At 49.2% G+C, this 135024-nt stretch overlaps 12 protein-coding genes across 27 annotated transcripts; 6 read left to right on the forward strand and 6 right to left on the reverse strand.

Annotated features, from left to right (window-relative positions):
* The first annotated feature begins 7570 nt into the window (after window positions 1-7570).
* On the forward strand, window positions 7571-18344 carry LOC121478140 (phospholipid transfer protein). Of its 3 annotated transcripts, none has more exons than XM_041733014.1 (16): window positions 7571-7781; window positions 8390-8500; window positions 8585-8684; window positions 9339-9467; window positions 9757-9912; window positions 11243-11306; window positions 11375-11438; window positions 12104-12195; window positions 13983-14159; window positions 14250-14309; window positions 15598-15762; window positions 15858-15925; window positions 17155-17197; window positions 17302-17365; window positions 17450-17526; window positions 17941-18344. In XM_041733014.1, exons 2-16 carry the CDS (start codon window positions 8401-8403, stop codon window positions 18067-18069), a joined length of 1488 nt encoding a protein of 495 aa, XP_041588948.1. In that variant the 5' UTR covers window positions 7571-7781; window positions 8390-8400; the 3' UTR covers window positions 18070-18344. The 3 variants fall into 3 exon arrangements, with proteins under 3 accessions (XP_041588948.1, XP_041588947.1, XP_041588946.1); XM_041733013.1 differs by having other exon boundaries at window positions 7687-7847; XM_041733012.1 differs by lacking the exon at window positions 7571-7781 and adding an exon at window positions 7879-8042.
* On the reverse strand, window positions 18187-24352 carry CTSA (cathepsin A). 2 transcript variants are annotated; one of them, XM_041733016.1, is made up of 15 exons: window positions 24222-24352; window positions 23846-24042; window positions 23592-23703; window positions 23262-23312; window positions 23085-23171; window positions 22719-22874; window positions 22342-22433; window positions 21940-22024; window positions 21262-21353; window positions 21103-21181; window positions 20861-21000; window positions 19915-19990; window positions 19181-19270; window positions 18902-19006; window positions 18187-18639 (listed from the first exon to the last, which is right to left on the reverse strand). In XM_041733016.1, exons 2-15 carry the CDS (start codon window positions 24040-24042, stop codon window positions 18556-18558), a joined length of 1446 nt encoding a protein of 481 aa, XP_041588950.1. In that variant the 5' UTR covers window positions 24222-24352; the 3' UTR covers window positions 18187-18555. The 2 variants fall into 2 exon arrangements, with proteins under 2 accessions (XP_041588950.1, XP_041588949.1); XM_041733015.1 differs by having other exon boundaries at window positions 21091-21181.
* Window positions 24353-24381: 29 nt separating this feature from the next.
* Window positions 24382-26624, forward strand: NEURL2 (neuralized E3 ubiquitin protein ligase 2). Its single transcript, XM_041733025.1, has 2 exons — window positions 24382-25376; window positions 26382-26624. Exons 1-2 carry the CDS (start codon window positions 24635-24637, stop codon window positions 26495-26497), a joined length of 858 nt encoding a protein of 285 aa, XP_041588959.1. The 5' UTR covers window positions 24382-24634; the 3' UTR covers window positions 26498-26624.
* Window positions 26625-26767: 143 nt separating this feature from the next.
* Window positions 26768-29448, forward strand: SPATA25 (spermatogenesis associated 25). Its single transcript, XM_041733041.1, has 2 exons — window positions 26768-27634; window positions 28017-29448. The coding sequence occupies exons 1-2, from the start codon at window positions 27514-27516 to the stop codon at window positions 28646-28648; spliced, it is 753 nt and encodes a 250-aa protein (XP_041588975.1). The 5' UTR covers window positions 26768-27513; the 3' UTR covers window positions 28649-29448.
* Window positions 29449-29592: 144 nt separating this feature from the next.
* On the reverse strand, window positions 29593-32755 carry ZSWIM1 (zinc finger SWIM-type containing 1). Of its 2 annotated transcripts, none has more exons than XM_041733017.1 (2): window positions 32294-32755; window positions 29593-31344 (listed from the first exon to the last, which is right to left on the reverse strand). In XM_041733017.1, the coding sequence occupies exon 2, from the start codon at window positions 31196-31198 to the stop codon at window positions 29828-29830; it is 1371 nt and encodes a 456-aa protein (XP_041588951.1). In that variant the 5' UTR covers window positions 31199-31344; window positions 32294-32755; the 3' UTR covers window positions 29593-29827. The 2 variants fall into 2 exon arrangements, with proteins under 2 accessions (XP_041588951.1, XP_041588952.1); XM_041733018.1 differs by having other exon boundaries at window positions 32097-32755.
* Window positions 32756-33425: 670 nt separating this feature from the next.
* Window positions 33426-43601, reverse strand: ZSWIM3 (zinc finger SWIM-type containing 3). The gene is made up of 2 exons (XM_041733001.1): window positions 43231-43601; window positions 33426-35849 (listed from the first exon to the last, which is right to left on the reverse strand). Exons 1-2 carry the CDS (start codon window positions 43383-43385, stop codon window positions 33914-33916), a joined length of 2091 nt encoding a protein of 696 aa, XP_041588935.1. The 5' UTR covers window positions 43386-43601; the 3' UTR covers window positions 33426-33913.
* Window positions 43602-43790: 189 nt separating this feature from the next.
* Window positions 43791-57032, forward strand: ACOT8 (acyl-CoA thioesterase 8). The gene is made up of 6 exons (XM_041733024.1): window positions 43791-44013; window positions 45314-45450; window positions 52352-52577; window positions 54548-54705; window positions 55221-55415; window positions 56798-57032. The coding sequence occupies exons 1-6, from the start codon at window positions 43895-43897 to the stop codon at window positions 56914-56916; spliced, it is 954 nt and encodes a 317-aa protein (XP_041588958.1). The 5' UTR covers window positions 43791-43894; the 3' UTR covers window positions 56917-57032.
* SNX21 (sorting nexin family member 21) lies at window positions 57029-63971 on the reverse strand. 7 transcript variants are annotated; one of them, XM_041733006.1, is made up of 4 exons: window positions 63143-63962; window positions 62566-62833; window positions 61984-62141; window positions 57029-58072 (listed from the first exon to the last, which is right to left on the reverse strand). In XM_041733006.1, exons 1-4 carry the CDS (start codon window positions 63425-63427, stop codon window positions 57398-57400), a joined length of 1386 nt encoding a protein of 461 aa, XP_041588940.1. In that variant the 5' UTR covers window positions 63428-63962; the 3' UTR covers window positions 57029-57397. The 7 variants fall into 7 exon arrangements, with proteins under 7 accessions (XP_041588940.1, XP_041588939.1, XP_041588943.1 ...); XM_041733009.1 differs by adding an exon at window positions 58242-58252 and having other exon boundaries at window positions 57892-58072; window positions 61991-62141; window positions 62566-63969; XM_041733010.1 differs by adding an exon at window positions 58242-58252 and having other exon boundaries at window positions 57912-58072; window positions 62566-63968.
* Window positions 63972-67167: 3196 nt separating this feature from the next.
* Window positions 67168-69791, forward strand: TNNC2 (troponin C2, fast skeletal type). Its single transcript, XM_041733039.1, has 6 exons — window positions 67168-67278; window positions 68701-68752; window positions 68877-69020; window positions 69109-69223; window positions 69346-69482; window positions 69610-69791. The coding sequence occupies exons 1-6, from the start codon at window positions 67276-67278 to the stop codon at window positions 69639-69641; spliced, it is 483 nt and encodes a 160-aa protein (XP_041588973.1). The 5' UTR covers window positions 67168-67275; the 3' UTR covers window positions 69642-69791.
* Window positions 69792-74222: 4431 nt separating this feature from the next.
* On the reverse strand, window positions 74223-78017 carry UBE2C (ubiquitin conjugating enzyme E2 C). The gene is made up of 6 exons (XM_041733038.1): window positions 77722-78017; window positions 76967-76994; window positions 75836-75922; window positions 74943-75147; window positions 74768-74827; window positions 74223-74468 (listed from the first exon to the last, which is right to left on the reverse strand). Exons 1-6 carry the CDS (start codon window positions 77820-77822, stop codon window positions 74410-74412), a joined length of 540 nt encoding a protein of 179 aa, XP_041588972.1. The 5' UTR covers window positions 77823-78017; the 3' UTR covers window positions 74223-74409.
* Window positions 78018-78732: 715 nt separating this feature from the next.
* DNTTIP1 (deoxynucleotidyltransferase terminal interacting protein 1) lies at window positions 78733-103890 on the reverse strand. 2 transcript variants are annotated; one of them, XM_041733022.1, is made up of 14 exons: window positions 103731-103890; window positions 103081-103151; window positions 101934-102030; window positions 95348-95446; window positions 89518-89586; window positions 89193-89249; window positions 88879-88935; window positions 88185-88234; window positions 87955-88000; window positions 85674-85732; window positions 85512-85572; window positions 80938-81009; window positions 79209-79264; window positions 78733-79098 (listed from the first exon to the last, which is right to left on the reverse strand). In XM_041733022.1, the coding sequence occupies exons 1-14, from the start codon at window positions 103833-103835 to the stop codon at window positions 78960-78962; spliced, it is 1038 nt and encodes a 345-aa protein (XP_041588956.1). In that variant the 5' UTR covers window positions 103836-103890; the 3' UTR covers window positions 78733-78959. The 2 variants fall into 2 exon arrangements, with proteins under 2 accessions (XP_041588956.1, XP_041588957.1); XM_041733023.1 differs by lacking the exon at window positions 88185-88234 and having other exon boundaries at window positions 88877-88935.
* Window positions 103891-103967: 77 nt separating this feature from the next.
* Window positions 103968-118691, forward strand: WFDC3 (WAP four-disulfide core domain 3). Of its 5 annotated transcripts, none has more exons than XM_041733036.1 (7): window positions 103968-104163; window positions 106422-106739; window positions 107216-107347; window positions 107971-108117; window positions 116349-116480; window positions 117702-117886; window positions 118465-118691. In XM_041733036.1, the coding sequence occupies exons 2-6, from the start codon at window positions 106661-106663 to the stop codon at window positions 117884-117886; spliced, it is 675 nt and encodes a 224-aa protein (XP_041588970.1). In that variant the 5' UTR covers window positions 103968-104163; window positions 106422-106660; the 3' UTR covers window positions 118465-118691. The 5 variants fall into 5 exon arrangements, with proteins under 5 accessions (XP_041588970.1, XP_041588968.1, XP_041588967.1 ...); XM_041733034.1 differs by having other exon boundaries at window positions 103968-104066; XM_041733033.1 differs by lacking the exon at window positions 106422-106739 and having other exon boundaries at window positions 104052-104163.
* The last annotated feature ends 16333 nt before the right edge of the window (window positions 118692-135024 follow it).

Consider the following 135024-nt stretch of genomic DNA (forward strand, 5'->3'; position numbering starts at 1 on the left):
TTACCGACTGCTGGACATGGGGGCTGTTCCCACTTTTTTGGCTATGAGGAATGGAATTGCCACGAACCTGTGTGCAAGGGTTTGCATGAACATAGGTTTTCCTACTTGTGGACACCTGGAAGTGGAATTGCTGGATAGGTAGTGAACATATGTTTGCCTTTATAAGAAACTGACAAAGCACTGCACTACGCTGCGTCCTAGCAGCAGTGGGGAAAGGGTCTCCTTTCTCCGTGTTCTTGCCAATGCTTGTTTTTTTGTTTTTGTTTTTTTCCAATGCTTGTTACTCTCAGTCTTGTTCATTATATCCTGTTGAGGAACTTTTTTTTTATATATAAAGATTTTGTTTTTTATTCATTCATGAGAGACACAGAGAGAAAGAGGCAGAGACACAGGCAGAGAGACAAGCTGGCTCTTTGCAGGGAGCCCGATATGGGACTCAATCCTAGAACCCCAGAATCAACCCCTAGGCTGAAGGCAGGAGCTCAACCACTGAGCCACCTTGGCATCCTGAGGAACTTTTTTAAAAAACACCCATTGATCCCAAACCAATGAAATCAAGAGTTTTGCAGGGTGCCTGGCTGGCTCAGCCTACAGAGCGTAGGACACTTGATCTCAGGGTCATGACTGGGGCCCCATATTGGGCGTGGAGCCTGCTTTAAAAAGAGAAATCAGAGGGCCACCTGGGTGGTTCGGTCGGTCAAGTGTCCGACTCTTTTTTTTTAAAGTCTTTTATTTATTCATGAGAGACACACACACACAGAGAGGCAGAGACACAGGCAGAGGGAGAAGCAGGCTCACTGTGGGGAGCCCTATGTGGGACTGGATCCCAGGACCCCAGGATCACGACCTGAGCCAAAGGCAGATGCTCAACCACTGAGGCACCCAGGCGCCCCAAGTGTCTGACTCTTGATCTCAGCTCAGGTCTTTTTTTTTTTTTAATCAGCTCAGGTCTTGATTGAGTTCAAACCCAATGTGGAGCCTACTTAAAAAAAAAAAAAAAGAATAAATAAAAATCAGAGTCTTAGGGTTTGGGGCCAAACCATAGGTATTCAAAACATAACAAAACAAAGGAAAACCCTCCCCACTTCAAAAGCTACTAATGTGCAAAAGGGTTGAGAACCAGTGATCTAACTTTAGGCCTGAAATTCTGGCCTATGGGGCACTGAGAGGGATCTCAATCTGGCCAGCAGCTTCTCCCACACCAGGAAGGCACATGAAGTCCCAGGGCAGCCTGGCCTGTTAGAAGGTAAGGTGTAGGGGCCTGGGAGTGGCTTGGGTCAGGGAGTCCTGATTCCTGTGCAGCCAGCTGAGATCCTAAGGGAGTACCCCCACCCCCTCCTGAGGTGACTTTAGGGATTGTTCAGGCCTCTGAAGAGATTAGGAAAGTATGGCATTCCTGGCTGCAGACCAGCTCCAGATAACCCCAGAGAGATGTAAGGAGATGGATGGTGCCAGCAGGAAGCATAGGGAGCTTAGAGGCTCAGGGGGGAATTAGGCCGGTGCTGCTCAGTCCGTGATAAAATCTCCCCTTTTGAAGGGTCTGTAGATAGTAATAACTACCCACTCTCTATACACTGGCTCCTGTGCTGGGCCCTGGGGACACAGCCATGAGTAAGTATCAGGCTCCTGCCGCCATGGAGCTTACAGTCTGCTGGAAGAAACAGCCGATAAAGAACAAAGCAGAGCAACAGGCGCACTGATGGGGTGGGGTCCTTCCTGGGCAGGTGACACTTGGGGAGAAACTCCAGTGAATAGAGGAAGCTAACCAGGCAAGGTCTCTCTGTAAAGGTGCATCGGGTGGAGGGAAGGGTAAATGGAAAGCTCGAGGCTGAGTGACTTGGTGTCCAGACAGTGGTGAAATAGAGTTGAAGAGGAAGGTAGGTGGGAGCTGGGCAGCCTAGTCCTCTGGGCTCATGGCCAGCACCCAGGTCTTTGTGTGTGATGGGGAGTGAATGAGGGTTTTGAATAGGGTAGTGAGGTACTACGATTTCTATTTTTTGAACACCACTGTGGTTGGTGCAGAAAATGGCCCAGACTAGTGTTGGTGCAAATGGGAACCGTGCATAGAGGTGGGGGGCACCTTTTGGAGTTCAGGACACCAGGATTCACTGATATGAGCTTTCAGGAAGTAAGAGAGTCAAGGAAAACTGCTCTGCTTCTGACTTGAGCATCTGGGTGAGCATGATGCCATGATCTGAGATGAGAAGCCTGGGAGGGCGACAGGATTTGGTACCACTGTGGGGACAGTGCTGAAATATGGCGCTACTGGGGTGGCACCCAGGAGGAAGGTGGGGAGGCTGTGATGTCCTCACGACTCCCTCCCGGGAGGGGAAGGCCCTCAGAGGCTGTGGTAACAGAGCATCTCGGAAAAGTCAGGATGCTGCAATGTGTTGGGGGCTTCTCACAACCTTTGGAAAGGTCTGCAAAGAGACAAGCTGAGGCCAATGAAGATCATCAAAAGGAGAAAAGTCAGTACCGCTGGCGCCCCCTCCCTTTGAAATTATAGTTCTGGCTTATGAACTCCAAACGTCTAGACAGCACTGTACAGATCTTCCACCCCTTCCTCAAAGCAGTGAGTGGGTGGGAAGCCCATGCTGAATGCTAATGACAGCAGGGACAGGAGGTTGAGAGGACCTTTGAGAAAGAGGCCCCCATGAGTCAGAGTCAGCTGGAGGCTGCAAGAGGCATAGAAGCTGGGAGAGTGAAGCGTAAAGAAAAGGAGAGAAGTTGGAGGATGAGGAAGCTGCTCGAGGCCAAGTTTGCTGGAGCGGTACCAGGGACAGGGGCACACAGGACCCAGGAGCCAGGGAACGCCGCCCCGTGAGCAGCGTGGGAGTCCTTGAGTTTCAAACCTGGAAGACCCTTTGGGGCCTAGGTGGCCGGCTCCTTCCACAGAAAAAGGAGCTGCTCTTCAAGGAGCAATGGGAAAGAAAAGGAGAAACCCAAATGCCAAGTGTCCAAGTTTTAGAAGCCACAGAATGGCAGTCAACAGCTCTGCCCCTGGCTGAACCCAGAAAGCCCCAGTCCTGTGTTTCTCTTCTCTCCATTTGGTAAACGTCTGCCTCCCTCCAGCCTGTTTGGGGAGATGTCATCAGAGTCTCCTGGTCTGACATCTGGCCCCCACACACACCTCTTCCCTCATTCCAATCCATCCCCTAACACTCGTGCCCAGGCACATGCACGCTCACCAGCGCAGGCCTGTACGCATTACATACGCCGCGGTGCTCGGGCCTCAAGGGCTCCAGCATGGTGAGGGTGGGGGGTGCTTTTCCCAAAGGGTAGCTTGGATGGGCCTGGGGGGTAGGGGCGGTGGAAGAATGGTCAGGAGGGGAGAAGGACTGACGCAGCTTCTCCAAGCCATGCAAGGATCCAAAGAAAACACAGCTGGAGATGGGGAGCAGGAGGGGGAAGCCAGGCTACACATGTGGAGATCTTGGGCAGAAATCCAATTTGGTGTCCAGTGGTCAGCAGAGCCGGTGTTTACTTATTTTGACCAGTGACTTCCTCCTGCTGTACCTCGGTATGCAAGTCTGCAAAACCGGGGCGATGATAACTATTGCAAAGAATTGCTATGAGGATGAAATGGGGTCATTTAAAAAGAGACAACTGAGCGGAGTGGGGAAGAGCCTACGCCCTGGAGCCAGATTGACTTGAGCTAGAGACTTGACCTCTCCAGGTCTCTGTTTCCTCATCTGTAAAATGCGCTGATGATACCTGTCTTACAGGACACGATGAGTTTTAAGTGAGTTAATATCCATAAAGCATTTTTTGTTTGTTAAACACCTAGTTAATACTAACGACCAGAGATACTTACTGAGCACTTCAGTGTGCCAAGTACTAGGTTTGGCACTTTACATACTGTTTTTTGTTTTTTTTGTTTTGTTTTGTTTTTCTTTTTCACAGATTTTTTCTTTAAAAAATTTATTTAAATTCAATTAATTAACATATAATGTTTTGGTTTCAGAAGTAGAGGTCGAGGATTTATCATTCTTATATAACACCCAGCACTCATTCCATTACCTGACCTCCTTCATGTCCATCAACCAGTTACCCTGTACCCCAGGCCTCCCCTTCCAGCAACCCTCAATTTGTTTCCTATGATCTGTGAGTCTCTCACAGATCTTTTTTTTTTTATTTGCGAGATAGAAAGAGAGAGTGCGCACACCCGCAGAGGGAGAAGCAGACTCCCCGCTGAGCAGGGAGCCCAGCAGGAGCGCCATCCTGGAACCCTGAGATCATGACCTGAGCTGAAGGTGCTTAACTGAGGGAGCCACCCAGGAGCCCCATATATATGTATATATATTTTAAGTTTATTTATTTATTTGAGAGAGAGAGAGAGAGAGTGAGGGGAGGGGCAGAGGGAGAGAGAATCTTGAAGCAGACTCTACTGAATGTGGAGCCAGATTCAGCATGGGGCTCGATCCCAGGACCCTGAGATCATGACCTGAACCGAAATCAAGAGCCGGTCACTTAACCGACTGAGCCACCTGGGTGACTCGGCACTTCATGTGCTTAATTATATTAAAATCTCACCACCACCTAGAGATGTAGGCAGGTACTAGATCATCCCCATTTTACAGATGTGGAAATTGATGCTCTCAATATTTACTTTTTAATTTGCTTTATAACAGGGGTTGGCAAACTACAGCCTGTGGACCGAATCCAGCGAGCAGCCTGTTCATTTAAATCTTGTTTATTGCTGCAATGGCAGAGTCTGAACAGCTGTGACAGAGACCACAAGGCCTGCAAAGCCTAAAGTATGTACTATCTGATCTTTTACAGGAACAGGTCTTTGACCTCTGTTCTAGAAAATGACAGAAGGGGGATTTGAACCAGGTCTGTCTGATTCCAAAGTACTTAACTAATGCTTTGCTCTCCTGGTGTTTTACAATCTCCCTGTGCTGGAGACACAGTAGAGGCTAGAAGAGCACTTCTTCCCAGTCCCTTCGAGTGGTAGGAATTAAATTCAATTAATTAACATATAATGTTTTGGTTCCTCCTTCCCTCTTCAAAGCCAGGAGTGAAAGTTGAAAGGGATCCAAGCATTTTGATCTCTTCATCCCACAAGTCAAGTGTTGAGGACTCCAGGAGCTTGACAGAGACCCTCCTGGGCTGCACATCTGCCAATATCACTGAAGTGTGAGAGTTGGGGACACAAGCTTTGGGAGAAAGAGAACCCATGTGATGGAGGGGGTCAGGCTGACAGGACAAGTTCCTAAAATCAAGGCCAGTGAGTACATCTTGTCCCCCAGCTCGGGGCTGTTTATAGAGTCAGTTGGGCTGAGACAAACGAGGTGCAGGAGTTGCTAAAGAATCCTCAAAGCAGGCAGTGTTCTAGGTACTGGGGATAAGTGTTGAACCAGATGCCAGTTCTCATGGAGACAGACCATGCCTCCATTAGCCAATGCTTTGGTAAACCAATATAAAATAGTCACAAGATCTATAAAGCAAATAAACCAAGCTGATGTGAAAGTAACTGCTAGATAGGCAAGGAGGTCCTCTCTGAGGCAGTACCATTGAAGCTGAGACCAACATGACAAGGAGCTAGCTGTGGGAAGGCCGGGTGGAAAAGCATTCCAAGCAGAGGGAACAGCAAGTGTAAAAGCCAGCGTGGCCAGAGCAGAATGAAGAAGGGCAACAGGGTGGGTGATGAGATAGGGTATGAGTGTAGCATGCCTGGAAGTTAGGGTATGGAAGCAGGAGTTCATTCTGAGTGTCATGATTTAGCTTTTTTTTTTTTTTTTTTTTTTTGAGCCCTTATTAAATGCCAGATGCTCATCAAGTCCTTTAAATGCATTAACTTTTTAAATCCTTATGATCAGTCTAGATATGGAAACAGGCCCAGAGAGGTGAAACCACTGGCCCAAGATCACGCAGCTACATTGAAAGGTACTGGGGCTGCTGTGGGGCAGTGAAGCACAGACAAGAACCTCCCACAGGAGATCACAGTGATACAAAGATGGAGCTTGCATTTCTGTGAAGAAAGTGAGAAAGAGAACTAATGTCTGCCAGGTTTTCTGCTTGAGCCAGGCTCCAGGAAGAATGAGGGCTACTAGAGTTCAAAGGCATTAAGGCACTTCCTCCTCTGGATATCCTTAGCTCTTTCTTCCTTCCCCTCCAACACCCTTTCTGTCTCATGTGCTTGTGGTTTGTGCCCCTAATCTTAAAAGCCAGCATTTATTTGGCACTAACGGTGTGCCATATACTGTGCTCAGCACATGCACTAGGCCCATTGAATTTATTCTTGCAATAACTTTATCATTTCTGTTTTAGGGCAAGGAAACTACGTCTCAGAGCTGTTTCAGTAAGGGGTCCAAGAATTGGACCTGAGAACCCGACAGCCTAGGATTTGAATCCTGGTCTGTCAGATGCAAGAGTCTAAGCACTAACTACTATAAACACCACCTCCCACCCTTTCAGAGTTCATGGGTTCTTTACTAGTAGCTGTATGATGGTCTTTACCTCTGGTTTCCTGCTAAAGCGGGTTCATAGCAGTGCCAACCTCATAGGTTAAGAAGATTAAATGACTTAATCTAGATCTAGGATGACTAACCATCCTGGTTTGCCTGGGATGGAGAGGATTCCCTGGAAGGGAGGCATTCAGTTTCAAAGCCAGGAGAGTCCTGGGCAAATCAGAACATGTTGGTATTCCTACCTGGATGAGTGTTTGATGCTACATACATGTTCAATGGACACTCACCGGGCAGCCCGGGTAACTCAGTGGTTTAGCACTGCCTTCAGCCCAGGCCTGATCCTGGAGGCCCGGGATTGAGTCTCATGTCAGGCTCCCTGCATGGAGCCTGCTTCTCCCTCTGCCTGTGTCTCTGCCTCTCTCTCTGTGTGTGTCTCTCATGAATAAATAAATACAATCTTAAAAACAAAAAAAAGGACACTCACCTTTATTGCTTCTCCTTTCCTCTTTCATCCATTTGACAATAAAAAAAGGAAGCAAGCACCTACTCTGTGCCTGTCCCAGGAGCTGGGAACACTGCAGGTGGTAGATGGAGATCCTGTGCAGAGAATCTAACTGCAAAGGTTCACACAAATGCATGCACACGCGCGCACACACACACACACACACACACACACACAATCCACAATCTCTGGAAAACGCCAAACCTCCCTCTGGGGTGATTCCAACAGCCTGTGCCCTATCCTCCTGGGCCGGCAGCACTTGCTTGGACCCCAGTGGGAGAAGTGTCTGGGCCCGTTAGGTCGGTAGGTAGTGACATGGAGACATTTGGAGGGTGGGAGGAATGTCCCCTAGCAAAGCCTGTCAAGGAGAGGTCTTAATGATTATGAGTGGAAAGGAAGGAAGAAAATGTGCCTGGGTGGTTCCAAGTATCCGGCACATTTTACTGGATGAGGAAACTGAGGCCCATGACCCAAGTGAAGTGACTTGCTCAGGATCCTGCAGGAAGACGTGGGCATTTGGAATTTGAACCAAGGTCCCAGAGGAGCAAGGACTGTTGGGACTGGGCGGGCCGCCTCTTGCACTTCCCTCCCTCCTTCCCGGCGTGGGTCCCCCACTTGTCTTGACAGCGGCCGGGCCTGTCACGGGGCTCCGTGCAGCCCTCTCCACCCTCCCGACTGCCAGCGTTCCGCCCCGTCCCCTCCCAACCCCCCGAGGGAGGAGGGGAGAGCGGGAGCGAGGAGGGGGGTCGGAGAGGCCCGGCGTTATAAAGGCGGCGGGAACCGCACTGCCCGCCAGACCCCGCCGCCCGGATCCCCTGCGCAGTCCGCCGCCCCGCGTGACCGCGCCGACCCCCAGCTCCGCCGCAGTGAGTTGGGGCGCGTCCCCATCCACCCCAGGCCCTCGCGGGGCCGCATGGTCTACTGAACCCGAGGTGGGGAAGAGATCCCATGCAGGGCGCTGATGGGGGGGTACCAGGCCGAATCCTGGTGGCAGGGATTTAGGACCCGGCGGAGCCGGGAGACCCGGGAGCCCGAGGTCGGGCTGGCGGGCCGCGGGGACTCCCTCGGCGAGGGGCCTGGGAGACGGCGAGCCACCCCCCAGGAATGCGCGTGCAGCCGTTCCCATGGTAACAGGCAAGCCGCGCCCGCCCTCAGCTAAAGGAAGGGGGAGCTGGGGGGGGCACTGGTCCCCGGGAGGTCCAAACTCGTCACGCGGCGGGCGCACGGGGAACCGAGGATGTCCCCTCCCCTTCCCCCGTGTCCCAAATCCTTGGGACCCAGAGCACGAGTCGCATCGCCTCCCTAAGCCTTAGTTTCTGCATCTGCCAAATGGAGGCAATATAGTCGAATCGGTTCCAAATTCCCTGAAGAGCTGTTTCGCGGGTAACGATCCGGCCAGCCCCTCTTCTGGTTGGACAACCGGGGAGTGGGTTTTAGCGGCCCCGATGACCCCAGCGACCCCACCCCACCCCAGGCCCGCTCGCCATGGCCCTCTTCGGGGCCCTCCTCCTAGCGCTCCTGGCAGGCGCTCACGCCGAGCTCCCCGGCTGCAAGATCCGCGTCACCTCCAAGGCGCTGGACCTGGGTAAGGCGCGGGGCGGGTGAAGGCGGAGGAGGGAGGGTAGCCCCAGGAGGGGCGCAGGACCGAAGGGTCTCGCTGCTACCTCAGTGAAACAGGAGGGCCTGCGCTTTCTGGAACAAGAGCTAGAGACCATCACCATTCCGGACCTGCGAGGCAGGGAGGGCCACTTCTACTACAACATCTCTGAGTAAGTAGGAGACCCGGGGGGCGGGGTCTCGGGTTCGGGGCGGGGCCTAGGGCCGGGGAAACTGAGAAGGTGGGGTGGGGCCAAATCGAGAAGGCGGGACTCAAGAAACAGGATGGGGCGGAGAAGATAAAGACCAAGCCGGCCAACCTAGGCGGGAGCCTTGGGGGCCGAGGTGTGGCCTAGGAGCACCGGAGAGGCGGAGTCACGAAACTTGCCAATTAATGAGATTGGGGTCTAGGACCCCAGGTGGAGCTAATGGGAGAGGTCTCGGAACTGGAGCCCAGAGCCTCATTGGGGACGATGAGGGTAGGAGGAATGGGGTACGGAGTGGAACCAGCTGACAGAGTGAAAATCAAAGGACTCAGTTAAAAGAACAAGTCAAGCAACCACAGGGTGTGGGAGGGAAGAGAATGCACGCCATAATGCATCTAGGAGAAGGGGTGAAGCTCACTCTTAACACCTGGGTCAGGAGCAGCTCATCTCTGAGCTGTCCAAGTCCAGGCTGGGCCCTTGAGAGCTAATGGAAGAATTCATCCATCCCCCCCCCACCTCAGCTTCCCCAGGCCTGGACTGGAAGAGGAGGGAATGAGTTTCCTGTGCTTGGGTGGGACCCCTTCTTCCTGGTCCTGAAACTGACCCCGAGGCTTCCTGCAGGGTGAAGGTCACAGAGCTGCAGCTGACATCCTCTGAGCTCCATTTCCAGCCAGGGCAGGAGCTGGTGCTACAAATCAGCAACGCCTCCTTGGGGCTGCGCTTCCGAAGGCAGCTTCTCTACTGGTTCTTGTAAGGACCTCACACCTTCAGGGAAGTGGAGGGTGGATCAGGAGGGCTGGGATGCTGGGGGGCTGTGGGCAATACTTTAGCCCTCCTGTGCCTCAGTTTTTTCATCTGTACAATAGGGATAAACATACCCACTTCCTAAAGGTTGGTAGAGCTTGGTAGAATGTTTGATAAACTGCCGAAGCGAAGTCTTGTTAAGAAGAAGTATCATGATGTACTGGGTGGGTCGGGGAGTGGAGAAGACACAGTTAAGCTCCAAGATGGACATTAACTGCTCCCCACCCCCTTGCAGCTATGATGGGGGCTATATTAATGCCTCTGCCGAGGGTGTGTCCATCCGCACTGCTCTGCAGCTCTCTGGGGATCCCACTGGCCGTATCAAAGTGTCCAACGTCTCTTGCCAGGCCTCGGTCTCCAGAATGCACGCAGCCTTTGGGGGAACCTTCAAGTAAGTGCATCTCCAGCCCAGTGCACCCCCTTTAAGCTTTACTGCCCATTTGCCTTGTGCAATGCAAAGTGCACAGGCTTGGGAGTCAGGCCAGCTGGGTCCAACTCTCAGCACCCTCATTTCCTGTCTCTGTGACCTTGGGCAAGTCATTGAAGCTCTGTGCCTCAATTTCCTCATTGGTAAGATAGGGATGATAATAGAAACTATTTTATAAGACACTGGGAAAACTATTTGTTAATATGTGTAAAAATATTTAGAATAGTACCTGGCAGGCAGCCCAGGTGGCTCAGCTGTTTAGCGCCTCCTGCAGCCCCAGGGTGTGATCCTGAAGACCTGGGATCGAGTCCCACATCGGGCTCCCTGCATGGAGCCTGCTTCTCCCTCTGCCTATGTCTCTGCCTCTCTCTCTCTGTGTCTCTCATGAATAAATAAATAATCCTTAAACAAAAAAAAAGAAGGGATCCCTGGGTGACGCAGCGGTTTGGCGCCTGCCTTTGGCCCAGGGCGCGATCCTGGAGACCAGGGATCGAATCCCACGTCGGGCTCCCGGTGCATGGAGCCTGCTTCTCCCTCTGGCTGTGTCTCTGCCTCTCTCTCTCTCTCTCTCTATCATAAAAAAAAAAAAAAAAAAAAAGAATAGTACCTGGCATATTAGTGGCTAGCTTCCTAAATAGGAGTAGTTGTGTATGCACAGTTGGGCATGAACTAAGTTCTCAATAATTGGTAGCTCTTACTACTAAAAACAGTAGCATAGTTTCAGGTCTGAGGCTGAGAAAGGAACTTTGTGATACTTCTCAAAGAGAGTGGGAGAGAAAAGATGGTGGATTTATTATCTGGTGTTGGTATACTGTCAAGTTTTTCTTTATTCAACAAATGAAGTATATGCCAGTCCCTGAGAATTCCTAAAGGAACTCAGAGCCTAGATGAAGGGACAAAACATTTGTCATCAGGGCTTTGAGAGAGGGACTCCAGGGGTTCAGAAGAGGATAATCTGGGAAGACTGCCTGGAAGAGGAAGCATCTAAGCCATACAGGGAAATACAGGACAGGAACTTTGAGAGTGGAAGGAAAGGCATGGATAAGCATCTGGAAGTGGGGATGTTTACGGCAGGTTTGAAGAACTGGGGATAAATTCCTTAGGCTGGTAGGGGGCAGGGGTTAGGAGAGGTCTTGAGAATCAGGCTGGAGAGATTTGGAAAACCTCCATTAAAGAGCTGGTAATACAGGTCAAAGTTAAGTCACCTCCTCCCCATCTCTTTGGCTATTGATTTCTCCTGGACCTGGATTGGGATAGGGCGGAGTCTGGGCTCACGTGGTCTCTCTCCTTACAGGAAGGTGTATGAGTTCCTCTCCACATTCATCACCTCGGGGATGCGCTTCCTTCTCAACCAGCAGGTACAGCAGTAGTGGGGCGGGAGAGGGCCTCTCTTGTGAAGGCCCTAACTCTAGACCCCACCTCGCAGATCTGCCCCGTGCTTTACCACGCAGGGATGGTGCTCCTTAATTCCCTCCTGGACACTGTGCCTGGTGAGTTGGTGCTGGCTGGGAGGGGAACTCCGGGCCCTGCCTGGGCCAGGAATGGGGGTGAGGAGGAGGCTAGGTATGCAGAGTGGGCCCCTGCCATGCCCTGGCTTGAAATATGGCCTCTGCTGCTGACTTGCCACATGACCCTAGGTAAGCACTCACTTCTCTCTGGGCTTTAGTACCTTCGCTTGGCTGGCGATGCCTCCCTCTGGGGTTGTTGTGAGGATTAGCTGAGTGATTGTCAGGGTCCTCGATATGTGCCTGCTGATCATTGGGACCCCGTTTGCCTTCATCCCCTGCACTTAATAGGTGCTCAACTAAAATGAATTCCCTTTTCCTCAACTGTGATTTCTGTCTGCTATGGGGTAGAGATCATCACACCCCACACACGGCATGAGGAGGGAGGGAGGGAGCAGCCAGGGAAAACCAGTGGAGGAAGGGGATCCCCTGCCATCCTGTTTAGGGGGATCTAATGAAACCCTCGTGGTAGTAATAGTCATTAATATTGCTGAGCACTAAGTGGTTCCCACATAAAAATAATTCGATCCCCACAACAACCCTATGAGGGAAAATTCATAATCACCACTTTGTGGATGAGAAACAGGCCCAGAAGGGTGAACACCTTGCCCAGCATCACATAGCTTGAGTGACGGAGCTCCTCTCCACAGTACGCAGCTCTGTGGATGACCTTGTTGGCATTGACTACTCCCTCCTGAAGGATCCTGTAGCTTCCACCAGCAATCTGGACATGGACTTCCGGGTGAGCTGCCTGGCTGCTGTGGCATCTCTGACCTAACCAGACCTCCCCCTTGTCCCCAACTCTCTGGTTTTGTCCTCCTAAGGCACTGCTCTGATGAGACTCTCCACTGCTGAGCATGCCATGGCTCTCCACTTCCTGCAGAATTAGGTTCAACTCCTGGGTTTGGCTTCAGAGCTTTGTTAATCTTGTCTGGCCCTTTCTTTTTTATTATTATTCTTCATTTGAGAGACAGAGAGAGAGAGCATGAGCACAAGTAGGGGGAATGGCAGGCAGAGGGAGAGGGAGATGCAGGCTCCTTGCTAAGCAGAGAGCCTGATGCAGGGCTCGATCCCAGGATCACAACCTGAGCTGAAGGCAGATGCTTAACCAACTGAGCCACTCAGGTGCCGCTGGGCCCACCTTTTTAACTTCACCCTGTTTCTCTGCAATCATTCTTTCCCAAATATGCCCCTGCTTCCTACCTCAGGAACTTTGCTCAAGCACTGCCTTTTCTCATCTCCCCTGAAGCAGTTAGGACATACAGCTCTATGCACATAATCTCATTTCGCCCTCACAACTGTGTCAGTCAGGCACTAATGTTTTATTCATTTGGGGGATGTGGAGACTTGCTCAGAGGGGTGACATCACAGCCCAAGGCCACACATCTAGTATGTGGCCATTTCCTTTGCTCCCTGTAGTGGAGGGTAAGTTTAAGAGCAAGGACTGGAGCCTAAAGTTCAGGTCCTGACTCTGCCACTTACTAGCCACGTGATCTTAAGCAAGTGCCTTACTTTCTGAGCCTGTTTCCTACTAATATGTAAATGGAAATAATAGAGTAAGAAAACATCCCTCCTTGGAGTGTTATGTAGATGAAAGGAGTGACCTATGTCAAGGCATGGAAGAAGTACCAAGTAAATTCACATTCCCACCAACCGAACACAGTCACACTGGAACATTCTTACATATTTCTTTGCACAGGTATACAGAAGGTCCTTTATGCATAAATTTATGTTTACGTTGCCCATTTCCTGATGATTTTATGGAAAAAAGTTCCCTCTATTTCTCTTCAGTGTACAAGGGAAGTTATTTTGTTGTCTTTCATAGGAAAATTATAATAGATGCTTAGACTTGCAGATATCATTTCTCCTGGTTATGTATTTGGTATGCTTTCTGATGTTAATTGGCTTTGGAAACCCCTCCTAACTGAACACTGAGGATATGTGAGAATTGTTGACTTTATTTAGTTCAGTAATGGTACTGCAGTTCTGTGGAAAACGGTGCTGGTATTTTTAGGAGTCTTACTGAAATATTTAAGTGTGCAATGTTATGTCTGTAATGTACAATACAAAAATGTGAAGCAAAAAAAAAAAAGGTACTATGTAAATGTAAACAGCAGCTTTTGTCATTACTGTTCTGCATCTTCCAAGGCCCACTGACATGCCACCTCCCCCCCAAACCCTTTCCTGGGTGTCCCTTCTCTGGTCTACCTGGAGTGCTCCCTTGCAGAACTTGAGCTGCCCTCCTTTGAATGTCTTTTTAGGAGTTGTGCTAATGAAGGCAGCTGGCTGGCTCAGTCAGTACAGCATGCAGTTCTGGATCTTGGGGTCATGAGTTTAAGCCCCACATTGGGTGAAAAGATTACTTAAATAACTATAACTTAAAAAGAGAAAAAAGTTGTGCTAATGAATCCCCTAAAGACAGCAGCTGGGTCCGAGCCCCACCATCCCTGAGTGCCTGGCACAGGGAATGGGAACATCTGGGTGCTGGGCCACGCTGCCTTGGCTCTGACCCTGCTCCCCCAACTGCAGGGGGCCTTCTTTCCCCTGGCTGAGAGGAACTGGAGCCTGCCCAATCGGGCAGTAGAGCCCCAACTGCAGGAGGAGGAGCGGATGGTGTATGTGGCCTTCTCAGAATTCTTCTTTGACTCTGCCATGGAGAGCTACTTCCGAGCGGGGGCACTGCAGCTGTCACTGGTGGGGGACAAGGTATACCAAGGCCTGTCTGTGGGATGGGCAAGGGGAGCCCTGTCACAGAACTCCTGATGACCCTGCCTCATCCCTAACTCCCCTCTCCAGGTGCCCCACGATCTGGACATGCTGTTGAGGGCCACCTACTTCGGGAGCATCGTCCTGCTGGTGAGTGTTGATGGGCGGTGGGTTTGTGGCCAGGGTGGGGGATGTATCCGTGGGATACAAGTGAGGGGACACGTGAGGTGTGTAAGCAGAGGCTCCCATGGCCACCATAGAGTAGACCTCTGTCTTGGCCTGGCCTCTCGCCTGTGGCCAAGTCCTTTATTTGTTTATTTATTTTTAAAGATTTTACTTATTTATTCATGAGAGAGAGAGAGAGAGAGAGAGGGGCAGAGGGAGAAGCAGGCTCCCGGCAGGGAACCCGACGCAGGACTGATCCCGGGTCTCCAGGATCAGGCCCTGGGCTGAAGATGGCGCTACACCGCTGAGCCACCCACACTGCCCCCAAGTCCTTTATTTGTCAAGTTCCTTTCCAAGTCTGTGAAGGGCCCTCACTACTTCCTGTTCATGAAGTGAGGAGGAGGACAGGCTGAGACCCAAGCTCTGTAAGTGTAGGGATTGTAACAATGACCAATATACTTTTTCAAGTTAATTTAGTTATTTAATAATCTCTATGCCCATCGTGGGGCCTCGAACTCAAGACCGCAAGATTAAGAGTTGCATGCTCTACTGACTGATCCAGCCAGGCACCACCACTGATGTATTCTTCTTTTTGCTTATTATTTTCCTTTGTTTGATGGTGGGAGGTCAAAATTTAAAAAGGATCTGTGATTATTCACTGAATCAATTCATGGAAAGCGATTAGGGTTAAGTGCTCAGGAAACACTAGCTGCTGTCCCCCCTGCTGTCATCCCTGTCAACGCCATCAGCCTGATGGCCAAGCACTGGTAAGGGCACAGACTCACTTTCCAGACTGTCTGGGTTTGAATCCCCGGTTCTACACTTAGATGACCAAAGAACCTTGGACAAGTTACTTAACCTCTGTGCCTTGGTTTATCCATCTCAAAAATGAGTATGATAATGCCCTTCTCATGTGGTTGTGATGAAGTTTAAATGAGCTAACACAGGTGAAGCATTGGTCAGCGCCTACAGGAGAAAGAGCACAGCGGTTTCCAGAAGGGTGATATGACAGAGGGTGGGGATGTGCAATGCAAACACTGTCCCCGAGGAATCTGGCTGGAGATGGATCTCCACTACAGAGAATTCAGGAAAGCGGGAAAAGGAGGAGACATTCCATCCCTTGTGTGAGCAAAGGCACAGAGGCTGGACACAGCCTTCATATTCATCTGTCTGGGCTCCTAGTGGGCAGAGCCTGAGCCTTGCCATCTCCTCTCCCGGGGCTCATCAGGAAACAGTTCTGGGACTTGACCTGCCCTCCCTACTCTGTCCCCAGAGCCCGGCGGTGATCGACTCCCCGCTGAAGCTGGAGCTGCGCGTCCTGGCCCCGCCTCGCTGCACCATCAAGCCTTCGGGTACCACTGTGTCTGTCACTGCCAGTGTCACCATCGCCCTGGTCCCATCTGACCAGCCTGAGGTCCAGCTGTCCAGCATGACCATGGTGCGGGCACCAGAGTGGGGGCCACTGAGGTTCAGGGACAAGTGTGCTGTGGACCCTGTGGGTTGGTAACACCTCCTCAACCCCCTTGCCTGCAGGACGCCCGTCTCAATGCCAAGATGGCACTCCGGGGAAAGGCGCTGCGCACCCAGCTGGACCTGCGCCGGTGAGTAGATGGCCCAGATCTCGGGCAAGCCCTGAAGCTCCCTGAGCCTTGGTGTCTTCCAGATAATTGCACCTGCCCAACTACTGGGAAGCTAAAATTCTCTCAGATCTCTAGCCACTGGAGGGCTGGGGTCTTTGCTAATTCATAACAAATGCATTTCATTCAAGTGTAACTTCTCTGCATTGTCTTATAACCCAGTGGCAGGCAGAGCAGGTATTTGAGATGACCAAAGTGGCCCAGCAAGGTTAAATGATATGCCCATGGTCACACAGCAGAGAGCCTAATGGCATGGGTTCAGGCAAAAACCTCGGCATGACTTTTGTGATCCTGAGAAGAGTTGCTTTATCTTCATTTTTTTTTCCTTAAAGATTTTATTTCAGAGTGAGGGAGCAAGAGAGTGCACAAGCATGAGCGAGAGACGGGCAGAGGGAGAAGCAGACTCCCCACTGAGCAGGGAGCCCAACATGGGGCTCAATCCCAGGACTCCAGGACTATGACCTAAGCAGAAAGCAAAAGCTTAACTGACTGAGCCACTCAGGCGCCCCCTATCTTTCATTTTCCTCATGGGCTAAATGCAGGGAAAAATAGCATCTACTGTGCTAGCCACAGGTAGCTAGTGGCTCCCATGTGGCAAGTGTAAATGCACAATGTTTGCAAAAAGTTCTACCAGGCAGCACTGTCCTAGGGGTTAGATGAGATACTGTGGGGTACTGGTTGGGAGCCTAGATTCTAGAGGGAGGTTGTGCCCTTTACTAGCTGTGAAACCTCAGGCACATTACTTGCCCTCTCTAGGCTTGAGCTGCCTCATCAAAAAAGTGCAAATTGCTTAATAGTGCCTATTTCTTAGGTTATGGGATTAAGTCAGGTTGGCATTTTAAAATATCTTAATATTTAACTTCTGTGACATGCTTCGTATTGGTCAGGGAGTAAGCTCTATTAAGGTTTATTAAGTAAACACACACCATACATGAATAGCTGCCAGCACTAGTCTGGAATACAGGAAGTGCTCAACAAATGAAAGGTAGCAGACTTGGAGAAGAGGAGCCCCAAGAGGGAGAAATGACTCACCCAAGGATGCACACCTGGCAGGTGGCAGGCCTCCAAATAGGTGTGGAGGTGGGAGCATCTGAGGCTGAGGCTCAGGGACTTTGGGTGGGTAGGCCTGAGTGGCCTGAGGAAGGGGTGCTTCCGGGGCTGGTGCCCATTGGATAGTTCTTTCTCTTCCATAGGTTCCGAATCTACTCGAACCAGTCTGCATTGGAGTCGCTGGCAGTGAGTTGGGAGCGGTGGGGGTGCCGAGGCTGGGTCAGGGTGGAGCAGCTAAGGCAAGTCCACTTCCTGCTGGCTGCCCTGACATCCTGCCTCCTCCCTCCCAGCTGATCCCACTGCAGGCCCCTTTGAAGACCATGCTGCAGATTGGAGTGATGCCCATGCTCAATGGTAGGGCTGGGGGACAGGAGGCAGGAGAGGGAAAGGAGAGGGAACTGGGTGGACCCAGGCTAAGCCAGCTGCTCCTACCCACAGAGCGGATGTGGCGGGGAGTGCAGATCCCACTACCTGAGGGTATCAACTTTGTGCGCGAGGTGGTGACGAACCATGCGGTGAGTAGGGGGGTGATGGAGGAGGGCAGAGCCTCCCCACCCCTGCTTCAGAACTCATCTTCTTCATCAACAGCCCCTCCCATTTGAATCTTCCCTTATCAGACTTCTCCAGCCCTCTGCACAGCTGTGCCCTCACCTTGTAACCCTCTTCCTGGATTCCATCCCCAATATCTACTAATCTTGAATCTCTGAGCTAAGAGGTCACCTCTAGGAAGCCCTCCTCGACGCCCACAGACTGTGCTCCTGCAGCCTTTCTTTCATACCCTTCACAGGGAGTTAGAAGAACTTCTTTGCCGTTCCTCCTCTCCCACTAGATTGAGAACCCCTCAAGACCAAGGACTCTGTTTCTTTACATTGAAATTTTTGTCCTCTGTGATGGACTGAACAGACTCCTTTCTCTGCCCCACCGCACAGGGCTTCCTCACCATTGGGGCCGACCTCCACTTTGCCAAAGGGCTTCGAGAGGTGATTGAGAAGAACAGGCCTGCCTCCAGGGACCCCTTGGCATCCAGTGCCCCACCACCCTCCACAACAGTTGCCTGAGCCCTCAAGCCCGCCCTGGCAGGGGCATTCAGGACTCCAACACCTCTCAGCCCCTCCCTCAGCCCCTCCCAGCCTATACTGTCCAGTCTAACCCCCAGTGCCACAGAGAAGACAGGGTTTTAAGCTGTACCCAATTTAATTCCATAATCAGTCAATGCATCAATTACCGTCCATCCACCCTTCCCGTGGGCTGTCCTGAGCTCTGCTATGTTCCAGTGCGTTAAGGGAGGGGGCCAGGCCCCACCCCAGTCAGGAATAAAGTGCTAACTCCCCCAGTCTGTCTATGTGAGGCACTGGGGCCTGGTCTTGGAGGCAGAGGGGTGTGGAAGGGGCAGGGGCCGTGGGAAGTGGGGGTGGGGTGGGGAGCAGTTCTGGAGGCAGGGACCTGCCCCACAGGGGCATTTTGCATAAAGGAGGACCTCCCTTCTAGCAGGAGGGGTGGGAAAAAGGAGCTGGATTAGACAGAAGGGGACTGACTGGTCTTCATCAGTATGGCTGCTTATTCAGGAAGCGGGAGAACATGGTGAGGGCCGCCTGGGGTTTGTCCGTGGGAACCATGTGTCCAGCACCCTAGGAGCAAAGCTCTGTGAGATCACCTTCCTTGTGACCCCTGCCCCTGGGTACCACCTCCATCCTACTGAATGCCTCCAGCCAGTAGCCTTCCTCTTCTCCCAACTCTGCCCCAAGCTCTGCATTTTTCCCACTCCTCGTCAGAAAACTTGCTTTTAGGGGTCCAGATGGTAACCCGGTGTAAACGGAAAGAGAAAGCAGAGGATGGTGGCTCCTGCCCCATCCCCTCCAGCCATGCCGGCCATCACCAGCCAGGCCCTACCTTGATGGTGAGAAAGGCGATGTGAGAGAACTCCTTCACGAAGCCAGCAATCTGCTCCCCACTGTCCCCGTAGTCCACTAACCAGGGCCGGCGCTGGACCTCCATCTGCCCCACCAGGAAAGACTCAGCAGCCTGCGGCCGCCCCCTCATCCCTGCTCACAGCTGCCAACAAGATCTCAGGGGCCCGGGACTCCCCCAGGTTTGCCCTCTCTGTCTGCCCAGAGCCACACTCCAGGCACAGCCGCCCATCCCTCCCCAGAGCCGGGATCCTTGCCTTACCTTCTGGTTGAGGGAATCCACAAACCACTCATCCCCCATGAAATTGCAGGCCATGTCCACATCTCCGTTGTAGAGCAAGATCCGGTATTTCTGGAGCGGGGCAGGGGGAGCCATGGGGGGTCTGGAGGGAGCCCAGGCCCTTGTTCTTCCCTGGTTCAAGCCCTACCCCTTCAGGGAATTCAAGGAGCCCAGGCAAATAGCACGAAGCAGGAACACTCATGTTTTCTGTTTCCTACCTGTCCAGTGCTCTACTAAATGCTTTAGCTGTGAAGGTAGATACTGTTTACTATGATTACCCCCACTTTCAGGTGTCAAGATATGAGAAACCTGCCCAGGGTCACAAGGCTAGTAAAGGAACGTGCATACAGGCAGTCTGACCCTAGAGCTCATGCTCTAACCACTGTGTTGTACAGAACCTGGCCCTGCCCCAGCTCTCTCAGGGTCTCCCAGATGATCGGGGACAAGGCCCTCTTCTACCCTGGGCCTCCCGTTTGCTTGTCTGTGACATATTCCCATCAGCTCTCCTCAAGTCAAGAACTCCTTGGCTGAGAAAGACCCCTCAGCCTCCTACGACAGAGAAGCACAGGGTGGAGACAAAGCCATGTTCAAATTGTGACCCTGCCAATCACTGGACTTCGTTTCTTGGAGTGTCAGCTTCCTGCATCCGAACTGGCACTCTGAAAGGGGTCCCGAGGCCACTGGTGGTCCCAGCTATGCCGCCCCCACTCACTTACCTGTGTGGTGAGCAGCTTAAGGTACTGGGACTGCATGCTCTGGTAGAGACGGCGGTACTGTATATTCACCAAGAAGCTGTGGGAGCACACAGGCAGGCCCGGGGAAGACAGTCACAGAGCGTCCCTCCCTTCCTGCCACCTCCTCTCTCTGAACTCCAGCATAGGAGGCAGAGTTGGGATTCAGTCCTCTCATGTCCCCTCTCTAAGACTGACTTGGCTATGGGGCTAGAATTAGAGGTCCTCAACTCCACCCCCCCACCCCCGCCGTATAGAAACGTATACAGGAACACCTAGTGATTGATTCACAACTGGCCTATAGTGCACAGGGGCCCCCAGGTGTGCGAGGTGTGTGTGTGTGTGTGTGTGTGTGTGTGTCTGTAGCAACAGTAGGGCAGAAGCACAGCCCAATCAGAATGGATCTGAGTGGCCCCTGCTGTGCCAGGTGGCACCCTTGTACTCACACGGGTCATTGGAGATCCAGGCCACTGGGGACAGGAGGGGAGTCGGGGTGGGGTGGGGGAGTGTGTGTTTACTAAATGCCAGAGCAGTAAGTGCCACTTTACCAACCACTGTGGCCACGTAAGAATGAACTGGCTAAATCTCAACCAATTTAAGGGTTAAATATCCTGCACAACTCAGTCTGACACACCCTGAGTGCCTGGGGTACTACTCCTTTTTTTAAATTTTTCTATTTTTTATTTATTTTTATTTTTTTAAATAAATTAATTTTTTATTGGTGTTCAATTTACCAACATACAGAATAACACCCAGTGCTCATCCTGTCAAGTGTCCCCCTCAGTGCCCGTCACCCATTCACCCCCACCCCCCGCCCTCTGGGGTACTACTCCTGAGAAACCTTAGTCAAGGGATTCTTGGGAACTTTTCTGAGCCCTGAGAGCCCCGAGAGCCTGCCACCCCCAGGCCCCAGCTGGCCACAGAGCCTTACTTGCACATGTCCCAGCGGGGCAGCTGCTCGGGGATGTGAAGGGCCTTCCGCACGTAAGGGTTGTTGAGGTAGGTGGAGGCAGCCGTGGTGTTGGTGCAGGGAGGGTCCATGCGCAGCCTATCCCCGGAACGCAGCAGTGCCTGGGGGCACAGACAGAGGAAGATCAGGTGGTTTCCTGGCCCTAACCCCACTGGGACAAAGCCCATGGTTACACACACCGGATGCCACACCTGATGCCACACCTGATGCCACACCCGCTTAAACGGCAGGCGAGTGAAGATGTTGCCCAAATCGTGGAGCACCACGGTGTCCTTCTCATACCTGCAAGGTAAGTAGGGGCTGGGCACCTCGGCCTCTAGGCGGTGCTGGGCCAGGCCTCCAGGGTGCACCACAGGGCCTACCTTAAATGGCCAGGCACCCCCCCAGCACATGGGGCATAGAGGTTGTAAATGTTGAGGCCAGAGTTGCCCACGATGCGGGATACTTCCTGCAGCTGCAATGACAAGCCGAGCAACCATGTCTCACTGAGCCCTGGCCTCCCCACCATCTCACCGACTCGGCCCAAGATTTATTGCTTTCCTACTTCACCACTGGGCGTTACCCTTCCCCCACTTTTTTATAGGTAGGGAAACTGAAGCACACTGGAAGGAATCTGCTTCCACTCGGGGTCCAAACTCTGGTGCCACTACTTCCTAGCACTGTGACTTCCAGCGAGTGACTTTAACATTCTCAGCCTCAGTTTCCCCTTCTGGAAAATGTGGATAATATAATCTCCCTTAAAGGAGAGTTCTAAAGATTAAATATCTGTATTGATGTATTTCAGCCTGGTGCCTGGCATATAGTAGGTGTTCAATAAGTGAGAGATCCTTTCCCACGGGTTACAGGATTTGCCCAGAAAGTCATAGGAAATGGTGATAGGAACACATCCCTAGATGTGTCCCAGAAAACATAAAATTGCTGGAGCAAGCAGAATAGGAAAGCAATAGGGGATGGGGTCAGGAGTCCCCAAGGAGAGAATGCGGTCCTATTCTCAGGGCTGGGGGTGTCAGGGGTGACACAGGTTGGGGGCAGAACCTCACATTTGTCACACATTCTGGGTCGGTGTTGTCATAGAAATTACACTTGTTCTGAGAACAGCAGTGGGTCTGGAGGGAAGACCAGAGCCTGTAGGAGATGGATAAAAGCGTTCAGGCCTAAGGCCGGGCTCCCACCTTCTCCTCCCACTTCCCACCACCACCTGACCCCAGGGGATGAGGAAACGGATCACAGGGAATGGTATGTAGGTTCCAAACCTAGCTGCTCTGGGGCCATACTGCCAGTGCTCCTTAGTCTCTTTCAGCACCAAACACTTCCAGCAACCCCAGCCCCACCTCCTGCTCATAAACCAGGGTAGGGCCTAGGGTATCATGTGCCTGGAGAGCAGACATGAGCTCTTGTGACCTGCCCCACCCTGGAGATTGCCCAACTATCCCCTCCCATACCTGTTCCCCAGAAGGCCATGGTAGTAGGCGAAATAGACCAGGGAGTTGTCATTCTGCTCATAGGAGGAGAGTCCATTGCCCACAGCCAGCCCCTGTGAAACACCCAGGGCATTCAGGTCATCTGGAGGGAGAGGAGCCTCCCTTGACTACACCCAGACCTTCAGCAATCTGGAAGCTGAAATCCAAAAGTGGTTTATGGGAAGGCCACTCAGAGTAAAGAATAGAGTGGATTGGGTGACAGGTGAGCTTCCTGTTGTGGTAGGCTGGCTGGTGGCAAGCATCTTGCAAAGGAGACCAGGCAGGGAAGATGGCCTGTTTGACTTCACTAAGGCCACAACCATGAGCTGCCTCACCTCCCTTCTGCAGTGGCCCTGTACCTGAAGGTTCATGCTGGGATCCTGCATGACCAGCACTGCCAGGGTGGGGATGTAAATGCCAGCATAGCTCTCTCCTGTCAGGAAAAGCTCATTGTCCTTGTACTCTGGGAAGAGGCGGAAGAAATCCTTAAGGGCCTCATAATTACTCTGGGCGACCTAGGGAAAGCAAGATGGAGGGAATCAAAAGACTCTGGTATTTGAGCTGGAAAAATATCAGAGATGACACCCACCCACTGTGTCTGAGCAAGAGGAAGTGGCTTAGGCAAGACCACACATAACATGTGACAGAACCAAAAACAGACTTTTGTGTCTTGCCATGCTTAGAGAACCAGGAAGGCTGGGGCACGGGGCAGGGACTGGACTCACCTCCGTGTCGTTGGTTGCATAAGTCTTATCATCAGAGTAGGAGAAGCCCACCCCAGCTGGGGACTCAAGATACAACACGTTGGCAATCTACAGAGGAGGAGGAAACCAACTGAAGAAGGCTCCCCAACCCAGCCAACTGCCCAGACACCCCCACAGGACCCAAGGCTCCAGCTATACCAGGTTCCAGGAATAGGGGTTGTACTCCAGAGTGGCACCATCTGGCTGCACCTGAGGAGGAGAGAGATGGCTGACTGCCAAGGGCCAACTGGGTAGAAGGAAGGGCCACGGTGCTGGGCACTTCCCATTTGGGCAAAACCCCTGAAAAGTACAGATAGTCAAGCCAATAGTACCGATCAGGAAACCCAGACTCTCAAAAGGGCACACTTGGAAACACCTCCAAGTCGTGTTCTCCCTCCTCCCGGGCTCTTGCCTTTAGGCACGCTCCGTTACCTCTCCCCCGGCCCGTGGTGGGGGTCCGGGGTGGGGGGACAGTGGCTTTCCACTCACCAGGAAGGGGCCGTGCTCCGTGAGAAAGCCATCTAGGGAGCTGCAGCCCGGCCCTCCGTTGAGCCAAAGCACCAGAGGGCTGCTCTTGGGATCCTTCTGGGACTCCACAAACCTGCGAGAGGAGGCAGAGCACGGTGGGTGCAGGCGGAGGGGCCCCTGCCGGCGCTCCCAGCTCGCAGGCTCCCTCGGGGGTCTTCGGCCCCTCCCCAGCTCGCACCCCGCGCCCGCCCCGCCCGGGAGGGAGGGCCGCAGACCAGTAGTGGAGGTGCTTGGGGCCGGAGCCGCGGAGGTAGCCGGAGTACTGGCGGAAAGCCGGCTGCTTGGCCAGCCCGGGCAGGCACTGGATCTCGTCCAGGTCCGGCGCTGCCTGGCCCGGCGGCGCCCAGAGCAGCAGCAGCAGCAGCAGCAGCAGCCGCAGCAGCCACGGCGGCGACGGCGCGGCTCGGACCATCTGCCACAGGAAGCGAGGCGGGCTGTTTCCGCGCTCCCCCGCTCCTCCGCGCTTCCGCGTGGCCGCCCCGCGGGGGAGCTGGAGGCGGCGGCGACGGGAGTCCCCGGCCCGGCCCCGGCGCCCGCCCGCCGCACCGTCCCGGACCGCGGGTCCCCTCCAGCCTCCCGGGGCGCCCTCACCTCGGCTCCCCGCGTCCTTGCTCTCCAGCAGGGGCCCGGCCGCGGAAGGTCATGTGAAGGCCGGGTCACGTGGGCGCCGGCGTCACGTGACGGCCGCCCTCCGGCGCCTCTCCGGTCCCCCGGGGACCCGGGGCTGCTGGCGGCGGCTGCGGCCGCGCGGGGGCCTCCCAGGTCGCCTCGCGCGCGCCAGCCATCAGATGACCCAGATGCGGGCGGCCACGATCGCCCGGCCTCCCGGGGGCCCAGGTCCAGGCGGGGTGGCTGAGCAAGCGGCGCTAGGACCCCCGGGCAGAGCCTCGGGGAAGGCAGCCGGGGGTGGGAGGGATACCTTACTTGGTGCCCCCGCGGTCACCCTCTGAGCACGCCGCCCAAAATAGCCCCCGGCGCCCGCCGGTCTGTCTCGTGGCCGGGAGATGGCTGCTGTCTCCGACCCCGTGGGCCTGCGTGCGCCCTGGAGACCCGCGCGCCCCGAGCCCCCTCCCACCCGCTTCCACCAGGTGCACGGTGCCAACATCCGCGTGGACCTCTCCGGGACGCGGGCCACACGCGTGGAGAGCTTCGCTCACGGCGTATGCTTCAGTCGCGAGCCGCTGGCCCCGGGCCAGGTATTCCTGGTCGAGATCGAGGAGAAAGAGCTGGGCTGGTGCGGGCACCTGCGCCTCGGCCTGACCGCGCTGGACCCCGCCACTCTGGCCGCCGTGCCCGAGTTTTCGCTGCCCGACCTGGTCAGCCTCGGCCACACCTGGGTCTTCGCCATCACGCGCCATCACAACCGCGTGCCCCGGGAGGACCGCCCGGAGGCAGAGGCGTTGGCTCCCAGCCGCCCCCCTGCCCTCCTGGTGGAACCGTATCTGTGCATCGAGCAGTTTCGAATTCCCCGCGACCGCCTGGTGGGTCGCAGCCGGCCCGGGCTCTACAGCCATCTCTTGGATCAGCTGTATGAGCTGAACGTGCTGCCTCCGACCGCGCGCCGCAGCCGCCTGGGCGTTCTTTTCTGTCCGCGCCCGGACGGCACGGCCGACATGCACATCGTCATCAACGGCGAGGACATGGGCCCCAGCGCCCGGGGGCTGCCAGCCGCCCAGCCCCTCTACGCAGTGGTGGACGTGTTTGCCTCCACCAAGAGCGTGCGCCTGGTCCAGCTCGAGTATGGCTGTAGGTATCCCACCCCTTGGGCAGCGACCCCTCCTGGCCCAGCGTGGGGACCGCAACTTGCTAGGATTCCCAAGCCAGCTGGCAAGGCCCTGCCTGGTCTGTCCAGCGTTAGTTTCGAAGTTGGGGGAATCTGACTTCAGGTTCTCCCTCTGTTTGCGATCTTGGACAAGTAGCTCCCTGGCTCTGGGCCTCAGTTTGGCCATCTTGGCTGTGATCCATTAGGATCTTTGCTTTGCTAGTATTTTCTGCATTAACCTAGGGCAGGGATTCTAAACTGATTTTACACTTGGGCTGCTGTGTAAATGCTTTGCTCTTTTTTGGTTTTTTTTTTTGTTTTTTTTTTTTCCTTTAAATCCTGTGCTCTTTTATTAGACAAATGCTCCTGGATTTGGGATCCCAGTTTATTTTTTTTAAGATTTTATTTATTTATTCATGAGAGAGAGAGAGAGGCAGAGATACAGGCAGAGGGAGAAGCAGGCTCCATGCAGGGAGCCTGATGTGGGATTCAATCCCTGGTCTCCAGGATCACGCCCTGGGCCGAAGGCAGCGCTAAACCGCTGAGCCCCCCCCCGGGCTGCCCTGGGCATCCCAGTTTAAAGGCATCGTAGGTCCCAGATTGAGACGTCTTAATCATGGGGTCTGGCCCTTTATATCTCCATTAAGTCCCTTATTTATAAATTCAGTGAACTAGAACCCCCCCTTGGTGTCAGACCTGTGCTGGAGGCTGGGCCGTGCACAGGGGAATCAGGCACTACCTATAGCCCTCCACCCCCAAAACTGCTAAGGGAGAGTTAAAATAGAAATTGGCAGCATTGTGGATGTTTTCAAAGAGGTACTTATCTCAACCACACGTGCAGCCCTATGACGAAAGCTAGGCCTTCAGAGCAGAAGGGACTAGCCCAAGCTAATGACAGAGGGAGAACCAGGACCTAGATCTTCTGGGTGTCACCCTCAGACCCCTCCGCTCTCCGTTTCAGTTTGTCTTTGACAGCCTTCTCTCCACAGTGCCGTCCCTACAGACTCTGTGCCGCCTAGTCATCCAGAGGAGCGTGGTGCACCGGTTGGCCATTGATGGGCTCCACCTGCCGAAAGGACTTAAGGATTTCTGCAAGTATGAGTAGAGGCCTGCAGCCACCCTGGAACTGGGCCACATGAGCCTGTCCTGGCCCCGGAGCTGTGGCTGGTCTGAAACTGGCCATACTTCTGCCAGCCAGGCCTGGAAATAAACACAGCTGGTGCTGACACCAATCACTGGAGGGTCTCCTTGCCCTGGAAGCCCATGAGGGGCACTTCTTTTAGAATCACTGTGGGTCAGCAGGTCTGAACAAGAGAGAGCATTTCTGATGTCACCAAGACCAGTGGTTCCTAGCCTGGGACCCTACTCATTCAGGTTCTCTGGGATAAACTAAAGAGCTGATGCCCCGAACCCCATTTCCAGAGATTCTCATTCCATTTGTCAGAGGATCAGGCCTAGACCTTGTTCTTTGGTAAAAGCTCCTCAGAGATTCTAATACACAGCCAGGATTTAGGATTCCCCGAGAATAGAGATCTTGATTTTGGCATATATAATAACCATTTGAGGGACTTTGAAAAATACTGCTAACTGGATCCGACTCTGGGATTCTGATTTAATTGGTGTGAGGTGAGGCCGGGCATCAGGATTTCTGAATGCTCCCAGGAGAATTTAATGTGCATCCCAGGGTGAGACCCAGTGCCCTGGACCAACGACATCATTTTGGAGATGGGAAGCCAAAGCCTAGGATGGAAATGTATTCCAAAGTCACACAGCAGATGAATGAGTGCAGAGCACTCCTCTCATGCTGCAGAGCACAAAGCACTTGCCTCTATTTGTATCTCTGATCATTTGCTTCCATACAAATAGCTTCATATCATCCCTACAACTTCTGGTGAGGTAGTGGGTAGTCATTACTTCCACTTTACAGAGGAGAATATTGAGGAACAAAACTGTCTGAGTGACTTGCCCAAGGTAGAGGTAAGAACCTAGAATGTCCAGTTCCTGGCCCAGCACTCTTTTAACCCCATCCCATTGTAATATACAGGTTCTAGAATGAACAGGTCAATGCTGTGAGGTGGGTTCCAGGTGTAAAGGGCAGGGACTATGAGGTGACATTCTAGAATGGTGGGAAGGGTAGGACAGGAGGCAGATGACTGTTCCCTCACAAATGGGGGCTTTGGGGCAGCCATGTCCTACTTCGTGTCTCCACAAACTCATCAAGGTCTTCTGCCTTCCAGCCAAGGTGAGAGAGGGGCTCCTGGAATTGGAAGGGGTACCACAGCTTTCCCTGAAAACTTGTTTCCTGGCTCTGGGGAGGTGGAGGTTCTGCTGGACATTTTTGGGCTGGCCCTAGAGTCAATTCTCTGAAGAAAGCCTTCCAAAAGTCCTTGCCAGGAACTACCTGCTTGCTCACTCGTTCATTCAACAAACACTTCTCCATTCCTTACTTGGTGCTGGGGACTGGGGGTGCGGATATGAGTAAAACACCTAGTTCCCAACCACTAGACAGCCCTCCTGGGCTGGTCTTAATTGCTCCTGTTTAATATTCTGCTCCTATGCCCTGCCCCTCAGGGCCTTCTGAAAGAGACCAAGAATAACATTCCATCTCATTCTTGTCTCTACAGGTGGGGCTGCTTCTCCAGGCTCATCCCTTGGCCTCTACAGTCCTGTAGAGCCAGTGGTGGTGGCCTCTGGTGGACTAGGCCCACTGAGCCAGAAAGCTGAGCAGGTGGCACCTGTTGCCCAGGCCTGGGGCCCAGCCCTGGCAGTGCCGGAAGCCAGAGGCTGCCCTGGGGGGGCTAGCTGGGAGATACTACAGCGGACTGAGTATGGCCGATACAACCACAAATTCCCCTATGCAAGGCAGCCAGAGAGCCTGGGCTGGGAGGATGGCTGCTCCAGAAGCAGAGCTCCCCAGCTGGGTAGCCCCAGCAGGCCTGGGCCCCTGCTGCTGTGTGGGCTGTCACCAGGGGTTCTACCGATGCCCTCCGAGGCAGGGGGGACGGAGGCCGGCTCCCAGCCTGACATCTGCATCCTTACCCTGGCCATGATGATCGCTGGCATCCCCACCGTGCCTGTCCCAGGCCTGAGGGAAGAGGACCTGATCAGGGCCGCTCAAGCTTTCATGATGGCCCATCCAGAGCCAGAAGGGGTTATGGAAGGGGCGCGGTACGAGCAGACACATGCCCACACAGCCTCAGGGCAAATGCCCCTAATGAGATCCAGGAGAGGCCAGCCTCCTGGCTCCTGCTTGTAGCTGGATGAAATAGCACCAGACACATAGGGTGGCTTCTCCGCATGGTTTTTGGGCAGACAGAATTGGGGGTACCTGTGACAAGGATGGGGGGAGAGGGTGGTTGTTTGAGCCACCCTGATGAACACAAGCCTTTCATCTGAGTCATCAGGGCCCAGACCCCAGAAGTTTCTCCAGATATCACTAAGTCAGGAGATAGGTCTTCTCAGGGTAGTTACAATGAAAATTACCTGAGGGAGCCCAGCTTGGAGTGGAGGCCTCTCTTGTACAGTTTTGGGATTTGATCAAGATGTACAAAGTCCTAGGCCATGTGAGCTTTCCTCTTACCTTACATTTCTCAGCCAGCTGAGGGCAAGTGATGGGACGGACCAGAGGCAAGGAAGGAAAATGAACAGTTATTTGACCGCCCACTGGTCATTGGGCCCATTACATGCAGGCTCCCCTTTAATCTTACCAATGCTCTGAGGATCTCCATTTTTACAGATGAACAGATTGAGCCTTTTGAGGGGTGACCTGCCTGATGTCCCAGAGCTAGTAAAAGGCACAACCAGGCCTCAAAAATCAGGCAGAGAAAAAACCCAAGATTTGCATGTAGTGTCAGACTCCAAAATCTATTCTTTCCACAATATTTGCTGTCTTCTAGAAGACAACAAAAACTAGTCAAGTGCTGGAACAGGCAACATTTGACTTTAATGACCTCTGGGTGGGTGCCGGGGGACAAAGGCTGGGACCCATCTCCTCTCCTCTGTGACTCAGAGGAGTCATCTAATGACTGCAGAAGCTATTACCAAACTCCTGCCCTTGATCCCTTATCTACACCTAGTGTCTTACTCTAGAACAGAAGCCACCTGTTTCAGTAAGGCCCTTGAGCTAAGTGGGTTTTAATCTTTTGAAAAGGCTGACAAACAAAAACCAAACCAAGAATATATATACAACAGAGACTGTGGTCAGCAAAGTCTAAAATATTTATTGCCAGGCCCTTTACAAAAAAGGTTTGCTGACTCCTGTCTTAGGGAACTAGACACATTTTAGGTAGCACACTGTAGTAGAATAGAAGACCCTTGTCCTTTCCTGGGAAGAGGGCCCGCAGGAGTATAATAGTGTGTGTGTGTGTGTGTTGTGTGTGGGTGGGTGGGTGTGAGTGTGTACATGTGTATGAACATCTCTGGGCATTTAGGGTAATCAGAGCTGAACCTGCTCATAAGGGCCGATCCAGCTGTCTGCCAGTTCCCGCAGGGTGCTGTACCTCCGTTCAAACTCCTCCTGGCTGCAGTGCTGCAAGAGCTGGCCCACCTCCTCAGTGAGGAGAGCCACGGCCAAGTGCTTATCCAGCGTCTCACTCCACTTGCTGCCCAGGATGTTGTCTAGACTGGCAGCACAGCCTGCTGTCCACTGAGCTGGCAGCATGTCGGGCTGGAGCACCTGGTGGTGGGCACTGAGAATGGCTAGGATGTGGCGGCAGGGCAGGTGGAAGGCCTGGTGAAAGTAGCAGCTGCAGCTGGCAGGGGGCTGGGGCTGCACCCTATGGGTGTCCTCCAGGATCTGGATGTTCACCTTTTCTGAACCGGAGCCAATGAGGTGCACAGATTTTTGGACCACAGCGAGTTCACCCAGACAGAGCTGGGCAGCTGGCCCCGTGCAGATGGCATTGAGGGAGTGCTGGATGCGGGCTTCTACTAGCTGCTCCACTTTGGGGCTTTCGGGGCTGATGTCTAAGGCGGCATGATTGTTCTGGAGACTCAGGCCCAGGCTAAAACTTGCCTTGTCTCCAGAGTTCTGGTGCATGTATCGGAGCAGAGAGACCATGCCTTGTTCCACACATGGGGTAGTGCCGAAGAACTGGCTGAGGACGCGGGTGGTGACCTCCAGGCTTTGGAAGTAGCGGCTGCTCTCAGCTCGGCTTCTCCAGCGGTGGGCCAGCCAGATGCGGTCGTTGAGCAGCCAGTGTGAGTGGAGCTCGGGCAGCTGGGTAGGAGGGATGCAGCTGCTCAGGAGTGTATACAACTTCCTTAGGTTGCCAGCTGTGGCTGAGCACATCGTGCTCTGCAGGGAAGTAAGGAGCACCCTTTCCACAGGCTGTCCAAGTGACAGCTGATAGAATTTGCCCTGGAGGAACTTACAGATATGGAAGGCTGAGAGCAGGACCTCGGCCGCGGGAAACTCCATAGCAAGGGTGGGCAAGGGGAGGAAGTGAGGATCCACCAGGATGGTACAGACTCTCTCCCATGCTGGGTTAAACTTCTTGAACACCTGGAACATCTGGGCCAGGCCCTCAGCATCCTCTTTGGCAGGAATGGCAAAGTAGACTGCCCGGGCGAGATGACCCTCCAGCTGCACCCGAGGTCCATCTACCAGGAAGGTATATAGCACCTTGCCCATTGGGTTATAGGTCCGGTGGATAAATAAGATCTCAGGGAAATGGGCAAAGACACCTTGCATAAAGCAGCTCTGGTAGTTGAGGGTATCTAACTGAGCAGTCTTGCTAACCTGATACAGCAGCATAGGTGGGTTTGGGTCCTCAATCAAGAGCTCATTCAGCATTGTCAGGGCCATGGGGGAGATGGGAGATGTCTAGATGCCACAGTCAAAATATTTTCTCTGCAAGGCTGCTGTCCAGGAGACTTTCAGGATCTCAAGCTCCAACTAAGCTGAAGCTTGAGGCTGGAATGTAGTTCCCCGATCTTGTTCCAAAGATGGGCCTATGGAGAGGAACAGAAGTTTAAGGAGACAGTAGGGGCTTGGTTCCTCAATTATTCATCCAGACAATATTGCTTACTCTGTATCCTCACTGTCCTGGGTGAGATACACAATAAACATGTAAACAAAGATATAACAGGCAATGAAGGTTAGCAAGACCACAAAACTGGGTAACAGGTAGAAGGTAAGTTGGGGGAGGGAGGGATACTTCAGTTAAGGTGGTCAGGGAAGCTCTCTCTTGCTGGGGAGGGAGATGACATTGGAGCTGAGACCTAATTGATAAGCTGGCCATGGAAAGATTCAGTTCCAAGAGATTTAAATGGGTGTGAAGGCTAGAGCTGCATATGGTCTTTTTGTTTTTTTTTCTCCTCAAACAGCATTTAAAATATTTGTTTAGCACATTATATTTACAGATTACTGCTTGGCATCCATTCTTCCATTTGGTCCTAGTATACATAAGAGAACTTTTATGATGCTGGGCAAGTCAGTGACTCCCTCTGAGCTTCAAGCCCTTGAACCACAAACAGGGGCTATCGACTGTGCATGGCTGACTTCTCCTGCCTCCCCAGAAATCCCTCTAAATGCAGTACTCTGTCCCAGAGTTTACTCAATTTGGCCCCAAACCGGGTTACTGTCCCCATTTTACAGATGAGAAACTGAGGCTCAAAGAGGTTAAGTGACTTGCCCACCATTACTCTGCAAGTAGCTGGAAGCTGAGCCTTTGGCTCGACATCCTGGCTGCTTTGCACAGTACCTGAGGTCCAAACACCAGAGAGGGGGCGCAGCCTGTGACCTCTCACCCGGGTGGGAGGATGTAGAGGTCGGACGTTCGCGTCCCGAGTCCGGCCGGAGCCAGAAGAGAAGTCAACCTCCCACCCCTTTGGGAGCTGTGTCATGGCTGACCGCGGTCATCAGTTGCCTCACACCTCCACCCCTTCAGAAATCACTCACCTACGGCCTGGCTCCGTCGCCATTTCTCCCTATTTGACCCTGGCTCTGACTCTGACTGACCTCTAGGCTCACCAACCGCGGCGCCAGCTTCGCCGAGACTCGGGCCAATGGCCTGAAGAGTTCGCGTTCGGCCTTTGGGGCCTAGGCCAATCGTAGCCCGGCGATCTGTGGGCGGGCGCTGTTCCCAGGGTTACGAGGGGCTCGGCTGGCGGTGGCCAATGAGAGCCCGAGGACACCACGATCCTAGAGAGCCGGAGCCGGGAGGCTGGAACTCCGCAGCCCCGCGTGGGGACCGGACGCGGGAAGGGCATGTTGCTATGGAAACTCCGCAGGGGTCGAAAATTTAAAGGGAAATAAACAGCGGTGCTTTATGGATTTTTTTTCTTTCTTTCTTGTCTGGTCAAATTCCAAAGCCGGGGGAAGGTGGAGGGGAGGAAAGGGTGCCTCTGTAATTGTACCGTGTCTCCTGCTTTATGGGGAAACTGAGGCCCAGGCCTCGAAATCTGCCCTCTCCATTACAGCTGAGGAAATCCAGATCTTGCGAGAGCTGAACCTTCTGTTGCCCAGCCCCGCCCCCTCCATTGTTTTGTAGAAGAGATCGGTGGCGCGCGGTGATCTTTATAAGGTCAGGGCAGACTGGCGGACGAGCGCAGGAACCAAGGCAGACTGCCACCTTTGACCTCGGTTCCCCTGAACAGAACATCCTGGAAAGCTGGGTAGCTCCCAGGATTTAGGTGGTTAAGATTATAAACTAGCAACAACAAAAGTCCAGGCTGGTGCTTAGAACTGGAAGGAAAAAGTTCTGTTTAGATGGCAAATTGGGATTAGAACAGGCCAAGACTCATTTTTACAGATGAGGAACGTAGGGTCAAAGAAATTAGAAACCTGCCCACAGTCTCCCAGCAAGTGCAGGTAGTAGACTCTAGGGTTCAGGTTTCCCTCGCCCCACATCTATTTGGTGGCTTCCTGCTAGAATTCTAGGCGGCATGAAATCCTTGTTGAAGGCTTGGTTGGTGGGAAGAGGATGAAGTTGGTGGCAGACTGCTAAGTCTTTGAATTTAAGGCATCAGATTCTGTTTGGCCCCACAACCCCCATTAGATTCCTTCCCTGTCCAAACAGCACACATTTCCCCAGCTTGTTTGATTTTATTAAAAAAAACAAAAAACAAAAAAAACTTTAATGTGAATAAAAATAAGTACAAATAACAGATTCTTTGTAAAGAGCAGCAACAGCCAAGGATCACCCTCTGTCCCTGAAAACAGGTCCTTTTCCCAGGTATAGACTGTCTCGCCCTATACTAGGGCAGGAGTTCATCTCTAATGGGAGTGAGATCTCTGATCTCAGGAGATGAGCAGAAAGAGGGATGACCTTTCAGCATGGAGATAACTTTGGCCTTGACAATGAAGGAGGCTCCCAAAGAATGACAAAGGTAGGGCAGAAGAGGGGTAGGCTTGAAGGACTGTCATGTAGTGGGGTTCTTCTACCCCCTGATGTAACTATCTTCCTAGCCCTATGTAGGGACACTGGTTGAAATGCTGACCCTAGCATGTCATGCCCGCCTTGGGCTCTCCGACTTCCAAGAAGAGGGATCTGTGGTCCAGCGTGCCAGTGCTAGTGCTTCAGTCATGAATTGTGGCTCCAGCAAGAGGGAGTCCCTCCCCTTCCTCTGGCTTTCCCCAGAGGAAAGGGAGGCGGCCCACATCCTTGAAGTCCTCTGGCTGCTGACTGGGCTCAGGAGGCTGGCAGGGGTCCGCCCAGATGTCCACAATCTTGCGCAGGGTGGAATAGCGCTCCTCCAGCTCTGGCCCTTCACTCTGCATGAGCAGGTTTGCCAGCTCCCTGCTTAGGTCCTGAATCATGTCACTCCGTCCTTGCTTCCCTGGCTGGCCTGTGTTTGGGATCATGACAGGGTCCCGGAGCTCCCCGTTGGGCCCGAGGAGGTGCTGGTACCTCTTCTGCCACCGGCGGCACACCATGGCTTCACCCACGGGCTTCTGGCTGGTATGCAGCAGGGCCAGAATGTGCCGGCATGGCAGGTGGTACGACTGTTGAAAGGAACAGCTGCAGCTACAGCCATCTTTGCTAACATGGTGAGAATCCTCCAGTAGCTGAATGTCCACAGAGGAGCCAGCCAGGTCCACCAGGTGGGTGGAGTTCTGTACCACCTCCCACTCGTTCTGGCACAGCTTATAGGCCAGCTGGGAGCCACTCTCATGCAAGGCATCCAGCATGCCGCCCCGGGAGGGCCATACCTGTGGCTGCTGCTGCAGCTGCACCCGCTGGGGGCCGGGCTTGGTCTCTTCCATGGGGAGCCTGCTGAGGTTGCCCCCACAGACTCCAAACGCCTTCTTGGGCTTTGGTGGCAGGCTGGCTGGCCGGGCTCTCTTTAACTTGGGAGGAGCTGTGGGCACATTCTTCAAGCCTTTGGTATTAAAGAAGTCTATATAATCTACAAAGCGGAGGATACAGTCCAGCAAAGACTGCTGTTCCCGGAAAAGGCTGGACACCTTGCTGGTGATGACATCTAGGCTATCCATGTATGTGTTACACGCATGTAGGCCTTTCCTCACGTGCATGTACCATAGCAGCTCACAGGAGAACCAGTGGGCCTGGAGGAAGCTGAAGAGCTCCTCGTCTAGGAGGGCTTGGGACATCTGACAGAGATTTTGCAGGCTGGCATCAGAAGTGACAAACACCGCCTCCCGCAGGGCTTCCTTCATGAGCCTTTTAAAGGATGGATTTGCTGAACTCCGATGCAACTTCTTCTCCAGGAGCCGGGTGGTGTGGTAGATAGAGAGGAGGATGCGCGCAGCAGGGAAGATCTCCTGCAGGATGGCTCGATGGGGGAAGGAGGGATCCACAAACACCACCTTGACCTTGGGCCAGTCACAGTTGAACTCCGTGAAGATACTCAGCATCTTGGCCACAGAGGTAGCCGTCTCAGCCTGAAGCACGGCAAAGTGTACCACTCGACCCTCTCGTTCCTTGTTCTCCACCAAGAAAGCATAAAGGATGTGGCCCTGGGCGTTCTCCACCCGGTGTAGCAAGAGATTCTCTGGGAAGCGGATAAACAGATCACTCATCTTGCTGCTCTGGAAGCTCAACCGGTCCAGGTCTTGGCTGTTGCCCACGCTGAGTGAAGCCATGGAACCCTCATCCACCTTAAGAAAGTTTTTCATCACTTTGGCTATCTTGGCCAGGTCAGAAGGAGTGATTCCCTCCTGCTCTGGCTTTGAGGGTGTTTGGACTTTATCTAAGCAAAATGATGGTTCAACAAGGGACTTCTTGGCCAGGTCAAGGTCCTTCTCGATCATGGGCTGCGCAGGCTGGGGTTTCTGCAGGCATACGGTCTTCTGAGATTTGCCAGCGGTGTCTCCTCTGGGACCTGCAGTTTTGTAGTCAACGTGGATGTGCTGGGTGTTGAGTTCACTGATGAACAATCTATCCAGTTTCTCATTGTACCGCAGGAGCAAGTATGCTGGGCACATGTCCACCTCTGATGTTCTCTTCCTGTTTGACTGAGTCCGAATACAGACAAATTTCACCTGCACATATCTAAGGAAGGTAGAGGTGACAGTGAGAAAGGTACTGCCCACCCCTTTCTAAGACAAGACCCCGTAGGGACTTACAGTGGCTGCTATGTGTCCCAGAGACCACGAGGCAGTGTAGGACGTAGGGAAGGAAGACTGATATTCACATTCCAATCCCAAAGTGTTTAGCTCTTTTGTCAAGACCCTGCCCAACTGACACTGCATTCATTTTCATCATCAGCAGTTCAAAGCCCCCACTCCTTTCATTCATGCTCTGTGGCCTGTCTGCAGCTCCCAGTGATTCAGCATGAGGCAAGACACGAGGGAAAACAGACAAGAGGCGGCAGCAGAGGGCCAGCTGGTTACTCACTGTTTAAAATGTCCTTTATGTTCTTGCCTTTTGGGGAACTACTGCTTTTGCCGCCTCCTCCTCCTCCAGACAGCAAAGATACAAGTGGCCTTCTCTCAGAGGAAAGATCTCTATTCATCTTTCACTTAAACAAAAATGTCCAAATCCCAAGAGAGTCTAAGAATCCCGGGGCTAGAAGACCTTCGGGTCCCTTCAGCTTTGCCATTCTAGGATGAAAGTGATGATTCAAAGGAGAGGGATAGGGGCACCTACGTGGCTGAATCAGTTAAGCATCTGCCTTTGGCTCACCTCATGATCCCAGGGTCCTGGGTTCAAGCCACAGCCTCTCCTTCTACCCCTCCCTCTCACTCATGTTCTCACATGCTCTGCTGTCTCTCTCAAATAATCTTAAATAAACAAACAAAGGAGAGGGATAATTAAATTGAATATCTGTTCTTTTCCTATCATCATTCAACCCATGCTTCGAGGCCAAATCAGGTCTCACCTTCTCCAGTAAGCCTTTGTGGATGTTTCAACCCATAGTAACTGCTCCCTTCTTGGAATTCATTGCATTTATTTAACATAAAAGGCTTAAAACTTCTCTGGGTGGCAGCATAACTAGTGGTTAAACTGGAGAGAGATGCTGGAGGCTGACTACCTGGATATTAATAAGGACTCCATCACTTGTAAGATCTTTGACTTTATGCAAGTCACTTTACCTCTCTGTGTGCAGTTTCCTAGTCATAAAATGAGACTGTCTTATTAAGACTGTTATGAGGATTAGCCCTGTCTGGCTCAATGGGTAGAATGTGCAACTCTTCATCTTGGGTTTGTAAGTTTGAGCTCTACCACACTGGGTGTAGAGATCATTTAAAAATAAAATCTTAAAAAAAAAAAAAAAGAGGAGCTCCTGGGTGGCAATGTGGTTGAGTGTCTGCCTTTGGCTCGGGTCATGATCCCGGGATTCTGGGATCAAGTCCCACATCAGGCTCCCAGTGGGGAGCCTGCTTTTCCCTCTGCCTATTCTTTGCCTCTCTCTGTGTCTCTCATGGATAAATAGAATCTTAAAAAAAAAAAAAAAAAAAAGATTGTTATATGTATTAAAGAAGCCTGAGACATAATAGCCCAGAGCCTGGTTCACCCTTTTATTTATGCTAAATCAAAGTCTGCTACTGTTATTATAGCTCTTATGTCTTATGACATTCTCTTGGATGTTTATAAAGTACCTTTATAATTGGATGGGGCTATTGTCAAGTGACAGGACTGAGTTATTTCTCAGTGTATTCCAAGCACCTAACACAATGCTATTCTTTCAGCAGATGCTTATCAAAGATGTTCTGATAAATGACTCATAGACCATGGGTGGCACAGGTTGCACCCCTGCCTCCTCAGGGAGTGTCCCAGCAACAAGGAGAAGGGAAAAAAAATCTCAGCCTCTGGCATGACGTGACACAGCCTGGACTTCTCACTAACCCTTTCCAAACACTCTAATCTTGCTGGTCCTGTCTACCCACCCTGTGGGGTAAGCTTAGAAAAACAGGATACGTCAGGTCTACAATAACAGGGTGGCATGGCCCAGGGCTGGAAATGCCTGTACCTGTTGTGTGCCTAGTGCTGGGATGGCAACACCATCCCCAGCTCAGGGCCAGGAGGGGCTTGGGCAGCCAACTGGTATGGCAAGGCCAGTCATAGTGACCTAGGTGTTGCCTCTGCCTATCTCACTAGCCAATCTTCCCACCCCCTCACCATCTCACATTTTGTGCCCTAGAAAGACAAACTGCCTACAGCATCCTGTACTCACTATGCTGTCTCTCAGTTCTCTGCCTTTGCTTGTATTTGTCTCTCTCTGGAATGCCCTTCCCACCTGTTTTCATCTTAAAGCTTACTCATCCTTCAGGACTATGTGCAACCATCAATGTTTCTAGGAAGCCTTCCCCAAGCCCACAGACTGGGCCCTACTCTTTTGCTGGCTTAAGATCTTAGCATAGCCCTAGCTCATCAAATGAGATTGACTTCATGTGTTCTTTTTTTTTTTTAAGATTTTATTTATTTATTCATGAGAGACAAAGAGAGAGGCAGAGACACAGGCAGAGGGAGAAGCAAGTTCCCTGCAGGGAGCCTGATGTGGACTCCATTCCTGGACCCGGATCACATCCTGAGCCCAAGGCAGATGCTCAATTGCTGAGCCACCCAGGTGTCCCATGAGCCACCCAGGCATCCCAACTTCATGTGTTCTTAATGCAGGTTTGTTAGGCTACTCCGAAAAAAGATACTGGTGAACACCAACCATAAGGGTCTTTCAAACCTTTCCTGATCCTATTAATGACTGACTGTACCTCCCAGGGTAGAAATTTTGGCATTCTAATTCCTCCTATTCCACGTCTATACCCAATATGTTAACAAGGCTTTTACAGTCTTTCCTGCCAGTACAACATGTATTAAGGTATCATATGCCAGGCTTTATTAAGCCCCTAATGTGCACCACTTTATACTAGGAAAGGGGTTCTATTATCCTAATTTTACAGATGGGGAAACAGGCTTAAAAATGTTCTCAAGGATAAGAATCTGGGATATGAACTAAGCCTGCTTGGCTAGTGTCTGTGTAGTTAACCCTTATGCTGCCTGTCTTGTTGTCAAAATCTCTCTCCTTTCTCAGAATAATAATTTTTACCCCTTCAGCTTGACCCTCAACACACTAGTCAGGTCCAATAACTTCCTTATAGATCACTAAATGTCCTTGTTGGCATCATGCATTTCAAACATAATAGGTACTAGGGTGAAGCTTGCTTTTTTCCCTGCTTTGCTTCAGCTTTTTTTATTGAGATATAACCTGCCTACAATGAAGTATACAAATCTTTTGTTAAGAATTTGTTGAGCGGGGATCCCTGGGTGGCTCAGGGGTTTGGTGCCTGCCTTTGGCCCAGGGCGTGATTCTGGAGTCCTGGGATCGAGTCCCGCATTAGGCTCCCTGCATAGAGCCTGCTTCTCCTTCCACCTGTGTCTCTGCCTCTCTCTCATGAATAAATAAAATCCTTAAAAAAAACCAAAAACAACCTTGTTGAGCACTTCTGTTATTTTAGTCTGTACCTAGTTGCCTCCCAGCTTAAAACATCGACTCCTGAGGGCAGGCACAAGGCTTCACATCTTTAAGAATCTCCCTTAGTGCTTATATCACAGACTGCTCACTCGGGATCTGGAGGGAGTCAGCCAGCCTTCCTTCCCATCCACTTTCTAGGCGTTTATATTCCCTACTGGACAGCATCACCAGTGTGTTCCCGTGTTGGCTCCCATAGGTGGCACCCACCAGATGCTTGAAGCACATGTGCCAAATGAACATTAAATGATTCTCCTCGTATAACATGACAAGTTTACTAGGCAGAGCACGGGGAACATTCTGTCAGACAACTTGGCTTCTGGTCCTAGCATTGTTACTTTCACTACGACATGGGACAAGTCCTTTGTTTAATTTCAAACATTTACCAAGTCCCACTATGTACTGAATACTACAGTAGTTGTTCACAGGGCTACATAGACTCATTTGTCTCCACTCTCTAAGTCTAGTGAACAGAGAGAGACTCACATAGGTAGCCAGTGAAGTCAAAATCAAGTGAATGGTTAAGGAGAGGTACAAGCAATATTACAATAGAACAAAGAGTAATTCCCTCTATGGGAACTTGTACAGATTAACTACGGATTTTAATTTTACATAAGATTTGTGTCCTTGTGTGTAAATCATACCTTCAGCAATGAATAGGATTTTTATAGGTAAAGTCATTTTAGACAATGTAACTTGAGTTAGGAACAAGACTCTGAGTCAGAAGATCTGAGTTTAAGTTCTAGCTCTACCACTTATTAGCTGTGTGAGCCTGGACAAGTCATTTCACTTTCTCTAAGCCTCCAAATCCTTATCTGTAAACACAGAAATAACAAGAGTACTGGTCTATAGTTCATCAAAGTACCTCATCCCAAACCAATTAGAAGTCAGCATCTCATCCAAAACCAATCAGAACCACTAGAAGTGAATTCATTTAAAATGTTGTGACTGCATCTGTGGGTTGCTAACTCAACAGCCCTTAGCCCCTTCTTCCTTACTAACAGCAAGCCAACTTAATTTGGGTTGCCATTCCTCCCCCACATAGCTAAGTACTTCAGGGCTAGTCTAAGCCAATTAAGGTAATCTCATTAGGAATGGGCATGGATACTGGCCCAATTCTGAAGAAAAAAACATGAGAGGAAATCTGCAGGAAACCAAGGAAGGCTTTTCCCTTTGGATATGACTTCTGCCTTCGTGAGGAGCCTTTCTGCAGGCAAAGCTTGAGACCTGAGGATGGCAGAGTAGAAAGACACAAAAAGCCTGGGCCATGGAAACAATGACCCTCAGAGGCCCCCCTCTGAGCTTCTAAGAAAGAAGCCATTTTGAGTCAGAGTTTTCAGTTAATTGCAGCCAAAAAACATTCCCCAGAAACAACATATCAGAGTAAATAGTGGGAAAAAAAAGACTTGAGTGAAACTTAATCTTATAATAGACTAAAATTATGAAGTTAATATATTTAGGGGCACCTGGCTGGGTTAGTTGGAAGACCAAGCAACTCTTGATTTCAGAGTTGTGATTCAAGCCCCATGTTGGGTGTAGAGATCACTTAAATAGTTTAAAAAATATTATATTTAACAAAATGTAGGTTATAATGGCAGCTGTATACAAATTCTTAAAATAAAGCATGACTTACAGTATCAAATTTTTTTTTTCCCCAAACACTGATACTTTATTCATGTCTTTCACAATATGGAAAGGTTTTACAGAAATATTCCTAAGCTCTATCAGGCTTCCCAAGGACCTAATTTAATTCTTCACTATGCAAATCCTTTGTCAAATTCCTCACGTAATCAGCCTTGTTGACTTCCCTTCTTCCCTTGTTCATGGGTGTCAGGCTGAGGGAGATGGAAGGGGTTCTCCATCATTACTTTCAGAGACCCAAGTCCTACAGGTCTTGGGAGATGTGTAATTTCAGCCTGCAATTCATTTTATTTCCATTGTATAATCCTAATGTTTACCACATCCATTGATTAGCCAGAAACTGAGTGCCAAAGATGTTAATGAGACTGGTAGAGATAAGCAGGACATTATTAAATAGTGACTAATTTTTTTAGTGGCTGGTTTATTAGCATGATTTTTATATGACATCTGCTTTCCTACTGGGCCTTGTGACTATGGATACATGGAAAATGAAAACTCAGATAACAATGCCTAGTTCAAAGGGTGTGATAAGGATTAAATAAAACAATGCCTGTAAAATCAGAGTGTCTGGAATGCAGTAGCTATTAAACTGAATGGCAGTGGAGAGAGACAGAATACTTCATGGAGTGTTTGAAGAATATCAATCCCCCAAAAGAAAAACAATGTATATAAAAATATGAGAGGGGAAACTGGGCATAAAAATCAAAGAAGTTGGGCAGCCCGGGTGGCCCAGCGGTTTAGCGCCGCCTTCAGCCCGGGGTGGAATCCTGGAGACCCGGGGTAGACTCCCATGTCGGGCTCCCTGCCATGGAGCCTGCTACTCCCTCTGCCTGTGTCTCTGCCTCTCTCTCTCTCTCTCTCTGCCTGTCATGAATAAATAAATAAAATCCAAAAACAAAAAACAAAAACAAAAAACAAAAAACAAAAAAAAAACGGTAAACTTCTCTTAAAAAAAAATCAAAGAAGTTCGAGTGGAATGGGACTTTTGATCATTTAGTGATAATTCCTACAGCACATTTGCCTCTCAAAGTACTGAGTCCCAGTACCACTTTCTAACATGTCCTCATTACAGTTTCAGAGTACTTACAGAGCACCACGTTTCTGCTCCTATACGCATTTCTGTTATTTACTCTTCACCGCATCCATCTCATTTTACAAAGGATGAAACGGTCACAGACATGAAGTGTTCCCCAACTTCCAGTGTAAAGCCTGTCTTTCTGGCTCCAGAGCTTTCCCTTTTAACCACTGATGGGGTTCAGGACAGGCTGCCCCAGAATTTGCCACTTTGGCATGTGGATTATTCTGAGCTGAAAACCATCAAGGTCCAACAGACTCAAGAAGAGCTCTTCTCCTCTCCCTTAACTGCCTAACAATAATTTAGACAGGGAGCTTGTACCGTTCCTTGAGTTGGCCTCCTCAGAGTGTGTTCAAATCTAAACTGATTTGCAATTTTTTAAAAAGTGGAGATATTGCCCCAAATTTGGATTTCTTGTCCTGCTCCCATTTCTGGCAACACCGGATCTTCATTTCCACCTGGTGGCCATTAGCTGGAGTTGATTAGATAGGGCCTGCTCTCCATGTCACCACACACCTCTGTGGTCTCTGCTACAAAGACCGTTGTTATTTCATCATTCTTTCTCTTAGGGTGAAATTAAAACTTTCTGACGCTGGGCTGTTTCACCCGAGCCCTGAAGACAATGGAGTTGTCAACCCTCTCAGCCTGTTTTCTCAGCTGCCAAAAGGGAAAAACAGCATTTATCTATAATTCTCAATACAGCCCTGCCTGGTAAAGCATGCACACAACAGCGAAGGATGCCTGGGGCATGGGAAGTGTCTGAAAAAACGGTTGTTAATCTCAGAAGCTCGAGAACCACGTAGAAAACGAATGAATGAGCAAACTAACCAACAACTGACCCCGTTCATTGCTTTGTCAAGAGAACACTGATGGAGGAAACCATCCCAGAGGCGTTTTGTATCCATTTGTGAAGACGGTACTTTGTACGAGGGATACTGCAGGTGCTCAAAGAATGGGGCAAATTGCAGTTATTACAGGAAAGCTATAATGGAGTGAATGAATGAAGGGGAAGTGGGTGGTCAAAAAGCGATGCCTTGGGAATGTTTTGCTCTTTCCACCAGGCACAGGACAGGTGCTCGGTGCCTGTTGATTGCCCTGAGACCAGGGCCCAGCTGCGCTCCCTCCTCCTCCTCCTCCTCCTCCTCCTCCTCCTACTCCTCCTCCTCCTCCTCCAAGGCCTCCCTCCAGGGGACAGTCCGGCATTCTCCCCACCCTCCTGCCCCGCCCCAGACCTGCCCCGCCCTTACAGGATGTCCTCGCGGATGCAGGTGCCATGGTTGAGGTTGTGGAAGCGGACGGAGACGCAGTCCCTGAGAATGAAGGAGCACCTGTTCTCCTTTTTGTAGGCGCTGAAACACTCCTTGAAGTCCTCGTAGGTCTTGAAGCAGCTGCCCAGCTCCATGGCCACCCCCTCAGCCCACACCAGGGGCTGGCCCCCGGATCAACACTAGGGTTCAGAGGTCACACTGTGAGGGCCTACAGGCTGGCGCATGTCCAGGATGCCTTAAGGGTCGGCCTCAGCTGAGTGGCCTGTTACGGACCTCAGGAGGAGCCCTAAGGGCCGAGAGGGCTCAGGGGTCTGGGGGCGTCTTTGCTTTCTCACAGAGGGGAAATGACGCTCAGCTCTTATTATTCAGCCCTGGGTTCCGCCCCCTCACAGTTACATCCAATCACACACGGTATCCCCAGACTGGCACTCATTTTCTCCAATCGCTAGAGAAAGATAGCCCGCCTCTCGCGAAGACTGACAGGAGCGCCGACCAATCATAACTTGGACCCCTCTTTCTTGGGCGGGGGGCCTTGAGGCGATTTCCTGTTACTGGAGCAAGCTGCCGGAAGAAGGTCGGCGTTCAGTGCGGGTCTCCTCGTGTCCGCTCAGCGCGGTGTTCTGGCCGGCTGCACGTGAGCCCCATGTCGTCCCGGCAGGCTCCCGAGGATGAGCAGGGCGGCGGCGATCCCTCCGGGGACCTCCGCAGCGTCCTGGTTACCAGCGTGCTCAACCTCGAGCCGCTAGACGTGGATCTGTTCAGGTAGCCGGCTGCATCTGGCTCGCACCCCTCCCCCCCGCCACCCCGCACATTGGGACAGAGACTTCCGACCTCGACTGCAGCCACCGCGTTGCCTCCTGCTCATAGCCCCCCGGACGGGGATGGGCTCTGTGCAGGATGCAGGCTCTGCCGCGACTGGGAGAGAACTGGTCCCTGACAGACCTGGCTGGCCTCGCTGGCCTCGCTGCCCCAGCTTCCTCCAGTGCGCGCCAGGTCTGCTCAGCCCCGCCACTAGGAGGCGCTAGCCATCCGGGCAGATGAAGTGGTGGCTTGAGCCGGCCTTCTCAGCAGGCTCTCTGGAGGAGTCCTGTCCCTAGGGGCCAGCCCATAAGGGGTGGTCACTTAAATGCACGCAGCTGATCCGGTTGAAAATTTAGAAGCAGCTTCTTGCATATTCACTGTTCTTTCCTTTTACGTACCTCGCACCTTCCACCACTTGGATCTAGTACCTCATTGCCCTAAGATCTGAGCCAGTTTCCCTCCAGATACCACTTAAATGCTTTTCTGCAGCTAGGGATTTAATAGTTTTGGCCGTCAGGGTTCCTACTGGCTTTTCAGAGGCAATCTTAAATGTTAGAGTTTCACTTCCCCCCCCACTTAATGAATTACAAATGACTTCCTGGAGGGGCTACTTGGAATGCATTATATTTTTTTTAAATGCTAACCTAGGTTGGAGCTGAGCTGGCCTCAGTGGTAGGAAGCTGGAGTTCCAGGGCCTCATTTCCTCATCTGTGCGCTAGAGGGTTGGCCTTAAAGCCTGAGGACCCTTTGAGTTCTAGGACCCTTTGTAGTTCTTGGAAGAACTGGGCTAAAGTTGAGAGGCCCAAGTGGCAGGCCTGAACGCAGTCTGCCCTCAGGTCTTGGGGATCATCTTGGTCCCCTTATGGCCTTGAGAGGCTTCTGCTTTATCCTGGAATCGGCAGTGAAAGAAACACTGGACTTGGGGGCAGAAGACGCAGACACTGCTCAGGACTGGCAATGTTTAAGTTGACTGACCTCACTCAAGTCACTTTCCCTCTCTGATCCCTGTTCTCTTTGGGTAAAAGAAGAGACCTGGTTCCTTATCTTTAACTGAAGCCTACAGAAGGGTTGGGCAGTCTTGAAGGCACTAAAGTTATATGTATGCTGTATGCAGAGTAAGGGTATTTGCCTGGGAGAAGGGTCCATGGCTTTCACCAGATTTCAGAAGGATCCCAGACGTCAATAAGGTTGAGAGGTCTTGCCCTATAGGATGGTTGCAGGATTTGGCCCAAGTATTTCCTGCTTTCCCCTCTCTCCACAGAGGAAGACATTACTGGGTACCCACAACCCAGCGGCTGTTTGGGGGTCAGATTGTGGGCCAGGCCCTGGTGGCTGCAGCCAAGTCTGTGAGTGAAGACGTCCATGTGCACTCTCTGCACTGTTACTTTGTACGGACAGGTAAACTATCCCCTCTTTATACCCAAACCCAACCCTGAGGGCCCAGCAGCCACTTGTTCCTGGACTTGGGGGGCTGATGGGCTGGAAGAGGGAGGAAGGGCGGTGGGGGAGGGGAGAGTGAGACAGTTGATTCCCCTCAGGGAAACCTAGAGAGAAGCAAGGTCTGGGGCCCAGAGGAGTGTTGGACTTCACACTGATGAGATCACTGAGTGCTTGTTGAAGAAATGTTGGTGGCAGAGCAAATGATCAAGAAAGAATTCTTGAGATGTGTTTGGTGTAAAAAGATGATTTTGTTTGTTTGTTTTTATTTTTATTATTTCTTAAAAAAGATTTTATTTATTCATTCATGAGACACAGAGAGAGAGAGGCAGAGACATAGGCAGAGGGCGAAGCAGGCCCCTTGCGGGGAATCTGATGTGGGACTAGATCCAGCCTGAGCCAAAGGCAGATGCTCAACCACTGAGCCACCCAGGTGTCCCTGTCTGTTTGTTTTTAAAGATTTATTTATTTTTAGAAAGAGAGTGGGGGGAGGAGAGCAGGAGGGAGAGGGAGAATCTCAAGCAGACTTCCTGCTGAGCATCCTGAGATCATGATCTGAGCCAAAATCAAGAGTGGATGCTTAACTAACTGAGCCACCCAGGCTTCCCTAAGAAGGTGGTCTTACTAGAGCACGAGAACAGGACTTCTGGGCAGAAAAGGCTGTACTGGGATTGTGACAAATGACTATATACTTTCAAGTTGGGTGGGGGTTAGGGACAGCACAAGTCTCCAAGGTATTTTAGAAGTCAGGTTTCCAGGACCTTGAGGGGGCTAGCTATTGTTAGGAAAAGGTCATTTATTCCTGTCTTAAAAAGCCTGAGTCATGAGACCCTTCAGATGTGTATTGGTGGGCCATATGCTTGGGTGATTGCCAACATGCAGCATGCCAATATGGTAGAGATAAAGGAAGTTTCCAAAGGAATTTCTACGTGTCTAAAGAAGACTTCCAGGATACTGCGGGGTCAGGGTAATGTTAAGCTAAGATTGCCTCTTGCCCTTAGCAAAGTACTAACCTGGAGGCAGCTGAGTCTCTAGAGGAGGATCACTCTACCTGTTTCAAGGACTTGTCAGTGGGTTGTAAGTAGTAAGGAAATTAATTTTTTCTTTTGCTTTTGTTTTCCACATGACTTGTTATCTGGCATGGAATGACAGAAGACTCTGTTGCTTAACTACTCCCTGCAGGTTTTTTGTTCATTCTTCACACACCTTTTGGTTCCAAGCACTGTACTGGATCCTCAGAGAGATGCTGTCACTTGTGCTAGGAGTTCAGCAGTAGGCAGCTTGGCTTGGAGAAGAGAGCACCAGTGTGCGAATCAAGAAACCTTGGGTCTGGTTTCAGCTTTGCCACTAACTCACCAAGCCATCTTGAGTAGTTACCACCCCCACCTCCATCCCCCATCTCTTCCAGGCTTGGTTCCTCCCACCTGAAGAATGGAGAAGGAGAGGAGCCTAGCCCCAGATCCATACAGCTGCTTGTAGCTCTGGAATCAAATAAAGGAACGAGAGAGCAATCCTTTAAAACCCATGCTTTCTTTTGAGAAACATAAAAATCTCACTTTCCCTCCCTTCTCCTCACTCCTAAGGCAGATGCTTCCAATTCTTCTGCACAGTCCCATCAGCTGAGAAGAATCTATGGAATTTTACAATATGTGATTTATATTAAGAAAACAATAGCGAGGTTTTCCCCTTTATTTTACAAGTGTAGTTATAATAGCGTACCCTTTTATTCATACTGCATACCCATGCTACTACCCACTATCCTGGTGTTGCCTGTCACTCCCTGACAATCATTTCTTTCTTTTTTTTTTTTTTTTTAAAGATTCTATTTATTTATTCACGAGAGAGGCAGAGACACAGGCAGAGGGAGGAGAAGCAGGCTCCATGCAGGAAGCCCAATGTGGGACTCGATCCTGGGAATCGGGGATCAGGCTCTGAGCCAAAGGCAGACGCTCAACCGCTGAGCCACCCAGGTGCCCCCCTGACAATCATTTCTGTAAAGTATTTGAATACTTACTGTGGGGTCAGCCCCATTCTTACCTTTATGCTAGCTGGGAGCAGATGGACTCTTCTTCAGTTTAATTGTAAGCTCCAAAAGGGCTAGGCCTTTGATACAGTAATCCTTTAGCCCAGTGAGATAGTTTTGTTTTGTTTTGTGGCAACGGGGGCATTACCTGATCCCTCTGAATGGGCTTCTTTCTTTTGTTTCTGAAAGAATTCTGGGTCTTCTCAGGTAAAGTATCTAGTGCAGGCCCTGGACTATTGCTGGTTTTCCATAAATGAGAACTATTTTTTGATGAGGAGCTTATAGGAATAAGTAAAATTTGCATGATAAAGAGAATAGCTATGTACCTTATCTTGTTTGCTCCTTTTTTTTTTTTTAAAGATTTTATTTATTTATTTATGAGAGGCACACAGAGAGGCAGAGATATAGACAGAGGGAGAAGCAGGCTCCCTGCGGGGAGCCCAATGTGGAACTCAATCCCAGAACCCTGGGACCCCAGGAACACATTCAGGCAGATGTCTGCTCAACCACTGAGCCACCCAGGTGTCCCTTGTTTGGTCCTTCTAAGTAAACATGAGGGGTGGGCATGCCTGCCTGCCACCATTCCACCTCTAAGGAAATAGGGACCGGAAGAGGTTATGTAACCAGCTCCCACAGTGTTCAGGGAGGCAGAGCCAGGATTTAAACCTGAGTGTGTGTTTCTTCAAGCTCCATACTCTGTCCTCCCCCCTTTGCTATTCTCTTTCAGTCTTGGGAGATAATTAATTTCAAACCAGGGGAGAGCTACCAGGTTCTGGGGGAAGGATCTTTTTCCTTGGAAAGTCTCCATCCAGGAGCAGCATGAAATGAGACATGCCCACACTACTATTTCAGAATAATCACCAATCATTTGTGTCCTTACCTGCTTCTTGAAAGGTTGCAAGACAGCTTGATGCTGGGGTAGGGGTTGTTATCCTTGGCTATTTATCATATATCAATTCTTTTTTTAAAAATCCTGGATAAAATGATAGTTCAATTTTTTTTTTTTTAAGGTATTTCTCTAAAGACATAGAAAAATGTAGTACAGGAGTCATCTGACTTGGCATAGGTTTAGAGGTTGGCAAATCTAGAGTTGAATCATCAAACATTATTCTGTAAAGGGCCAGATAAAAAAATATTTAATGTGTTGGAGCACCTGGCTGGCTCAGTCCATGGAGCATATGACACTTGATCTCAGGGTCATGAGTTCAAGCCCCATGTTGGACATGGAGCCTTCTTCTTTTTTTTTTTTAATGAATTTATTTTTATTGGTGTTCAGTTTGTCAACATACAGAATAACACCCAGTGCTCATCCCGTCAGGTGCCCACCTCAGTGCCCACCACCCAGTCACCCCCACCTCCCGCCCGCCTCCCCTTCCACCACCCCTAGTTCGTTTCCCAGAGTTAGGAGTCTTTCCTGTTCTGTCTCCCTTTCTGATATTTCCCACTTATTTTTTCTCCTTTTCCCTTTATTCCCTTTCATTATTTTTTATATTCCCCAAATGAATGAGACCATATAATGTTTGTCCTTCTCCAATTGACTTATTTCACTCAGCATAATACCAGCATGGAGCCTTCTTGAAAAAAAAATTTTTTTCAGATTTTTTAGGGCAAAAGCAACAACAGACAATATGTAAATGGGCTTATGTGTAGTCAGGAAAATGTTATTAATAGCATCAGTTTCCTCATCTGTTCAATGGAGATAAAACTTACTTTGCATAGCTATTGTGAGACCCACTGGAGAAAACTTGCCTTAGTGTCTTTTTTTTTTTTTAAGATTTATTTATTTTAGGGAGTGACTGTGTTGGTGGGGTATGCAGAAGGGAATTCTTTTTTTTTTAAGATTTTATTTATTCATGAGAGACAGAGAGAGAGAGAGAGAAAGAGAAAGAGGCAGAGACACAGGCAGAGGGAGAAGCAGGCTCCATGCTGGGAGCCTGACGTGGGACTTGGTCCCGGAACTCCAGGATCACACCCTGGGCTGAAGGTGGCCCTAAACCGCTGAGCCACCCCGGCTGCCCCCCAGAGGGGAATTCTTAAGCAGGCTCGCTGCTGAGTATGGAGCTCAGTGCAGTGGGAGAAGGGGTCTCTATCACAACCTTGAGATCGTGATCTGAGCTGAAATCCAGCTATATGCTTAACTGACGGAGCCACCCAGGCACCCCAACCTGCTCTAGTTTTTAATGCCACCTGGTACCCAGTAGTCACTCCACAATCATTTGTCCCCTTCCTTCAATATATTCCAGGGCCTATCTACTCTGTTCCAATAACAGTGGCCAAAAACAGGTCTGGAATTCATTCACACTGAAAAGTAAATCACTAGTAAGTAACTGGAAGTACTATGTTTTAGCTACAGCCTAAGGATTGGATTAGAGCCTTTTTTTTTTTTTCTTCTCCTTTTTTAAGTTTGCTGGTAGGGAAAGGAGGGTTCCTTTCCAGCTCCTGAAATCAGACTGCATATGTAGCTATTTCTAGGATCTAGACTTTTGGGAAGCCCTTCCTAAAGGCCTTCAACCTTAAAGAATACCCATTCTGATAAAAATGCCCCTTTGGCACTGCCAGCCAGCAGGCTGCTGAGCAAACCAACCAGCTTCAGATGGTGATGTATATTGCTGTTGAATGAGCCTCTAGTGCCTGGTGTGCTCCTCATTTGGATGATGGTGGAGGAAGCAACACCTCTGGAGATCTGCTTCTTTGTCTGAATATTGAAAATCATCCCCAAGATGTCTCACTGCCAAGGTGTCAGAGTTCTCCAACATCGGCCCGAATCAGAGAGACACTGAAGGACTTCAGGGACAGCAAGGAGACTCTCTCTTCCCCAAAACCCTCCAGACCAGTTTGTTGAGGACTAACTAATAGGCCTCAATGCAGAGCCAGTGACTTCCATACTACACTGGGGTTGCAGACACCCAAGAGAGAAGGGCCGAGTGACTGCTGTTCGCATCTAGGACAAAGTAACTGACAATGGTTTTTCCTGAGAGAATGAAGAGACAAATGATGGCTAGGCCATATATAAAAAGAGAACTCTGGGGTGCCTGGGAGGCTCAGTCGGCTCAGTTGTTTGAGCATCCGACTGTTTCGGCTCAGGTCATGATATCATGGGTCGTGAGATCATGATATTGAGCCCCATGTTGGGCTCTGTGCTCAGTGTGGAGTCTGCTTGAAGATTTTCTCCACCAATAAATAAATAAATCTTTTTATTTATTTTTATTTTTTATTTTTAAAAAAGATTTTATTTATTCATTCATGAGAGAGACACGGAGAGAGGGAGAGAGAGGCAGAGACACAGGCAGAGGGAGAAGCTGGCTCCATGCAGGGAGCCGGACATGGGACTCGATCCCAGGTCTCCAGGATCACGCCCTGGGCTGAAGGTGGCGCTAAACTGCTGAGCCACCTGGGCTGCCCAATAATTCTTTTTTATTTATTTTATTTTATTATTATTTTTTAAAGATTTTATTTACTTATTCATGAGAGACAGAGAGAGAGGCAGAGACGCAGGCAGAAGGAGAAGCAGGCTCCATGCAGGAAGCCTGACATGGGATTCCATCCCGGGTCTCTAGGATCACGACCTGGATTGAAGGTGGTGATAAACTGCTGAGCCACCCGGCCTGCCCAATAAAGCTTTTTTAAAAAAGATTTGATTTATCAGAGACCATAAGAGAGCACAAGCAGGGGGAGTGGCAGGCAGAGGGAGAGGGAGAAGCGGACTCCCCACTGAACAGGGTCCCAGGAGTCTGGGACCATGACCTGAGCCAAAAGCAATTGCTTAACTGACTGAGCTACCAGGTGCCCCTAAATAAATCTTTAAAAAAAGATAGAACTCATCCGTAGTTGGCAGCAAGCAGCACAGGAAGCCAATCCACTGTCTACATGTCAGACTTGTAGGAAGTCAGGCCACCATCCCTAGCAACCAGTCCAGGAAGCCAGAGCATAGCCCCTGTAATAATCAGCCCCAAACACCAAAGACTTGTTTAAAAGCTAATAGCTTCTCTAATTCTTGTCCCCACTTCCAACTTAGAACCAACCAGAGAAAGCCAAATATGCATACCTCTCCAATTATATAGGGTGCCCTGCTTCTAATTAGCTTCCCTACAGATTCCTCATGCCAACAGCCTCCAGTTGTGGTATAGTGTGAATCTTTTTTTTTTTCACAATAATTTCCACTCCTTTGCCTGCCTTTGAGTTTCTGCCAGACATAAGTGATGGTAACTGACTCCCTTGCTATACTAAACTCTGAAGAAATAGCTTTTGCTTGTTCCAAAAAAAAAAAAGAAGAAGAAGAAGAAGATAGCAGGCCAGAGTTGCTGACCTCTGATCTAAAGAATAGTCCTGGACTCATGACAAGATCCCCCAGTCACAGATGGAAGCAAGACAAAAGCTGGGATGACTTATTTTCTTTAACAAACACATAGAGCACTTACTGTGTGCTGGACACTATTTTAAATGCTTTGCAACTATGACTGATTTAATTCTCCTTAAAACACTGAGAAGTACAAGCACTGATGATCCCTATCTTACAGATGGGTAAAGCGCTCAGAGATTTCTTTTTCCAAGACCACACAGCCAGTGAGCGGCAGGGACAGTATGCAAATGCAGGGAACATGGCAATGTCCCTGTGTTCTGTGCTGTTGAGAGGAGCTCCACTTGTGCTGGAGTGCCCAGTGACAGGTGCTGGTACTTGTTGTACCCCTAGTCCCCAGGCCCTCGCAGGCCTCAGTTAGGGACTACTGGGCCGAAAAGGAACAGAATCCAGGTAGCAGAGGTGACTGTCCTGCCATGGTGACGATGACTGCTCCTCTGGTGGCTTCCTAGGATTCACTGTGTCACTTGTGTTCTCCGCAGGGGACCCAAAAGTGCCGGTGCTGTACCAGGTGGAGCGGACGCGAACAGGGACGAGCTTCTCAGTGCGCTCTGTGAAGGCTGTGCAGCACGGCAAGCCCATCTTCATCTGCCAGGCCTCCTTCCAGCAGACTCAGCCCAGCCCTGCACAGCACCAGTTTTCCATGCCCAATGTGCCCCCGCCCGAACAGCTGCTTGACCATGAGGCCCTCATCGACCAGTATTTAAGGTAAGAGACCCCGAGGCTCTGGGACAACTGCAGTTGTCATCTGTGAGTAGGTCATAGAATCCTTTAGTGGGTCTTGACTGGTATTTAAAAAACAAAACAAAACAAAACAAAACACAGATACTGGAGCGTATTGTGTGCCTTAAGGGTAAGACCCCTTCTGTAAAACTTGAGTTTCCGTTGGGTGTCTCTCTGGTGTAAGTATGGGGCACAGGCAAGTGTGTCAGGTAAGGCTATAAAGGCAGAGTGTATGATTCAGCCAGTTCGGGTACTATCGCAACTTTCCTGGTTGTTAAAATTTTGAAATACTTCTCTAATCACATGGTACCATACCTCTCCAGGGCTTGAGTGATCCCTCTCCTCCTTTGGAAATCACTCATGGTCCAGCAGCCTAGGAGGTAATACCTGGCAGAGAGTGACAGTCCCTGCTACCTTTTCTTTAGTGTGTGTTAAATATTTTCAGTATCACCTGGTGAAGCATATTCCTTTCTTGGATCATAGCTAATAAAGTTGGAAAAATTCTGGGGCAGTGAAAAGAGCTCTGGGTCCTGACACAGGACGACACATGGGTTCTGGCTAGGTCTGTGCCTCTGTTAGTACTCACCTGCTGCTGTGTGACTTTGCCCAACTTCCCAGCCTGTCAGAGACCTGGTTCTTTGTCTAAAAATTGGGACTGGCTATGTTTGTCCTGGCTACCTCACAGCTGTATCATAAGGAGAGCTCCCCTGTCGTGTGCTGCATGCTGGGGAGGCAGCAGAGTATTGATGGGATAGATGTGGGTTTGATCATTTGGTAAAGGCCTGGGTTCAAATCTAGACTCTTTCTGCTGGCTGTGTGAGGTTGAGCAACTTGCTTTCCCACTCTGAGCCTCTGTTCACGGTTATAAAAGGGTGCTAATTGTAATTCCTACCTCATAAAGCTGCTATGAGGATTAAGTGAGGTAAAAGACAATAAATCGCTTTGTGACAGCTCAGTGAATTTTAGTTATACCACTACCATTAGAGAGGAATAAGCACAGAGCCTGGTCTGCTGGTCTCCTCAGAGCTAAAAATGTTTGCTGAGATGAAAGGAGGACATCATTCTTTTTTTTTTTTTTTTGGAGGACATCATTCTTAAAGGTCCCTAAATAGAGAGCTGTGCTATCCAAGGAAGCCACTAGCCACATGTGGCTATATTAAAGTAACATTCAATAGAATCAACAATTCTGTCGGTCACACTAGCCACACTTCAAGCATTCAGTAGCCACATGTGGCTTGCAGCTAGCAGAGTGGACAGTGCAGGTACAGAACATGCCATCGTCACATAAGGTCTGCAGGACAGTGCCCTAGAGGGTGGGGGTGAAAATGGAAACCCTGGTGAAGAGCACTCGGAGTGGTTGCTACTGGGTGGAGGGGCTTCCCTGGAGATGGGCTTCTCCTACCGGGAACACAGTCTTCCCAATTGCTGAGGATTAGGTAGGCCAGTCCGAGGCTCCAAGTTGTGCAGCCTGCTTCCTGAAAGTTGTGAATAGCGAAGTGGGTAAAAGCTTGAACCATGGAACCAGACCACTTGGGTCCACATCCTGCTTTCTCAACTTCCTGAGCAAGCTCCTTGGACTCCCCAGTGCTTAGTTCAGTTCAATTATCAGATGGGGATGATGATGGTGGCATTGTCTCACAGGGTTGTTATGATGAGGTAGTCACAACATGTGAAATGCTTAGGGCAGTGCCTCTTACGGGGTCCACCTTGCCACCCTGCAATGTTAGATAGGTTGCTGTCATTACCTACATTCTGCAGATGGGAAGATAGGTTCAGGGAGGTTACAAACTTAAGTTCACAGCGCTTATACGCAGCAAAGAAAGGATTCAGACACTATGCTCTTCTGCCTGTTGGATGGAAGGGGAGCTGTGGGGAAAAGTCAGGAGCCCCCATGGAGAAAGGAAGGGGCCACAGAAGCAGCTCAGAGAGGGTCTCCCTTTTCCCTTTACTTTCAGGGACCCCAACCTCCAAGAGAAGTACCGAGTAGGACTGAACCGAATTGCTGCCAAGGAGGTGCCCATTGAGATCAAGCCAGTAAACCCGCCTACCCTGAGCCAGCTGCAGAGCATGGAGCCTAAGCAGATGTTCTGGGTGCGAGCCCGGGGCTACATTGGTAAGAGGACCCCAAGGACTAGAAGAAAACACTTCAGGGACTAGGCCTGGACCTCATATGCTCTGTGTGGCATTGAGCATGTTACTTCCCCTCTCTGGGCCTGTTTCCTTGTTGGCGTGATGGAGAAGTTGGCTTCTCTTGGCCACTTATGCGAGGATAAAGGGGAGGTGACTATATTAACCTTAATGTAGGCCCTTTCTGGGGAAGCAAGGCGCTTTGCCGAGATTCTCCAGGACCCCTGCTAACCTTATGGTAGCTCTGTGCAAGCTGGAAGACACCCCTTAGGGGGCGGAGTGTGGGAGACTTAGGGAGGGGAGACTGGAATTCAGTCCTCACCTACCCCTGCCCTCTGCCCCTCCCTACCTCCTTTGTTACCTGGCTCATATACCTGGGGCCAGGTGCCCTTATGCAGTCTACACATCTGTGCATGGCAGCCCCTCTAGGCCCGCCTCTCTGCAGGTCCTGAGCTATAAAGCCCAGGAGTGCAGGGCTGACGGGACAGGCACATGTTGCAGGGGAGGGCGACATGAAGATGCACTGCTGCGTGGCTGCCTACATCTCGGACTACGCCTTCCTGGGCACAGCACTGCTGCCTCACCAGTGGCAGTACAAGGTGCACTTCATGGTCTCTTTGGACCACTCCATGTGGTTCCACACTCCCTTCCGAGCTGACCACTGGATGCTCTATGAGTGTGAGAGCCCCTGGGCTGGTGAGTACAGGGCCACATGGGACAAGGGATTGAGGTGGGGGGAGGGCAGGAAGCCTGCTTTATCCGATCCTGCCCCCCTAGGCTCTGGCATTCTTATCTTCAAAACAGTGTGAGGCTTGAAAGGGGTCAGCTTCATTTCTCTAATATGCAGGGAGGATGAGAGACCCAGTTCTGGTCCCAGAAGCACTTCAGATTCTGTGTGATCCTGGGAAAGTCCCAGCTTTTCTCTTAGCCTGTTTCTCCATCTAAACAAATAGGGTCCCGTACTTGTTTTTATTTATTCTAGGTACCCCTAGAGCTGTGGTATCTGAACCTGGTGGCACATCAGATTGCCAGTTGGGGGAGCTTTTTCAAAATAGATTCTCAGATTTCACCCCCAAGATTCTGACTCAGCAGGTCTTGGATGAAATCCAGGAAACTATTTTTAAGCAGGTCCCTGAGCAATAGTGTTGATTAACCACCCTGGGTGGGGGTCAGGGTCCTCCGTAGTCTCTAAGGGTTCCGCCACTTGGCTGCTTGTTAGTGCACAGAGAAGCCCAGACTAGTTCATCACAGTCTAGTCTCAGAGCCCTGGGCTCCTCTCCTGGGAAGTACATTTCAAATGAAAAAAGGCCTTGCTCTGTAAAACAGGAACAGAACGAAAGGGATTCTCTCCTCAGGGGAAGGGGAACTCTCCAGCACCAATAGCGTCACCACACAGGATCAGCAAACTTGGGAGTTAGGACACATAGAGTCGGGTTTGGCCAACTCCTCATAGCCGAGTACCTGAGGCTCTATGGAGTTCAGTGTCTTCATCTGGAAAATGGGCTGAGGCCTGCTTCCCTTGGCTACTAGGAGAACTAAGCTCTACTCTGCATCAGGGGGACCAGTGGCTTCTACTCAGGCCCAAGGCTAGCAAGGGAGCCTCCAGGCAGGGAGGGAGGGAGGCCAGATGTGATGGCCCCAGGCTCTCCCCAACCCCCTTTTTCCTGGTGGGGGTGAAGATAGGGGTATTTTTGGTGAATTACCACCCTGGAGGCCCCGGTTTGATTTATTAGGGAACTGCCAGGTTTCCTACCACAAGTGGCCAGGGTGGGGTGGATCTATTTAGCCAAGCTTCTGACCCCAGACTGCCCTCAGAATTCTTCCCCCTGTGAGCTTTTTGAGGAAGCCAGTGGATATGTGAAAGTGCTTTTAAACTGTCAAGTGAGGTTCCCACAGGAGTTACCCCCAGGGACAATCCATACTAGGCTCATAAAGGGCCACTTAGAGTTGGGAGAAGCCACAACACTTGGTGTGCCCTTGTATGGGGCAGCCAGATGGGCTGGACAGTTTTCAAGGAGCATGTTGGCTGTGCTGTGAAGGAGAGAGAAGGCTCTTCTCACCCTTCTCCTCACCCACAGGTGGCTCCCGGGGGCTGGTCCAAGGGCGGCTGTGGCGTCGGGATGGCGTCCTGGCTGTGTCCTGTGCCCAGGAGGGTGTGATCCGAGTGAAGCCCTGGGCCTCAAAGAGCAAGCTGTAGCCAGAGGGACCAGCTCGGCCTAGGGCTTCAAGGATTCCCCCTCTCCCCCCAACTTCCTACAGTCGAGGGCTGGGCCTTCTGTCCGCAAACCCAATAAAGAGACTAGTACCACTGGAGCTGCCGGCCTTTAATTCCCCCGGGCCAGACCGCAGCCCTACTCCAGGACTCTGGAGGCAGAATCCCTGGCCCTCTGGCCAAGGAAGAGGGAACACTGACCTACCCTGGGGCCTAGTCCCCAGGCGTTCATAAGCTGCAGCAGACTTCCTCCCTGCACCATCCCAGGGCAACCCCAGCTGAAGCTTGTCCTGAGTCCAGCTCAACAGAAAGAACAGGTTTCCTTGGTCTACTACAGATTCTCCATAGGACTTCTAGGGGTTCCCAGCACCCCACCCCCAGCTTCCCAGCTGCCATCCTCACTGCCCACCAGCCCCCTGTCCTTGGGCAGTGCCTCTCCCCACAGTGGCCTGAAGTCTAGGCAAGGTCAGTCCAGTACTTCCTTGATGAGCAATTCTTTGAGACTGGGAGGTGGTGTGGGGGTCAGGCCCGCCTCCTGCAGGGCCTGGAGCCGGGCCTCAGATTGGCGCTTGTCCAGGCCAAGGCGCCAGGAGAGCCGCACATGGGCCTCCAGAAAGGGTGCCAACAGAGGGTGGGGGTTCTTGTCCCCCAGCAGTTGCAAGGCTCTCTCGCAGCACGCCCGGGCCTCCCCAGGGTCCTCCAGCTCCTGGTGGCACACGGCCAGCCCAGCCAGGGTCAGCAGAGGGCGGTCAGGGCCCAAGGGGGTGCCCAGCTGGGTTTGCAGCTGCCAGGCGTTGGCCCAGAGTGCGAGAGCCTCGTGATAGAGGCCGGTGCAGGTGAGGCTTTGTGCCCGCCGCAGCTCAGGCAGCACAAAGAAGTCCTGCAGGTCTGGGGCCTGGCGCAGCTCAGGCACTGCCTGCAGGTGGCTCAGAAACTGCTCGAAGGCCCGGCTGCGGCGGGCAATGGTCTCTGCGGTAAAGTTCCGGCGCAGGCGCTTCCGGGGGAACGAGATGGCAGCCATGGGGCCCCGGAACTGTCGCTGCAGGTTTCGGTGCAACCGCTCAAAGTCCGAGTAGCGGCGAGAGATCTGGGCCGGCTGGCGACTAGGTGGCCCTGGACCCATCACGGCGAGGGTGTAGAGCTGTGGGGAGGGTGGGGTCAGGAGAGGTGTGAGTTGTCTATGCGCCCCTTCCCTCCCCACACCCACACCTCAAACTGTGTTCACCCACTTCTTCCCTTTGCTCCAGAGACTGGGCCCGGGAGGGTGGGAGCTGCAGGGGCAGCAGCCAGGTAGCCCAGCTTCATCTTACCTGAGGCTCGTCTGAAACGACCCACGCCCAAGGCAGCACAGGGAGAGAAAGACAGAGATGAGCTTCAGTGCCTGGAGCTGCCAGCCCTTTTTGCCCCTTCCAGGGAGCACTCCCTTCTGATCGGGTAGTTTGCTCTTCTGACAGCCCCTCTGGTAAACCAGTTGCGAGCTGGAACCCAGGCTGATCTCCTGGGCCTCTGAACCAGCCTTCAAGACCAGCTTGGGACTTTGTTCCACTCTGGACACAGAGCCCCCACATCCAGACCCAGGTTATTCCAAACCAGACCAGAGGAGAGGTCTTCAGATAGCCCCAGTAGCTATCACTGTGAAGAGGACATCGGGACCTGGGCTCAGGTCCTAACCCCTGGTCAGCTGTTCCCTCTCGATGTGTCATCTGCAAAGCAGTACCCCCTTGGGTCTCCTTTCCTCTCTAGTGAATGAAACATTGGCCTAGGTCAGTGTCCACTCACATGAGGGATACTTAGAAAATATAAGTAGATGTTGGTCCTGAGATTTTAGGTGGTATGTGCTGGAGTAATACTGAATCAGAGACAGGAGGTGACTCCCCCCTAATTCTCTTTGGATCCTGACTACAGGCTGAGAAGCTCTCAGTTTGGTTTTTAAAATGCACTTCTCCAACACTTCTCATCTCCACTTTCAGAAAAGAGCCAGAAAACAGGGGCAGCCCGGGTGGCTCAGCAGTTTAGCGCCACCTTCAGCCCAGGGTCTGATCCTGGAGACCCGGAATCAAGTCCCACGTTGGGCTCCCTGCATGGAGCCTGCTTCTCCTTCTGCCTGTGTCTCTGCCTCTCTCTCTCTCTCTCTCTCTCTCTCTCTCTGCCTCTCATGAATAAATACATAAAATCTTAAAAAAGAAAAAAGAGCTAGGAAACAAATCTCAGGTCTGGGCCTTCAGGCAACAGCATTCATGCAGGGTTTTAATGAGTTTTCAAAAAAAAAAAATGAGTTTTCATTTTCACTGCTTTTATTGGATTTAATCAATTAATTTTTATGGTTCTTTTTCTGGCAAGCAAGGCTTTCCACACACAGTAGTGCTTTAAAGTCTTTTAAACTTATGAAAAAAAATAGATGGACTTAAAGAAAAATGGTAAGCAAGGGATGATACAAGTAGTATTTAGCTAGGATAGGAATCATGAAGGTGGCACTGAAATGACTGATGTTTGAGAAACGCTGATCAAGATGACCATGAAGCTTCCCCGAGGTCTGAGCACCGGAGTATAGATTACTCTGTAATAATGTTGACCCACCAGGTTTAAAAAGGAAGGTTAGTGAGGCATGATATGGTGAAGGCATGCTAACATCAAACCCAGACTTCTCTCTCTCAAATTTGTTCTTTGAAACCACCAATATTCTAGCCACCTCTGGTCTATTCTTTGCTTCTCTCAAAGTACATTAATATCAAGGGTTGGGGATCCCTGGATGGCTCAGCAGTTTAATGCCTGCCTTCGGCCCAGGGTGTGATCCTGGAGTCCCAGGATCGAGTCCCGCATCGGGATCCTTGCATGGAGCCTGCTACTCCCTCTGACTGTGTCTCTGCTTCTCTCCCTCTCTGTGTGTCTCATGAATAAATAAATAAAATCTTAAAAAAAATCAAGGATTAAAAAGTTTAATCTTTAAGAAATTTTTTTTTTATTTTTATTTATTTATTTATTACAGTCACAGAGAGAGAGAGAGGCAGAGACAGGCAGAGGGAGAAGCAGGATCCATGCACCGGGAGTCCGATGTGGGATTCGATCCCGGGTCTCCAGGACCGCGCCCTGGGCCAAAGGCAGGCGCTAAACCGCTGCGCCACCCAGGGATCCCCGTCTTTAAGAAATTTATTTTACCCTCATTCAATTCTGCATTCCCAAAACATAGTGGCTTCATTTTTTTTTTTTTTTTTTTTTTTTTTAAGAAACAGTTATTAACATTCCAGGAAACCAGTTTCCTGCAAAATATACTTCAGGAAGCATTGTCTAAAATGACCCCTTATATTCATGTAGCTTTTACTTTTATTTTTAAGTTTTGGTCAGAAAGGAAACATTTTATATCCATTATCATCTGACCTTTGTAATGTTCTGCCAAGATAGAAAATAATAACAGTAGCTCCATTAACTGAGCACCTGCCCTGTGCCATGATGTGCTGTGCTGGGCACTTAACTATGAAGCACAGTAAGTAAGGAGTCCCTGCCTCTGTTTGACAGCAGAGGAAGTGGGCTTCACGAGGGACAAAGAGCTCAAAGATGTCCTCTAAGTCACAGCTGGGAAATAGTCCAGCTGGGATTCAAACCCAGGCCTGCTTAATTCCACAGCCTGGGCTTTCTACCCCCAGGAAAAGTTAAATGGGGAATTTAGGGTCCCATTGGACAGAGGAGGGGACTTGCTCCCCAGACATGGGCCAGAGCATATCTGGCCCTCCTGCTCTATCTTGTCATTCTCTTCCCAGATTCACCCCATACTTCCCTGCTGCTCGGCTGTTCCTCAGGGTCCCTTTCCTGTGCATGACGCCTGGCTGGGACTCTTGCCACTTAAGACTAGATCATCTGAGTCAATCCCTGCTCAAATTGGAGCAGTCACCCCATGGGCGTGGCCCTCGTTTACTAACAGCAGCAGAAAGGAATGGAGAGGCCCAGATGTGGGACAGGGCTCCAGGCCCCTTTCCTGCTGAGTCAGAAATGGAGGAGGGTGGTGAAGATGAAGGAAGTCTGAGTCTGCCAGGACTGGCCAGGTCAGGCTGGGTTTTAGGACTGGCAGACCTCATTCTCCCATGCCATGGCAAGGAAAACTAGACTCCAAGGCCCTCCCCCACACTGCTCTTCATCCCAACCCCACCTACCCCCTAAATCTAGCCATCAGAACAAGATTACTGTGTACACTGTGGGTGCCTGGGGACTGATTCACCTGGGCTGTAAGGAGGCCACAACAGGTCCTAGATGCCAGACATTTTCAAGCCAAAGTTAAGTCAGAATAATGGAGCTACCATTTTATCAAGCACTTCGTAACGCCAGGCACAGTGCTAAGGGCTCTCTCTGCACTATCTCATTTTTTTTTTTTTTTTAAGGATTTTATTTATTCATTCATGAGAGATACAGAGAGAGGCAGAGACACAGGTAGAGAGAGAAGCAGGCTCCATGCTGGGAGCCCGATGTGGAACTTAATCCTGGCACTCAGGATCATGCCCTGAGCCAAAGGCAGTGCTAAACTGCTGAGCCACCCGGGCATCTCTGTCTCATTTAATTTCTGCAACAATTCTCTGCTTTATCCTCACGGCTGAAATGAGGAAAGAGGGTCACCAAGGTTACACATCTCACCCCAGGTCAAACAGCTGGGAAAAAGTAGAGTTTGAATCAAGGTCTGGATCGAAAACCCGTTTTAGCCACTAACCAATGCAACTTGGGTCTCAGGTCTGACCCACATAATATTCTTTTCTGTATATCTTGTATTTTGCTAGGGTTTGCAAAATCTGGGGTGGGGGTGGGGCACACACACCAGTTCTTAGTCTCAAAACCAGGATGGGGGCAGGTCCATAATCCCTCAGAAAGCTAAGTCATTTGCCTAAGGACTTGATCAAGTTACATCCCCTTTCTGGCCTCAGTTTCCCCATTTCTAAAATGAGATGACCATTTATAACTATATAGCCACGCCCCACAGCCCCCACCGCTGCAGGAAGTTGGGAGTCTTTCCTCCCTTTCTCTTAGCCAGACTTAGACTCACAGCCCAGGAGTTCCTGGGCCCTCACTCACCACGTACTTGGAGGGTGGGTCCTTGACCACGTTGGCGCTGGTCACCTCGAAGAGCAGACGCTGGGGTACCAAGGTGTTCCGGGACTTCTTCCAGAAATCCTGCAACTGCCTTGCCAGGGGCTGACTGCCCCGCTGCCCATCAGGTGGGGGGCTCCGTTCTGCATGAGCACACGACCAGTCACATCAGTGGGCCTGGGCTGAGTTAGACATAAACTGTGTATGATGCCCACCCTCATCCTCCCAACAGGTGAGATAGGCTTTATTTCCATTTGACATAAATGGAAACTGAGGGCCAGAGAGGGGCCAGGTGCCAAAACATTGCCTGGCAGATAGTAGGCTCTAAATACCTCCATCCCGCAAAACATGGCAAGCACATTATTACGATTTGTATCCCAGACCCTGTACGTTTAATGCCCGCAGCAACCTCGAGGTGGGAGTGATTTACCCCATTTGACACGAGGGAAAACTTGGCTCAGAGAGGTGTTGGGACTCTCTCAAGGTCACACAGCCAAGAGGTGGCTGGGGAACAGGGTGGAGGCCTAATGAGCCCCAGGGTTCCCGCCTCTGTCTTCGGGAACTCGCCTGCATCTTCTCCCGATGCCCCGTCCCCGGAGGGCAGGGGGTCGGGGCCAACCTCCCCGTCGTCCTCGTCGTCCTCGTCCTCTTCGTCCTCGGCGCTGGTGAAGCTGAGGGTGCCGCTGAGGCGGGAGGACAGGCCCTCGGCGTCGTCGTCCTCCAGCTCCGAGCTCTCCGGGAACTGCTCGGCCTCCGGGCCGGCCGCCGCCTCCCCCGGGTTGTCGCCGGCCAGGGCGTGCCGCAGCCGGTGCAGGAGCCGCGAGGCCATGGCACCCTGGGGGGAGCGCGCCACGCTGGGTCCTGGGCGGGGGCCGGAGGGAGACCCGGGGCCCCGCGCGGGGAGGAGGGGCGGGGCCCAGGCGGCGGGGGGAGGGGCGCCGCGGAGGCCCCGCCCCAGCCCGTTGGGGGTCCCGCGGGCCGCGGGCGTCGCCGCCCCCCCTCCCCGCGCGGACTTAGGGCCGCGCTCTTCCCGGGAGAGGCCGGGAGGCTCCCCTCGTCTCTTTCGCCCGCTCGCGCGTCTCTCCCTCCTGCGCTCAGGGGCGCACGGTACCCCGGGGGCCGGGCTGCAGCCCCGGCAGCTTACCGAGGCCGGCCGGGCTTCGCCGGGCCCAGGCCGCTCCCAGCGCCGCTCCGGCCGCTTCCTGCCGCCGCCCCGCCCCCGGCCCCGCCCGCTCCCCGGAGCCTCCCGGGAATCCCGGGCCCTTCGCTCCGGGAGGGACTTGGGAATCCTGGGTAGGCCTGGGCGAACCCCAGCCCTCCTGCGGGATCGTACCCAATCCGCAGGGGCTCCCAGCCTCGGTGAATCCTCCCACCCATCCCGAAGACCCGGCCTGCCCCGGCGGGCCCCAATCTGTCCCGCGGTCTCCATCCATCCAACACTCCCAACTTTCCAAAGTCAGGCGACAGCGGGAGGCCCATCACTCCGGTGAAAAAAATTGAGGCCAAGGGAAGACATGCTCTCCGAGTTGGATGGAGTCTGACTTCGAACCTGGTTTTTCTCCTGTGTGAAACGGGAACATTTCAAACTAGTACTAATTTTGTAATTAGTTCTTGGAAGGACTCTGATCCAGTGCCTGGCGCAGACCTGGGGCTGACATATCCATCAGTCACGTAGCGATTATTGTTTCTACAGTGTTCACAGATTCTTAAAATCTCATTTGAGCCTCACACATAGGAAGTAATAAACGGGGAAGTGAGATCCAGAAAGGCAGAGTTATTTGCCCAGAGTCACACAGCTTGCCAGAGGTTTGAGTGTGGGGTCTTGCAGCTATGAGTTCCTCATTCTGTTCTTTTCTGATACAGAAGGCCTGGTAATCTCAGCAACTTCCCTGAAGGGCTGTGTTTTACCTTTTATCGGGAGGGCAGGAGTAGGTCAGAAAGAATTAATTGTCACTTCCTGTCAAAAGGCCTCGTGATCAGTCCCTAGCAGGGCAGATATTGTTTGTTATACAACTGAACAAATAAAATCTCTCTGACAATCCTTCCTACTACCCTTTTTGAATGGCACAGGAGAGACAGGTGGGGGAAAGTAGCTTTGAATGGAAAACACAACACACTCCCTGCTCCACTATGTGCAGAAGAGGCAGGGCTCTCAGTTTTGAGGTTTGACTCCTACACCCTGTTCTAGGCACTTTACATAGGGTGACATCTCACACATCTTGGGGAGGGAGCTATTATTGGATAACAATGGTCCTTTTTCAGGATGAAGAGGCAAATTGACTTTCCCAAAAATCCAGAGCAAGGAAATAGGGGAGCTGGGGTTTATGGCCACATGCCATGTAATTTCAAGGCTCTAGCTAATTTTCATTCCACTTAGCGTAGGACATTGGGGCAAAAAAGACACACGTCATTCCTTAATTTATTCAATACTCACTCATTTACTGAACAGCAAACAAGAATATTAACTTGTATTTTGGCATATGTCTCACAAATCTGGGTATAAAAGACAAAACCATGGGTTGTCAGAAATCTGGTCTGGTACTTCTGTTTTACAGATGGGAAGTTTGCAGCTCAGTGAGAGGAAGGGACCTGCCTTGGGTCATACAAACAGGACGAGAACTAGTTCTCCTGATGTCTTATATTCTCTCCATTGTCCTGGATTCTGTATAATATCTCCCTAAAACTGTCCCTAGAGATGGTCATTAAGTTCCTGGTTGCACACATTCAGTAACAGGAAACTCATTATCTCCCAGTGCTTCTCATTCCTGTTATTATCCAACCATGATGGTTAGGAAGTTCCTCCTCATAACCAGATGCCACTCAGTTCAGTTATTCATATAAAAGAACATGATATTTATTGAGTGCTTGCTAAGTGCCAAGTGCTGGGTACTGGGGAATGCAGTGATGAACAACTAACAATCTTTGGTCCATGGAACTCAGAACAGGTCATGTCATGTGGCATGCTCAGGGCTATGACTGAAGACTGCCTTGGACTCCTTTGGCCTGTGTAGGGGAGGAGGGATCCCGAAAGAAGTGATGTTATTTTTGATTTGTATTTTTCTTTTTCAAGTAAGCTCTACACCCAACGTGGGGCTCGAACTTATGACCTGGAGATCAAGGGTCCCATGCTCCACTGACTGAGCCAGCCAGGTGCCCTTTTAAATATATATATTTTATATCTATCTCTATATATAAACTCATGACAAGAGTTTATATAAGTATATATATAAGAGTTTATATATAAGATCAAGGGTTGCATGCTCTACCGACTGAGCTAGCCAGGCACCACAAGGAAGTGATGTTCAAGTTGAGAAAGATGACAGGGATGTAGGCAGGTGAAGAGAAGATGGGGGTTACTGGCAGAAAACAAACAGCATGTACAAAGACCTGGAGGCTCTAAAGGGTGGCGCTTGGAGCTCTATTTTAGTTTGACCAGACCAGAGCAGCATGCAAGATGGGGAGGAAAGGGGATTGAGATTGGGAGGTTAAAGGGAATAGATAAATCTGGACCTTATCTATTTCTCTGAATAAATGCAAAAACAAATTAATGAACAAATGGTTGTGGAGGGTTCCAAACTCTCTGCTTCAAAGAAATCATTGTGGTTCCAAGGCTCACATCCAAATTGGACTCCCCTGGTGTCGCTGCCCCTTGGCCCTCTGCCTGGCAGGGGGAGGCCTTATGTAGCCCTGCCTGGCCTCCACTGAGCTTTTCTTGGGAATGTCTATAAATAGAGGAAGATGGCAGCCCAGCTGCCACTGTCTATCTGCCTTTCCTTGGAATCCAGCCTCCTTTCACTGGCCCTGGGCTCTGCGCTCAGTTGCCTTAGTGCTCTTTCTGTTGACTTAGCTGCTGTCCACAGCCTCGGCTACCTCCCCAACACCCAGCCTAGACCCTGGGTGTTGGGCTCACTATGGACTAGACTTGCTCTGCCCATCCCTTCACTCTCCAGATGGCCGGCCAAGCTGCTCCAGACTTCTTCACCGAGCTCTAGGAAAGGGCCTGCTGCCCCTTTACCCACCTAGAGAACTTGCCCCCAGTCCCCCTCTCCCTCAAAAAAAGTGAATCACAAACACCGTTTCCCTGGAGCAGGTAAACTCGAAAGATCTGCTTTCAATGTTTATTTATTAGTTAAAAGATTGTACTTATTCAGAGAGATACAGAGAGAGAGAGAGGCAGAGACATAGGCAGAGAGAGAAGTAGGCTCCCTGTGGGGAGCCCAATGTGGGACTCCATCCCTAGACTGGGATCATGCCCTGAGCCAAAGGCAGACACTCAGCTGCTGAGCCACCCAGGCATCCCTCAATGTTTATTTCTCTTCCAAATGCATACCCATCTCCTGGATCTGTAGATTTCTCCTTTGGACAGGTCCCCTCCTGGCTGTCCCAACTTCCCTTCAGGAATAATAAGAATCATTGACATGACTATAGACCTTTGTGATTTAACAAAGCTCCCCAGTAAAAAGGGAATAATAATAGCTTCTCCCCTATGAGATGACGACTACGTGAGATCACATGGTTAAAATGCTTAGCATGGAGTGTGAACCTAGAGGTTCAGTGACTGGCTGTCATTCTCTCCTCCTCCCCTCCCCTGCCCTCTAGCATGGTTCAGACAGGACATTCCACTTGCCAAGCACCAACCCTATGGAGCAGGCACAAGCTCGGCGACTTACACCTGGGCCCCATTTCCCATTGGTCTCTCTGTGAGGGGAGGTCATGACTGTCCCCATCTCCACCTCACAGAGAAGGAAACTGAAGCTCAGAAACTGAAGCTCAGAGTGGCATGTCACCTGCCTAAGAGTACACAGCTTGCAAAGAAAGTATTGGGTCTTGGGTTTAAGACTTCAAGGCTCGTGCGCTTTCCTGTCTGCCATGCTGCTTCACTTTTCTGGATTCTGATTATCCTCACCCATCTTGGAGCAAGCGTGTTTCTTGAGCAGGGGCTCCCTAAAGCAGTGGAGCAGGGCGGGTTCTTCTCCCAAGAATCTAGGACGTCAAGGCCTGCCACCTGCTCACAGGCTTAAATTTCTCTGCAAGGGCCCTTGGCTAAATTAGGTAATGGGCCAGGACTCTGGAATGGGGATGGGGGAGGAAAGGAGGAGGTGCTCGCTGACCCCAGGATCTGATTGGCCAGGGCAATTAGTCCTGGGGAGCAGAGAGGTGGGAGGAGAGGGTGCCCCTACAAATCCAAGGTGCTGGAGCAGGCCAGAGTATCTTTGGGTGGTGGAGTGCTGAGGAGGTGACTGACCTGAAGCAGGGGAGGCCCAGTGACTTGCAACCATGGTAAGGACAAGAAGGAACTTCATCCCTTTGCTTGCTGGAGCACTTCTGGACCTCTTCCAGGCCAGATCCGGGTGCTCTGTAGTTCAGTAATTGGACGTTTAAGGATGGAACATGTAGGCCCCTGGAGCCTAGATGTCTAGGAGGAAGCCTGGGAAGAAGGCCTTGGACTTCTCTAGGAAGGGGAGGGCTGGGTGCTCTGGGATTGCCAACTCCCTGCAGACCTAAGGCTTTGGCAGTGTTGGCCACAGAGCTGTGAGGGGGATGTTAGCTTGTCTCCCTCACGGTGGAGGTGGGGACCCTGAGGGCCAGAGTGAGTCACCTAGCAAGCCAGTGGCAGGGGTGAGCTAGCTGGAGGTCTTGCCAAATCATCCTACTGCCGGTGAGAGGAGTCCTCTAGAAGAAGGGAGGCCTGCAGAGCTTCAAGCCAGCTAAGGTGCAGGATCCCAAGAGCTATGAGGGAGAGAAGGGGCAGAAGATGATAGACCAAGGTTAGAGACCCCAGCCTCCCAGAGAGGGAGGTCATTTCCCCTGAGGTCCCCCTCCCCACTTCAAGGGGTAACTAGACCCCACAGGACAGCTGCTGTTGCCCATGCCAGGCTAAAAATAGCCTGCCCTCCTGCATGGGCAAGGAGGAGGGAGGAGGGGAGGGTAAGGAGGAGGGCAGTGGCTAGCTGGCCGCCGAAGAAGGCCTTGGCCACCTCAGCCCCTCCTCCCCGCCAGCCTCAGTCCAAAGTCCCATAGCCAGATGGCTTGGCTTGGATGTGGCCAGATAGCTTCCCCTGAAATCTTATTTCCACCTCCACAAGGCCCCCATTATATTCTGTCCAGCATGATTATGATTTACTCCAATGGCTAAGTGATAAGAAGGGAGCTTAAAATCTCCATCTCCACAAGTTGTCGGAGGGAAGGGATGGGTGTCTGGGTCTTCTTGGCCTCAGTGTCCAGTCTCTGGCCTGACGCTTAGTTGGGGCTCAATGACTCTGCCTTGCATTATTGAGAACATTTACTGAGCCCCTATTATAGTACCAGGCTCTACTGGGAGCTAGGGGACACTGGAAAATGATGCTGGAATAGTGCTGGTACTTTACAAAACCCTTTGACATCTCTGATCTTTTCATTCTTGAAATGCAGCTGAGAAGAGCTAGAGTAGAATAAGGACTTGCCCAAGGTTAGAAAGGGGGATTCCTGACTTGACATCTGATTAGCAGGTTTGGAGACCCTGGGCATAATCTGTGTTTCCTCCCTGTTCTTCAAAACTGGGGTTCAGGTGCTGCGGGAGCATGCAGAAGGTGTTGTTAGTTTGGAACTGTTCTTCTGGAAGACCAAAGGGCACTGACAGAAAAGGGTTGAAGAGAAGGGGGTTAAGGCAAGAATGAGCTCTGGGGCCACCGCTTCTGCTCGCTGACTCTGTGTCTCCTGCAGACGGACCAGCAGGCGGAGGCCCGGTCCTACCTCAGCGAGGAGATGATCGCTGGTGAGTGCCGGTGGGCGGGCCGGGTGGCTGTGTGCTGGGCAGTGCTGGGGGCTGGGCAGGGTGGGAGGGAGGGTGTGAGGCTGACAGTCCAGCCAGGCCCACCTCGGTCCTCTGCCTCGCTCAGAGTTCAAGGCTGCCTTCGACATGTTCGACGCTGATGGTGGCGGGGACATTAGCGTCAAGGAGTTGGGCACGGTGATGAGGATGCTGGGCCAGACCCCCACCAAAGAGGAGCTGGACGCCATCATCGAGGAGGTGGACGAGGACGGTGAGCAGGTGGCCCTCCAGGGGCTGCGACTGCGGCGGGCGGGGTGGGCCTGCAGGGCTCAGTCTCACTCGCCACCTGCTCGCCTCAGGCAGCGGCACCATCGACTTCGAGGAGTTCTTGGTCATGATGGTGCGCCAGATGAAAGAGGATGCGAAGGGCAAGAGCGAGGAGGAGCTGGCCGAGTGTTTCCGCATCTTCGACAGGTGCACTGAGGGCTGGGGAGCCGAGAAGGCGCTGGGCTGGGCGAGTGCGTTGGACCAGGCGGCGCGGGCGGGGGGGGGGGCTCGCCCCCGCCTGTCCTGACACCCTGTCCCTTCGCCCCAAGGAACGCAGACGGCTACATCGATGCGGAGGAGCTGGCTGAAATTTTCAGGGCCTCCGGGGAGCACGTGACAGACGAGGAGATTGAGTCCCTGATGAAAGACGGCGACAAGAACAACGACGGCCGCATCGACTTCGACGGTGAGGGGCGCGGGGCGGGGCGCGGGGCGCGGGGCGCGGCTCCCACGCGGCCGTCCGTGGCTTTGTCCGCAGGGCGGGAGCCCGGGCGGGTGCGTGCGACTCACGCTTCCGCTCTCCATCCCCGCAGAGTTCCTGAAGATGATGGAAGGCGTGCAGTAAGACGTCGCCCCCGCCTCCGCCCAGACCGCGGTCCCTCGGGCGAGGGCGGGCTCAGCACCCCCGCCCCGCCCCGTCACAGCCTCAGCCCCGGGAGGGAGGCGCGGCCCCTGCGGGCTCTGTGTGCAGGGGAATAAAAGCAGACACTGCGAAGCGCGTAGCCTGAGTGAGGGTGTCAGGGCCCGCCTGGCCGGGCCGCCGTCCGGGGCACCACCCGAGCGCCTCGGGGCTCCAAGGAGCGGGCACCCGAGTTGCGGGACGCACCGAGGCGCGGGAGCCCGGGCAGGTTCCCGGGCGCTGGCGCTGGGCGTGCACAGCTCGGCCGGCGGGGTTGCAGCGGCGCCTGGCGCTGGAGGAGGGAGGCCGGCGGTGGGGGTGCGGGTGGAGCTGTCGGGGTGAGGGTGCCGGGGATGGCGGGTAGGGTGAGGGCGCGGCAGGAGGCTGGAACCCGCGGGAGGCCGAGGTGAGGCCCCTTTCCTTCCCCGCCGTCGTTCCTTTCTGGAGCCTTTGGGTCTGGGGTGCAAGCTACCGGGCTGGCGATGGAGAAGCGGGTATCGTATCCGTCCGTTCCAGGCAGCATTCACTCTTGGTTGACTTTTTCTACTTTGTTCAGAGCGTTTATAGGTGCTCCATACTGGAGATGGGAGAGGAGGGTAGGGGCACACAGCCGGGAAGGAGGTTCTGACGTCATCATCTCCACCCTGCATCCCTGCCTCCAGCTCCCGCCAATGCCAGTGTGCTCAACATGGGGCCATTAGCAAGATCCAGCTAAAAGAAATCTGACCTGGCTGCTCCCTTGTTGAAATACCCTCAGGGCTCCCCTTCGCTTCTAGAATCAAGTCCAAATTCCTTTCCCCTCCTACCCCTCTCAGGTTCCAGCCACACTGGGTAATCTATCCTTACTGCTCTGGACAGTGGAGGTGCACTTTGAAGCTTTTGGGCCTTTGCTCATGCTGGAATGCCCTTCCTCCTCTAATAAGCCTGGCAAATTTTTCAGCCCAGCTCAGATACCATCTTCTCCCTTGATCCCTCTCCCACTGGCTGTGCTCTGGCTTCTATAGCTCTTTGCACACAACTCAGTTCTAGCAGGCCTCAGGGCCAAGCTGACTCAGTGCAGCAGTGCTTTAGCTTTAGTGTCAGGCTGCCCGAGTTTGAATCCTCATTGCTGGGGACAGATCACCCGGTGCTTCAGTTTCCTTTACTCTGTAAAATGGGGACAATGATAGATAGTATCTACCTTGCAGGGTTGTGAGTGCAAGCTAGTGTGCAGAGTGCTTAGAATGGAGCGTGGCACAGACTAAACACTATTAATAAATGCTATTATTAATATCATTACTGTCACCTTGAAACATTGACCTGTACTATTATTGTCATGGTCCTCCCTGTCCAACTCCTTCGTGTTCTCGGCTGCCCTTTCTGACACATTAATTTCCCAGTTCACGTTTCCAGCCAGGATCAGGGCTTGTCACCAAGACTGATTCCTGTGTGCAGTGCCCTGTGCCTTGCAGGCGGGTCTCATTCGTCCACACAACCCGAGAGGCAGTCGGATGCTGTTCGCCCTATTTTACTGTGGAGGAAACTAAGGCAGAGTGAAGGGACCTATCCAGGCACACAGACATTTGGTGGCAACGAGCAAGGCTCTTAACCATGGCACCAGCTACCTGTTGACACTTCTACCTGCATATCCTGAGTACTTCAAGCTGGTCCTGTGCTAAACTGATAAATCCCCTCACCTTCCATCCTGTTCTGCAGCATTCCTTATCTCAGAGACGGCACCCCAGGGGATCGGCCTCCTTTCCACCTGTAATTTACTCTGCCCTGCTACTTTCTCTCTTTCCCTTTACCCTTTTATCCCTCCCTTCTGAGCCCACTGGCTGTTGTGACTCAGGCCAAGCCATTGCTCACCAGGTTGCAGAAGAGTAGTTAACCTCCTTGCCAGTCACTTCCCATAAGGCATCCAAAAGCAGCTTTCTGAAACCAAACCTGATCACATCATTGCCCTACTCAAGGCTTCGTTAGCTGCCTCAGGGTAAAGCCCCCACATTTTAATTAAAAGCCTTAAAGGCCTTACAAGCCCTGTGTGGCCTGACTTCCAAGCTATTTTGCCTGTGTTCTATACCCCTGGACTTCTTGCTGTCCAGAGTGGCCCAATCTCCTCCAGAAAGCCCTCCTTGACCCTCCTGGTCTTCATTAGGTACCCATTTCAGAGCTTTCATAACATGGGAGTCTAGCAGCTGACATTCATTATCTAACATGTCAGGCACTATTCTAAGGCCCATCGAGCCTATAAGGTAGCTATTAACACTTCCGTTATACAGAGAGGTTAAGTCTGAGTGTATGCACGTAGCATGGGGTGGTGTGGGGATTCTAACAACTGTTCTGCCTGCTGGGTCTGAGCTCTTAACCAGCACTCTGTATGGCACTCCACCCCACTGACATGCCTATCTGGCCCCGGAACCTCAGCCTCTTGAGGACAGGACTGCGTCCTTTCCTCTGCCCCAAGCATAGGGCTTTTACAGTAATTGTATGGGGTGAATGGTAACAATACCTTCTGATACTGTATTAGACTTTTTTTGTTGCAAGTGCCAGAAACCTAAAGCAAACAGACTTAAAAAAGGGATTTACTAGCTCATGAAACTGGGATGCTAAGGTGTCAGCTGGAGGCCAGAGCCTCAATGTCACCTCCATCTCGTAGCTAGCTACTTCTCTGTGCTTGGCTTTTTTCCATCTGCAGCTGTCTGCTCCAGCTGCCCAGACTTCCTCCTCTTTTAGCATCCCTATTAGTAACATCATTTTACTTTTTTCCCAGGAATTAATTCCAGGGAACACTGATTGGTTCTGAACTAGTGAGCCCCTGGGATTGACACAAGGCAGGCGGGCTAGCCATCTGGGGGTGGGGGAGCAAACACTTTGATCAAGGGGACCACACAAAGAGGCATCCTAAGGCAGGCAAAAAAATATGCCCATTTTGGCCAGCATGGAGTAAGAACCACTAGTGCCAGGTTCTGAGCTTTCTCTTCTTAAAGACATCCTCTAGCCAGGGGTTTTCAAAGTTGGGAGAGCTATCAGAATTCTGGAGAGCTTGTTGGAACCAAGACTTTGCATTTCTTTCCTTTTTTTTTTTTTTTTTTTAAAGATTTTATTTATTTATTCATGAGAGACACAGAGAGAGAGAGAGAGAGAGGCAGAGACACAGGCAGAGGGAGAAACAGGCTCCATGCAGGGAGCCCGATGTGTTTTGATCCCGGGACCCCAGGATCATGCCCCAAGCCCAAGGCAGAGGCTCAACCACTGAGCCACCCAAGCCTCCCTCAAGACTTTGCATTTCTAACAAGTTCCAGGTGCAAGTGGGAGGGCCACACCTGGAAGAGAGCTCTGCTCTACACTTTTACCTTCCAGAGAAATGCAGGACCTCAAGCCCCATCCAGATCAACTGAATCAAAATTTGCATTTGTTAGACCCCTGGCAGATTTATCTGCAGTAACAGGGTAGCACTGTTCCAAGCACCACTCCGCCCCTGCCCCCCATGTGTGAGATTTAAAAAACGGTGCAGAGGACATCAAATCCAATCCCAGACCTGCCTGCCACTGCTATACTCATGGGGGCACAGGGCAGGAAAGGAGCCTGGGCTGGCAGAGCACAAGGAAGGCGAGAACCTGATGCCCTCCTCTGCTCCCCCGCCCCTTCCCCCAGGCCTGCACTATCAGCTGCTGGCAGAGCGGACTAGGTTGGGTGAAGCTAAGATCCAGGTGGGGCTTGGAGGGCACTTGGCTGCTGGGTCAGTCCACCTTGGAGATCTTGCAGCACCTGGACCAGGGCCATCACCCTAGCCTGCTCTTCCCCGTGCCTGTCCCTGGAAGGACCCCAAATGGCCAGCACAGGAGTTTCCTCTCAGGGGCTCCAAGGGTAGGGCCTGTGGCAAACCAGTGTTGAGAAGGCCTCAGGGCTGGAGGCCCCTGGCCAGTGGGTGCAGCAGCTGGAGTTATCACTGGTGGAGATGAGCAGGAGTGTGGAGCCATCCATGGAGGGCCTGGGGTAAGAGGTGGGTTGAGAGCTGTCCTGGGGTGTCTGGCAGGAAAGAGGGGTTCCCTCCCTGTCTCCCAGACCCTGGGCCTGCTGTAGGGTGACCCAATCGCCTTGTCTGTCTCAGGGCCAGAACACCCCGACATAAGAGTTGGTAGCTGGTGCTCACCCCCCAAACCCCTGCTGTACATGCATGTGTCTGCACATAACACTCCATAGCTACAGCTGTTTTGCTCTAAGGTCTGGTTCAGTCTCCTCTGTAACTTGGCTGGGACAGCTCCAATATCCACTGCCATTCCTGGTGCATGTCACAACTCGAGAGAAAGAGGCATTTTATGACACCATCTTATCGAAGAGGAAATGGATGCAGTCATAAAATGACTAAGGTCACAAGGGAAGGAATCCTTGTCACCTCCTTGCTCAGCTGCTCAGCCTGTCAGCTGCCTTCAGGCTGTGGGTTAGATGAGCAGGGCAAGAGCCTGGATCCACTCCACTGACCCTGAGCACGCCCAACCCTAGGGTAACTACAAGGCAACTTGTAAAAAAAAAAAAAAAAAAAAAACCAATGTATTTATTTAATATATTCATCACAAGGGCTCAAACAGAGACTTAATTTAAAAAACAGAAACAAAACAAAACAAAAACGACACCACAGCTTCAGATACAGAGTCCTAGACAGAAATGAAGAGAAGGACAGACCATGTAGGGAGAAAATAAAAAGACAACACAAGGAGAGTAGGCTGGACAGTCAGGGATCTTGGCTGGAGACCTGCTTTGAGTAGGTTTCTTGCAGATACTTCTTAAAGGCTGGAAGAGAACAGGCAGGTCTCAAGGAATGGTGGGCACAGGGGCTAAGGTGGGCCAGGGGGCAGGCAAGGATACAGGGGTGGGAGAAGTCTGGGGAGCTGGGGAGGACTTCCCCAACAACAGCTTCTCCTTCTGCTGCCCACCCAATTAGGTCTCCTGGATGGGTTCTGCTCCCAGAGGGGCTGGGGAGGCGGCTGGGGGCCTTAGTGAGCAAGTCATGTGCAGGATCCTTCTGTTTGAGGGATACTTTGGAGGTTGGGAAGGGACCACCTGGTGCGTGAGAAGGATGAAGGACCCACCTGTGGGGTTTTTCCAGAGCTCGGCAGCATGTGTGTTCAAAGGACTATCAATGTTGGGTTCTGTGGATGGACAGAGAATGGTCAGTAGGAAGGGAAAAGGCTGGCCACGCAGGGGGTGTCCTGGGAGTCTTGACGGGTTCCCAGGCTCAGGGGAGGGGCTAGTTTCAGAAGTCACCTCCTAGCAGGCTCTGGATGGACAGCAGGATAGTCCTGACATCATACAGGGCAGACCATTTGTCCTTCAGGATGTCCAGGCAGATGTTACCCTGGGTGTCCACGTTGGGGTGGTAGCAGGGTGTGAGGAACTTCACTGTGGGTGCGTTGTAAGGGTAGCCACTGGGGAACTCCAGGGAGAGCTTATACCTCAGGTCTTCATATACCTGGCAATGGAGAAACAGGGGTGGGGAATAGGCCTCCCACCCCAAGTCCCAATAAACGGCTTACAAGGACCTTTGAGTTTGTCTGGGACTTGACAAGAGACAGTGTTACACTGGCTCTGTACTTTCTCTCATATCTAGTAGGGACATCAGTGATCCTTCGGTCTGTGGGCTGTCAACTGGCATCCTGAGGGCTACCATAGCTGTGCTTTAGTCAGTCACAACATCAGCTGCTAACATGTGAAAATCAGGGTAGTTTAGACATACACCTGAATTTGTTTCTTAAAAAGATTTTATTGTTAAGCAATCAAACCCCAGTGTGGGGCTTAGGGCATAGCCCCGAGAACAAGAGTTTTACATTCATTCACTGAGAGCCAGCAGGGGACCCCTGGATTTCTGACTTAAACCAGATGTGCAGCAATGGGAGCTGCCATCTTGGGAGTTGTGCCCTTCCACTGGCTGAAGTCCTCACGTACCCTCTGTTCTTCATTCCGTCTTGCCCTCTCTAGGCATCCAAGATGGAAAGCTGTGCTTTAAACCCAACCTCTTACTATCCAGAGGGAGACAAGGGCCACAGGCTCAGAGCACAGGAACAGAACAGGGAAGTGTCCCGCCAGGTTTTAAGCTGACCTGCACTTGGTTTTCACCTCATACCTCTCCCCAGACTCACCCACCTCAGCCTTATACTTACTGTGCCAGCTGCTCCGTGGATGGTCCCCACCCATTTGAAAAGGTTGTCTGATTCAGGGAAGGCAGAAATTCCTTTGTCACCAGACATCTGGGGAAGAAACAACACCTGCTGGGCTGCAGAATATGGTTTTGGGGATCAGTGGGTAATATCCTTCCCCTTAAGCTCGTAAATTTTGATCCAAAATAAAGCAACTAGACCAAACTGATACGCTTTTTTGAGGAAGTGATTAAATTCCTGGGGCTGAAACTGCCCCCGTGGGGGAGGAGTACTGGATGTGTTAAGGGCGGAGGGGTTATGCAGAGAAACAGAAGGCAGCTCTGTACTCTCAGTCTTGTTGGATGCTGGGAATTGGGTTCAACATGCTAGTTAGTACTAGCTGCATACGAAGCCTAAGGACCATTCACAGACCCAGGAGATACACAACATCAGCATAGAAGGATTTAAATTGGATATTCAGGGTTAAAGTAGACAAGGTCATCTAGGAAAAATTATTTGAAGGTTTGACAGGTATATTCCCTAAGAAGAGTAAGGGTGGAGAGTTAGGTGTGGGAAGTAGGACCAGGCAGCACAGAGAGAAGGACTTGCCTGGCATCAGGGAGTGGTATTTTATTTTATTTGTATGTGTTTTTTATTGGAGTTTGATTTGCCAACATATAGCAAGGGAGCTGTATTTTATTTTATTTAAAGATTTTATTTATTCATTCATGAGAGACACAGAGAGAGAGAGAGGCAGAGACAAAGGCAGAGGGAGAAGCAGGCTCCATGCAGGGAGCTGGATGTGGGACCCGATCCTGGGACTCTAGGACCACGCCCTGGCTGATGGCAGGTGCTAAACCGCTGAGCCATCCAGGATCCTCGGGAGCTGTATTTTATTTTTTATTTTTTTTGGGGGGGAAGCTGTATTTTAGAGAGAACTTAAAGGTGGTGGTGGTGGCTGAGGGGGACCTGGAGTAGACACTGCTGGAAGGAAAGGTGTAGGTGGGGCCCAGAAGAGAGGAAACTCAACTCATCCTTTTATCTCCTGTGCTGTGTCTAGCAAAAAGCCTGATGTAGGAGAGGCCGCTACTGATAAGTGAATGGGAGGTGGAGGGTGGGTCACCTGGCTTGGGGTCTGGGCAGGTAGTCACTCACCATGAGGGTCATCAGCTCCTGCTGCAGCCTGCAACATAAGCGTTGGGCGTCATCTGGGGGCCTGCATGGGCCAGCGCTCCACCCGGTGCCGCTTCCCCAACCCCAACCCCAGGGTCCCTGGAAGAGCTGTCAAGGAGGCTTCCCCAATCCTGAGGCCAGCCAGACTCCGCGGGGGCACGCTCAACCCCATTTCTGGCAGAGAGTCCTCTCCCTTCCTGATTCCAGGCTCAGGCAGTTTAGTTCAGTTCAGGCTTTTTTTTTTTTTTAAATTAAGATTTTACTATTTATTCATGAGAGGCAGAGACACAGGCAGAGGGAGAAGCAGGCTCCACGCAGGGAGCCCGATGCGGGAACTCATCCTGGGACTCCAGGATCACACCCTGGGCCGAAGGCAGGCCCTAAACCGCTGAGCCACCCAGGGATGCCTGTTCTGCCTTGTTCTTTGGCCCCTCAGCTTCTCTGACGCCTCTCCCTGTGCCGGATCCCTGTTTCTCCCCACTCCGCCCCGCTTGCCCCTACTCCAAGCCACCGGGGGCCCAGGCACACTTTCATTTTGACTCACCTGCGGAGGGCCCCGGCCACGCGCCTCCTCCTGTCCGCCTTCGGGGCGCCTCTGGGGGCAGCCCGAGCTCCCGGCGCGCCCTCCGGCCCCGCATACCTGCCCACTCCAGGAGGTGGGGGCCCGGAAGTCCGAGCTCTGGACCGCAGGGCCCAGGGCGTGCCGGCCCGGCCAATGGTACCTCCATACTCCTCACCTCTTGCCCACGGGGCCCCGGGCGGCGCCCCCGCTGGGTTCGGCTCCTTTCCGGGCGGCGGCGACGCTGGCGGCGGCTGGGTCTCGGTTCTGGGAGGCCATCCGGGCGGCGCAGGGAGGGAGGCAGGAACTCGGAGAGCACGGCTGCAACTGCGGGGCCGGGGCCCGCCCGCCCGCGTTTGAATCGTAACCCTCCGGCAGCACCGGCCAATCAGCGGCTCGCTTGGGTTTGATCCAGCCAATGGGGCGCTCCGGGGCGCTCTGTCACCGCGCAACTGCTAGGCCCGCCCCCCGGCGCAGCACTATTGGGCGGCGGGAACCCGCTTCTGAAGGGCGATTGGCAGAAGAGGCTGCCATTAACTAACGACTCAGCGGAGTGGGGGCCTTTGGAAAACGCCGACCATTAAAGGGCCAAGAAAAAGTCCACGTGGGCCGACCCTTTCGGGTTAAACGCCTGGCTGGGGAGGGAGCTACCGGCGCGCCCCGCCGGGATTCCCTGCTTCCCGGCGGAAGGCAGCGTCTCCGGTCTGACGACATTGGTACCCTTCCCTCTCCCCGGAAACCCCTACGACACATGTGACGTCCCGGACACGTCCGTAGGGCCCGGTGTTTGAAAATTCATGGGAGGGGAATGACGGCTGCTACAAACAGGCTCGTTCCCAGCGTTTGCTGTGTGACCTCGGGCACGGCATTTAGTATTTCAACGTGTAAAACGGGGGTAATAAAAGCCTCTCCGCGTTTCTCTTCTGGTCTGTCATCGACCTCCTGGTGCCAGCCATCACATCCTGCCACTTCTGTACCTTAGGGGATGAAGAAACAAGCCGAGAGCCAGGGAAGGTTGGCACGGTGCTCCGTGGAGTTCCCAGTCTCAGAAGCAGAAATGCCCGGGGCAGGGGGACCTTACTGGGTCTGACCTGTGATGGGGGAGGGATACCTGGTCCTTTTTTCCTACACCCACTTCTAGATCCCTCGGTATTTTGTTGGCCCCTACAACACAGACTGCACAGCTAGCTCACTGTCTATTACAAACTGTTTAATTGCTTCTTAACCCGATAACTTTACAAACAGAACCACACGCCAGTCTGGGGGTGCTCTGTAGTGAGTCACTACAGACTAGCCCAGGCACAGCTTAATGCCGCTGAGATCCATCCGGGTGCAGTCCCAGCAGTGGCCTCGGCCACGTGGGTGCCAGGGCCTTGGAGGAGGGCTGCCAAGTGTAGCCAGGGGTCTTGGCTTCGGTCAGGTCTGTGGAGGCGCTTCAACAGCACGATGCTCGTTCTCTGTCCGTAGTGTCTCCATGTACTTTCGCATCTTCTCAACCATCCAGGAGGGCAGCACAAAGGATTTCAGCTCCTCCAACTTCAGGTCCAGGCATCCTCTGGAACAGACATTGAGGAGGGGTCGAAGCAAAGGAAGGTGTGGTCCCAGGGTCACCCCAAGGGGCTCCTGTGGGGGTGGGTGGGGCAGGGGACAGACAACCAGTTTTACCTATAGTCATCACTGGCCGCGAGGTCCCGGATGTCCTCCTCGATGAGGAGGTAGGCCTGGGGCAGAAGCAAAGAAGAGTGGTCATTGCCTCTGGTTCACTTCAACTCATTAACACTTGATTAAACGTGTGCTTAATATAAGGGTTGGAAGGGAGGGGGGCATAATTCACAGTTTAGGAGGGGAGAGTAGTGAGTAGGGAGAGACTGTCTGGAGAATAGCTCCCTGAGTCAACATTTCACTCAAATAGAAACTTTAGGGATTAGGGAATAGGGACTGGTGTGACTTATTTATAGCCTTTTCCTCTTGAGCATGAGGCAGGGGGGGAGGATCAGAGGGAGAGGGAGAAGCAGGCTCCTCTGCTCCTGAGCAGAAGGCAGATGCTTAACTGACTGAGCTGCCCAGGCGCCCCCAGCCTCCTCCTCTTTTAAAAATGGACTCTGAGGTGGTATAAAGTGAAATGGCAAGAGAGTTATCAAAACACACAAGGGAACCAGGAATCAGGAGGAGGAAGCTGTATGTTAACTCTAGGAACTGAGATGATCTGGTTTTGAACTTGGCAAAAAGGGAAACAGGAGAAGCTGCACTGCTCCTGGGCTCTTCCTGGGCTGTACTGTCCAGGGGCCTGCAGCATGGCACTGGCACAATGCCACGGTCTGCAGTGGGAGAGAGCCTTCTCCATAAGCTTACCACACAGAGGGTGTTGTTCATCATATGAGAAAGTCTTCTGTGGGAGACAGCTCTTTCTAGTCTTAGGGTCAGGGTTGTGTGTCCCCTGAGTAATCTGCGTTCATCTTATGAGGACTGTGAACTATGTAACCAATGAGATGTCCTTGAGAAGAACCTACAGCTAAATTTGAGAAAACCCATGAAAGTATGCTAGTTTCCCAAGTCAGCAATGAAAAACACCCACCCATTTTAAAGCTAGTCTTGCTCATGGCTTTACATCCTGTCTCTCCTTTTTCCCATCTATTTCTTACTTGTGTTATGTTGCATTTTATGTATCAGTGCTAAGTTCCCTGAAATCTCACACAGGGTGTAGGAATAAGTAGAGTAGTAAAACAGAAGACAGCTTTCCTTGCCAGAAAGGAGATGGCACATTGGTTTGTCTGCAAGGCCACTGAATTCTAATAGGAAAAGTCCCCATGGTGGGACCGAGTCCTCATATGGGGGACATTGCATGTGATGGACAAGGCCCTGCCAGTTTTAGAACACAACAGTGATTTCCCCAAGGCTGTAGCTCAATAAGCTATGAACTGTTTAAGCAGAGTTGATTCTATATGGGGCTGCTAGGCATGGCCAACATGTTCCACTGCATGTGCTAACTCCCACGGACAGGAGATACTGCCTGGAGCACTGTGTTGGGAGAAGATCCTACAGCTGTGTCTGGTGGAAGAGTTGTGATCCATGAGTGCAATCTGACAACGGACCCACGAGGGAAAAGTAGTGTTACGTGTGTCATATACCTGCCATTCTTATGCACAGCTAATATAATCTGAATATGAGGGATGATGTAGGAGGGAGGGAGGGACCAGTGTGTGGGAAGGGAATCCAGGGATTAAGTCTGGTCTTCAGCATGAAGGAATGGGCTCTCTCCACCTGACAAGTCTCCCTTTCCACATTTATCAGGACTTGAGAATCTCAGACATGGAGGGAAGCTGCCACCAATAGCTGAAGCCTCGGCCCCTGGGCTGGGTGGGTTTCTGACAGTGCACGCGTGAATGGTGCTTACCATCTTCCCCCCTGTCGCCCGCATGTGATGCTGCTCGGCCAGCCAGTGCTTGTCCTGGGGGTCAGCTGCATACTGTGAGGGATGAAGTCACAGATGTTAGCCTAGTGTGAGGAAGTTTCCTCATTTGGTCCCGGAGCAGCTCTCACCAAGACCTCGGCCCAGCCTGGTAAATGCAGAGCACTTGCCAACCTCTTCACAGCAAGCGGAGCTGAGCCCAGGAGGCCAGGGGATAGCACCCAAATCCCAGAGGTTTAGCACATGTCTAATCTCTACCTCTTCCTTTCTCAAGCACTCTGGCAGCTGGTCAGACTGGTGACTATTATTCTAGAGCTCAAGTCCTTTTCAAATAAGCTGAGGTAGTTTACCACACATGTCAACTGTTATGGTGACCATGTTTTCTGAAACAAGAATCAGGACAAGTCATGCTCTGGGGGAGGCAGATGCACTGTGATTTAAGAACTTCGTTTTGGGAGGGGGTGGGGCAAGATGGTGGAAGAGTAGAGTCCCCAAGTCACCTGTCCCTACCAACTTACCTAGATAACTTTCAAATCATCCTGAAAACCTACGAATTTGGCCTGAGAATTAAATAGCTGGAACACTACAGAGAGAAGAGTTCATGCTTCTAACAAGTACAACTCGTTTTTAGCCACTCTGCACTGAGCAAAATGACTAGAAAGAACTCCTCACAAAAGAAAGAATCAGAGCAACTCTCTCCCACAGAGTTACAGAATTTGGATTACAATTCGATGTCAGAAAACCAATTCAGAAGCACAATTATAAAGCTACTGGTGGCTCTGGAAAAAAGCATAAAGGATTCAAGAGACTTCATGACTTGCGCAGAATTTAGATCTAATCAGGCCAAAATTAAAAATAAATGAAATGAGATGCAATCCAAACTGGAGGTCCTAACGACGAGGGTTAATGAGGTAGAAGAATGAGTAACATAGAAGACAAGTTGATGGCAAGGAAGGAAGCTGATGAAAAAAGAGAAAAACAATTAAAAGATCATGAGGAAAGGTTAAGGAAAATAAATGACAGCCTCAGAAGGAAAAATTTACGTTTAATTGGGGTTCCAGAGGGCGCTGAAAGGGACAGAGGACCCGAAAGTGTATCTGAACAAATCATAGCTGAGAACTTCCCTAACTTGGGGAGGGAAACAGGCATTCAGATCCAGGAGATAGAGAGATGCCCCCCCCCCCCCCCCCCCTAAAATCAAGAACTTGGTTTTGGAATTAGGTTTAAATTCTGGTTCCTGCCTTTTGGTAGATGGTGTCAACCTGGACAGTAATTTCCTTGAAACTTGGCTTCTTCATCTGTGAAACAGACAGTATTAATATTTATCTTATCTGGGGCTTGTTAAGGATAAAGGAGATAGTGCATAAGAAATGGTAAAGATAGTATCTGACACACAGTAAGTGCTCAATAAAAGTTTTATCAAATAGGTAGAACATTTGAAATAGAGACAAAGCTGAGAAATCTGTATGGCTACTAGCCTTTGAGTTTATTTTTATTTTATTTTATTTTAATTTTTTTTTATTTGTTTATGATAGTCAGAGAGAGATAGAGAGAGGCAGAGACACAGGCAGAGGGAGAAGCAGGCTCCATGCACCGGGAGCCCGACGTGGGATTCGATCCCGGGTCTCCAGGATCGCGCCCTGGGCCAAAGGTAGGCGCCAAACAGCTGCGCCACCCAGGTATCCCTAGCCTTTGAGTTTAAATAATTATTTCACTTCCCAAGTAATATAAAAAAAATTGAAAGTATGCATTTTCTTTCTTTCTTTTCTTTTATTTATTTTTTAAAGATTTTATTTATTTATTCATGAAAGACACAGAGCGAGAGAGAGAGGCAGAGACACAGACAGAGGGAGAAGCAGGCTCCATGCAGGAAGCCCGATGTGGGACTCGATCCCAGGTCTCCAGGATCATACCCTGGGCTGCAGGTGGCGCCAAACTGCTGCGCCACCAGGGCTGCCCTCTTTTCTTCTTCTTTTTTTTTTTAAGATTTTATTTATTTATTCATGAGAGACACGGAGAGAGAGGCAGAGACACAGGCAGAGAGAGAAGCAGGCTCCATGCAGGAAGCCTGATGTGGGATCACGCCCTGAGCCAAAGGCAGACACTCAGCTGCTGAGCCATCCAGACACCCCAAAAGTATGCATTTTCTAACTCAGTTTCAATCTTATTTCCAGGGATATATCCTGCAGAATCACCCACGCATGTTCATATGAGATGTTCGGGATAGCATTTTTTGTAATAGCAAAACTGCTGGAAAAACATAAATATCCACTAATAGGGGAGTATTGAAAAATTATGGGATATCTATGCTATGAATTCTTATTTGTTAGAAATAAAATGAGGGAGATTAAATTTAATAACATGGACAAATCTCTAAGCGGTCAGCTTTATAGTAGTCAGCTTACTTTTTCTATAAAGGGCCAGCTAGTAAATATTTTAGGTTTTGCTGGCCATATACATCTTTGTCACATATCCTTCATTTTAATTTTTATTATTGTTTTTAAAGATTTTATTAAAAAATATTTTATTTATTTGAGAGAGAGAGAGTGCACACAGAGGCAGAATGAGAGAAAGAAGCAGACTCCCCCTTGAGCAGGGAGCCTGACGCGGGGCTCAATCCCAGAATCTTGGGATCATGACCTAAGCTGAAGGGAGATGCTTAACTGACTGAGTCGCCCAGGTGCCCCAAGGTTTTATTTTTAAGTAACTTCTACACCTAACATAGGCTTTGAACTTACAACCCCAAGATCAAGAGTGCTCCACCAACTGAGCCAGCCAGGCACTCCCATTTTAATTTTTTAAAATCACTTTTTTTTTCTTAGATTTTATATATTCATGAGACACACACACACACACACACAGAGAGAGAGAGAGAGAGAGAGAGAGAGAGAGAGAGAGAGAGGCAGAGACCCAGGCAGAGGGAGAAGCAGGATCCACGCAAGGAGCCCGATATGGGACTTGATCCCGGATCCAGGATGGGGTAACTGGGTGACAAGCATTAAGGAGGCACGTGATGTAATGAGCACTGGGTGTTATATACAACTAATGAATCACTGAACTCTATCTCTGAAACTAATAATACACTATATGTTAACTAAACAATTTAAAAAAAAAAAAAAGAAAAAGAAATGTGAAGCCACTTGCCCAAGGTCATACAGCTGCTAAGTAGTGGAACCAGGACTGAAACCATGGTCTTAACCACTAGGCTCCTGGAGTTCCAAGGAGGTCCCAGAGCACATACACTGGGGGGGAACGATGCAGGAAGGGTTTTAGAAGAGGTGGATCTTGCAGAAGGGGCAGAGAGGGGAGGAAGGTCATCAGAGGGAATAGCAGGAGTTGAAGACACTTGAAGGAAAATGAAGTAGCACGTAGGCCACAGTGTCTAAGTGCTGAGGATCTCAGGGTGTAAGACTGAAGAAGTAGAAGCAGCAGGTCTGCCCTTCAAAGAATCTTAACTTGCACAGAATGTCTTGGACAGAGCTGTAATTCTGGAACTCCAAGCCTTAGGTATACATGCAAAAATGCGTATCTTGAACACACATGCACTACTATTTTTCCAATATATTTGGATACTTTTGTGATTAAAAAAACACAAATTCGGGCAGCCCGGGTGGCTCAGCGGTTTAGCACCGCCTTCAGACAAGGGCCTGATCCTGGGGACCCGGGATCAAGTCCCACATCGGCCTCCCTGCATGGAGCCTGCTTCTCCCTCTGCCTATGTCTCTGCCTCTCTCTCTGTTTCTCATGAATAAATAAAATCTTAAAACAAAAACAAAAAACAAAACAAAAAACCCACAAATTCATTGAAGAGGGTAACTGATATCATGTTCCCTATTATTTTCTTAAATAGTAGAGACCAAAGTACCTCTCTTTGAGAAGGGTTAGAACTGCTGCCCTGCTCCAATCTCTTTATTTTATAGATAATTGAATAAGGTAATGGTTAAGAGCTCAGGCTTTGCTGAAGACAGACCAAGACTGAGTCTACTCACCATGTACTGGCTGAAAACTTTGGGCAAGTCATTTAGCCTTTACTTTGTGTATGTGTGTGTGTGTGTGTGTGTGTGTGTGTGTGTGTGTGTGTTTTAATTTGTAAAACAATAATAGCCATCCCTATTTTACAGGATAGCTCCCAGAGGTAATGCAAGTGCAGCAGGTGAAATGCTGTTTGGTCTGCAACAAGCACATAAGGAAAGTAGTTGTTGTTTTTTAGATTTTATTCATTTGAGAGAGAGTGAGAGCATAAGCCTGGTGAGGGGTAGAGGGAGCAGCAGACCTCCTGCTGAGCAGGGAGCCTGATGCTGGGCTTGGTCCTGGGATCTGGGATCATGACCTGACCTGAAGGCAGATGCTTAACTGCCTGAGACACCCAGGAAAGTAGTTGTTATTGAGGGGCAGAGTTGTTCAGTAAATTACAAGAGGTGAAGGTTAAGGGCAGAGGGGTAACTGGAACCCAGAAGTCCTGACTCCCAGATCAGTATTTGTTCCCAGAATCTCTGTGCCCTCCAGAACTCCCAACATTCACACTGCAATGGCCTGCCTGCCTCCCAGCTTTCACTTACCTTAAAGAGGTGCGGGTGCTTGATGTAGATTCTCCCTCTGGTGCCCCCCATCCCCAGGGCCCTGAAAAGGAATGGAGGAGTGGTAAGGATTCTAGCAGCTACAGTCCTATGGGTGAGCACCTGGGGTGCCCCCTCCCTCAGTGCCAAAGCTCTTAAACTTACTTGTTGGCTCGAGATCCCAACACAAAGGTGGTAGATTCATTCAGCCGGGCTGGGTCCCACTACGCAAAAGACAGAGACTGATGAGGATGAGGCTGACCTGGTGGGCAGGATAGAAATACTCTTCTCCTGCCTTCTCCTACCACCATCCGTCCTCATCTACTATTCCAAACCGCTGATTCAAGAAACCAAGTACTGACAATAAAGAGGTAAGATATAGTCTCTGGTCTCCGGGGCCGCAGACGTAATGTATAGATAACTTTTTTTTTTTTTTTAAGATTGTATTTATTCATTCATGAGAGCCAGAGAGAGCCAGAGACATAGGCAGAGGGAGAAGCAGGCTTCTTGTGGGGAGCCTGATGTGGAACTTGATCCTGAGACCCTGGGATCATGACCTGAGCCAAAGGCAGATGCTCAACTACTGAGCCATCCAGGTGCCCTGTATAGATAATTATACCAGCATGAGACAGGTAGGGATATAGGTGTTGGATGTGAAGGATGCCATGGGGGAGGGCAACAGGAAGGTTCCCTTATAAATTCCCAAGTTAATTGTGGAAGGGCAGATGGGAGGAAGAAAGACCAATATAGGATGAATGGCAGGAAGTGAGAGTGGACTTGGCATGCTGGAGAAACCACAAGCAATTCTGTGCAGCTATAAGGCGAGAGAGCACAGATTAGGGAGTGGTAACAGATGAGATTGGAGAGGGGCAGTGAGGGGCTAGGCCTGGGTGTGCTGCTTTTAGGGGTTTACATTTTATTTATTCTGTAGGCCCTGGGGAGTCACTGAGGTCTCCCAACAGGGAGAGCCAGATTTGCTTGAAAGACAGCTCACTCACCCACAATGTGGCTAATGGATTCAAAGTGGCAAGATGACAGGCAGTGAGTGGTTTAGAGGCTGCTGTACTAAAGGTTTCTGAAAGAAGATGAGGGTTTGAGCTTTGACAGCAATAAGGATGACAACAAGGGAAGAGAAGCTGTGATCTATTGTGAAGTGGAATCAACCAGGACCTGAGTGCACATAGACGGAAGGAGGGGAAGAGAGAAAGATGACTAAAGTCAAGAATGTCAAAGAGGGTCTCGGAAGAAAGACTCTGACTATAACTTCGGATAGGCCGAGTTTGAAGTGCTAGGGAAATTCCAGGCAGGGAAGCCTAGCAGACAGCAGGAGACAAATTCTATTATTTTTATTTTTTTAAAGATTTTATTTATGAAAGCACAGAGAGAGAGACAGAGAGAGAGAGAGAGAGAGAGAGAGAGAGAGAGAGAGAGAGAAAGGCAGAGACACAGGCAGAGGGAGAAGCAGGCTCCAAGCAGGGAGCCTGATGTGGGACTTGATCCAGGTCTCCAGGATCAGGCTCTGGACTGAAGGTGGTGCTAAACCGCTGAGCCACCGGGCTGCCCCAGGAGACAAATTTTAAACCAGAAAGAAATATGTGCAACAAAGAGGTATGGCAGCTTTGCACACACTGGTCCCTGAGATCCTAAGAGTGAATGAGATCATTCATAGCAACTTCAGAAGCAGGAGTGGGCCAGTGAGACAATTCTGAGGAATGCCCACTACACGGGTTGCTGCTGAAGAAGAACTCACGAGAGAGAGAAGGAATGTCTGGAGAAAAACAGAAAGGTCAGGGAAATGCATGATCTTTGGCTCTAAAGGAGAGTTTAAGACGAAAGGCATGGTCACCAGGTGAGAGCAGAGAGGGCCAGTAACCCCGAAGGTGGAGCATTTCTACTGGGATAGCCTCAACCAGGCACATGGAACTTTCACCTACCTTACTAGGCTTCCATATGTGATTTTACTTGAAGAGAGGATTCTATTGCTAAAAGAGCTTGCCAACAATCATTCTGGAGGCAACAGAAGCTAATGGTTATGAGCATAGGTTCTGGTGGCAATGGAACTTGGCTTGACCATTTGGCAGCTTGTGACTCTGAGCAGGTCTCTAAGCTTTAATATAAGAGGTCTCTAAGCCTTAATTTAAGATAACAACACTTAATACACTACACCACAATAGAGTTAACAATATAACTCGTAAGATTGTTATAAAGATTAAATGAGATGACATACAAAAGATTTAGGGCAGGGTCTGTCATATACTAAGCACCCCTAGTTCCAATCCCAGTTTAAGATCTTCTGGGAGGCCAGCAGGGTTGCAGGTGCAGGGTAGGGGTTGGGGAATAGGTTCAGTGGCTCTGGAATGGCATGCACACATCCCTCATGGTGGGTCCAGGGCCTTGACTGGGTCTCTCTGGGACAGTGGTCACTGCCGTGCTTATATAATCATACCTTGGGACCTTCTCGGCGAATTGGTTCACAGGACTTTGGTTTCCATCTGATTGGAAGGAAAGAAGAAAGGTGACTCCTCCGAGGTGAGGCCTAGGACTGGACCAAGCCTGCTGCTGGTGGTGGGAGTTCCTCACACACTCTTGCTTTGGCCCTGCTGGTCTTTCCTCCTGGTAACCCATTGGAGGAGGTATGAAGACAAAACGCCATTCTAGGACTGGCTCTGGGATTACCTAGCCATGCAGGCAGGTCCAGGAAGCTCTCTGAGCTGTCGTTTCCTCCTCTGTGAAAAGGAAGGAACAACAGCAACTGTCCCTCCTCCTGTGTTTGTGAGCCTCAGAGCTGCTTCAAGGGGGGGACCCAGTCATGATGTGACGGCCTCACTGCTCTGTCTCCTAAGCCAGTGGTTTCAGACTGTCCCTGCTGCTCCCAACCAGACCGGTGTGGCTTTCTCGATCAGACTTCCACATAAAGTTTTATTTGAAAAAAATATTCCGTTGCTTCAAAAACCATTGTAATACAATTCTGCTCATTAGCTTGGTTGACCTTGGATAAAAATTCTGTTTCCTGATTTACAAAATTAGTTACACCTTCCCTAGAGGGTGGTTGCAAGGATTAAAAGATAATGTATGGTGTTTAGAGCAGTTATGCAATGTTAGGAGCATTCAATATATACTAACAATAAAAACAGCTCTGGTATTTAACCAAGCTGGGCTGAACAGTTCTGGGGCAAAAGCAGGATAAAATAGTGTCCTCTTCTTGCTGCCTTCTTTGCCCATCCCTCAAACCAGACTAACCCTCCTCCATGGCGACTCAAATAGCTGGATCTGATTTCAGCAGGTGAGGAATTCTGGCCTCTCTCCCTCCAGGCCCACCCTCGCCCCACCCTCGCCCCACTCTCAACACACTGCTGCCCCCTACTCACACCATGCCAGCGGCTGCCCGGTCATTCGACAGCATGTGTCCAGGAGGCCGTCCTTTCCTCTGCCAGAAAGAACAGCAGTCAGAGGCCTGACCCTGTGGGAAGCCCCAGCCCACCACACTGGCAGGCCCAGGGTCATTTGTTGGAGATGGCCTTCCAAAGAGACCAAATGATGCTTGAGAGCGAACAGGGAGAGTTAACAGTCTCCAGGGGTCATACTTCTCATGCTAGAAAGGCCCCACATGTGTGGAAGAAGCCCTCTACCTTCTTCTGGAGTTGTAGGGCTTTTTCTCAGGCAGAAAATATGGAGATGAGTTACCTTTTTGGGAACAGGGCTTCCTCGATGGGCACATTCCTCTTCTGTCTGTCGGCCACGCTGAAGAAAAATAGAAGGGAGGGGTCAGTGGAGAGTCAGTGCCTAGGAGTGGCAGGTCCCTGGGGGCTGGAGAAGACAGAGTCCTGGACTGTACACTCAGGCCCCTCCCTGGGCTGGGCCTCGGAAGCTCTCCCAGCATGATGCCATTTGGACCTGGTCCTACGAATGCGTAATCTGTGGAAGCTCCCCGGGTCCACAGAGTTCATCTGCCTCCCAGCTTCATCGGTCTCGCCCTATAACACCCCAGACACAGACAAGTGATTCTGACCTTTATCCCTGGAAGCTCATGGGCCAATCTGGGTATTACTTTTTCTCCATCTGAAAACAGGAGTTTAGCCTGAAGGGAAAAGACCAAGTGTTAACAGTCACTATTTTGGTGGGTAACAGCTGGGTTAAAACTCCAAACTGGGTTGAAATGTTTCCATGGTCAGTAAAAGGCACCCCAAGATGTGCACATATGTAGATATCTGTTTTTTTTTTTTTTTAAACCTTAAGTACAGTTGACCCTTGAACAATATGGGTTTGCACTGCACAGGCCCACTTATATTTTTTTCAATTCAATAAAAACAGTACAATACTACAAATGTATTTTCTCTTCCTTATGATTTTCTTAGTAACATTTTCTTTTCTCTAGTTTATTTTACTATAAGAATACAATCTGTAAAACATATACAAAATAGGTGTTAATCAACTGTTGATATTATTGGTCAAGTTTCTGGTCAACATAAGTCATTAGTAGTTTTTTGGAGTCAAAAGTTTATATGGGGGGGGGGGTGCCTGGCTGGCTCAGCTGGTAGAGCATGTGACACTTCCCTGGTTTTCCTCCTACTTGCCTGGCCATTCTCTGTTGGCTTTCTTTGGTGGCTCATCATCCTCGATGTGGTTCATTCTGTCTTCTTCCATTTGGTACTCTATCTGCTCTCATCATGCTCACAGCTTCAATTAACATCAATAAATTGATGATGCCCATATTTAAAAAAAATTTGTGTACAGTTGACACACAATGTTGACTATGATTTTTTCTCTTGAGCTGTGGCCTCTCCTTTGAGCTCCAGATTCATATAGCAGTCTTCCTGGTGTCTGTTGTGTGGAGGTCCCAAATTTGCTAAGTCCAATACTGGGTTCATGAACCTTCTGCAAACATTGCGGTGAAGAGTGTACAAGCCTCTGTGTGAAATTATGTGCATGTTTTGCAGTAATTCATACTGTCTGCCTAACCAGACTGTAGGTTTTAGAAGAATAGGAACCCTGTGTGGTCCTTTGCCATTTGTTCCTTCATTTTCTCCTTCATTCATGCATGCAGTCATTTAGCACACACTCAGTGTCCACATATTCAGTCATATTCTAGGACTGGGCATACCGCAGTGCACCAGGTCAGGCCTCAACTCTTGTAAAGCTCAAGCTTTCAGCAGAGGTGGGGGGTGGAAAGGGAAAATAAATTCACCAATAAGTAAGGTGATAGAGATTACCTGAAGGTGGGGAAGGAGATGGGGGGGCTACTTTATTTATTTTAAAAAAGATTTTACTTATTTATTTTAGAGACACAGAAAGAGAGAGAGAGAGAGAGCATGAGCGGTGGGAAGGGGTATAGGGAGAGGGAGAATCAGATTCCCTGCTGAGCAGGGAGCCTGACTTGGGGCTCAATCCCAGGACTCAGAGATCATGACCTGAGCCAAAGGCAGACCTTAACTGATGAGTCACCTAGGTGTCCTGGGGAGCTACTATAGATGGAGTGGCCAAGGAAGGCTTCTCTGATGAGGTAATATTTGAGCTAAATCTGAAGAAAAGGAGGCAGCTATTGAAAGAGTTAAGGACAGAACAGCAAGTGCAAAGACCCTGAGCTTGGTGTAACTGGAGAAGCAGAAAGGATTCCAGTACAGCTAGAAGACAGCCAATGAGGGAGTGATGGGATGAGTTAAAGAAACGGGCAGGAGCCAGTCCAGGTAGGGCTCTGGTGATCACGTTGAGGCATCAGGGTTTTATTCTGCTTGCAGTGGGAAGTCACTGGGTTTTAAAGAGGAGGGGAACACACTCTGGTTCATCTATAAAAGGACAGGTCTGGCTGCTGTGAGAATGGATGGGGAGAAGGCAAAAATGGAAGCATCTCAGGGCTGATACACACATCTGGGAATTAACAACAGTTAAACTGGTTTAAAGTGTCAGGACTGGAGGGAATCAGCTAGAACGAGAGTGAACCACAGAAGAGAAGATGAGCTGGTCCAGGAAGCCAAGGATGAGTGGATGTAAAGTCAAGGCACTGGAAGTGAGAAAGGAGTGTTCCAAGAAACATGAAATGATCCCCTGTGATAAATGCTACCAAGAAGTTGGGTAAACTGAGGATAGTTAGGGTCCACAGGATTTGAAAACATGGAGGTTACTGATCACCCTGATATAAAAAGAGGGGTTTCAGTGAAGTGATGGGGACTGAACAAAATGAGCAAAAGAATGAACAGGAGGTGACAAAGTGGAACCAGCAACAGCCACCTTCCCCAAAGTTGAGCTGTCAAAGGGAACAGAGACAGTGTGGCAGCTAAAGGAGACCATGGGTTCAAAAGTGGTATTTGCTCCTCATTGCATTCCTAGTGCCCAGTGAATGAATGCATGTGTACAAAAATATACAGAGGGAAACTAAAAAAAATGTACTAAAACGTTAATAGAAGTTATTGCTGGTAATGAGATTATTAGAAATCTTAGTTTTCTTCCTTAGGATTTATATTGTCTAATTTTATTTTTATTTATTTATTTTAAAAAAGATTTTATTTATTTATTCATGAGAGAGACAGAGAGAGAGAGAGAGAGAGAGGCAGAGACATAGGCAGAGAAGCAGGCTCCATGCAGGGAGCCAGATGCAGGACTCGATCCCTGGACTCCAGGATCATGCCCTGAGCTGAAGGCAGACACTCAACCACTGAGCTATCCAGGCATCCCTATGTTGTCTAATCTTAATATAAACTAGCAGCAGGTAACATTTACTGAGTCTTTGTTACTGATCAAATGCTTTAAGAGTATTACCACAGGTCCCAGGTCCCTCTCTTTCTCTCTGCGTCTTTCATAAATAAAATCTTAAAAAAAGGGATCCCTGGGTGGCGCAGCGGTTTGGCGCCTGCCTTTGGCCCAGGGCGCGATTCCGGAGACCCGGGATCGAATCCCACGTTGGGCTCCCGGTGCATGGAGCCTGCTTCTCCCTCTGCTTGTGACTCTGCCTCTCTCTCTCTGTGTGTGACTATCATAAATAAATAAAAAAAAATTAAAAAAAAAAATCTTAAAAAAACAAAACAAAACAAAACAATCCTATATATCCATTTTGCAGATGAGAAAACTGAGATTTAGTAAGGTGAGGTAACTCACCTCAAGTCATACAGCCAGTCAGTGGTAAAGTCAGGACTCCTATCTGGACAGTGCAAATCAAGAGAAAGCCTGCATTCTTAACTATCATGCCACATTTTTCTTTTTTCTTTCTTCTTCTTTTTTTAAATATTTTATTTATTTATGAGAGACAGAGAGAAAGAAGCAGAAACACAGGAAGAGGGAGAGGCAGGCTCCTTGCAGGGAGCCCAATTTGGGACTCGATCCCAAGACCCCGGGTTCACGCCCTGAGCCCAAGGCAGACACTGAACTGCAAGTCATCCAGGAGCCCCATGCCACATTTTTCTTAACAGATGTATATTACTTGATTAAAATGAACAAACAAAAACTACCATGCAAACAAAAAATGCAAGGCAAAGGGTTACAGAATAGATTAGCCATTTCTCCCTAAGAAATTGCCAGAAAGGGGTAGCTAAGGAGATTAGGGAGCATGACTGAGATGGCCAATGATGTGGTGCTTCAAGTGCAAACAAGCAAACAAAACCCAAACAAAAACCCCTCTCTAATTGTCTCACGTCCAGTCTGAAGAATCTCTTCATGCAACAAGAAGTTCTGTATGCAGTTTAGACAAGGGGACCCCGAAGAACTTCCAAGTATCCTGGGCAACCTAAAGCCAGGCTTTGTTGTGAGGCAGTTGTGTATTATAATTATGAATAGAACTTCCAAGTATTTAATATCTAGCAGGTTCTGTGTTGTATGCACCCACAGTGCTAGTAGTAGATGTGTATTTATTTTCTCATTTAATCCTCAAAGCAAACCACTGGGATTCTTACTCTCAATTTTAGGGATAAGGAAACTGAGGAACAGAAAGGTCAAAAAAGACTTGTTTGAAGTTTCTTGATTTGTCTGGTTTCCAGCTGGACTTTGGGCTTTCTACTTTCCTGTGTTCTGATTCCTGTGCTCTGATCACCCACTGTCTCTGTTCCACACTCCAGCTTCCCAGTCATATCAAAACTGGCAAGGGGGACTGCACGAGGTAGATGCAGGGACTCAGGAGACTGTAAAGGTGTACCCATCCACGATCTGGAAGTACAGATCGTGCCCAGTTCACTTTAATATTGTCTTTCATGGAGACTCCTGAAGAGTTTCAGACATTTCCCTTCCAATCTCTAGGGCAAATTCCCAAACCAATCTCCTTCTGGCCACCAGAGTGAGCTTTCTTTTCTTTTCTCTTCTCTTTTCTTCCTTCCTTTCTTTCTTAGATTTTATTTATTTATTTATTCAAGAAAGACACACAGAGAGAGGCAGAGACACAGGCAGAGGGAGAAGTAGGTTCCATGCAGTCCCAATGCGGGACTCGATCCCGGGACCCCAGAATCACGCCCCGGACCAAAGGCAGGTGCCAAACTGCTGAGCCACCCAGGGATCCCCCAGAGTGAGCTTTCAAAATGCAGATCTCAGTAGGTAGCTCTTTTGCTTAAAACTCCACACCTATCATTTGGCTTGATTTGGTCTCTGCTTACCTTTCCAACCTCACCATGTATCATTCTCTCCACTCTCTGAAACTAGTAACCTTGGCTTCTTTGTGTCTCTTGGATGGACTCTGCTTTCTTTTGCCCCCAAGCTCTGCACCTTTTAGTGTACTCTTCATTGCCTCATATGCTGAGAGCATTTAGAACAGTTCCTAATTACAGATCTATTGTACAATTAATGGAGCAACATCAGGAATCTGGGGGGTAAAGACTATGTCTGTTTTGACAGCGCTGTTGGGGCCTGGCACAGAAATGGCACACAGGAAGCTCTCAGTATATATTAGCTGGAGAGGTAAAAAACTCAAGAAAGCATTCTGGGATGCGGCTGAGACTGAAGGTTTATCAATTTAATTTTGATTCAGTTCAAACTTATAAGACCATTAACAAACTGCCATGTTTTATCATCAGCAGATGTTATAAATGACTATAACATACTACAGTCCCAGAGTGAAGTAATGAGTTGGCCTCCTATGAGTCTGGTTAGCTTAAATGTAAGACCATGAGAAACAGATGAGCTTTTATTGTACTAATGATATAGTTCCGCCCTCTCCAAAGCTGAGGCTCAGGCCCTGGTCTTGCTCATTTCTGAGGCTGTGCCTGAGCAGGCTAGCCAGCCTACCTTCCAGAAGACATTACTCTCTCTTTCCTGAGAATCACCCTCTTAGGACTAAGCTCAAACCAGTCTGTGGCTCTGAGTGTGAAGAAATTTCCATCTCTAACAGCTAGTGGTTTCACAGTCAAGTACAGAATCTGGGTGATGCTGACAATTCCTATTAATAAGAACAGCTGACAGCGCAAACAGGTTCACTTCTGTTTTGGGAACATGGGCATTTTTAGACCTGATGTCATGCCTCCTGAGCACAGCCCATGAGGCAGGGAGGCAGAAAGGGTGACAGGCCCCACAGTATCAAAAGGGGCTATGACTACTTAGAGAGTGAAGTCACCACTTGCAGAGGTGAGAGAGTCCCCAGCTATTCTACCTCTGGCTTGTTCTGAGCCAGTTTCTTCATCTGGACACTAGGGATTAAAATATGCCTTCTGGGAAGCCAATGAACTAAAGCGTGTGAAAGCATCTATCCTGGCACCTGGCACAGAGTAGCCACTTCCCTTCTATCAGCAACAGCTCCAGGTCCTCTCTGGAGGTTAGTGGCTTGTCAGACATCTCCCAAAATATCACAGAAGTGACCACACTTCTTACCAAAGCCCTGAGGACTAAGCCCAGGCCTACATCTCTGCATCTCTTGTCCCTTCAGGTCTCACCTGCTCCAGGCAGCTCCGACAGGCCTCCTGGATCAGCTGCTCTGCATCCACTTCTTCCCCGACATTGTCTCTGACATTCAGTGCTGCCTTCTGGAAGAACTAGGGAGAAGTGCAACAGAAGACAATGTCAGAAGAAGTGCTAATTTGCAACAACTTGAAGGAAACTGATTATGAAAGAGAAGCTTTTGTCTTACTCTCATACAGAAGGGAAAAGCGATTATGAATGTGGCTTTCACATTAGACAGATTTAGAGTCCAATCCTAGGCTGTACTTTATCCTGTCTTAAGGAGGGTAATGATCATCGAAGTGCCCAGAGCCTGGTCATTACAGCATTAATGTTAAAAGTGTGGTGACATTATGGATTATTTCTTTCTTTTTTTGCTTATCTATAGTCTCTCAATTTTTTTTTCAATTTTTATTTATTTATGATAGTAACACACACACAGAGAGAGAGAGAGAGAGAGAGAGAGAGAGAGAGAGAGAGGCAGAGACACAGGCAGAGGGAGAAGCAGGCTCCATGCACCGGGAACCCGATGTGGGATTCGATCCCGGGTCTCCAGGATCGCGCCCTGGGCCAAAGGCAGACGCTAAACCGCTGCGCCACCCAGGGATCCCATATAGTCTCTCAATTTTTACAATATATCTGTATTAGTTCTGCAGAAGAGAGAAGAATGACAGTGCCTGCAGTCAACAATCCAGGGCAGGCCAGAAGAGTCTGAGAGCAGAAGGTCCTCCCTGAATTCTGAGTTTGCCCAATTGGGACTGGCAGCATGAGACCTGGTCAGAGTCCATGGACACCAGCAGTCTCAATCAGCAGGGGAAGGTAAAGGGACAAAGTTCCTCCAGTGGGGATGAGGGAGAGCTGGAGCCTGAAAACACTGAGGAAGAGGTGATGGGAAGTCCCAAGTGGAGGCACTTGGAAACACATTCATAATAAGAGTCCGAGTAGTGTCTTTAGAAGACAATGTCATACAGAAAAATTCTGCACCTATAACCACTGCTCCTATTATGGGAGACAACTATGGGGATGTATTTTCTTTGTTTCTTTAAAAAATTTTAAGTAGGCTCCATACCCCCCAACCTGGGGCTTGAACTCATGACCCTGAGATTAAGAGTTCCATGCGTGGGGTGCCTGGTTGAGCAGGCCGACTCTTGATTTCAGCTCAGGTCATGATCTCAGGGTTGTGAGACTGAGATCCACACCAGGTTTCATGCTCAGTGGGAAGTCTGCTTCTTTCTCTCCCTCTGACCTCCCTCCATTCACATTCTCATAAATCAATCAATCAATCAATCTTAAAAAAAGAGAGAAGAAAAAAAGAGTTGCATGCTGTACTGCCTGAGCCAGCTACTCCCCAAGGGGATGTACTTTCATTTTATATTTAGCAAGGTCAAATGCCTGCTATCGTTAATGTCCAACCAAGGAGAAGAACAAGAAGGTTTGGATTAGAAACCTCACAAATTCTTCAGGCCAAATTAAACAAATGGTCAGATGAAATTTCATTTCATTTCATTCATCTAAAGATTATATTCATTTATTCATGAGAGACACAAAGAGAAGCAGAGACATAGCAGAGGGAGAAGCAGGCTCTGTGCAGGAAGCCCGATGTAGGACTTGATCCTGGAACTCCAGGATCATGCCCTGAGCTGAATGCAGGCGCTTAACCGCTGAGCCACCCAGGCATCCCATGAATTTCATTTTAAATTTTTTTTTTTTAATTTTTATTTATTTATGATAGTCACAGAGAGGCAGAGACACAGGCAGAGGGAGAAGCAGGCTCCATGCACCGGGAGCCCGATGTGGGATTCGATCCTGTGTCTCCAGGATCGCGCCCTGGGCCAAAGGCAGGCGCCAAACCGCTGCGCCACCCAGGGATCCCTGAATTTCATTTTAAAAGAAAAACCCTAATGAAAAAAATAAAACAAACAAAAATAAAACAAACCCCTAAGAACTAGAGATTAATACTAGTGTTCAATATTGATTACTGGGTAAGTAGGTAAGTGAAAGCTAGCTAAAACAATCTGGATTCTTCACAGCCAGCCTGTGAGGTGGGAAGTGTAATGAACATACAGGGGGTGACTGAAAGCAATCTCTGAACCTAAGAATGAAATCTGGTCCCACAGAAGGCATTTGCAAATGCTGCTGGGAGAAAAACAAAATTGTACAAGCTTCTGGACAGAAATTTTCTTGAGAGAAGATGTTTTCCGTTCCTTTTTTAAGAAAAAAATATTTTATTATTTTATTTGAAAGAGAGCATGTGCATGTGTGCACACACACGAGTGGGGTGGAGGGGGAGAGGGAGAAGCAGACTTCCCACTGAGTAGGGAGCCAGATTCGGCTTGATCCCAGGACCGAGATCATGATGTGAGCTGAAGTCAGATGATTAATGGACTGAGCCATTAGGAAAACAGATGCCCTTGTTTTCCTTTCTACCCACCAATTCATCTCTAGAAATCTATCCCCCAGAGAGACTCTCACAAGTGAATGAACATGTACACTCCAAATGTTGAGCATAGCACTATTTGTAATAGAGAAAAAGTGAAAATAATCCAAATGTTCTTGAAACTATAGAATTAAATTGTGGTACCTTCATACAATAGGGTACTCTGCAACTGTTACAAACAAATCAGGCTGATGGGGTACCTGGCTGGCTCAGTCAGTAGAGCACATGACTTTTGCTCTCATGGTTGTGAGCTTAAGCCCCAAGTTGGGCCTAGAGATTACTTAAAAAAAAAAAAAAGAACCATGATCTAGAAACTTGACCAAATTATATCATTAAATGAAAACATCGAGTTGTAGAACAGTGTGTGTAAAATAATGCCATGTACTTTTTGAACGTGTCCACACGTACCTGCCCATAAATAAATATAGGAGACCTATAGTCACTGTTAGTAGTTTGGTATCTCTAGGAAGTTTTAGTGATTTTAGGTTTTACTTTTTAAAATATCTGTATTATTTTCCGCAATATTTTATGAAAAATTTCAAACATCAAGTTGAATTATTCCATCAGTGAACACTAACATCTACCATGTTTAGTCTATAATTAACATTTTACTGCATTTGTTATCACATATCTATTTACTCATGCCTTTGTCCATCCATCAATCTATTTTCTAAGATATATTAGAATATTAAAAAAAATAGGGATGCATTTAATAATCGCAGAAATAAAGCAATAATGATGAATAATGTCTTAAATGAGATCAGCCATACCTAGAAGTTATTATCCTAACCATTTTTAAAAAAAAATTTTTTTTTTTTATTTATTTATGATAGTCACACACAGAGAGAGAGAGAGGCAGAGACACAGGCAGAGGGAGAAGCAGGCTCCATGCACTGGGAGCCCAAAGTGGGATTCGATCCCGGGTCTCCAAGATTGCGCCCCGGGCCAAAGGCAGGCGCCAAACCGCTGCGCCACCCAGGGATCCCTATCCTAACCATTTTTAAGACATTGGATACTTGAAATCTGGGGACATTGTCAAACAAAGTGATCAGAGGAGGTCAGTCAGCAGTGTGAACTTACCTGAAGTGAGGGTATAATCAAGCCTCTTGTCTGAAAACAAGGGTGATAAAGAGGTATCCTGACAGATTATATTAAGAAGGGAGCCCAGAGTTAAAAATTGTGTCTATCCAGCATTTGTCCAGGAGAAAAAGTTGTTGAATTATGGTATCTGCTATTGGGAAGCAATAAGGAGAGGGCTTTGGAGGCAGGCAATCCTGGACTGAATCTTGGCCTAGTCTTTTCCGAGTAGCTTAAACTCTTTACTTCTGCATATGTAAAGGTGAGGTAGGAGAATACATGGTGCAGTCTAGAATATGCAATAATTAGGGGTAGTGGTAACAGGGTATACAGCGAAGTATGGCTGGGGTCTGATTATAGCAAGCCCTATGTGCCATGTTAAGGAATCTAGGTTTTATCTAGAAGGTAATGGAAAGTCACCAAGGGATTTTTTTCTTTTTAAGATTTTATTTGAGAGAGAGAGAGAGAGAGAGAGCGCACACGCAAGCATGAGTAGGGGGAGGGACAGAGGAAGAGGGAGAAGCAGGGCTCCTGAGCAGGGAGCAGGGATCCTGACATGCGGCTCAATCCCAGGACCCAGAGACCATGACCTGAGCTGAAGGCAGGTGCCTAACTGACTGAGCCACCCAGGTGCCCACCAAGGGATTTTATTTTATTTTATTTATTTTTTAAAAGATTTTATTTATTTATGATAGACAGAGAGAGAGAGAGAGGCAGAGTCACAGGCAGAGGGAGAGGCATGCTCCATGCCGGGAGCCCAACGTGGGACTCGATCCCAGGACTACAGGATCGCGCCCTGGGCCAAAGGCAGGCGCTAAACCGCTGAGCCACCCAGGGATCCCCAAGGGATTTTAAAGAGGAGTGACATCCTTATATTTACACTTTAGAGGTCACTGGCAGCTGTATGGATGCAGGGGAAGAAGAGCAGCAGTTGGAAATTGTAGTAGGAGCCTTGAACCAAGGCAGAGGTGAGGAAGAAAAAAGGTATGCAAGACAGATTGTGAAGTGGAATGTACAGGACTCTGTGACTGGATAGAGAAGGTGAAGGAAAGGCAGAGCCCTTGGTTTCTGGTTTCTAAGTGAATGTAGTCCAATTCAAACTTCACGTGTCCAAAACTGAGCTCCTGATTCCCCCTGCCTGTTCCTGTTTTCCACATATCAAGTCAGTGGCAACATTGTTGTTATAGCTGCCCTGGACAGATAACTTGCGAGATTACTTTAGTTGTTCTTTTACTCTGCACATCTGAATCATCAGCAATACCTTTGTCTTATTTATTTTTTATTTAAAGATTTTTATGGGCAGCCCCGGTGGTGTAGTGGTTTGGCGCTGCCTGTAGCCTGGGGTGTGATCCTGGAGACTCGGGATCAAGTCCCACATCAGGCTCCCTGCATGGAGCCTGCTTCTCCCTCTGTCTGTGTCTCTGCCCCCTCTCTCCCTGTGGCTGTGAATAAATAAATAAATTCTTTTAAAAAATGTTTAAAAAAAATAAATATTTTTATTTATTTGACAGAGAGAAAGAAGAGAGTGAGCACAAGTGAAGGGAGAGGCAGGAAGAAGCAGACTCCCCACTGAGCAGGGAGCCTGATGAAGGGCTTAAGCTGAGAACCCTAAGACCACGAGCTGAGCCAAAGGCAGACACTTAACTGACTGAACCTCCCATACCCCTTTAAAATACACATGGAATGGGATTCTTTCCCAATACCCTTACTGCTAACACTCAAGGCACTATCCTCTCAAGCCTCCTGATTCTCCTGCAGGTGATTCACATCAGTCAGACTGACCCTTTAAAAATGTTTAAATCAGGGCAGCCCTGGTGGCTCAGTGGTTTAGCGCCACCTTTGGCGGGGCATGATCCTGGGACCTGGGATCAGGTCCCACGTTGGGCTCCCTGCATGGAGCCTGCTTCTCCCTCTGCCTGTGTCTCTGCCTCTCTCTCTCTGTGTCTCATGAATAAATAAAATCTATAAAAAATATTAAAAAAATGTTTAGATTAAAAAAAAGTTTAGACCCAGTGCTCTGCCCAAAAGTCTCCAAGGGCCTCTATTTTACTCAGAGTATATCCCAATATCCTTACCATGGCCTCAAAGGTTCTGCATGAACTGGGTCCCTATTTTCTTTGATTACCTCTCCTATTCTCCTCCTCCTGGCTCAGTCTGCTCTAGTCACACTGGAGACTTTTTTTTTTTCAAAGATATTATGTATTCATTCATTAGAAAGAGAGGCAGAGACACAGGCAGAGGGAAAAGCAGGCTCCACACAGGGAGCCCGACATGGGACTTGATCCCAGGTCTCCAGGATCCCACCCTGAGCTGAAGGTGGCACTAAACCGCTGAGCCACTGGGGCTGCCCGAGACTTTGTTGCTTTGAGTGTCCAAGCACACTCCTGCCTCAGGGTGTGTTCCCCTGATGTTCCCTCTGCCTAGGGTGTTTTCCCCTGATGTGTCCACATAGCCTGTTTTTCTCTCCCTTTATTCAGGTGTCTGCTCACATGTGGCTTTCCTGGGCACAATCTATGAAACAGCACTACTGTTCCCCACTGGTTACTCTCTCCCCCTTCTCTCTGGTATTTCCTAGCATAGTACTTATTTGTTTAAAGAGGGCAGAGACACTGTTCATTTTGTTTGCTGCTGCATCCTCAGTGCCTGCTATAATGGTGGGTGCTCAGTACATGCTTCTTGAATAAATAAACAAACATAAGAGGAAGAGGTTTAGGAAGAAAGAGTTCAGCTCTGGATATGCTGTTTCAAGCATCTAGGGGACAATCAGGTAGAGTCATGTGGAAGTTTATTTATAGGCCTAGAAAGGAATTTTAAATAATAATAATGTTGATCCTGTTAAACAAATAAGAAAGACACTTGTTTGTAACATGGTGCAGAGCACATTAAACTTAAATTATTTTATCCTCATAATAGCTTGGCGAAAGAGGTATTCAAATTACCTCTAAAGAGGGTGAAAAAAGTTCTCAGGGGTTCAGAATTGGAAAACCTGACTCATCTTTTTGTACCAAAAAGAGCCAGGGGGATTGTAATGTAGGAAAGGCCTGCCCTTGCATCTCTGTATCTCTCACCTTCATATACTTGTTGAAGACCGTCTGGATCTCCTCGTTGATGCTAGGCTGCAGGACAGCTCGAAGGAGGTCCATGGAAATGGCAGGATCTGTGAAACTGCATTCAGGAGGGAGACACAGTCAGGGGTCATGTCCCAAACATATCTTTCCTAGTCTGCCCAGCCAATTATTTTTTTTTTAAATTTTATTTATTTATTTATTTTTTATGATAGTCACAGAGAGAGGAGAGAGAGAGAGAGGCAGAGAGAGACAGAGCAGGAGCCTGATGTGGGATTCGATCCTGGGTCTCTAGGATCGTGCCCTGGGCCAAAGGCAGGCGCCAAACCACTGTGCCACCCAGAGATCCCTGCCCAGCCAATTATTGACACAGGCTCCTTTAATAACAGTAATAGCTTCTATTGAAAACAAGCTACGTGCCCAGGTTCTGTGCAAACGAAACATATGTATGGCTTTATTCCATTTTCATAAGAACCCTACAAAAAAAGTACTATTTTTTAAAGTGTTTTATGAAATACAAAGTCTATATACTTTACCAAATAGGTTTAGTGAACATCCACTTAATCACTACTCAGGTCAAGAAATTTAATCAGGATCCCATAGGTCCATTGTGCTCTCTCCCTTCACCGAGATAAATACTACTATTAGCCTCACTTTTTTCTTAAAAAAAAAAAAAAAAAAAAGATTTTATTTATTCATGAGAGACACACAGAAAGAGGCAGACACAGGCAGAGGGAGAAGCAGGGTCCATACAGGACTGACAGCATGGCAGGACTCCATCCCTGGACTGACAGCATGTCCTGAGCTGAAGAAAGACGCTCAACCACTGAGCCACCCAGGTGCCCCAGCCCCACTTTTTTCTAAACCTCTATGCTATTTTGCCTCTTTAGAGCCCTCAACCACAGAGCGAGTGAGTGTTAGGATCTTAGGCACTGCTGAATTCATGATTCCTATTTTGTACAAAAGTTCAGAGGTGGCAATGATTCAACCAAGGTCACATCCAGAGTGACAAAAGCCGAGTCTCCTTTTTCCTAGTCCATTGCTCCTTCTAACAGCTGCTGATCTCTCTTCAGCTCTGTGTAGTGGGGACCCCAAGGTGCCATCCAAGCCAATCAATGCCGGGGAGGTCAATACTCAGGCCCAGCCTTACCTTGTTGTCATCTGTGAGCGGCGGCCCCTTCGCTGCACCTGCCTGTGCTTTATCATTATGTTCCAAGGGTTCTGTGGGGACCAAGGGAACAGATGTCACCGAGGCTTGTGACACTAGGGTACAGGTGGAGGGTGAGTATGAAGTTAAACGTGGACACCTCTGCTTCTCAGGTACTGTCAGCAGCTCTCCCACCCTCGGGCAGGCGGGAGGGCACCCCGGTCCTGCCGGGGTGGAGGAACTGAAGTTTCCTGCCTCGAAAAGTCCCAACCCCACCCCTTCTGGGATGGGGGGGGGAAGGAACCAGTGTTTACCGAGGGACCACTCTGGGGCTGCTGGCGTGCTGGGCGCTCTGCTCGCCTTTACACCCCATCCCGTAACAACTTTACGAGGCAGGCACTAATCATCCTCATTTTACAGAAGAGGAAACCGGAGCTCAGAGGTGACAGGACCGGCTCACATCGCCTAGCCAGGAGGGCGGCACCAGAATTTGAATCCGGGTGGTCGGACTGCGAAAACGCCAACGCCCTGGGCAGCACCAGCCGCCGCGTTCTCTCGCCCGCGGGCCAGCGTCCCGGGAGCCCGAGGCCCAGCCGGCCCGAGCCCAGGCCCAGCCCCAGCCCCAGCCCCGGCCTTCCCGGGGGCGCCCTCACCGTGAGTACCAGCTGCCCCGCTGCGCCCGCGTCGCCCAGCTCGGAGCCGCCCCGCTCTGCCCCGCCGGGTCCCCGCGGCTGCTCGGCGTCGCCAGTGGCCCCCATGGCTCTCCCGGCCCCCACAACCTCAGCCCGACTCTGCCACCGGCCGGAAAGTGGCCCTGTGACGTCATTGGAGGGCGCCGCGAGCCGGCCCGGAAGCGCGACGCGGCGAGCCGCGGGGTTTCCATGGGAACCGCAAGGCCGCGTCTCGCTGGGGCCCGGAAGCGGGCAGGCGCTGTGAGCCGGGCGGCCGGGGCTTCTTCTGCGGCCCGGCCGGCTCCTCGGATGCGGACTGTGGGTATTTGGTCCGGGAGCGCTCTCCGCTGGGCCAAGGCGGGTGGAGAAGTGCGGGGCAGGAGGACGAGAGCGGGCTCTCGGGGCTGGAGCTTAGGTGCGGAGGGGAGCACAGCGGGGCCCGCAGTTCAGTCTTTGAAAGCCGTAGAGTGCGCCTAATGCGGGGACCCGAAAATCCAACAAGAGGGGGTCTGGCCCATGCCCCTCCAAACACCCACCGGGTCCCCGAGGCCTAGGCTCCAGGGGATGCCTCTTGCATCTAAAGGCATCATAATGAAGGTTGGGTCTTGGCCCGTGGACTCTCCAAGCCCCAGCGACCTGGGCTTCTCTCTCCAGGAAGGTGATTCTGGGATGGGCGGGGATGCAGAGGTTTAACAGCTATGGAGTTTCGCAAAGCTCCCCTTAGCTCTGGCTTAGAGGTAGGATGTCCGTAAATAGAACTGGATCGATTTACCGGTAGTAGAGAAAGTTCCTTTTACCGGGTCACAATGTGGAATAGTAAAAAGTACATGAGTTTTTATTTGTATTTTATTTATTCATGGGAGACCGAGAGAGGCAGAGACATAGGCAGAGGGAGAAGCAGAGGCTCCCTGGAGGGAGCCCGATGAGGGACTCCATCCCTGGACTGGGATCAGGCCCTGAGTCAAAGGCAGACGCTCAACCGCTGAGCCACCCAGGTGCCCCAGTACCTGAGTTTTTAATGTAGAAAGATATGAGTTCAAATCCAGCATGATATGGTGATTAAGAATATTGACTAGGCAGGGCTGCCTGCCTTTGGTCTACCACCCTCTGTGTGATCCAGGTTTCTTTCTGTGCCTCGGTTTCCCTATCTGTAGAGTGGGGACAATGGTACCTAACTAATAGGGTTGCACTTAAGGATTAAGTGAGCTAATTCATGTGAAGAACTCTGGCACAGGTAAACCCCCAAGCAATGCTATCTGTCACTGCTATTGTTAAATTCCAGTAACCACCATTTACTAGCTTTATGACCTTGGTCATTCTTTCTCAACCCCTCTGAACCAGTTTTCTTACTTCTGCAAGATTATTGTGAGGATTAAAATAGATAATACATATAAAGCACATGTTAGGTTATCAACAAATGTTAATTATCTCCATGGTCCAATATCAGCCTTAAAACAATAAGGCAACTCTTTGGCACCAAACTCTGGCTCTATAGTGGATATTTTGGCTTTATTTTTATTTTATTTTTTTAAGATTTTATTTTTTCATAGAGACAGAGAGAGAGGGGCAGAGACACAGGCAGAGGGAGAAGCAGGCTCCTTACAGGAAGCCTGACGTGGGACTCCTCCGGGGTCTCCAGGATCACACCCCAGGCTGCAGGCGGCGCTAAACCGCTGCGCCACCGGGGCTGCCCTGTTTTTTATTTTTTTTAAAAAAAAAATATTTTGTTTATTTGACACACAAAGAGAGGCAGAGACATAGGAAGAGGGAGAAGTCGTCTCCCTGTGGGGAGCCCAATGCAGGACTTGATCCTAGGAGCCCGGGATCACAACCTGAACCAAAGGCAGATGCTCAACCACTGAGCCACCCAGGTGCCCCGAGATTTTTTCCTTTAAGCCTTGAATTTCCTCTGCTCTTTAATCTTACTAGGCCAAGCAACGTCAGTGGATACCATTAAATATCATGTCTGACCAAAGTCATCATGGACAGGACATGTCAACAGGACAGATAAAAGTAAAACAAAATAGAAGAAGAGGAGATAAAGTAAGGGAGTATAGATGGTCTAGACTACTTGAATCATAGCAACTTCTTTTTCGTTCTGTCAGCTAGCCTTCATGCAATCCAAAAATGGCCTGAATGGGCTAGATGGACCAAGATGTAGGTGTTTGGTGCATTTGTATTAGTTCTGAACAAACTCACATACGGCTTTGCTGTAGTTTTTTTTTTTTTTTTTTAAGATTTTATTTATTTATTTATGAGAGAGAGAGAGAGAGAGAGAGGCAGAGAGACAGGCAGAGGGAGAAGCAAGCTCCATGCAGGAAAGCTCAATGTGGGGCTTGATCCCGGTCTCCAGGATCAGGCCCCAGGGCCAAAGGCAGTGCTAAACTGCTGAGCCACCCCAGCTGCCCCCTTTCTGATGTTTTCTAAGTAGTCTGCTCCACTCTGTTTTTTGGATTGCTAGGATGAACAGGAGCCACACCACATTTTGTTAGTTTGGTTATGATTAAGTCCTGTCTTTGGTCCTTCCCTCTGTCTCTTTGGCTGCAGCTGTGTCCTTCCAAAGCCCTTTAGGGCTCTCTTTGATCCTTAATCCAGTGGCCATCCCTTCATTTCCCCAACTACCAACCAGGTTCCTTATCCCTGCCCATGAGTGTTGTGTATATTGCATTACAGAGTTTGATCACCATCATCACATGTGCCCTTTGGGAGTGCCAGGCATTTTCCCACACACCAGCAACCACTTTTCTTCTTGTCGGGAGAAGACGTCCTTGGGGAATATTGCGAAAGGGAAGACTTTGGGGCTGGGTTTGGGCCAGTCTCCTAGTCCTGCCCTTCCCTTGATTGATGCTCTGGGTGAGGTGTATACCTCCGGCCTGGACTGAGCGCTCATCTCAACTCTCCGCACCATCATCATGTCTAGCTGCTGCTTCTTCCTGAAGGCACTTCTTGCTCTTGGGTCCCTGACATCCTGGGTGGCTGCAGGAGAGCATGGTGAGCTATTATGTGGGATCCCTGGCTGACAGTAACAGAAAATAACTAAGAATAAGTCATCCCTTTCCTCATCCTGGAGTGAGAGTCCTCATTTGTGGAGATGGTCATATCTGTAGGTCAGGATTGGATGCAAAGATTCTCAGGACAGCTTGACAGGGTAGGTCTTCTTGGTTTTCTTTACTCTCTCTGGACAAGGAGGTAGGACTTCCAGTCTGGCTTACTAGAGGTTCTAGCTTTTCCCTAGTGCTCTTTAAATGTGAACAGGATCAACCCCAACCTTTCCTTCTCTTTATCTACAAAGTGGCTGGACATTCAGTAGTGGTAGGTGAGTGTCAGTGGTTGTGTTGGGGGAGGGGAAAGGTATTTTGGATAGGAAAGTTTGGAGAGGTTGAACATCCTTGAAGTGCACTTGGCTTCTATTCCCCATCTTTTGAGGCTTAGCTAGTCACTCCAACCTTGTGTGATATCTTTTGCAGTGAAAGAAGGAGAATGCCCTCCTGATAAGAACCCATGTAAAGAGCTGTGCCAGGGGGATGAATCGTGTCTGGCTGGGCAGAAGTGCTGCAGCACTGGCTGTGGTCGGGTCTGCCAAGGAGGCATTCCAGAGGGTATGTTGACTGGAGGGGCAAAATCCAAGTGTGCTTCCTGACCTTGCCTCTGGGCTAGAAAGACCCAGAGAGCCTCCAACGTCCTAGATAGGCTCTTGAAATCTAGCTTGCCTGAAGTGCCTCATCTCCCTTTTGGAGTTTCATCTTCAATCACTGAGTCCTCAGTTCTTTGTCTTCTATCAGGAAAGAACACACAACTGACGATCTCTTTTTTTTTTCTGACGATCTCTTTTATTTGAACTCAGGGCTCCTGCGAAGGCTGGAGGGCAAAGTTGTGAGGGGAAGCCTGTTAGAGGTAGTTATCAAAAGAGTAGACCCCGAGCCAGGCTGAATAAGACTTAAACAGCCTTTTACCTCGATTTCCTCATCTGTAAAATGGGGATAATTGTTTGCACCTCTTGGAATTGCTGTGAGTTTCAAATGAGAGGTTCCTGGCACAAAGTGAACTCAGTAAATGTGAGCTCTTATCATTGTTACTGTCTCTGCTGTAGCGCCAGGGTTGAGAGTCCCAAAGAAGCTCGGGGGTTCCTTCCTTTAAATCTCCCTTTTGCTACACCTATGGGTGCCACCAGGCACTTCTCTCTCTCTCTTCTCTTTATGGCTGTCTCCCTTTTTTGCTACAGGGAGGAAAGGAGATTGCCCCAGGGCTGTTCGGAAACAATCCTGTTTTCAAAGGTGCGTCACTGATGAGACTTGTCCGGGTATAAAGAAATGCTGCACGTTTGGCTGCAACAAGAGCTGTGTGGTCCCAGTCCCTAAGCCAAAGCTGGGTAAGAAACACTACCCCGGGGCCCATGGGCTCTTTGGCCTGAGTCCTTCTTTCTCAAATAAGTCTGCACCATCTTATTGTTGGTTTTACTTTACTTTGAACAACAAAAATTAAGTGGCTGCCATATTCTGAGAACTTTTCTAAAAAATGATAGACAAAGGGTCAGCCATTGATGATCTGGGAATGGGGTCCAGGCAGGCAGAGGAGGCTGCTAGAAGGAGGATCGTGGCATGCAGAGCTTTCTGCCCTATTGCTTGCCTCCTCTTTTGGTCCCTGAGAGGCCTCCAAAAGGTATCAGAAATTGATGATGCATCTTCCGTAGCTTCCCCTTCTCATTTCCCTCTTGTTTCTGGATTTTTATGGTTTATTTGCTTGTTTGTGCTTCCACATATATTTTGTTATCATATTGTCCATCACTACCTCCTTCCTCTCAAATAGGAGGGCTGCTTTTATTGGAGATGTGTTAGATGTATAAATTAATTTCAGGAGTGCCTGAGTGGCTCAGGTTAAGTATCTGTCTTCAGCTCAGGTCATGATCCCAGGGTTTTGGGAGCCCAACGTGGGCTCAGCAGGGAGCCTGCTTCTCCCTCTCCCTCTGCTACTTTCTCCTCCCATGCTCTTTCTCTCTCAAATTAATAAATCTTAAAAAAATTAATTTAGGGAAAGCTGACATTTTTATGTGAATCTTTATGTCTTCCCATTGTCCATGTGCATTTGGTGTATTTCATAGTTTTCAAATACTTCTTGATAAGTTAATGCCTAGGTTGTTTTATTTTTTTCTCATCTGCATTAAATGAGGTCTTAATTTACACCTTCCATTATGTTTTCTAAAGAAACTGGAACCATTCTCTCTGAGGGCATGTGGCAGCTATTCCAGTAGAAAAGCCTAGATTTTGGTAATCAGAGAGCTGGGTTCAAGCCTGAGGCTCACCAGTTACTGGCCAGCAGGTCCCTGGCCAAGTGTCTTCTGCTTCCCCGAGCCTCAGTTCCCTTCTTTGTAAAATGGAAAGAATAAGCCTTGGAGGTTGTTGTAAAGATGCAAAGTGTGTAAAGTGTTTAGCCCTCAGGAGACATCAGCTTCCTTCCTGTTGCCTGCTAAGGTGGGCTTTATTAGGAGTGCAGTTGCTTACCAGCCCCTTTTATCAAGAACAAGGATTCCTCTTCCTGTGGAAGACTCTGGAACTCCACAGCATGTGACCACCTCTTTCTTTCCAGCCAAACCTCCCCAGGTAGCGGGCCTCTTCTCTGGACCTTGTGGGGCTGTGTTTGGCCTGGACAGCTCTCTTGGGCTCCCTGCCCATTAGAGAGAATAGAGGGTTGTACTCCTTGCCAGGACTCTTGCGGCCCAGCTTTGGAACCAGAGCCTGGGAACCTGTGTCAGGCCAGTCACTCACTGCCAGCCTGTAAGGCCCAGCACAGTCTTCCAGTGTGTGAGGCTGATGGCTGAGTCATGGGGGCTGAGGGTGAGGCTGGCACCTAGGCCAGGCCCTTTGTGAGCTGCTTTGGCCCTTGGCCAGCCCAGATGGGGCTTCTTCTTTCCTTGGAGCCAGGCAGCCTGCAATAGTGACCTCCCTGCAGATCTCCCAGAGTATACTTACTGGCTGAGCGGGCTTCCTAGTCTGGCGAGAGTAGTTAATGACCTGTCTACGGCTCCAGGCCTGGGCTGAGCTACTCCATGGGACAGGAAGCTGTCAGTCCTGGGCTCTGAACAGTTCCTGCTTTCCCTCGGCTCTGACATTGCCAGAGGTTTACGTAGCCAGTTCTAGTCTGTTTGGTAAGGTGGGGGGACAGGCTGGCTGAGGGTTCAGAGTAGACCCTGGGACCTGCTCAGGTGGGGCAGTTCTGGTTTGAGCATGCAAGTGAACCTTGGCTTCTAACTGCTTGCTGTGTGGCCTCAGGCAAATCCTTTTAGCTCTCTGAACCTCACCTTTGTCCTCTGTACAGTGGAGATAAGCTTATTTACCTCAAAGAGTGATAATTTGGTGTCTTAGTCCTTTGGGCTGCTAGAACAGAATTCCATAGACTGGGTGGCTTATGAATAACAGAAATTTATTTCTTATAGTTCTGGAGGCTGAGAAGCCCAAGGTTAAGGTGCCAGCAGATTCAGTGCCTGGAGAGAGCCAGCTTCCTGGTTCACATACTGCCATGTTTTCACTGAGCCCTTACACGGTGAAAGGGCAATATGAGCATTGTCCTATTCATGGGGGGCCCCCCTCCCAAAGCACGCATCTCTGAAACACATATTAGGGGTTAGATTTCAAGACATGAATCCTGGGGGAACACAACATTCAGCCTATATCATACAGTTTAGAAGACTGTATTTTATTTTATTTATTTTTAAAATATTTTATTTTTTTATTCATGAGAGACACACTGAGAGGCAGAAACATAGGCAGAGGGAGAAGCAGGCTCCCTATGGGGAGCCTGATGTAGGACTCAATCCTGGGACTCCGGGATCATGCCCTGAGATGAAGGCAGATGCTCAACCACTGGGCCACCCAGGCATCCCAAGAAGAAATTTATTTTAAAAGCCTATAGAAAGCCTGCCAAATAATGCTCAGCAGCTCATGCTGTGATGCACAGCACCTCTCTGCTCACGTTCCCTCCTGCCATCTGAAGTCAGATCTGTGTGTCCCCTCCCTCACTACTTATCAAGTGTCTGCAGCTGGCATTATGTGTGTCCGGTGTGAGCAAGGCAGCCGAGGTTATAAATAATAGGCATAGATTGTGATGAGAGCTGTGAAGGAAAATCAAAGAGAGCTATCAGGGAGGTGTCATTTTAACCTGCAGGATGAGAGAGAGCTGGCTGTAGGGTGTGTGAAGAGTAGGAAAGAGCTTACTGATTCAAGGAAGTGAAAGGAGGTCAGTGGAGTTGGAGAAAAGAGAAAGGGAAGGAGGAGGAAAGTGGCTCCGGTTAGGGAGAGTCCAGACCTCCAGTGAGTCTCTGGGACCTCTGTCAAAGCCCTTGTTCTAAGTGCACTGGGAAGCCTTTGCAAGGCTTATGAAAGCAGAGAGGAGAGGCCTAGTCTGGTTTTCGTTTTACTTTATTTTATTTTATTTATTAATTTTAAAGATTTTATTTATTCATGACACAGAGAGAGAGAGAGAGAGAGAGAGGCAGAGACACAGGCAGAGGGAGAAGCAGGCTCCATGTAGGGAGCCTGACGTGGGACTCGATCCCGGGGCCCCAGGATCACATCCCAGGCTGAAGGCAGCGCTAAACTGCTGAGCCACCCAGGCTGCCCTGTTTTACTTTATTTAAAAAGATTTTGTGTATTTATTTTATATATATATATATAGAGAGAGAGAGTGTGTGCTAGAAGGATGAGGAGCAGAGGCAGAAGGAGAGGGAGATAATTTCCAGTGGACTCCATACTGAGCACAGAGCCCAATGCAGGGCTGGATTGCATGCCCCAAGATCACGACCTGGGCCCAAACTAACAGTTGGACACTTAACTGCCCAAGTTACCCAGGTGCCCCTTGGTTTTAATTAATTAGTTAATTAATTTTATTATTTTTAAAGATTTTACTTATTCATGAGAGACACAGAGAGGCAGAGACATAGGCAGAGGGAGAAGCAGGCTCCCCGTGGAGAGCCTTATGCAGGACTCGATCCCAGAACCCCGGGATCACAACCTGAGCCAAAGGCAGACACTCAACCACTGAGTCACCAAGGTGCCCCTGGTTTTCTTTTTTTAAATATATGTATATTTTATTTATTTGAAAATAAGCACTCTGCTGGTGTGTGAAGAAGAGATGGAGACAAATGTAGCAGATGGCAGGCCCATTAAGAGGCAGTTGAGGCAGGCTTGGGGGGAAGGTGAGCACAGCTTAGACCAGGGTGGTGATGGTGTGGACAGGGAAAAGTGACAGACTTGAAATACTTTTAAGGTAGAGTTGACAAGACTAAGTGAAGAAATAAGTGGATGTGTGTGCTGAGGGAGAGGAAGTGTCAAGAGCTGTACTAAAGTGTTTGACTTGAGTAGTTGAGTGATGGGAGGTCTTGGAGGTAAGAGGTTTTGGAGCAAAGATGCAGATTACAGCCTAAGAAACGACTCTCCTTTGGCTACCTTAAGGCGCCTCCCCTCCCCCATGAAACCCAGTGACCCATTGTTTTGCTTATTACAACCTGTGAATTATATCCTTTGGGTGGATGGATGGCATGGGCTTCCTGTGTGTTTGGATGACCTTTTCCTGAAACCTCACTGCTGGTTGTTCAGAAAAGAGTTAACATAGCAGGCCTGAGATTGATATTCTTAGAAAGGTCTACTTGCAAGACCGGACTTGACTGGCTTCTGGGAACTTAGATTTTGAGAGTGTTCCTACTACCCTAACTGGTAAGAATCATACCTGCTAGGGCAGCCCTGGTGGCACAGCGGTTTAGTGCCGCCTGCAGCCCGGGGTGTGATCCTGGAGACCCAGGATGGAGTCCCACGTCGGGCTCCCTGCATGGAGCCTGCTTCTCTCTCTGCCCCTGTCTCTGCCTCTCTTTCACTCTCTCTGAATAAATAAATAAATAAATCTTAAAAAAAAAATCATACCTGCTAAGCAGAGAGTGCCCAATAAAAACCCCAGGTCTCTAATGAGCTTCCCTGGTTAACAACACTTCACACTGTGTTGTCATGACTTATAGGAATCCACTAGAAGAGGACTCATGGAAGCATGTGCTTGATTTCCTCTAGACTTTGCCTCATGCACCCTTTCCCTGAGATGATTTTGCTTTATATCTTTTCCTGTAATATAGCGTGGTCATGAGTACAACTGTATACTGAGTCTTGTGAGTCGTAACACATCACCCAACCTAGGAGTTGTCTTGGAGACTCCCAACACACTGGTTTCTTGCTAGGTTTTACTAATCCCTGCAATTCTCTACCACTGGGTCTTCACTTTTGTCAGAATACAGCTGAATGAGTCCTAGCTATTTCTTTTTTAAAAGATTTTATTTATTTACTTTGAGGGTGGAGGGGGGAGCAGGGTGGGGGGGAGGGGAAGAGGGAGATGGAGAAGCTGAGCAGGGAACCTGAGACCCAGGGGGCTCTATACCCAGGACCCTGAGACCATGACCCAAATGGGATGCAGATGCTTAACTGACTGAGCCATCCAGGTGCCCCATGACTGAGTCTCAGCTCTTGTTCTTGTGTAATCCTTGTAGAGTGTAGGGAATCATAATGAGTGGCTTAAAGGACCACATCATTGGTCCTAGTGTCAGAGCTGGGAATTTGGGAACCAATTCTGCCACCATTGACCTCAGGCCAATCCTATCCCTTTACTGGCTGTCTGGCTGTCTATTTGCAAGAGGAGTAGGTTTGATAACTCAGAGAGTCCTTGGCTTAAGAAGTTTTGGGATTTCACTTTTCAACTAGCGCCACTGTCCTTCCCTCAGGTATAGTGGAAGGTTACAGCCAGGGTAATAGTAAAGTCTAAGAGTATTTCCTGGGCTTCAGCTTTTTATTCCACTTTTTTTTGGTGATATCTTGGGTCTTGGGATAGGGGTATATTTGCAGGGTGGGGATGACCATTCCCATTCTGACTCTCATTCCTGTTTGTCATCCTGATTCCTGGTAAGATAACTGTGAGGTGCCTGGAAACCATGTGGTATGAGGAACTGAGCTTACCTAGTTTGGGAAAGCTGAGACAGTGAGAGGCAGAGGATCCTGTCTAGGCTGATGGCACAAGCCATGTTTTCACAAGGTCTCTGGACATAGGACCTGGACCAATGGACAGAACTTCTAGACAGCCAGATTTCAGCTGAGGATAAAGTATAAGGATGGGGGTGCCTGGGTGACTCAGTTGGTTAACTGACTCTTGATTTAGGCTCAGGTCATGGTCTCAGGGTCATGAGATTGAGCCGTGCATTAGGCTCTGTGCTCAGTGTGGGGTCTGCCTGAGGTTCTCTCTCACTCTCCCTCTGTCCCTCCTGCTCATGTGCTCTTTCTCAAATAAATAAATTAATCTTAAAAAAAAAAAGTATAATGATGGCATAGTCTGGCTTGGAGGTTGTGAGGCCCCCTGGATTCCAGCATTTGAGCTGAGAGTAGGGAATTATTTGGCAGGGATTCAGGCATCAGACATGGGTGATGTAGTGGGTGGCCATGGTGGGCACTGGTCAAAGGACACGTTCTGACCCTCAGGGCTTCAGCCTATTCCCCAAGAGTCTCTTCACTGTCTGGTATTTGACACAACCCCAGGGACCTCAAGGAAGTCTGGCCTGGAAGAGAGTAGAGGTTTGGTCTTTATGCCTGGTCCTCAGTATGAGCTGGTATTGGTCACTTCAGGGCCAAGCTCAGCAAAATCGTATCTGGGAAGTGTTCTGCTCAGTGTAATTCCATGAAAAGTTAAAGTTGCTAGGTTTTTCCCACCAGAGAGATTTTTTTTAATGTCCCCAGCCTTCTCAACTGTGGGATGAAAGACTTTGCTCTTTGTTAAATAGATTTTAGTGTTCATCTGGCAGGTGGGGAGGTGTGGAGGGGTACATCTGGCAGTGACCATATTTTCTGGATTAAAAAATAAGATTTGATGTGCTCTGACAATGGCATAGAACCTTTGAAATAGGGGCTGTTCAGGAAAATCCTGTGATGCAGGGTTATTAGACCATGATTGTTTAGCTGTACGTGTTTTCCTTGGAGTCCAACACTTGCCTTTTCCATCATGGCAGACTTCCCAGAGCCAGACATATGCAATTATTACATGTCCCTACTCAAGGGCACTGGGCCAGTCCTGCGTTGGTTTTCTACAATGCTTTTAATAGCCTGCCTCTTCTTTTCTCCACTTAAAAAAACCTGAAATAAACACTGAGATGAATGAGTCATGGCAAGTCAATTTGGCTTGGATGAGGCTTCCTAGGGAGTGCCTGCTCCAGAGGACCTGGCCTGGTGCCTGCATGTTTTAAGGATGGTGTAGTAGAAAGAGTGCTTCCTTGCAAACCAAGAGGCTGAGTTTTGTCCTGCTTTCCTGCTGACTCACTCTGTAGTTCTGGGCAAACCCCTTCTCTTCTCTGAGCCTTATTATCTTCAGAGGGGTGGTGAAGGAGTGCATCATGGATGTGCTTGGCTCTGTACAACAGAAAATTAACCAAATAGGGATTCATTTTTCTCATATAAGAAGAAGTCCTGAAGTAGGGACCAGGGCTGGGGTGGTGGCTCCATGATGCTAACAAGGATGAGGTTGTTTATTTTCCTTCTCCTTTGCATTCCATAGCTCCATCCTCAGTCTAGTTGCCCCCCATGGTTGAAAGAAGACGGCTCTATCTCCCTGTGTTATGTCTGTCTTTGCACTGGAAGAAAGAGAAGCCAGGGGGCAGTTTGAAAGGTGCATTATCTGGGTCAGAATGCAAAAGTTTTCCCAGCTTATGTCTTAGTTTGTAGTCTCTCCTAGTTACAAGGTAATTTGGGGAAGCAAATCATTGTAGCTGGCCAGGCTCATTGCCTCACAACAAACCTGCGGTTTTATTAGCAGGTGTTTCAGTTATCCATGGCTGCATAACAAGCACTCTCCAAACTTAGTGGCTTATGATAACAGCATTTGACTCTTTCTCACAGCTGGCCCAAACAGGCTCAGCTGGGCAGTTCTTATAGCCACATGGCACAGCTAGGTCACTCACGTAGCTGCATGTAGCTGGTAGCTCAGCCGGGAAGTTGATGATGGCTGGACCTTTCAGGATGCTTCTCTTCATCCAGCTTCTCTCGCTATGGGATATCTCATCATTCCACAGTTGAGCCCAAGCCGCTTCATGGTGTAGCAGCCGGTTTCCAAGGGGGGGCGCTGTTTCCCAAGCCCCAATATACAAGTGCTTATCCAGCCTTTGCTCTCATCATACTTGATGGTGTCCTGTTAGTCAAAGCAAGTCACACAGTCCAGCCCAGAGACAATATAGGAGGTGTGGTTCACTGGGGACCACCACCATGGATGTCTACCACAGGAAGGAGGGAGAAAGAGTGAATATGGGGTGGGCAATAGGTCTGTTAGCCATAGTAGGTTAGAGCTCAACAGTGTTTTCCAGACTGTGAGTCTTGAGATTAGTTTAGTAGTTGAGGACCAGCATTTGAAAAAATACATAGAAAGACTATAGAGTATATAGATATATGCACATATATATATATATAAAGTTTAAGCATGTCTATGGATTAATATACACAATGAAGAATGTAATTTTGCACTCAAGAATCACAGTGAAAACAACTGGAAACACTGGACTTGAACACCTCTGGGCCCCATGCTCTGATTCTATTGCAGAGTCTGGTGGTGAATGTCCTGCTGACCCCCTTCCATGTGAGGAGCTGTGTGACAGGGATGAGTCCTGTCCCCAGGGGCAAAAATGCTGTAGCACCGGCTGTGGGCACGCCTGCCGCGGAGACATTAAGGGAGGTATGTTGGCTCTTTGGGGAAGAAATCCTTGAGTTCCACGGTTGGTTGGGGAGGGAGCCGTTGGTGGCCTTATTGTCTTTCCCTTCCTGGGGGGAGTCAGAGTTCTCATCCTTCCTGTCCTCCTAGCCTCCAGCCCAAAGCCACCCTTCCTCAGGCTCCGGAGCCCATGCTGGCATTTTAAGAACTAGGGGAAGGCAGTGTGGGTTAGTAGGAAAAGTTCTGAGGTTGGAAGACTGGTAGCATGGCTGCTGGTCTTGGTCCCACTGCTGACTGGCTCCGTGGCCTTGGGGAAGCAAACTCTCATTGAGCCAGTTTCTTCCTCAGTAAAATGAGGGAACTGCCCAAGATCATGGTTTTCTGATCAAATTCTTAGGAACATATCTGCAACAGATAAAAGCATTCCTGATCTGATTTGTTTCAAAAAATATATATTTAAACAAATCCATATTTTTGAATGCTCCTTTTATACCAGGTGCTGTGGAACTCCCATTTCAGAATCACTGGCTCAGGTGTGTGTGTGTGTGTATGTGTGTGTGTGTGTGTGTGTGTTTTAAAGATTTTATTTATTTATTCATGAGAGACACAGGCAGAGGGAAAAGCAGGCTCTTTGCAGGGAGCCCGATATGGGATTTGATCCCCAGACCTCAGGATCACAACCTGAGCCAAAGGCAGATGCTCACCTGCTGAGCCACCCAGGCATCCCTCAGATGTGGTTTTTAGACAACATGTAGATTCCCAGGCAGTGTTCAAGGTTCTGAAGACATATTCTTGAAATTATGTAGTTTATCAGTGAAGGTAGATCAGATCAGGAATTGTAATAAATCTTGATGAGAGGAGCACAACCCAGGGCACCAAGCCTTGTCTGGGATGGCAGAGGAGGCCTCCCTGAGGAAGTGACCCTGAGAAGCCCAGGCAGAGGGGAGCGAGAAGGGGGCTCCTTGGCACCCCACCCAGCCCCACGCACAGAGATATCAAACCCAGGGACCTCTGGGGAACTCTATGGGGTATCATTTGAAAAGTTTTAGTCCAGATGTTCTCGTGGGCCCCTACTGATTTTCAGAGGCTCTAGCTTCCAGGTTTCCCAGGCAGATCTTTGGTTAAGATCTAGTTACAGTCAGGGATGGATTTCTCTGGAACTTCCAGGTCTCAGTTCTAGCCAGGAACTTGGAGTGGGTGGAGCCGACCGTCCTGTCTCTTTACCTGTGCCTGTTTATCCCGCAGGGCGGGGTGGTGATTGTCCAAACATTTTGGTGGGCCTGTGCATTGTTGGCTGCATGATGGATGAGAACTGCCAGGCTGGGGCAAAATGCTGCAAGTCAGGCTGCGGCCGCTTCTGTTTCTCTCCAGTTCTGCCACCGGAACCAGCCATGAACTCCAACTGGACCTCAGGTCTGATTCTGCATTAGGTGAGTATGGTCTGTCATCACTGATAATAACTGAACTGCTATGTGTAGAGCACTGGGTTAGGTGCTGGGTAGGGGATTTCAGAAGGTCAAGACAAAGTTCTAGTTGGGGAAAAAGATCCTATGTCACAGATGAGAACACTTTTTTATTGACATCATGGTCTTCTAGGCTCTCAGAGTGGGTATGCCTCCTTGGTAGGTTTTCCTGCCTGAAGCAGGATTTGATCTGGGCCTTAGAAGCTAGGCAGGATGTGACAAAGGGAGGACAGCACAGAGAACATGCTGGATGGGTGGTCTGGTGGTTAGCAAAGGCACAAAGGGTGGGATGTATGTGATGTGTTTGGGGAACGGGGTGGGGTGGGTGAGAGTGGGCTGTTTTTGTGTCAGGAGATATAAGGTTGACATCTGAATGAGGAGAGTCTTCACTGCAAGTTTGGACTGGATTGTCTGGGAAGCAGGACACCATTCAAGGCTCTGGGTAGCAACACATGCCGAACTTCTCTAGGGTAGAGGGGAAACATCTCTAGGATGGGGTGAGCCAGGAGGGCACAGCTTTGACCTGATGTTTCTTCTTTTTGTAGAAAGCCCGATGCCTAAGCTGTCCTGATTTATCCTGAGCTGCTTGGTGACTGCAGGGGGCTTGTTTTGGTTGCCAGGAGAGGGTGATGCCCTGGGGCTGTGAGCCTTGTGGGGGCTCTTGTGGCCCTCTTTGCTCTGCTTCTGTTCCTGCTGCTGCCTTGAGCATGGGAAACAGAGTTGTGGGTTTGGGCAATGATGTGCAGTGTCCCCAATAAAGACTTTGCTCACCTTCTTGTCTGTGCTGTTTGAGGGCCAGGATGAGGAGAGAGAGCCAGGGGTCTGAGCATGTTTACAGGATTACAGGATTAAGGCAATCCATCCTTTCTGAGAACACCAAACCTGGGTGCTGCTCAGGTAGGTGAGAGCTCAGCCTAGGCTGACTTGTCACACACAGATGTCTCTCGCAAGCTTCAGGAGTGGGACCATCAGGCTCCTTCTTGGGCCTGCTGACCTTTCTTTTGTTGGAAAGTATGAATGGTGATGGAATGGGGGTGGGCAACTAGTTTACTGTAGTCCCTTGGATGTTCCCACCTTGGAGTTCCTTCCTTGGGGGCCCGTCCCTTAGCTCTAAGACAGGCAGTTTGTCCTCTCTGGGTAGCTTTGCTGTAGGGAGGGGTTGTTCTTAGGGTCTCAGAATATAAACAATTAAAAAAAATAATTTAAAACTGCATACAAAATGGATCACATTCTATGTCTTGGAGAAGTTTATGTCATCACATTATTCTTGTAATGGGACACCGTGAAAATAGCTAATTTAACTAGTCATCTCCTGGTGAACATTAATGCTTGTACCTATAAGTGTTGGCCTACTTTTGCAAGTAAATCTGGGGAAATTCGGATCCCTGGGTGGCGCAGCGGTTTGGCGCCTGCCTTTGGCCCAGGGCGCGATCCTGGAGACCCTGGATCGAATCCCACGTCGGGCTCCCGGTGCATGGAGCCTGTTTCTCCCTCTGCCTATGTCTCTGCCTCTCTCTCTCTGTGTGTGACTATCGTAAATAAATGAAAAATTAAAAAATATATTAAAAAAAAATCTGGGGAAATTCTTTGTAGTAGAATTCTAGTTCCTTCAATAGAGCCTGACCCCAAAAAACGCCCTCAATTAGTGTTTGTTGAATGAATGAATATAATCCCTGAGTCTTTCCATTAGGAATTTGTTGAGCTGCAAGTAATAGAAAACCCAACTAATAGTGGCTTAGCCAATAAAGACATTTAATTTTCTCATATTAGATTTCGGAGAGAGGCTGTGAGGCTGGTCCAGCAGCTCACCCACAATACTAATGAACAGACTCCTTCCTTCCTCCCATACCAATGTCAGTGAGACTGTCACCTGGGATAGTTGCTGCAGATCTGGATGTCATGGCAGGAAGGTTTGTGGTGAGCAGAGTGGTGGAAAGACCTTCACCTCAAATGATGTGCTCCATTTTTAAAAAAATATTTATTTGTTCATGAAGACACAGAGAGGCAGAGGGAGAAGCAGAGCGTGATGTGGGACTTGATTCCAGGACTCCAGGATCACAACCTGAGCCAAAGGCAGACACTCAACCACTGAGCCACCCAGGTGCCCCTGGTGAGCTCCTTTTATTTATTTATTTATTTATTTATTTATTTATTTATTTATTTTTAAATTAATTTTTATTGGTGTTCAATTTACCAACATACAGAAAAACACCCAGTGCTCATCCTGTCAAGTGTCCACCTCAGTGCCCGTCACCCATTCCCCTCCAACACCCGCCCTCCTCCCCCCTTCCACCACCCCTAGTTCGTTTCCCCGAGTTAGGAGTCTTTATGTTCTGTCTCCCTTCCAGATATTTCCCCACATTTCTTCCTGGTGAGCTCCTTTTAATGATGGTGACCATCTTCCCCAGAAGCTGACCCCTCCCCACATTTTCCTCATCCTCTCATTGGCCAGAGGTATTGCCGCCCGGGAGGACAGAGAAGCAAATGTCTGCAAATAGGAAAGGGAAAATGTGACTGTTCTTAGATTATACATGCTTTATCCTTGAAGCTGAGGGAGGGGCCCACCTGGATATAAAAGTCAAGATTCTATTAGCAAGAAAGAAGGGGAGAATGATTTTGGGGTAGGTAAGTAATGAACTGCGTGTGTTTCATGGGGTCAAAGGATATATATGTTCAAAATGTGGACAGCCACAATTGCCAAACTGTGGAAGGAGCCTCGGTGTCCATCGAAAGATGAATGGATAAAGATGATGTGGTCTATGTATACAATGGAATATTACTCAGCCATTAGAAATGACAAATACCCACCATTTGCTTCGACGTGGATGGAACTGGGGGGTATTATGCTGAGTGAAATAAGTCAATCGGAGAAGGACAAACATTATATGGTCTCATTCATTTGGGCAATATAAATAATAGTGAAAGGGAATAGAGGGGAAGGGAGAAGAAATGGGTAGGAAATATCAGAAAGGGAGACAGAACATGGAAGACTCCTACTTCTGGGAAAGAACTAGGGGTGGTGGAAGGAGAGGTGGGCGGGGGGTGGGGGTGACTGATTGGCGGGCACTGAGGGGGCACTTGATGGGATGAGCACTGGGTGTTTTTCTGTATGTTGGCAAATTGAACACCAATAAAAAATAAATTTATTATTAAACAAACAAAAAAAGAAACGATAAATACCCACCATTTGCTTCAACATGGGTGGAACTGGAGGGTATTATGCTGAGTGAAATAAGTCAATCGGAGAAGGACAAACATTATATGGTCTCATTCATTTGGGGAATATAAAAAATAGTGAAAGAGAATAAAGGGGAAAAGAGAAAAAATAAGTGGGAAATATCAGAAAGGGAGACAGAACATGAAAGACTCCTAACTCTGGGAAATGAACTAGGGGTGGTGGAAGGGGAGGTGGGCGGGGGGTGGGGGTGACTGGGTGGCGGACACTGAGGTGGGCACTTGAGGGGATGAGCACTGGGTGCTATTCTGTATGTTGACAAATTGAACACCAATAAAAAATAAATTTATTTAAAAAAAACCCCCAAAACCAAAATGTGGACAGAAATTACTAAGTAGGCAGGGATTTTATAACAAAAAAAAAAGAATAGTGCTCACTTTGAATATTGCAAAAATGTCTTTATAATTCCCAACACTAATGGAAAAAGGTGAGTTACAACTTAACAACAACAACAACAATTTCTAGGTCGTTTGGGTGGCTCATTCTGTTAAGCATCCGACTTAAGTTTCAGCTCAGGTCATGATCTCAGGGATGTGGTATTGAACCCCATGGTGAGCTGAGTCTGCTTAAGACTCTCGCTCCCTCTGCCTGCCCCCTAGATACATAAAAATCTTAAAATAAAAAAAATTTCCACTACCACTATCTTTTTGTGCCCCCTCTCCCCCTGTTTTCACACTAGCCTGTGAAATTCTGGTTTCTCCTGGGTTCTGAACCAAGGAGAACTGAAAGAGATGAGTAGACATGTCTATGTTGCCTGATGCCAGGAGGAGTGGCTGGCATAAGCATCGCAGTGGCCATCCCAGGGACACTCAGGGCTTCAGGCTCAGTGCAAGGAAGTAGGAGGACCCACAGAGTCAGTGTAATAGGCTGCTAAACTTTTGGTAGTTTCCTCTTCCATGGTTTTGCTTGTCATGTTATGATTTATTAAAAAAACAAAACAACACATGCACAACAGTAAAAAAAATCAACACAGAGAAGCTTTTAATGCAAAACAGCAGTCCTGGGATCTTAAAATACTGCTGGGGTGATTTTCTGTTGGGGGTGGGGCTAAGACTGGAAAGGAAGGCCTGAGCCCCAGCACAGCTCAGGCTGAACATTGGGAGAAAGGTCCCTTCCAGATTTTTCCTCCTCATCGGGGGCAGCCCACTCTGTCCACATAGGAGCAATGACATGGGGAAGGGGGAGGGGAGACAGTGAGAGAGAGAGAGAGAGAGAGAGAGAGAGAGAGAAAGCATGAACTGAAGGGCCGAATTTGACCTTGGGATTGTGTTGGAGTTGCACGTCAAGGGTTGAGATGGGGTCCAATTCCATGTCACCCCACCCTCCTCCCAGGCCTTTCTAGGTTGCTTTTCCTACCGTTGTACCCCAAACCAAAGAAGCTATCAGAACCTTTCCTTCCTCAGTTTAAGGACATGTCAGCTTCGGGCCTGGAGGAACAGGCTCAGTGGATCCTGCTCCTATGGACGCCCTAACCTTGCACCCTGAAATTAGCCCTGGCCAGATTGAAAAACACACACACACACACACACACACACACACACACTCCTCCCCACATCCTCAGCTTCCTGTGGCTCACCTTAGGGGGTGAAATCTGAAGCCAGCTCCCCATTCACAGAGGGCCTGGTGAGAGGGAGGGAAGCACAGCTCTGATCAGCAGGTAGCAGGTGTAAGAAGTCAGGGAGCTACCACAAGATGCTTGTTGAGGGCAGCAGATCTTAGCGCCTGCCCACCCACCAGAGCCTTAGCATTTTACAGAGAGGCCTTAATGGGGCTCAGTCACAGGCACCCGTCAGAGGGTCGCAACAACACCTTGCTCCCTCAAGGCTACATCCTGGCAGATGGCTCCCACTGTGGAACATGAGTGGCATGAGTGGTGGTACATTCTAAGGGCAGGGAAGGGGGAGGAGGAGCCTCCCATTGCCCTGGGGTCAACAGGAGGTCATGGCCTCTCTGTGACCTCCAACACTTCCGAACAGTGGGCAGGAATTTCTGGGGCTCTGATACTTCCTGGTCCTCAAGTGTGAGTCACCTGAGATCTGTTCTTTGTTTTTTTTTTGTTTTTTTTTTTAATTTTTATTTATTTATGATAGTCACAGAGAGAGAGAGAGAGAGGCAGAGACACAGGCGGAGGGAGAAGCAGGCTCCATGCACCGAGAGCCTGATGTGGGATTCGATCCCGGGTCTCCAGGATCGCGCCCTGGGCCAAAGGCAGGCGCCAAACCGCTGCGCCACCCAGGGATCCGAGATCTGTTCTTTGACCCGAGTCACTGGGTCTTTCTTCATCCCTTTCCTTGACCATCAGGTGGTGGAAACCCCAGGATGCACACTTGTGTGCCACTTTAGTGATATCACGGGCCCTGGATCCTCTTCCGTGTGCTGCTCTTCTGGGTCTTACTCTCTGGGGGGCATAATGTCATTGGTAAGCAGGATATGTGGGGTGACGTGGCAAAGGGGTGCTCTTGAGGGTGACCTTCCTTTTCCTACCCAAGTTAAGCCCTCTTGTCAAGGGGATTGGTGCCTAGAAGGCCAGATTCCAATAGATTCACAAACATCAGAAAAGAATGAAGAAGGCCCCTGCCAAAGAGTTAACAGCTAACACTGAGTGCCTACCGGGTCCCAAGTGCTGGGCTCAGAACTGGACATGCAGAGAGGCCCTGGGACGTTCTGTGTCTTCCACATGAGCTAAAGAGGAAACTGAGAGCGTTTTTTTTCCCCCCTAAAGATTTATTTATTTATTTATTCATGAGAGACACAGAGAGAGGCAGGCAGAGACATAGGCAGAGGGAGAAGCCCTCTGTGATCCCCGGGACCGTGGGTCCACACCCTGAGCCAAAGGCAGATGCTCAACCACTGAGCCACCCAGGTGTCCCCCGAGAACGTTTAAATAACTTGCCCAAGGGTGACACTGAGGGTGTCACGGGGTAGTTTGACCCTTGGTCTGTGTGACTCCGGCTATTTTGGTATGCTACTTTCTCTCACTGTGAAATGGCGGTAGGCAAGTGGTTTGGGATCAACTGCGACAGTTTGAGAAGTAAGAAAAGAGGGATAGGCAGGGGTAACTCTGGGTGCCAGTCCAGACTGGCTCCATGAGCTGGGGCAGGGTGCTCCCTCTGTAGGGAGGGAGGGAGGGAAGGAGGGAGAGAAGGAGAGGGAGGGAGACTAAGAGAAAGAGAAGGGGATAACCTGAGTTAAAGTCCCTTCCAGCCCTGGGACTCTAGGGTCGAGCAGGTCCCGGGAGGAAGGAGCTTGGCCCTGGAAATCTGTGACCTATTCATACCCTCCCTTTCATCTTTCTCATTCATTTTCTGGTCACTCTGCCCTCCTGGTCTTACATACCCATATCGGATAGCAGTTCTTGAATCGTTTTCTTCCAACAGTGACCTGGGCCCTGGCTCCCGCCTGAAGCAGGACACTGTGTAACCAGGGCAGGCAAATGAAATGCAGTTTGTGAGGGTGGGGGCAGAGCCCAGACCGTGAAAACATGGGGTGCGGGTATTCAGCGAGGGCTCGAGGCCTAAGAGGAGTGGTGAGGAGCTCAGATGCTCCTCTCCTCAGACCCTGAGCTCAGCTGTTTTGGGGACACTTGGGGAAACAACAATGGGTGGGGGAGTTTTGAGTGGGAACAATTGTTGGCTGGGTGCCTTTATTCTCAAAGCCACCAGAGGGCAGCAGAGGTCTAAATAACAGACCATTTCCAGGCAGGAGAAAGGAACCTAAAATCTAGAAGCCTAGTTAAGGGAAAAGTTCAGTACTGTCTGAGTTCTTCCCAGCTTTTTCCAGTCACTATGAGAAAAAGTTACAGCTGGCTCTATACTCCAGATTCCTACTGAATTGCACTTAATCAATTATAAGACCTACTATGTGTTTTTAAAAAAGATTTAATTAATTAATTTATTTGACAGAGAAAGAGAGAGAACAAACACAAGCATCAGGGAGGAGTGGGGGGAGAGGGAGAAAACTCCCCACTGAGCAGGGACCCCGATGTGGGACTCCTTCCCAGGACCCAGGGATCATGACCTGAGCTGAAAGCAGACACTTAACCCACTGAGTCACTCAGGCACCCCTATAAGACCTAATGTTATGTCCTTTCTTTTCATACCTTGTGGAATGACTGCCATTTGGTAACACTTACATTGTATCACTTATGATCCCCTTGTATCAGTGTTTCTTGTATAAAGTCACAGAGGGAAAGTTCTTTGTGGAGCTCAAGATCAGGAGAAAGTTTCCTTCTGACCGTGAGCCATTCTGAGAATGGGCAGGGAAGTCACTGGCATCTCCTCTGTTGCTGACCCCTGTGGAAAAGTGTTTCATTTTTGCTGTGGCTACCAGGACGCCAAGAGCTTGGGTTTTGCAGTAAGGTCTGGGTTTGAATATGAACTCTTCTGCTGCTTGTTAGCTCTGTGCGATATGAATGAGGACAATAACATTATCACATTGCCCACCTCACAGGATTGCTGAGTGAATACATAAAGAGAGCACTTAGCACAGAGCCTGACACAAAAGGAACATTCAGTGATGGTTATTCACGTTTTCCTGGAAAAATTAATCTCTTGGCTCTCTTTTACTCTTGGTATAATGATTTTCAGTTTCCTGTAATCTACTTTATAGTATTAAGTTCCTCTAATCCTGCTTGGCAGATGGTGTGGTATACATGCATGAGAGGTTAGCATCTGTGGAATGTGTGGGCAGAAAGAAACATCTAGAACAGCGCTCTCCAAGAGAAATATAATGCAAGTCACATACGTAATTTCAGGTTTTCCAGTGGCAAAATTAAAAAAGTAAAAAGTTTGGTGTCTCCTCAAAAAGTTAACATGGAATTACCATACGACCCAGTGATTCCACTCTCAGGTATAGAACTAAATGAATAGAAAACAGGTGTTCAACCCAAAACTTGTACTTGAATGTTTGCAGAATGCCGTTTGCAATAGCCAGAAGGTGGAAGCAAAGCAGATGTCCATCAGAGGATATATAGATAAAAAACCCAAAATGTAGCCTAACCCTCCAATGGAGTAGTATTCAGCCATGAAAAGGGCTGAAGTACTGACACTTGCTACAACTTGACGAGCCGCCTCACAAACATTGTGTTGAGTGAACGAAGCCAGACACAGAAGGCCACCTCCTGAAGGCTTCCATTCATAAGAAATACTTAAGTTATGCAGACCCATACAGACAGGAAGCAGAATAGAGGTTGCCAGAGGCTAGTTTTAGAGCAGAGTTACTTGAGAGGGCTTGTCAATGTGCAGATTCCCAAATTTCATCCCAGATATTTTGATTCAATTGGTCAAAGGTGGGGCAGGCCAAAGGAACTGCTGGTTTGTCCACTAGTAGCTACATTTTATATTATTAATAATAATAATAATAAATTTATTTTTTATTGGTGTTCAATTTGCCAACATACAGAATAACACCCAGTGCTCATCCCATCAAGTGCCCCCCTCAGTGCCTGCCACCCAGTCACCCCCACCCCCCGCCCTCCTCCCCTTCCACCACCCCTAGTTCATTTCCCAGAGTTAGGAGTCTTCCATGTTCTGTCTCCCTTTCTGATATTTCCTACCCATTTCTTCTCCCTTCCCCTCTATTCCCTTTCACTATTATTTATATTATTTTTAAAGATCTTATTTATTTATCTGGGAGAGAGAGAGAGAGCGAGTGTACCCATGAGCAGGGTGAGGGGGAGGGGTTGGGACAAAAGGAGAAACTGACTCCCTGTTGAGCAGGGATCCCAATGCAGGGCTCAATTCTAGGACTCTGAGGTCGTGACCGGAGCCAAAGGCACATGCTTAGCTCACTGAACCACCCAGATGCCCCTAGGAGCTACATTTTAAAAAATGTTCATCAGGGAATTCTCATGGATGATCTGGTTTGGTAATCTCTGAATTAGAAGTTTGTGAAAGCCCCTCCCAGCTCTGAGGATATCTGAACCCAACTCGGTAACCTCAAACGTTCATCCTTCCTTTACCTCTTCCGTGTTTTTCTTTCTTCTTCAGTTTTCTTGCATTGTCAGAGCTGCTGATATGCTTGGGATCATACATCTTTTTTTGTTTTTCTTTTCCTCTTCCCCTCTGTCCCTTCTCCCTCCTCCTCCTTTTCCAGTTTCTTATTTTTTGAGAAAGGATGCGTGATCACCATTGAGATATTCAAACAACATGGAAAAGTCCAAAGAGAAGGATCTCCCACCCATAGATTACCATTGCTAACTGGTGCGCATCCCTCCTGCCTTACCCTTAGGTACTCACGCAAACGTTGATAGGATAGCAAGAATGGGAAGGAAGTTCCTGCTGTTCTACAGTAGGCTTTTGTCACTCAACAGTATGTCATAGATAGACATGATTTTTAAAAAAGGTTTATTTATTGGAGACAGAGAGGGTGTGAATAGGGGGAGTGGCAGAAGCAGACTCTCCTGAATGCGGAGCTGCTTCAGGGCTCAATCTCATGATCCATGAGATCATGACCTGAGCTGAAACCAAGAGTTGTCTGCCAAACTGACTGAGCCACTCAGTTGCCCTGATAGACATGATTTTTAATTGTTAAAGTATTAGTGAAAAAAATACATATGGATGTTTTATATTTAACAAGACCCCATAACTTTGTAGCTGCTCCTTGACTTGTTCCCCATGCTCTTTGCCAATCAGCTTCAAAGGCTTTTACTTTCAATCTTACTGCGATTAAACCAGTAAGTGTTTATAAACAGCAAAGGCTCTGTTTTTTGCAACACTTCTTAGGCTTGCAGGTAGATAATTACAGATGTTTCTTGATATATGATGGTCCTGATTTTAATTTTTAGGTTCTCCTGTTCTGCAGCACACTCCATTTTATAGGTTATGTCTTTCCATTTTTAATATTTTCCCAGTTTTAACATTTTTTTGGTCTTTTTTAAAAATTTTTATTTATTTATGATAGTCACAGAGAGACAGAGAGAGAGGCAGAGGCACAGGCAGAGGGAGAAACAGGCTCCATGCACCAGGAGCCTGATGTGGGACTCGATCCCGGGTCTCCAGGATCGCGCCCTGGGCCAAAGGCAAGCGCCAAACCACTGCGCCACCCAGGGATCCCTTTTTTGGTCTTTTGAATATAGGCTTCTTTTTTCACCATTCTCTCCCCCAGGGCCATATAGAAGCAATCCAATCTCTTCTCTCTCCCTTGTTTTCTTCTGCCTTCTTAGCACTGATACTCAAAACTAAAGCAAGCTTGCTTCAATACCCATCCAGTGGTCTAGATCATTGGGCTCCTAATAATGAGCAGTTTGTATCAGTGATACAAAATTTTCATTTAGAGTAAATGAAAATAGTTTTCTTTCTGGTTTTTCAGATTACAAATTCTAGTAAAGTTCATTAAAGCTGAACTTTACTTTGCTGATGCGTTACATGTATGCTTAGTGTGCTTAGTGGCTAGGTGAGTCCACCCTTCCTTGGAATGGGACTCTCATCTGACTAGGTACTTGTGGGTCAGTATTCTCAGTTACTTGCAACAGAAAGATACTGGCTGACTCAAGCAAACAAGAAAGATTTTGATACTCATGCTATTCATGGAAAGGTGGGGTTCCATGTTTGGGAACTGGTGGTGCTGTGGAGGGTCAAGAAAGAAGAAGCATGTCCTCTAAGCAGGAAGGTTACCCAGATGGGGTTCTGGTGGTACTGCTGTAACAGTGATGTTCCCTTTCTCCTATGTCTTTCTCTTAAGATTTAGATTTTCTGAGAGACAAAGGTCATGATTCCTGATTAAGGGTTTCTCAACCTTGGTTCTACTATTATTTTAGACTGGATACTTCTTTTAATTATTATTATTTTTAAATATTTTATTTATTTATTTAAGAGAGAGAGAGAGAGAGAGAGAGAGAGAATGCAGGAGTGGGGTGAGGAAGGGCAGAGGGAGAGGGAAAAGACTCCCTGCTGAGCAGGGAGCCCAACATGGGGCTCAATCCCATGACTTTGGGATCACGACCTGAGCTGAAGGCAGATGCTTAACTGACTGAGCCACCCAGGTGCCCCTAGACTGGATAATTTTTTGTCAAGGTGGAGGGGCTGTCCTGTGTATTCTATGATGTTTAGCAGCATCCCTAGCTTCTTCCCACTGGATGCCAGCAGACTTCACCTTCTTTTTTTTTTTTTTAATTTTTATTTATTTATGATAGTCACACACACACACACACACACACACACACACACACACACACACAGAGAGAGAGAGAGAGAGAGAGAGAGAGAGAGAGAGGCAGAGACACAGGCAGAGGGAGAAGCAGGCTCCATGCACCGGGAGCCCGACGTGGGATTCGATCCCGGGTCTCCAGGATTGCGCCCTGGGCCAAAGGCAGGCGCCAAACCGCTGCACCACCCAGGGATCCCCAGACTTCACCTTCATTTGTGATAATCCCAAATGTCTCCAGATTTTGCCAAATATCCTTGAGGGGCCAAATGGCTCCTGGTTGAAAATTTCTACACAACCCTGTCCCCTCACAGCATTGTGTAGAAAAGTGGTCTAGTTCCCTGACTTTGGTTGTGGTTAGCAGGCTCCTGGAATTGGCCCCCACAGGACATCATAGGATGGAGAGAGAGAATTCCCTAAAAGGAAAATAAAATGCTCCTAGAAATGGGAAGGGACGGATACAGCTCACTGTAAATCCTCAGAGCTATACAGACTCCTGATAAGAGTTTCACATTTTATGGGTAGAAGTTAGTTGGTGTAGGAGAAACCTTTGTTCTAAGAAGCTACTCAGGTAGATTTCCTTTCCTGATAGCTTCCTGATTTTTCATAGGCTTGTACTTGTGAAATGAGTCTATAAATCACCAAGGGGTCTTGTTAAAGTGCAAATTCTAATTTGCCAATTCTCTAGTGGGCCCAAGATTCTGCATTTCTAACAAGCTCCCAGATGGTGCTGATGCTCCTGGGCTTTTAGTTTGTTCATTTTGATTTTTAGATTATTGTCCTTCTGTTATTTCATTAAAAAAACATTTTAAAGATTTTTATTTTTTGGAAAGGGTTCACAAATGTAATACTCTCTTATTTAAAAAAAAAATCAAAGCTATAAAGCTTACCCAGTGATTTGGCACCTGTGTCATGGCTGGATCTTTGGAATATCACCTGCACATTACAGATTAGAAAGACAATCAGGGATTTGAGAGGAGACTGTATAACATTATCGGAGATTTCCCCTTGTGGTTGTCTCCTCTTTGGATTTCCTCCCTTGATACATAGCTACTTTGGGAGTCCATCCTCATTACTGTCTTCTGACTGCTCAGGACACAAGACTGTGGCCTTCTGCTTGAACTTCATCTGTATTTTTTTTAACATTTTGTTAAGATATTATAATTGTTATCTGTAGGATAGTTTGATCTAAACCATTCTGCCATTATCAGAACCATAATCCCCCAAATGTTCTCTTAGACACATTATTCTTCATTTTGAAACCCTCCATTTTTATCCATTGCAGCTGGAATAGATCTAAACTTCTTTCCCTGACGTATAAAGTCATATGGAAGACCTGGACCTGCAAACCTCTTTATCCTCACTATGGCCCCTAGCTCATGGGAGCACAATCAATGCTTGGAATATGTTATGATCTATCCTGCCTCAAGGTTTATGCATATCATTCCCTCTGGTGGGAACACCTGTCCCCTTGTGCCTAATTATACTTCAGATGTCAGCTCGAATATCACTCACTTACTCTGGAAAATATTTGCTGAATCTATGGATAGATTAAGTTCCTTTCTTCTACCTGCTAATAACATGGAAGAAAGTTCCCAACTGAGAGTTGAAGTATAAGACATAAAGGACACTCTGAGATACAATGGGGCATTTGTCATGTCACCTCACATTTCAGACCTTCAATTCCAGTATGTACAATAGGTCAGAATTGGATTAGAGGATCTTTTAGGTCACTTTCCTCTCTCAAAATCCATGCTACTCATAAAAAGACTAGTGAAGTTGAGACAAAAGCCCAGTGTAGGAAAGAGTAATAATATGGGGCAGATGTGGGAGATCTGGATATTAGGTTAAAATTTTAACCACAAACACTGCATGTTTTGGACCAAGGGCCTGAAAAACAGAAATGGTACTTGCGGATAATGATTCTGGCAACAGGAGATAGAATTAATGAGGTTTGGAAGTGGCCAGATCATGAATGGATCTGATGAAGAGAGCCTGGTAGATGGGACAGGTTTCAGGGTACTGGATATGGAATTTCATATGGAGAAAGTGATCTACCAGACCCAGCGAAGGCTACACAGAAGAAGGGTTGGAGGTTTTCTCCTAAGCTTTTATTTCCCTACAGGAGATGGAAGGGGATGGTTAGATGGGGAAAGAGATCAGAGTCTTTTTGATGATATTTCTTTCCATCTTCTCCCAGGTCCTGCTCTGAATCCAGATATGAGGGCAGAATGTACTATCTCTTTAAAAAATTATTTTAAAATTTAAATTCAATTTAGTTAGCATATAGTGTATTATTAGTTTCAGGGGTAGAATTGAGTGATTCTTCAGTTGCATATAACACCCAGTGCTCCTTATCTCGTGTCCTCCTAATGCCCACTACCCAGTTACCTCATCCCCCCCACCTCCCTCCCCTCCAGCAACCCTCAGTTTGTTTCCTATAGTTAAGAGTCTCTTATGGTTTGCCTCCCTCTCTGTTTTTATCTTATTTTTCCTTCCCTTCTCCTCTGTTCATCTGTTTTGCTTCTTAAATCCCACACAGGAGTGAAATCATATGGTATTTGTTTTTCTCTGACTGATTTATTTCACTGAGCATAATACCCTCTAGTTCCATGGTTGTTGCAAATGGCAAGGTTTCATTTTTTGATGGCCAAGTAATATTCCAGTGTGTGTGTGTGTGTACCATATCTTGTTTATCCATTCATCTGTTGATGGACATCTGGGCTCTTTCCAGAGTTTGGTTATCACGGACATTGCTGCTATAAACATTGGGGTGCATATGCCCCCTTTTAAAAAAATTTTTTAAAATTTTATTTATTAATTCATGAAAGAGACACACACACACACAGAGAGAGAGAGAGAGAGAGAGAGAGAGAGAGAGAGAGGCAGAGACAGAAGTAGGTTCCATGCAGGAAGCCCAATGTGGAACTCGATACCGGGACTCCAGGATCACGCCCTGAGCCAAAGGCAGACACTCAACCACTGAGTCATGGAGACATCCCAGCATATGCCCTTTTGAATTACTGCATTTATGTCCTTTGGATCAATACCTATTAGTGCATTTGCTGGGTCCTAAAGAAGTTCTATTTTTAATTTTTTGAGTAGCCTTCATACTGTTTTCCAGAGTGGCTGCACCAGTTTGCATTCCCACCAACAGTGTACGGGTTTCCCTTTCTCTACATCCTTGCCAACATCTATTGTTTCCTGAGTTGTTCATTTTAGCCATTCTGACAGGTGTGAGGTGGTATCTTATGGTGGTTTTGATTTGTATTTCCCTGATGCTGAGTGATGTTGAGTACTTTTTCATGTGTGTTCTTTGGAGAAATGTCTGTTATGTTTTCTGCCCTTTTCTTTTCTTTTCTTTCTTTTCTTTTCTTTTCTTTTCTTTTCTTTCTTTTCTTTCTTTTCTTTCTTTTCTTTCTTTCTTTCTTTCTTTCTTTCTTTCTTTCTTTCTTTCTTTCTTTCTTTCTTCTTTCTTTTTACAGGTTTAAAATAAGTATTTACGTCAGAGAGAGAGAACACAAGCAGGAGGGGAGGGCAGAGGGGATTCCCCACTGGGGGGAGGAGCCCATTGCAGGACTCGATCCCAGGACCCCAGGATCATGACCTGAGCCGAAGGCAGATGCTTAACCCACTGGGCCACCCAGGTGCCTTTCCGCCTGTTACTTGATTGGATTTTTTGATTTTTGGGTGTTATGTTTGAAAAACTCTTCATAGATTTTGGATACTAGCCCTTTATCTGATATGTCGTTTGTGAATGTCTTCTCCCAGTCCACAGGTTGCCTTTTAGTTTTGTTGACTGTCTACATTGCTGTGCAAAAATTTTTTATCCTGATGAAGTCCCAATAGTTCATTTTTGCTTTTGTTTCCCTTGCCTTTGGAGATGTGTCTAGCAGGAAGTTGCTGTGGCCAAGATCAAAGAGGTTGCTGCCTGTGTTCTCCTCTAGGATTTTGATGGATTCCAGTCTCACATTTAGATTTTTCATCCATTTGACTCTATTTTTGTGTATAGTGTGAGAAAGTAATCCAGTTTCATTCTTCTGCATGTGGCTGTTCAATTTTCCCAACATTATTTGTTGAAGAGACTGTCTTTTTTCCATTGGATATTCTTTCCTGCTTTGTGGAAGATTAGGTGACCATAGAGTTGAGGGTCCATTTCTGTGTTCTCTATCTTTCTATTCTGTTCCATTGATCTATGTGTCTGTTTTTGTGCCATTACCATACTGTCTTGATGATTACAGTTTTGTAATAGAGGTTGAATTCCAGAATTGTGATGCCTTTAGCTTTGGTTTATTTTTTTCCCCATTCCTTTGTCTATTCAGGGCATTTTCTGGTTCCATCAAATTTTAGATTGTTTTTCCTGCTCTGTGAAAAATGCTGGTGGCATTTGGATAGAGATTGCACTGAACATGTAGATCACTTTGGGTAGTATAGACTTTTAAACAATATTTGCTCTTCCAATCCCTGAGCATGGAATGTTTTTTCATTCCTTTCTTTCTTTTTTTTTTTTAAGATTTTATTTATTTATTCATGAGAGACATACAGAGGGGTAGAGACCTAGGCAGAGGGAGAAGTGGGCTCCGTGCAGGAAGCCCAGTGCAGGACTCAATCCTGGGACTCCTGGGACTTGGGGATCATGCCCTGAGCCAAAGGCAGACGTTCAACCGCTGAGTCACCCAGGCGTCCCATATTTTTCCATTTCTTTGTGTCTTCCTCAATTTCTTTCCTAAGTGTTCTAATAGTTATCAGAGTGCAGATCTTTTACCTCTTTGGTTACATTTATTCCTAGGTATCTTTTGGTTTTTGGTGCAATTGTTGATTTCTCTTTCTTCTGCCTCATTGTTAGCATATAGGAGTGCAACATACTTCTGTGCATTGATATTATATCCTGTGACTTTGCTGAATTCCTGTATCAGTTCTAGTAATTTTTTTTGTGTAGTCTTTTGGGTTTTCTACATAGAGTATCCTGTTGTCTGCAAAGAGCAAGAGTTTTACTTCTTCTTTGCCAACTTGGATACCTTTTACTTCTTCTTCTTGTCTGATTCCTGAGGCCAGGACTTCCAGTAGTATGTTGAACAACAGCAGTAAGAGTGGACATCCCTGTTGTGTTTCTGGCCTTAGGGGGAGAGTTCTCAGTTTTTCCCTATTGAGGATGATATTCACTGTGGGTTTTTGTGTGTGACTTTTCTGATATTGAGGTATGTTCCTTCTATCCCTACATTGTGAAGGGTTTTTTTATCAAGAAAGAATGCAGTATTTTGTCCAAAGCCTTTTCTGCATCTATCGAGATCATTATATGGTTCTTGTCCTTTCTTTTATTAATGTGGTGTATCACACTGATTGGTTTTACAGATGTTGAACCACTCCTGCAGCCTAGGAATAAATCTCACCGGGTTGTGTTGAATAATCCTTTTATTGTACTATTGGATCCTATTAGCTAGTATCTTGGTGAGAATTTTTGCATCTGTGTTCATGAGGGATATTCTCCTTTTTGGTGGGGTCTTTGTCTGGTTTTGGGGTCAAGGTAATGCTGGTCATAGAAAGAGCTTGGAAATTTTCCTTCCATTTATATGTTTTGGAATGGTTTCAAATGAATAGGTATTAATTCTTCTTGAAATGTTTGAAAAAAAAAAAAAGAAATGTTTGGTAGAAGTCCCCTGGGAAGCCTTCTGGCCCTGGAATCTTGTTTTTGGGAGACTTTTGATTACTGGTTCAATTTCTTTGCTGG

The sequence above is a fragment of the Vulpes lagopus genome, chromosome 18 (genome assembly GCF_018345385.1).
Source record: "Vulpes lagopus strain Blue_001 chromosome 18, ASM1834538v1, whole genome shotgun sequence".
In the NCBI taxonomy this organism is placed as follows: domain Eukaryota; kingdom Metazoa; phylum Chordata; class Mammalia; order Carnivora; family Canidae; genus Vulpes; species Vulpes lagopus.

Excerpts from the sequence above, each read along its gene's own strand:
- LOC121478140 (XM_041733014.1), top strand. The coding sequence starts at position 8,401 with ATGGCCCTCTTCGGGGCCCTCCTCCTAGCGCTCCTGGCAGGCGCTCAC. Across the intron at positions 8,501-8,584 it reads CTCCAAGGCGCTGGACCTGG|TGAAACAGGAGGGCCTGCGC; the intron begins GTAAGGCGCGGG and ends CTGCTACCTCAG. Across the intron at positions 11,307-11,374 it reads GCTTCCTTCTCAACCAGCAG|ATCTGCCCCGTGCTTTACCA; the intron begins GTACAGCAGTAG and ends CCCACCTCGCAG.
- CTSA (XM_041733015.1), bottom strand. The coding sequence starts at position 24,042 with ATGGTCCGAGCCGCGCCGTCGCCGCCGTGGCTGCTGCGGCTGCTGCTG. Across the intron at positions 22,434-22,718 it reads ATCCCAGCATGAACCTTCAG|GGGCTGGCTGTGGGCAATGG; the intron begins GTACAGGGCCAC and ends GGTGTTTCACAG. Across the intron at positions 18,640-18,901 it reads TCGCCTTTCTCACCATCAAG|GGTGCTGGACACATGGTTCC; the intron begins GTAGGGCCTGGC and ends CTTTGCTCCTAG.
- NEURL2 (XM_041733025.1), top strand. The coding sequence starts at position 24,635 with ATGGCTGCTGTCTCCGACCCCGTGGGCCTGCGTGCGCCCTGGAGACCC. Across the intron at positions 25,377-26,381 it reads GGTCCAGCTCGAGTATGGCT|TGCCGTCCCTACAGACTCTG; the intron begins GTAGGTATCCCA and ends TTCTCTCCACAG.
- SPATA25 (XM_041733041.1), top strand. The coding sequence starts at position 27,514 with ATGGTGGGAAGGGTAGGACAGGAGGCAGATGACTGTTCCCTCACAAAT. Across the intron at positions 27,635-28,016 it reads TCTTCTGCCTTCCAGCCAAG|GTGGGGCTGCTTCTCCAGGC; the intron begins GTGAGAGAGGGG and ends TTGTCTCTACAG.
- ZSWIM1 (XM_041733017.1), bottom strand. The coding sequence starts at position 31,198 with ATGGCCCTGACAATGCTGAATGAGCTCTTGATTGAGGACCCAAACCCA.
- ZSWIM3 (XM_041733001.1), bottom strand. The coding sequence starts at position 43,385 with ATGGAGCTGGGCAGCTGCTTCAAGACCTACGAGGACTTCAAGGAGTGT. Across the intron at positions 35,850-43,230 it reads TGCATCCGCGAGGACATCCT|ATATGTGCAGGTGAAATTTG; the intron begins GTAAGGGCGGGG and ends TACCTTCCTTAG.
- ACOT8 (XM_041733024.1), top strand. The coding sequence starts at position 43,895 with ATGTCGTCCCGGCAGGCTCCCGAGGATGAGCAGGGCGGCGGCGATCCC. Across the intron at positions 54,706-55,220 it reads GCGAGCCCGGGGCTACATTG|GGGAGGGCGACATGAAGATG; the intron begins GTAAGAGGACCC and ends CACATGTTGCAG. Across the intron at positions 55,416-56,797 it reads GTGTGAGAGCCCCTGGGCTG|GTGGCTCCCGGGGGCTGGTC; the intron begins GTGAGTACAGGG and ends CCTCACCCACAG.
- SNX21 (XM_041733005.1), bottom strand. The coding sequence starts at position 63,427 with ATGGAGACCGCGGGACAGATTGGGGCCCGCCGGGGCAGGCCGGGTCTT. Across the intron at positions 62,142-62,565 it reads GGCATCGGGAGAAGATGCAG|AACGGAGCCCCCCACCTGAT; the intron begins GCGAGTTCCCGA and ends GTGCTCATGCAG. Across the intron at positions 58,073-61,983 it reads ACCCACCCTCCAAGTACGTG|CTCTACACCCTCGCCGTGAT; the intron begins GTGAGTGAGGGC and ends CCCTCCCCACAG.
- TNNC2 (XM_041733039.1), top strand. Across the intron at positions 68,753-68,876 it reads CAGCGAGGAGATGATCGCTG|AGTTCAAGGCTGCCTTCGAC; the intron begins GTGAGTGCCGGT and ends TGCCTCGCTCAG. Across the intron at positions 69,483-69,609 it reads CGGCCGCATCGACTTCGACG|AGTTCCTGAAGATGATGGAA; the intron begins GTGAGGGGCGCG and ends CCATCCCCGCAG.
- UBE2C (XM_041733038.1), bottom strand. The coding sequence starts at position 77,822 with ATGGCCTCCCAGAACCGAGACCCAGCCGCCGCCAGCGTCGCCGCCGCC. Across the intron at positions 76,995-77,721 it reads CGGGGCCCCGTGGGCAAGAG|GCTGCAGCAGGAGCTGATGA; the intron begins GTGAGGAGTATG and ends CTTATGTTGCAG. Across the intron at positions 75,923-76,966 it reads AGGAGCTGATGACCCTCATG|ATGTCTGGTGACAAAGGAAT; the intron begins GTGAGTGACTAC and ends TTTCTTCCCCAG.
- DNTTIP1 (XM_041733022.1), bottom strand. The coding sequence starts at position 103,835 with ATGGGGGCCACTGGCGACGCCGAGCAGCCGCGGGGACCCGGCGGGGCA. Across the intron at positions 88,235-88,878 it reads ACCGGGCAGCCGCTGGCATG|AGGAGGAAACGACAGCTCAG; the intron begins GTGTGAGTAGGG and ends TCCTTTTCACAG. Across the intron at positions 79,265-80,937 it reads GGGCGACAGGGGGGAAGATG|GCCTACCTCCTCATCGAGGA; the intron begins GTAAGCACCATT and ends CTTCTGCCCCAG.
- WFDC3 (XM_041733032.1), top strand. The coding sequence starts at position 104,265 with ATGCCCCTCCAAACACCCACCGGGTCCCCGAGGCCTAGGCTCCAGGGG. Across the intron at positions 107,348-107,970 it reads CCAAGGAGGCATTCCAGAGG|GGAGGAAAGGAGATTGCCCC; the intron begins GTATGTTGACTG and ends TTTTTGCTACAG. Across the intron at positions 116,481-117,701 it reads CCGCGGAGACATTAAGGGAG|GGCGGGGTGGTGATTGTCCA; the intron begins GTATGTTGGCTC and ends TTTATCCCGCAG.